The sequence below is a fragment of the Bufo gargarizans genome, chromosome 11 (genome assembly GCF_014858855.1).
Source record: "Bufo gargarizans isolate SCDJY-AF-19 chromosome 11, ASM1485885v1, whole genome shotgun sequence".
Lineage (NCBI taxonomy): Eukaryota > Metazoa > Chordata > Amphibia > Anura > Bufonidae > Bufo > Bufo gargarizans.
Window position 1 is genome coordinate 91,379,620 of NC_058090.1, and position 144,179 is coordinate 91,523,798.

The following is a 144,179-nucleotide window of genomic DNA, read 5'->3' on the forward strand; positions in this document are numbered from 1 at the left end:
TTTACCTCTTTAATTAACCAGTGCACCGCCTGACAGACACCAGAATGCTCTGCTGCTTTGGAAGGATAAAAAAAGAGCAATGGGAGTTTTGGTTGGGTAATATAAGCACAGACCTGCTTGGTGCCCCTTAGCTGAAGCAGACAGTAACAAGGTGTCAGGACCCAGAAAAGCATTGCTGCCCTTGGATGGTTTCATTACTTGATTCACTCCTAAAGGGGAAGGACTGACAACCTGGTTCACAGATGAAATTGCAGAATATCTCAAATATGTTTAAAACCGTTTGCTGAGCTGTGTATCCCATCCTATCTTGTGTGATACAGTCATGCAACACACAGATTAGAGTACTTTCACACTAGTGTTATTCTTTTCCGGCAAAGAGTTCCATTCTAGGGGCTCAATACCGGAAAATAACTGATCAGTTTTATCCCCATGCATTCTGAATGGAGAGTAATCCGTTCAGGATGCATCAGGACGTCTTCAGTTCAGTCTTTTTGACTGATCAGGACAGAGATAATACCGCAGCATGCTACGGTTTTATCTGTGGCCAAAAAAACTGAAGACTTGCCTGAATGCCGGATTCCATAGGAATGTAACGGTGCCGGATCCAGCATTTAAAATAACGGAATGCCGGATCAGCCCTTCCGGTCTGCGCATGCGCAGACTGAAAAAAAAAAAAGGTGAAAAAAATAAATGCCGGATCCGTTTTTCCTGATCAGGCATTACAATCCTTATCAGTCTTACAAATGCCATCAGTCGGCGTACGTATTGCCGGATCCGGCAGGCAGGTCCAGTGACCGAACTGCTTGCCGGATCACTCTGCCGCAAGTGTGAAAGTAGCCTTACAATTATTTTAAAGGGGTTCTGCAGTTTTTTTAAAACTGATGATCTATCCAGAGGATATATCATTAGCATCTGATCGGCGGGGGTCCGACACCCGGGACCCCCACCGATCAGCTGTTTGAGAAGGCAGCGGCGCTTCAGCAGCGCCGCTGCCTTCTCACTGTTTACCGCAGGCCCAGTGATGTCACGACTAGTATCAATGGCCTAGGCGGGGCTAAACTCTGTTCACTTGAATGGAGCTTAGCCCCGCCCAGGCCAGTTGATACTAGTCGTGATGTCACTAGGCCAGCGGTAAACAGTGAGAAGGCCGCTGTGCTGCTGGAGCGCCGATGCTTTCTCAAACAGCTGATCGGCAGGGGTCCCGGATGTCGGACCCCCGCCGATCAGATGCTGATGATCTGATAGATCATCAGTTTAAACAAACTGCAGAACCCATTTAAAGCAAAGTTTGGGATAAACCTCTGTTAATGAGATTTTTCCCTGCATACACATTACACAGTCCCCACTAGAGGACACACCAATTATAAAGTCAGCCCTAGAAGGAGCTCACAATACAGATTATACAGCCACCACTAGAGGGAGCTCACTACATACAGATTATACAGCCACCACTAGAGGGATCTCACTACATACAGATTATACAGCCACCACTAGGGGGAGCACTACATACAGATTATACAGCCACCACTAGAGGGAGCTCACTACATCCAGATTATATAGACACTACTAGTGGGAGCACTAGATACAGATTATACAGCCACAACTAGGGAGGGCTCACTAGATGCAGATTATACAGTCACCACTATAGGGAGCTCACTACATACAGATTATATGACCACCACTAGAGGGAGCTCACTACATACAAATTATACAGTCACCACTAGAGGGAGCTCACTACATACAGACTATACAGTCACCACTAGAGGTAGCTCACTACATACAGATTATACAGCCACCACTAGAGGGAGCTCACTACATACAGATTATACAGCCACCACTAGGGGGAGCTCACTACATACAGATTATACAGCCACCACTAGAGGGAGCTTACTACATACAGATTATACAGCCACCACTAGAGGGAGCTCACTACATACAGATTATACAGCCACCACTAGGGGAAGCTCACTACATACAGATTATACAGCCACCACTAGAGGGAGCTCACTACATACAGATTATACAGCCACCACTAGGGGGAGTTTACTACATACAGATTATACAGCCACCACTAGAGGGAGCTCACTACATACAGATTATACAGCCACTACTAGAGGGAGCTCAATACATACAGGTTATACGGCCATCACGAGAGGAAGCTCACTACATACAGATTATACAGCAACCACTAGAGGGAGCTCACTACATACAGATTATACAGCCACCACTAGAGGGAGCTCACTACATACAGATTATACAGCCACTACTAGAGGGAGCTCAATACATACAGGTTATACGGCCATCACGAGAGGAAGCTCACTACATACAGATTATACAGCCACTACTAGTGGGAGCTCACTACATACAGATTATACAGCCACCACTAGAGGGAGCTCACTACATACAGATTATACAGCCACCACTAGAGGGAGCTCACTACATCCAGATTATATAGTCATCACTAGGGAGAGCTCACTACATACAGATTATACAGCCACCACTAGAGGGAGCTCACTACATACAGATTATACAGCCGCCACTAGAGGGAGCTCACTACATCCAGATTATATAGTCACCACTAGGGAGAGCCCATTTGCTCAAGCGAGAGCATGAAACCTGATTCATAAACCGTTATAAACGCATGATCAATGTTAGTTGCCCACCGGGACCGACGTAGGATTCATAACACAGCATTCACACTGAAGACACATGCCAGTGGTAAAAAGCTTGTTTTATTACAAGATGGAAGAGAGGGCAAAGGGCAAAAAAACTATATACAAAATAAAAATACATACATATTTATACATAAAAAACAAAAAAAACACGAGAGGCGGCCCCGCTGTACAGACGCTTGGGACTTCTCTTGTCATTTGGACATAGTGCATTTTCTACAAGAACAGACTCTCCATAGTGTAGAGTGACAACCACAGGCCAGAGATCTTCCCACGACTGTCCACTAGAGGTCGCCTTCCTGCCAGGTCCATTCCTATGGAGGCGGCATGCGCGTTTCGGAGACAGAGCAAACACTCCCGTATTGTGTTAGAAACCAATCCTGACAGTGTAGGGTTTTGTTTTTTGTCTCTTTCTTTAAATAGGTATATAACTATACATATACATATATATAGATATTTATATTTAATTTATTAAGCTAACATGCTTCGCAGGGTTTTTTTGTCTTCCAAAAATAATTCCAGTTTGTTTTTTTCCCTCCATTTGAGTTCTTGTCTTTTTTTTTTTAATCAGTCCAAGTCTGGCTGTTCAGTAAAAACCTCAACTGTAAAGTGCCTATGTCCTTAGCCGGCAGCCATGTTTGTGTAGCCTTGTGTTGCCGACCCCTTGAAAATGATTCTGGACAGACGAGAGGTTGAACAGTAGTGGTAGAGATCCTAGTGATTTTTTATTTTTGGCGTCTATGCACAAGGTTAAAGGCCCATGGTAAGATTTAAAGCATCGTCATGTGGATCTGTAAGGCCTTAAAAAAAGTAAACAATAAGAATTGGGTTAATACTTAAAACTTAAAAGGGTGCCTCTACCCTTGCTTATGTTATATCCCAAATGTAAGACCTACCTTCAACTGAGAATGCAGCACCTGACACAAAGGTTCATGGTCAAGTTTTTTGAAAATATAACAAGAAAAATTTCAGTGGCTTCCCCCCAAGTTCTTATTCATACATACAAGCCAGTTTTAAGGTATAGCCGATGGATAGCTTTAGAGCGGTTCTCCTACTTGTTAGAAGGCTCTTGTCTTATAGGCCCAGGGAGCGGTGAATATGGTGCTGAGACGCCAGCCTACAGCCTAGTGATTTGCTATAGAAGGTGGAGGTGGACTGTAGAAGCAATGAATCAGAGGTATCTATTGGTCCCTAGTGTAAAATCTGTAACAGGCCCTCTCTATCATGTGTCACTTTTTAATACTGGTGTCTTCCGAGGGGGCTGCACATCTCTGGCCAAAGTTGTCTGGGCAATAAACTCTGCAATCTTCAGAAGAAACATGGATCCTTCTCAGGAGACATGTAGAAGACTCAACTTTAGAACTTTGACTTAGGACACAATATGTGCAAATAAAAATAGTTTATGCTATGTTTTGTAGGTCCTGTTTCTTCTTCATTTCTGTTTAGGTAGGAAAATCCACTCTATGAACTTAGAATTCCCTAATGGGGAGTATGAAAATGGGTTTTCTAAAATGGACATTCCCTTGATATAAACCTGTCGCCATATTTTACCAAATAAGGTGCTACTTACTATCTGGATGGAGGGACACAGAAATGCTGTTTTTCACAAAGAAAAGTGAACTACTATTAACAGTGGACCCGTGGTGTACTTCTGGTTGCATGTCCTCAACCATCGGTGGTTCAAGCTCCCGAGATGCGTCTTCAGTGGATTTATCCTTTAAAGACCTTAAAAGCTCTTGATGTGCCGATTCCACCTCCTGATAAGAAGGGAGAAGAAATATTTTAGATTTAGTATGAATGTGACTTGGATCATTGGGAGGAACAACAGTTAGAAGGAGCTCAGCTGAAACTGATCTCAAATTCTGACTCCACGGACATCAAGGATAATTGAGAATTCATGCAGCATACATTTATTTTGGGTAACTATATTAAACAGCAGGAAGCAAAAAAAATTAAATGTGGCGTATCTAAGAATGCCACATCTCACCAACTCTGGCTTGATGGTAAATTAAAAGGAATCTCCTATATGGATGGGATTCAGTGGTTCACACCTATTTGATTTGTTCATATTACATAAATGATCACATCAACCCAAAAGCTTTACAATCAAGTTGTTTGGAAGGATCTGCTTATGTTTGGCTCAATACACTTCAAGATATAGAAACCTAAATGTGATACATAATCAGATCTTTGGAAATCCAGCAAGCCACAACCAATACCCATAATGGGTAATCATCTTACACTCACAGTTCAGGCGGTCCATTTGTAGTCCATGTCTACTCACCTGTAACATGTGTAATTTGTCCGTTAGCTGTTTAATTGTTCTGAAGATCATATCAACATCTTGAATAACCAAATTAGGTGGCACATCAGAGCCAGATACTCCACTTTCTATACTTTGAGTCGGAAGGTTGTTATCTTCCAAACTATTGGCTGGTTTCTGCTCAGTTTCTTCGGGTTCTCTGTACCAACTCAATTCTGAGGGTGGTTGGGGCTCTTCTTTAGGGGGAGGCAGTGATGGTACAGTCGGCATGACCACATAAAACAAATTTCCTATCACGTAGAGTGAAGAAAAGCAAAAAATTATGGAAGGGTAAATTCGAACATTGTAAAATCTTAAGTTCATGCAATCACCAAGAGTCATCTGCCCGAAAGAGACTCTAATATCTAAGCAAGAGGCTAGTTAATGAGAATTCATCTCCACTCTGGCAAAACCGTTGCAAGTATTCAAACAATGGATTAGCAGATTAGACTGGTCCGAACTATTCAGAGATGTTAATATGGAAGAAACATGGATGGTTAGGAGGTCCAAAGATAAAAGACCTCAAGGGGGATGAGAAGGAAGTTAAAAAATAAAATGAGCTGGCTGGATGAGCAAAAGCTTACGAGGCATCACCCTTAACCACATTGGTGAAGATCAATAAAATTTTGACTCAAATAACAATGTCTGAGGAACATCTCCGAGGAGACCTCATCTATAACATATCACAATATTGAGAAGAACACAATGAAGGTGGAATGACTTATGTTTCTACCAAATGTAGGACAATTCTAAGCATCAAGACTTCATTAAGATGTCACATTGTATGACCAATTTTCCTGTATAGAGAGAGAAGAAGGATGAAGCTTCCCAAGGATATCTTGATCCTTCTAATTTTTTTTATATTTGTTTAATCTTCAACATGACCAAGAGTCTTGGAGTATTTGGGAGGAGACACAGACATTATTCAACTGGAATGGGGACAAAGAGATATCTACAACTGTTATTATCGTGTACACTATGTAATTAACCGTTATCACTCTAGTTCTGTCCTTCACAAAAGAACCTATAGACAATGTACCAATATCTGCTGAGGACAACCATAGACATCGTTTTTCATGACCTGTCAACAAGAGGGAAAATCTAATGAATACATCCTGCTAATCTATCATCACTGTATTTATATGGAGTCCTGTAGTGTAGACAAGTATTACTTTATATCCTAAAATCCTCCCCATTCTCCCGTTGTTTCTGTCATGAATATCCTTCAAGATGCCTCCCTCTCAGTCTCTTGGCACATGTAGCCCTGGGTCTCGAAAGATCATTGCCCATCAAGAATATGGAAAAGGCACCTACAATATGTAGCCCTTCCAGTAATTACTGATTGGAATAAAGCATTTAAGAATCAATTGCATACAAGCCTTGCAACCCAGCACTAAAATTTTTCTAAATAAAAATCCAAAAAGGAGCTCATAAGGGCATAAACATCTACAAATATGTACAAGCTATAGACAACACAATTAGAGCCTAAAAGCGGTTAGGTGCACCAAGTATTGACAAAAAATTTATCAGAAATCAGAAATGTTTTAGACCCTGTGTCAGTTGTAAGTTGCTTTTCATTATAGCCTCGTGAAGGCCTGGAGCATGATTACTCTGGACATTCTTGGTGGTGGTACCAGCAACCAGACCTTCAAAAGTGTGATTCACCATCTGTAACTTCTCAGAAACATCTGATAAGACATATCAATGTAGGTCTGGTTGCTGGGGCCACCACCAACAATTTCCAAACTATTTCCAACTTAATTAGACTCTAGCTCCAGGCCTCCACCATATCAGAAGAGGCTACAACAGATAGACCTCTGTAGGATGGAAGCACACGTCAGTTTTTGATGCAGTTTTTGGGGCCAGAGCCATAAGTGGATCCAGTAGGAAGAAGAAGTATACATCCTCCTTTATATTTCCCATTCCTTTTGAATCCACTCCTGGCTTTGGCTTAAAAATCTGCATGCATGATTCCAGCCTTAAATTGTACCTTCCGATTTTGAAATCTTTTGACAAGCTAAAGTGTCAAAGAGATTTTGTTAGGATTAGGGGGGTGCCGAGACCACACCGATCACTGAAACAAAGAGGCAGTAGCACTCAACCAAAGGGACATAGTACTCAGCTGTTTTAGCTAAGACCTAGAGCCTCATCAAAACTTCTACCCACCTAGGTGCTCAACGATAAAAACATCTAACCGCGCAGATCTTTACGAAAACTTCTAATCACCCGTATTCTCAACAATCTAAACTTCTAACCACTATGACATGTCAGAAGTTTTCTGAAAATAGCAGTAGACTGCAAGGATACAGAGGACCATTTGTCAAAGAAGCCCAAATACCACCTTCAATATGTTTACCATTCTACATTTACTTAATAATTTGTGTAATTTAATTTTTTTTATTTTTTTTAATTTTTTTTAAAGAGAAGGGTGATGCCACTGAGTGCGCACAATGATGGTGATAAGATAGGGAGCATTTCATCATCATCTCGGTGATTAGGGCCGACGTCTCCTGTCAGTTCTTACAACGCATAAAAGATTTACCATCTAAAACCGTTCCGCCGCCAGCTTCCTGCAACACTGTTTCTGATTGGCTGCTGTCTGGCAACGGTATGACATCATTACTGCCCACCACCTCAGCTGTGTAGAAGACACCAGAAAAAAAAAAAAGAGAAAATAATAAAAGAAAAACAAAAATAAAATAAAAAAGGAAATAAAAAGGAAGGGGGAATATGGTGGAAAGACAAAACAAAAATAAAATTTAGAAGGTAAAACAGAAAATCAGCTGAAAGATCGTTAGTGTGCAAATTTGATTGACAATTTTCAGGAGGAATAGTTCATTGAAGACGTTAGTCCCTAGTTTCTCACCCTTCTAAAAAAAAGCAATGTTACAAATGCCACGACTACACACCAAGGACTGACAGACACCCCAAAATATGATCCTTCACATGCGAGTATAGATGTCTCAACTTGTAAAATTTATGGCTGTGAGATTGAGGGATACTAGAGGTCACCAGTGACTTGAATAAATAGATTGTCCAGCCCTGTTCTCCTAATCTTGGAAAATCCTTCAAAAGGAAATTGTTGAATTATTTTTTTTTTAACTAACTTGACCCAAATCGGGAAACATTGAAGCTAAAGCAGGCAATGGACACTGGTGTACAGCAACCAACACACAACTGTCTCAACAGATACAATCTTTACACCAAGGCCAAGACAATCTCTGTTGAGAAGTGGATTCACCATTAGTTAGATGCCATTGAATGTTCTTGGCCTTGAAAGCCCATAGTTTAACTAGGAGGTGACTTTCTAAGAAGAAATTATTCGGGTGAGGCCATAGGTGTCAATTTATCAATTCCAACCCTCAATTTAAAAAAGACAGAGTAGAGAAGTAGAGTAGAGTAGAGTATTTGAGTGTTGTTTCTTAGGTATAACTGTATGGTCCCAAGAAATGTCATCAAGATGACGCACCTAAGTGCGTGCATGCCAAAAGTCCCAATTTTTTGGGACAATCCCACAAATTGAAATGCAAGCTAAAAAGCAATGTAACCTGGCCTAATACAAGTACATGAGCAGACAGTACACACTGTCTCTCAAGATATAAGCACTTTCCACCCCCGAAATACTCTATCCTGCTTAGACGCCTCACTCTTTCCACTTTCTGTGACCTCCGACTTGTTTACATTCCCTTGCACGAAGTGGTAATTGTCCTGTCCACTGTCTGTGTCCTAGCTGTGAATCCTTGAGGCCATTTCCTAATCCAAGTCCTGCCCTCCAACCCCTGTTCCTTACTAGATGTGTACGAAACCCAGTGAATGTCAGGATTTCAATGAGTGGCATAAAACTCGGCACAGTTCTAGATATTGTGACTAAGACACTGTGGAATTATGGGAAAAGGTGACAAAAATATTTTTCTCCTTTCTTGTTAAAACAGTGTGTTTTACATAGGCTTCACAATTAGAAAATGGAACAGTGCTGCCCCCTTGTGAATCCCAATGGCTAATGGCTTTCATCACCAGTTACTAGACAGGACAAGCATCCATAACACTTATCAATTTCTGAAGCTACTGGTTGGAAGGTGCATTTCTTCACAATATACAAAACGCATACGTTCCTGAAGCCAGGGGCGTCGTTAGGTCAAAACATTCGGGGCTTGAGCCCTGAATGTCCAGTGCCCTGAAGGTTATCCTGGTAGCAATTTTTTTATTGGCTATTCCAGGGCCCTTTAATATTGAATGGACCTGGGCAACCCACCACAGATCATCCCCACACCCCCTTGTACTTGTTCCGCTGATCCGCTACTTGCGGGCTGCGCAGGCATGAGTTCAGTCAAATCCCGTCCTGCGGTGCGTGATCCCGTGAGACCTGTGACCTCCCGATAGACCCGCCGCGGGAGGTCACGGGTCTCGCGGGAGGAGTCTCACAGGAGGTCACAGGTCTCGCGGGATCACGCACTGCAGGACGGGATTGCACACCGAAGTGACTGAACTCATGCCCGCGCAGCCCGCAAGTAGCAGATCAGCGGAACAAGTACAAGGGGGTGGGAGGATGATCTGTGGTGGGTTGCCCAGGTCCAATCAATATCAAAGGGCCCTGGAATAGCCAAATAAAAAATAATAATATGCTACCAGCAAGCTCCGAATGTTCTGACCTAACAATGTCCCGGCAGTACAGATGGAATGGAGTCTCTTAAAAAAAATTGATCAATCTATACATCAATGTGAAAGTTTCTTATTAAGTTCCAGTTTGCAGTCCTGCCTCCAAAACCTGCACCAAGAGTGTCACAATGGGTTCCTCAAACGTCACCCCTTCACTTCATGCCTGTCTACCTAGTTACCACAATGTAGTTGCAGGTGAGGATGTCATCTAATCACAAGTGAAGCCTTCAACATTAAGGATTACTACCATGCACAAGGGAAATTGACAACCTAAATAGACCTCTCTGTACCCAGAGGTGACCGGTTTTATATTTAGGAGACACATGGCTTTAGCTCAGATGGCCTGCCCTTACTTAGTCCAAGTCTGGTTAACTTGAAAGGGAGGTCATAAGTTCAGTATTAGACCTGGCTGGTACGATTTCTATGACCTGTCCATGTCATCAAGGACCAAGAACGTGAAATCCATTCTCTTACCTTTTCTTACTACTTTATATGCTTTATTACTATGGTCCTCCGAAGTAGTATCTGATGGATTATTTCTGTTTTCTAGTTCAGAACTCCCTTTGTTGTGGCCCTCGACCACATCCCAAACACTCTCCTCTTCATCTCTAGAACCTTGCCTCCTGTGATGGTGAGTGAGGTCCACCACAGCTCTACTGCCCTCTGCGATACTAGAGCGTTGCGATGTCAGTTTATCCCGGTCATCATTGGCGTTTTCTCCATCTACAGTCTCTAATACACAGTCTGTTGCCATATCCCATGGGTGTGCAGCCCCACCGGAAACTGAAGGCGTGGGTGTGTGGTCATCCTCTAGTTCAGGCGTGGGGGCAGAATCATATTCTGAAGGTCTTGTGGGAAGAAGACTTCGTAGAATAAGCTGTCGAAGATTCTGGACTAAAGGAAGATCAAGTTCAAGCATGAGGAATACCAAGTTCAAGTGGACAACTCTAACGGTCAATGGACCTAAAGCCTACATTAGACTGTTTAGAAGATATTACAAAGCAAAAGTTACAGTAGATCATCTATGACCAAGCATCAAACACAATATATGGGATGCAAACAAATAAACTATCCAACAGCTCACCATCTTCAAGTGCAGATTCTGCCAAACCCTCTCTCACTGATGGCCACTGGTAGGCAAGGTACGTGGGATCAGACTGGTTTTCTGAACCTCCTCCTGCATCCTCCACTTGAGATGGAAATGGCAATTGTGTAGGCGTCTGTGCTTCATCCTCTTCTACACCCTCTGGTTCTTCCAGAAGAACCTCAGTCTTGTGAGAGTGTGCCAGGAACTCAACCTGATTCTCATCTGCAGCAACACATTAGTAGCTTGTTAATAGTGGGCTGTGGTACCTATATATTTATTTTCATGGAGTAGTATATATAAAAATATTTGGCTGTTTTGTATAACAATTCACTATTATAAAATTTCCAAAACTATATATTACCCAAGAAAATACACAACTCACCCGTTGCGATGTCTTCACTGTTGGTTCTCAAATTAGTGTCGGACAATAAATTCGGGATGCCTGCATCCTGTAAAACTGAACTACAAGATTAAGACAGAAGGAGAACATTACATTGAGTGAAAGCCTTTTGAGGTTAAGTAAAATTTAGATATTTCTTCAGGATGATTATCCTACTGTTAAAGAGGACATTAAGTAACAAGTCATCCATAGAGGAAGCCAAGATTGACCTCACCTAGCAGAGGGTGCCCTTGATTGGACCAGGTTCCGAGTGCTTGGTTTTATTGAAATGGGTGGATGTCTTGTGGCACTTTTGGCAGCTTCTTCAAGTAGGTCTTTCCACCTGTTGAACATTAAGACATAAGACAAACACACAAATCATACAAATGATAATGGCAGATGTGTGAAAATAATACCGTACAACATGAAAATCTACACAACAACAAAGCTCATCTGACTTGATAATAAAAGCGAGACTTACGTGTTTTTTTCAGAGGACGTCATTGCCACCAACTCGTAGATCTGGGGTCCAAGTTCAGATGTGCAAATAATGAAGAAGGCTCTTTTATCTGTTAAAGGCAAACAGAAAATAACAGTATAAACTCTTACATCATGCAGTATGATCTAACTGTTCCTATATATCCAATGGCAAAGTATAGACATCATCCCAAGATGTGATTTGGGGGATAATAGCAAGGACCAAGTCAACAAACGGTGTTATAATTTGTAAATCTAAGAGAACAAATCAGTAGGTAGAAAATCCTACACACAGTGTATATACTTCGTTGGAAGACCAAATATGGACAAAACAGAATGGCTTATTGGCACCCAGAACATTCTCCTCCAGCTACCGGGTAGGCAATGGATGTCTAATGCAAAGGGTTTACTAACATGCAAAATAGTTATAAAAAAAAATGTGGAACCTAACATGAAGCAGCCCCAAATAATAATGGCAAGTACCGAATCTCATCCATGACCCTTCTTTCTTCATAGATTATTGAGTCATTACCTGTGGCTACTGACCGGACCAGCACAGAATTCAGCTTGATAACAGGACTGAATGTTTGCTTGGTTTCAGAGGAAACCACTGAGGTCTTGCTTTGACACTTGAGCACTAGCTTCTCATCTTGTTTCTGAAGGAGAACTAGAAGATCATCTAGGAGAAGAACATGCAGATCTGTAGGAAGAGAAACAAGCAAGTGATAAAACAATGGCTGCATATTCTTCTGGATAACCAGTATGAATATGTCAGCTCATTTTATTTCATGTTCTTCATTGCTTACTATCCTACATCTCATTACTCTAGTGCTTTCATGGTAACCTACATACATCAATTATGCCAACACAGATCACTTACCAATGGTCTTGTCTTTTGTTATCCTCCACGTTAGAGATCCTTCATGGATCATACGTCTTGACGTCAGGTCCAAGTTCTGTAAAGCAGAAAACATGATCTTCTAAATTGTACAATTTCTCCAGTCAATCCTGACGCCACAACTACCTCATCATATTCAACCCTATATATGATTGATTAGGTGCTCGTTCTTGTCCACCTTAAATTCTGCAGCCAGTGGGTTATTGCTTCTCTCCAGGGAAGTGGTGTCCAAACGTTTCTGGTATTCCGCCAACCGATATTCGTTCTCTCGCTGCTTCACCGACTCATTCACAAATTTCAAGATGTCTCGACATCTATCCCGACAGCGGCACAACTTCTCATATTCTGGTGTGCCAGCTGAGAAAATACAAGAAGGTATGTATATGCCTGTCTCATATGGGGTCAGAGCTTATGCCCCCTAAAGTTTATTCATTTTATTTCCCCTCCATCTCCATCTCCAAAGGTAAGGGTTAAAAAAGGTTCATACTCACCGTACCAATCTCCCGTTGCTCCTATACCAGTCCTTCCCCTGCCTGTCTCTACTTTCTAGTCCCTTGCAATGCAGAAGACACAAGACAGCTCTCTGACCAATTACTGGCCACAGTGGTGACCCATCTCAGGGAGTGAGTGACAGAAAGAGTCATATCTCCATGCCAGAGAAGACCAGGAAGTAGAAACCAGTGGGGGACCTGGGAAGCAGTGGAAGGGGAACGGTGGGGAACGGTGGGGCACAGCAAGGTGAGTAGAGGACTTACTTTATTAATTGATATTATTCTTTCTTAGCACAATTTAATTGGCCAGACAACCCCTCTAAATACAACAGGTTTGCAGGAACAGGGTGAGGCTTATTCTGCTTGGTCTCTGGTAGGAAGTAGTTAGAGGTCCCCCCTACTGCGATTGAAATAAAGCACCAGTTAACTCCACCCTTTTGGGTGTGCCAACACTTGATCCAAAATATGGTTAAATATGTGAAAAGCCCCTGCTTCTCCATGGATGCTACAGTGATCTAGATCATCATTTATAATAATGACTTATGACATACTTCGCAACGTTTAAGTTGGTAAATTGGCATCTAAACCCCAACCCCTAGGAATGCCCCAACTCCGTCCAGAAACACCCACTTATGGTAATTTTTAGCCCTGCCCATTTTTCTTACAGGACAGCCAAAAATTCCTAGGACAGTCCTGGCAAATTCAGGACAGGTGGCAAGTACGCTATGGCAATCACAAACTTGCCAGAAAAAGTAAGTGTTGTTGTGAGATCATTCACTGCTCCCTCTAGGAACAACCCAGATTCAGATCCCTATTGGGGCAGGAAAGGCACACAAGCCTTTCCCAGGCCCCTCACCTACCCTTTGGGACTGGGCCCTGTAGTGGGCACCAATCCCAGGGTATTTTTAAGATGCCTGAATACAAGGAGAACTGGCCCGATAACAGGTCCCTAGGATATGCAATCAATATCAAAGCAATATCAATACCTAAAGGTTGGCCAAGATTCCAAGAATGTTTTTGCTTTTTGCTTTTGCCTTCATTTTCTCTTACCATCCGTGTGTTTGATAATGTTCTCCAAAAGCAAAGGGTATTTCGTCAGTCTCTGCATTTCAGATACTATAAGATCTTTCAGCTGAAGTCTCCGGCACTGAGGGCTGCTCTCTGCTTCCTAAAATACGGGCAAAAAGACAATCAATGGCACGCAGAAGGCCGATGATGAATGGAGAACCCTACAGCTACAGATCTCTAAGGAAGAAGCGAGAGCATGGATAGACAGTACCTGCATGAAGAGGTTAAACCGAGCTTCTTTACGCTTTTTGATTTTAATAAGGTCAAGGGCGATAGTCTGGCACGAGCAGAACTTGGCAGTTTCTTGGCACACTTCTTCTCCGGCTGCTCCATCAAACTGAAATGAATAGAGAAAAAAATATATAAAATCACATTTTAATGTGCAAATACACAGCGGCATAGAAAATACGCTTTTAAATAGAATGCAGATTTCAAGGGGACTGGCTCATCTCTCACCCCTTGAGGACAGATGTCTGTAGGGTAGGCATGTTTAACTTCAGCATGTCCCATCATTTTGTTCTCATAGAAGATAAGCCACCGCCAGGTGTCTGGCATGAGCTTACTCCCCTCTCTCTATTGAAAAAGCATGGCTAAGCCCATTCTGCATGTGTATGGAGTGGTTGAAAGGAATAGTTGTCAGTTCGTTCAGCCGACTGCTATCTAAGGTGTAGGGCCACCTTAAGAGGACGGTAAACCATCTTCATCCTTGTGGCAGTAGGAGCCAAATGACCCTACAGACATTCTCCACAAGAACATGAAGATATGGTTTCCTCTGGCTTAGAAGACTGTTCCGCCAAAATAGAACCAGAGTACCGATGACTAATACAGGCGAATAGACGCTGCACAGGCATGCGCAAAGTATGGTCAATGTCCAATTTTCTTTCCCCCAGATATCTAAGCCTCCAGGCCCTGGTCTCAACTAGACAGTAATATCATATCCACCAACTTACAAGCATGTTTAGACATGGTTCTGTCTCATATGGTGGTTTTAGGCAACAACACTTACCCGGGACAGCATAAGGTCACCAATCTCTTTGACAACTGGTCCTTCCTCCCTCACCCTCTTCATGAGCTCTACCAAATAGTCTGAAAGTAGGAAAGTGGGAGAGAATGTAAGAAACCATGCATCTTCCTTCATTGGCATCCAACCAAGATCAGTCAATCCTTAGGAGAACATGAATACTTACTGTGGATCTCAATCAGCTCAGGGAGATTAGGAAACACAAGCAGAAGCTCCTCTGTGGACAAAAAGTTCTCCTTGCGCATCCTCTGATAGAAAATGTGATCAAGAACTCGAAGGACTCGAAGATGAGAGGCCTCTGTCATAAATAGCTCTGAGGAGGAGAAAATGGCTACAGTTCAGAACTCAAAGTGACCAACCATGAGGACCAGGGGGAGATTGTATACTGAGAAGATTGACGTATTACTAACACTGACACTCACCGTGTATTACTTCCTGTCGTGCCCTCTCCTTTGCAGTTAGATGTTGAGCCACCTCCCTGCCCACAGTGTGTTGCCAGTTCTGGGCATCGGGTTCGGGGTCTGACATATGCCCTAAATCGTCTTCTTGGAGGTTGGCCAGCAAGGATTCACCAGTAAAGATCATATTTGGAGACTCCATACTCCTGAAATAACAGAGATAGTTAATGATGGTTCCACTGAGGCCTAATCACTCAAAAGATGGACTTCCTATCCACAGTCTGTCAGCGGAGATTCTTTGGTCCCATATACAGTTAGGTCCTAGCAACGAATCTGGACTGCAGATTTATTTTATGTCTTTTTTTATACAGTAATTGGATGTGGCTGCTCTATCAGAAGAAGTAACCCATTATAGGACAGCTTTCTCACCTGCGGATCAGCTTGGGGGTGTAGGGTGGTGTTGGGTTATCCAGGGACCTGTTACATAAAAACAGTTTGTTAAATTTCAACAAAACTTTACCAGCTCAAAAAAGACTTTATAAGGGCATGTCACAAGCACAACTCTGAAATGTATTTACTAGAGAAGCCACAACAGATGGGCCACATACTCATTCCATGGAGCTAATCTAACATCTTTTCTGTTAGGAATTTAAGAGAATAAGTGTCAAGCAAAACACATATTGGTTTCCACCTTGTTTGGCTTCATTAGTGAAGACCTCAATGTCACTACAGCTCTTCATATGTATATTTCCACTAATGACGTCTTATAAGGGTGCTGTTACTTGTAGGATAGTGGGGTGGTAGTATGTCATGTAGCTTGTACAGGTGAAGCACATGGTCCTCCCAATGGCCTTAATATTAGTAACCTACTTTTATGATAGGACATCAAAATTTGACCAGTATGGTTCCAGATCTGGCACCACAACCATCAGAATTCCTAACAATTGGAGTTTGCCTTGTTAGTTGTCATGTGGATGCCTTGGGCACCAATCCAAGTAGGCACAGAAAGCACCTAGGTGTGTGCCCATGGAAGTAATGTATGACCAACATGGAGTAAGGAAGGTAAAAAGGTATGACCAACATGCAGAAAGGTAGAGAAACATGTCTGTATATGTGCATGCACGTTGGGTGACAGAGTGACCAAAGACAATTAGTCACAGCCTCAAATATGGCTGAAGACATCAGCAACATCCCTTTATTCAGGGTAGGAAGACCAGCTCTGGAGCATAACATGCTGCTCTAACATGAGACAAACTGTACAGACTAAGTGGAACCTCCTAGGAGCACTCCAATTGAGCGGAGCCAACACCCATCTAACGCCTGGCCCACCAGAATACTCACCTTGTGGACAGACTAGATGCTGAAGATGATGCGGACTGATGTAGCCTTGTTGCCTCGGCCGCTGCATCCATGTCTACGTCACTGCGAGAGCGAGGCACGTTGTCAGCTTTGCGGGATTTCTTTAGCTCTTCCCGCCCCTTTAAGCTTTCTGAACGGCCAAGTTTTACCTCCGACCGGGCACTAAGACGGTAAGAATATGGCAAATCAATATGAGGTTTTACACCCATTATAAAAGACTGTAGGGGCCCCAATGCAATGATTATAATTGGCCCTCAAAATAGGATGTTGTCACCCTTGACAGAAGGTCTTTGGGGGCTCCCTCTCCGTGCCCTTTGTGTAACCACCCTGAAGTCCTGCTCAGTTTTCATCACCTAGAAGCAAATGATATAGGACTAACCAGGACTTGGCCCCATCTCTTCAAGGGCCCCATAGCAGGCTGCTTGTAGTGCATGTACGGCCTTGGAAGTATGTACTACAATTTTCAAAATAGTGGATCAATCAAATTTGATTTATATTTTTAATTGATTAAAATTTAATAAATTTTTATATTTTTTTATATTTACTTTTTTTGTACTTTTTAACCAATTAAAAGGCCCAAAAGTAATTAAAAAACAATTTTTTTTTTACCATTTCCCAGCACTGACACTTTTGCACACAATTCTCTTCTATATTAACCCCCCGAGTGATTCATCTGTTAATGTCCATGTCATTTATTTTAATTTAATTAATATTTATTATTTTTCATATTTTTTTTAACAACTAAAAAGCACAAAAAGAGAATCCAAACATTTTTTATTTATTTTTTTGGGACGATTTCCCAGTTCCGGCAATCCCGTACATGACTCTCTTTCTACATTAACCCTCACACAATCCGTGAGCGTCCAGGCCATTAATCTTAATCCTCTGTAAACAGGCTAATCTATTAAGTTGCAGAGATCAGACCAACATCCGATCCCTCAAGGGTAAATTATTTACTTTGAGGATATACATGAGCCGAGCAAAACACATCACAAACAGGAAGACGGGTATTAACAAGGGACCCGAGGAAAACGACTGACACCTGCTCGCTGAACTGGAAATCAGCTCTAAGCGGGGGCGGGACTTCCCCCTTTATAGACCTCTATGAGGGGGAGGGAAGTGAAAATCCTCAAAAGAGCCATTTTGTGGTGTCCATCAAGCAAGTGCTGTACCCACACCTGGTAAAGAGCATGCAACATTACAAAGCAATTGCGGGTGGACTTGCCTTTAGGGAGGGGTCTTACCTTTTCCATAACGTCCTCTCCAGCCTCTTTTTATCCATCATTTCAGATAGCCCCCCGAATATTCAGGCACAGACCATCCCCCCTACACACCCCTACATATTAACCCCATGGTTCCAGGCCTGCTTTCTTCATCCCGGGTTCTGCGACATGAGTGCTCAGCCTGCCTGTGCTTCGTGGTGGCTTCCAAGCAAAACCTCTATTGATCCCATCTCCATCCTGATACTAGCAATAAAAATCAATGGTGCAGCAGACAGGACAGAGCGGGCATCCGAGCGCTGGAGGACCGCCCTGTCACACGGACACAGCAGGCGTCCTGACAACTAAAAGACAATGGTAATTACCAGCTGAAAAAAAAAATCTCTTGCTGGTTTGCCGGTTCCCACTGCCGAAGCTAAAAACAGCTACACATAGGACAGAACCCGCCATGTCTCCACCGAGACCTTATAAAAATAGAGTATTGTCTCATGAGCAGAATTAGAGACTCATTGATTTAACCTTTCCGAATAAATGTCACGTAGATCAGGAACAGAGCAACTGTCTCCATCAGCCTCATGAAAGGTACAAACAAGTGGAAGAAACTAGACAACGGCATACATGGCAATTCCATACAATATCCGAGCTTGAAGGGAACACAAAATCCCCACAATGGTCAGGAAACCCTTCTTTAGGCTTCGATTTATATATCTGATAAGACTAGAGATTTGATTGTTAGGGGTCTGATTTGGGAATCAATTAAATGGATCTGGCCTTTGGTCTGATTAATTGTATGGGGCCAATCTGGGATTTGATTAATTGGAGGGACAGGTCTGGGATCGGATGAATTGTAGGGGCTGGTCGGGGGTCCTATTAATTGTAGGGGCTGGTCGGGGGTCCTATTAATTGTAGGGGCTGGTCTGGGGTCCTATTAATTGTAGGGGCTGGTCTGGGGTCCTATTAATTGTAGGGGCTGGTCTGGGGTCCTATTAATTGTAGGGGCTGGTCGGGGGTCCTATTAATTGTAGGGGCTGGTCGGGGGTCCTATTAATTGTAGGGGCTGGTCGGGGGTCCTATTAATTGTAGGGGCTGGTCGGGGGTCCTATTAATTGTAGGGGCTGGTCGGGGGTCCTATTAATTGTAGGGGCTGGTCGGGGGTCCTATTAATTGTAGGGGCTGGTCGGGGGTCCTATTAATTGTAGGGGCTGGTCGGGGGTCCTATTAATTGTAGGGGCTGGTCGGGGGTCCTATTAATTGTAGGGGCTGGTCGGGGGTCCTATTAATTGTAGGGGCTGGTCGGGGGTCCTATTAATTGTAGGGGCTGGTCGGGGGTCCTATTAATTGTAGGGGCTGGTCTGGGGTCCTATTAATTGTAGGGGCTGGTCTGGGGTCCTATTAATTGTAGGGGCTGGTCTGGGTCCTATTAATTGTAGGGGCTGGTCTGGGGTCCTATTAATTGTAGGGGCTGGTCTGGGGTCCTATTAATTGTAGGGGCTGGTCTGGGGTCCTATTAATTGTAGGGGCTGGTCTGGGGTCCTATTAATTGTAGGGGCTGGTCTGGGGTCCGATTAATTGTAGGGGCTTGTCTGGGGTCCGATTAATTGTAGGGGCTGGTCTGGGGTCCGATTAATTGTAGGGGCTGGTCTGGGGTCCGATTAATTGTAGGGGCTGGTCTGGGGTCCGATTAATTGTAGGGGCTGGTCTGGGGTCCGATTAATTGTAGGGGCTGGTCTGGGGTCTGATTAATTGTAGGGGCTGGTCTGGGGTCTGATTAATTGTAGGAGCTGGTCTGGGGTCCTATTAATTGTAGGGGCTGGTCTGGGGTCCTATTAATTGTAGGGGCTGGTCTGGGGTCCTATTAATTGTAGGAGCTGGTCTGGGGTCCTATTAATTGTAGGGGCTGGTCTGGGGTCTGATTAATTGTAGGGGCTGGTCTGGGGTCTGATTAAATGTAGGGGCTGGTCTGGGGTCTGATTAATTGTAGGGGCTGGTCTGGGGTCTGATTTATTGTAGGGGCTGGTCTGGGGTCTGATTAATTGTAGGGGCTTGTCTGGGGTCCTATTAATTGTAGGGGCTGGTCTGGGGTCCGATTAATTGTAGGGGCTTGTCTGGGGTCCGATTAATTGTAGGGGCTGGTCTGGGGTCCGATTAATTGTAGGAGCTGGTCTGGGGTCCTATTAATTGTAGGGGCTGGTCTGGGGTCTGATTAATTGTAGGGGCTGGTCTGGGGTCTGATTAAATGTAGGGGCTGGTCTGGGGTCTGATTAATTGTAGGGGCTGGTCTGGGGTCTGATTTATTGTAGGGGCTGGTCTGGGGTCCGATTAATTGTAGGGGCTTGTCTGGGGTCCTATTAATTGTAGGGGCTGGTCTGGGGTCCGATTAATTGTAGGGGCTTGTCTGGGGTCCGATTAATTGTAGGGGCTGGTCTGGGGTCCGATTAATTGTAGGGGCTGGTCTGGGGTCCGATTAATTGTAGGGGCTGGTCTGGGGTCCGATTAATTGTAGGGGCTGGTCTGGGGTCCGATTAATTGTAGGGGCTGGTCTGGGGTCTGATTAATTGTAGGGGCTGGTCTGGGGTCTGATTAATTGTAGGGGCTGGTCTGGGGTCCTATTAATTGTAGGGGCTGGTCTGGGGTCCTATTAATTGTAGGGGCTGGTCTGGGGTCCGATTAATTGTAGGAGCTGGTCTGGGGTCCTATTAATTGTAGGGGCTGGTCTGGGGTCTGATTAATTGTAGGGGCTGGTCTGGGGTCTGATTAAATGTAGGGGCTGGTCTGGGGTCTGATTAATTGTAGGGGCTGGTCTGGGGTCTGATTTATTGTAGGGGCTGGTCTGGGGTCTGATTAATTGTAGGGGCTGGTCTGGGGTCTGATTTATTGTAGGGGCTGGTCTGGGGTCTGATTAATTGTAAGGGCTGGTCTGGGGTCTGATTAATTGTAAGGGCTGGTCTGGGGTCTGATTAATTGTAAGGGCTGGTCTGGGGTCTGATTAATTGTAAGGGCTGGTCTGGGGTCTGAATATTTGTAAGGGCTGGTCTGGGGTCTGATTAATTTTAGGAGTCTTGTATTGCGTCACAAGGAATGTTAGTGGGTCTGGTATGGGGTGAGAAATAAGCTTAGGTGTCCGATTTAGGCCATGAATGTATTTTAGGGGTTTGGTGTCTGAATGAGTTTGGGAGTTTTAACTTAAAGGGTTTTCCGGGATTGTTACTTACAGGTTTTTAGTGTCTGATCAGTGGGGGTCTTACACCTGGGACCCCCGCTGATCAGCGGTTTGAGAAGGCAATGGCACTCGCGGCCTTTTCTCTGCTTTTCCTAGGTCTTATGACGACACGTTCATGTGTCACGTTGCCTAGGGTCAGCTCAGCCCCACTGAAGTGAATGGGCTGAGCACAATACCAAGCACAGCCACTATACAATGTACGGCACTGTGCTTGGTAAGCACTCACAGAAGTGCTGGTGCCTTCTCAAAAACAGCTGATCGGCGGGGGTCCTCTGTGTCTAACCCCCACCGATCAGATACCGATTACCTATCCAGAAGATAGGTTTTAGAAAACCCTTTTAATTCAGAGGTCCAGTTAGGCTGTCTCACTAACAAATAATCATACATCTTGATGTAAAATATTCTACAATGGTTGTGAAACCCTGCCCTTGAGTACCCTGGCCTAAAGGCAAAAAACAAATAAAAAATTCAAATATTGGACAAATTCAAGGAACCACTTAGGGTTCTAAGTGGGGCATAGAAGAGGTAATGGAAAAGAGTAATGTCCCTTGGAGAAGCCTCCAGTTTTGAACATTGATATTATTACAATTGGCAACCATGTTTGGTTCTGGAAAATTTGACCTCTTTTCCCATCCAGACTCAAACTGTGATGCCAGAGAGTCTTTTAATCCAACATAACCGCATAATAATCTTGAGTTTCACTAAGCTAAAATGCAATTGCACTGACTAAACAGCTTCCTATATCACCCATCAAGAGGCCCTAATGTTACCCATGTGCGCTGCAGCTGATTTTTTTTCTGTGCCTATGGCCTCTCATGTGCTGCTGGCTACAGAGCGAAAGAACCATTTGCCCTTACCCTCAGACATCCAACCAACTCAAAAAGGTCATGTGACCCAACTCCTAAGAAACATGAAAATATCTTTTAAAGATGATCTGGTGGGCTACACTAAAATGTACCATGCTGTGCTCTCTCTTTTTTTTCTTACCTGTTGTTGTCCATCAGGTCATCAGGAAAGCTTCCAGTGGACAACCGTTGCATTCCAAGTTCTAGAAGGTCATATTGTTGGTTATTTTCAAAGTGTTGGATGATATTTCGGACATTCCCCGGTTTTACTGTGAAAAGATAAAAATATGAGATACAAGTCACCATGATTCTAGATGGTGTGGGCCTGACGACGTACCAACTCATTAAGGAAGAGAGATAATATGAGAAAAGAAGAGGGCAGGAGCCACGCAGAGAAGATAGAGCACCCAGAGATTCTACGAGACAAGCAAACAGTGTCCGCAGAGCAATGTTAGTGAAATTAGGTCAAGCGCAGAGGAGACTACAACCCAATTACTGTTTGATCACATAAACAAGAGGTAGCTGACAGCTGGGCTAAGGTCTGTGCCCTCAATGACTTAATCACAGGATCTCCAACTACCAGACACATGTTCTTCCTAGACTTTATTACCGTTGCAAATAAACTTTTGAAGGGTTTCTTCACTTGTATTTATTTTTACAAACAAATTAAGTAAAAATTGGAGAAATGTGCAGAAAAGTATATGAAATTAGTCCAAACCCCATGGACCTTTTGTGCTGCGTCAGTAGACCTGGAAACTCAAGTGGCCCAAAACAGAATGCTTACTAAAGCCAGCCTTAGATGCAACAATCAAAAAGTTTAAGGGGTTGTTAGAAATGAGCAAAAATAAAAAGGTCTGTACTACAGTGTATGTCCAGCCTAACTAATCAACCCCCAAACACCCAATAAAAACTATGATCTATAGTCTGTTTCTAGTTGTCAGAAACCCATCATGTAGCCCTAGCATGATGGCCACAAGAGAGGATTTGCCCCAAAATGACATCAAAACCTACAGTTTATTAGACAGACTACACAAGATGTTGGTTCTTCCTCAGACTCAAGGACTACGTTTCTATACCATAGATCTCTTACTCATGGTCAGTTATGGTTGGATTGCTAATAATTAAAGTTCTGTCTATGGCCACCCCTATCCTGTATCTATTCAGTGGAGATTACGACCCACCAGCCAGGAAAACAGGGTTCTTGTGTTCTCCAGTTTGAAATGAGTGGCGGTCAAACATGTTCACTACCGGTCCATTCATCTCTCCGCAATTGCCAGGACTGCCGAGCACTGTGATCTTGTATCTCTGGATGTCCCATGTGTGATCACCACTCCATTTAAATGGGGAAACGCATGACCCTTGCTCTCGTTAGTGGAAAGACTCCCTTTAAAAGGAAACCTCCTGTCTTTAAATAAGGCTGAAGCATTGAATAATTAAGATCTCCATACTTTCTAATATACTTTGGAGATCAGTTCCCCACCGTATTTAAAGTTTCTGCTGGATGTCAATGAATGGCATCTAGAGTCTTAAAGGGAATCTGTCACCACATAACTGGTGATGAATCCTCATACTAAATGTGCACTGGTTAGAAGATTCTCATGGTTTTTGTTCTCCATTGGTGACCCAATTGAGGAGAAAACAGACTTTTTTATTTTATGCTAAATATCCCTTGAGTGCAAACAAATTAGATTGTAATCTCCTCAACGCAAGCGCCTCACCAGGAGGAAAAAGCTCAGGTAGACAGGAAGGCAGAAGATTTCTAAGAAGCTTCATTTCCACAAACGACCATATTAAGGTTATATATATACACAGGGATTAGTGGGAAATTATTATTACAGCCAAGGTGGCCAGGGATGAAGACATGGATAAAATAAGGGTTTACCTTCACCAGGGGACAGGGGGACATGAAACGCTACAAAAGGAAAAAAATGGCGAATTAAAAAAAAAAAGTTTAAAAAAAATGAGCAGCACAGCGGAGGAAAGCGCTACAAGCTTTAAAAAGACGGGGATTGTCAAAATCATACCCGGTCCTCACAGAGAACCCACCGGGCAACCGTTAGTGGTGAATTATTGCAAATTAATAACCGTCATTATTAGGATAGAATGAAGGAGGATTGGTGAGTAGTGGTCACAGCGGTCAACCAGCCCATGAATTGCAGCATTGATAACATGTTCTAAAAGGACATATGGATTGGCGGAGGTCCTGATGGACGGAACAGACCATTTTCAGTCAAATTTGTACGCTCAAGCTTCTTCTTACTGGCTGTTGAGATTAAAATTTCCCTTATTTTGGGATGAGTGTTTTAAGGTTATATCTTTTAAGAGTCATGGAGAAGCAGAGTCACAACCATCATGGGCAAAGTCAATGTAGTAACCAGCATCTACTACCTGCGTAGGACACCAGAAAAACTGGCCATAAGTTTTGACTACAATAATTGCCAGTTAGGTGGGAGAGATGATACCCTCTTATTTGCATTATACTGTACTTCTATATACTTATGAACCAATCCTTTTAATTCAAGTTTTATAGGGGTTTTAAATAATTTCAAAATAAAATGGCCTATCCTTAGGACAGGCCATCAATATTAGTTTCGACTCTCAGATCAGCTGTTTAAATTGGGCCACGTTGCTCCGCAGAACCTCTCTACGTTGTTTATCAAGGATAGCGCCATCGTTTTAGCCATGGCTGTGCCTTGTATTACAGCTTAGAACCATTCAAGAAGATGAGATGGAGCTGCTCTACCATGAATAGCGGCTACAAAAAGTATGGCTCTCTGCCAGGTCAACAATAAAGAGGTTTAGTACCATGGATAGGCCATCAGGCAAACCCATGTAGGACACCACATATGGGATAATAATTCAATCCTCCAGGAGATGCAATTACTCTTCTATACTCACTGCTCTGAGAGGAACCCTTGGGTTTGCCGATGTATTTGAGAATTGGGTTTCGTTTTTTGTCATCTGCAGATTCTCGATCCTTCTCCTTTTTTGCGTTGCTGTTCTGTAGGGGCAAAAAATCCAAGATGATCTCCAATTAAAAAAAATGTTGCAGAACCAAGAAGACTTTCCTACAGGCTACTGGACTGGAAGGACTACATGAGGTCTAAAAGACCAAGACCTGCTCTCAGGCTGAAACTCACCAATGCTCCAAGTGCAAGGTAAATGGGCCTAGAAGAGGACTTTCTGCCAAAGACATGTGAGGGACAACCCAACAAAATGGTTGGACCTCCTTTTGCACAAAAGTATAGCCTAATTTGAAAAAAGGTTTCTATGTTTTTTCCATCACATTTAATATCTGTACTGGTTTTCTTCCTCTATTCTTTCCCATACCGAACCCAACAAATGCTACAATTTGAGGTACCAAGATATAAAAACCTATACCTTGAAGCATCAGTGGTCCATCAGGACATGTAGCATCTGATATCATACTACTGTTGCATTGGAGTCAAAGGATCCTACAAGTTGTCACCTATACAGTGCAATCACAATCACACCCCATAGATCCCATCAATGTCATTGGATATTTAGAGTCAAGACATTGTGGGCAACTCTACATGATGTTCTTGTGTTAGGTATCACTCATGTTGGGCTTTACATCTTCAAGAGAACATATCCAGCCCACCTATAGCAGTTTGAGTACTGCACCATGTGTTGGGTGTCAAACAAGTAGTCTTCTGACCTTTATAAGGTATCACATAAGGCCACCAACTAGTGGTGTACTAGAGGGTACTACTGGATATGACAGACCCAAAGACTAGTAAAGAAGGAACACCTATCCCCTGTAATATTCTAATGTCTTGCCAATGACCAATTCTGCGACCACTATGTATTCTAATAAATGATTACCCATTAGTAATCATAGAAACAGTACTTTGGATGGACGTCCCCTTTAAATATATTTTACCACCTTGGAGTCCAGAAAATATACTTCTTTTGAGAGTTACAACACTTCCCTTACCTTTTTAGTTTTGGGGAAGAAGGGCAGCCACTTGTCTTTGTCAGGAATAATCTGAGACTTCTCCGAGACGCTGGCAGGACGAAATTCACGGGAACTGATTCCAGCATGATTCATATAGGTGCTTAGTGCAAAGGCCATGGGAGAGCTCCAAAAAGATAAAGAATCACAATTAAAGACGCGTTTCAAACAAAACATGAAGCAACTTTCCAATAGGTTTTCGATAGAAAATTCCCCATTGTTTTGTTTCTACAACTCAGGCCTTCTACAGTCAGACCTTCTGCCATCTTTTCCCGACTTCTTCCTAACCCCCCAAAAGTGTGCTAGCTTAAAACTGGCCAGGGAGAAGAAGACGGCAGGATCAGACTACACAGAGTCTGTTTGTAGTCTGTTACCATGGAGATACATAGGTCTGCGTAAAAGCTGTAGAAACCCTATTGGAAAGTTGTTTGATGTCTCATTTTAGACATATTGCGATAAAAAATGTGTCTGTCAAGGTGGACATAAGTTGTAGAGAACCGCAGATAAATACAGTATGGGGGTGTGACAACCTTCTTGGTGGTCACTATCAGGGCCTTACTCCCCTTAAAGGGGTTGTCTAGCCTTTTTATCCTGGGGATAGGAGATCACTAGCTGATTAGTGACTTACTGTAAATGCCCCCATAGGCCCCACAAGTTACAAGCCTGGTGAGTGAGGTTAGAAACTAATCCGTTCTAATCTAAGTAAAATCCAGGATCCTCACCTTCTCTCCTCTTCATATTTTGACCTGATCAAAAGAGATAACAAGAATACATAAGTTTACAGATGTATTTTATAAGGTACAGATATCCTCTCCCCCCCCCCCCCCGCAGTACCTTACAGCTTAAAAATAGATTCATATAACGCAGTAAGCAATAAAACAGCGCACACTGTGGTGACAAGGGGTACTGCAGGGCTCTTGATTTACAGTGAAAATCATATTAGATAAACTGACAAAATAATTGTCACACACACGTTAGCAACGTTGTAATAGCTCTTCAAACTTACAGGCTGCTGTTGACAGATCTTATTTTACTAATTAGAAAGGGCTGTGGGTCTCACCAACACCCTCTCATTAAGACCCAGGACAACCTGTCCTAACACTCAGAAGCCCAAGTTGTTTCCAGATAGTAAGAGAAGACTTTTTTTTCTGTGCTACATTAGGAAATGCTGTGACATAGGCAAAATCCCTCAACACAGGCAGGAGGGAAAAGGAAAAGCCAGTTCTCTCTGCAGCACAAAGTATTTAAGGAGAGCGGTGAAACAATTCTATGGGAATTAGTGACATGTCTATTCATGTGATTAGTTAGTGAAATGAGGGTAGAATGTGACAGGGGTATGTGAGACTACAGAAAGAGCAGAGTACCAAAGCAGCACAGAGTATTTTAAGAGAAAGCAGACCTGTCAACATACAGTCATGTGAAAAAATTAGGACACCCTTTGAAAGCATGTGGTTTTTTGTAACATTTTTAATAAAAGGTTATTTCATCTCCGTTTCAACAATACAGAGAGATTAAAGTAATCCAACTAAACAAAGAAAACTGAAGAAAAGTCTTTTCAAGATCTTCTGTAAATGTCATTCTACAAAAATGCCTATTCTAACTGAGGAAAAAGATAGGACACCCTTGCCCCTAATAGCGAGTGTTACCTCCTTTGGCTGAAATAACTGCAGTGAGACGGTTCTTGTAGCCATCTACCAGTCTTCGACATCGGTCTGAGGAAATTTTACCCCACTCCTCAATGCAGAACTTTTTCAGCTGTGAGATGTTTGAGGGGTTTCTTGCACGTACAGCCCTTTTCAAGTCACCCCACAGCATCTCAATGGGATTCAAATCTGGACTTTGACTTGGCCATTCCAGGACTCTCCATTTCTTCTTTTTCAGCCAATCTTTGGTTGATTTACTAGTATGTTTTGGGTCATTGTCATGTTGCATGGTCCAGTTCCGCTTCAGCTTTAATTTTCTAACTGATGGTCTCACATGTTCTTCAAGCACCTTCTGATACACAGTAGAATTCATCGTGGATTCTATGATGGTGAGCTGACCAGGTCCTGCTGCAGCAAAGCAGCCCCAAACCATGACACTTCCACCTCCATGCTTCACAGTTGGTATGAGGTTCTTTTCTTGGAATGCTGTGTTTGGTTTACGCCAAACATGTCCTCTGCTGTTGTGTCCAAATAATTCAATTTTGGACTCATCTGTCCAAAGAACATTATTCCAGAAGTCCTGGTCTTTGTCAACTTTATCTCTGGCAAATGTCAGTCTGGCCTCAATGTTTCTCAAGGAAAGCAAAGGTTTCCTCCTTGCACACCTCCCATGCAAGTTAAACTTGTACAGTCTCTTTCTGATTGTAGAGGCATGTACTTCTACATCAACAGTAGCCAGAGCCTGCTGTAGTTCTCGAGATGACACTTTAGGGTTTTTGGAGACCTCTTTTAGCATCTTGCGGTCTGCTCTTGGGGTGAACTTGCTGGGGCGACCAGTCCTGGGCATGTTGGCAGTTGTTTTGAAAGCCCTCCACTTGTAGACTATCTTCCGGACAGTGGAATGGCTGATTTCAAAATCTTTTGAGATCTTTTTAAATCCCTTCCCAGACTCATAGGCTGCTACAATCTTTTTTCTGAAGTCCTCTGACAGCTCTTTTGCTCTCACCATGGTGCTCACTCTCACTTCAACAGTCAGGAGCACACCAAACTAAATGTCTGAGGTTTAAATAGGGCAAGCCTCATTCAACATGCAGAGTAATGATCTACTAATTATGTGCACCTGGTGTGATATACCTGTGTGAGATCTGAGCCAATTTAAGAGGGAATACATGTGAGGGTGTCCTATCTTTTTCCTCAGTTAGAATAGGCATTTTTGTAGAATGACATTTACAGAAGATCTTGAAAAGACTTTTCTTCAGTTTTCTTTGTTTAGTTGGATTACTTTAATCTCTCTGTATTGTTGAAACGGAGATGAAATAACCTTTTATTAAAAATGTTACAAAAAACCACATGCTTTCAAAGGGTGTCCTAATTTTTTCACATGACTGTATATAATGGTAAGGACAAAGTCACATGTGGTGGTGGTGATTGCCTGAAGTGAAACCATAGTAAAACGGCAGAGGAGGCCACTGATCTGAAAGGATGCAACACTTACAGAATTTCCTCCAGCTGTGCGATCTGCTTAGCAGCCACCTGACGCTCTCTTTGAGGGTCAATGTCAAGGTTCAGCAGGTCATTTTCTCCATAAAGACTACCCAGGCCCATAGTTCGCTTTGTCCTGCGAAGAAGATGATGACGATATTACTTATCCTGTACTGATCCTGAGTTACATCCTGTATAATACTCCAGAGCTGCACTCACTATTCTGCTGGTGCAGTCACTGTGTACATACATTACTTATCCTGTACTGATCCTGAGTTACATCCTGTATTATACCCCAGAGCTGCACTCACTATTCTGCTGGTGCAGTCACTGTGTACATACATTACTTATCCTGTACTGATCCGGAGTTACATCCTGTATTATACTCCAGAGCTGCACTCACTATTCTGCTGGTGCAGTCACTGTGTACATACATTACTTATCCTGTACTGATCCTGAGTTACATCCTGTATTATACTCCAGAGCTGCACTCACTATTCTGCTGGTGGAGTCACTGTGTATATACATTACTTATCCTGTACTGATCCTGAGTTACATCCTGTATTATACCCCAGAGCTGCACTCACTATTCTGCTGGTGCAGTCACTGTGTACATACATTACTTATCCTGTACTGATCCTGAGTTACATCCTGTATTATACTCCAGAGCTGCGCTCACTATTCTGCTGGTGCAGTCACTGTTTACATACATTACTTATCCTGCACTGATCCCGAGTTACATCCTGTATTATACTCCAGAGCTGCACTCACTATTCTGCTGGTGCAGTCACTGTGTACATACATTACTTATCCTGTACTGATCCTGAGTTATATCCTGTATTATACTCCAGAGCTGCACTCACTATTCTGCTGGTGCAGTCACTGTGTACATACATTCCTTCACCTGTACTGATCCTCAGTTACATCCTGTATTATACTCCACAGCTGCACTCACTATTCTGCTGGTGGAGTCACTGTGTCCATACATTACTTATCCTGTACTGATCCTGAGTTACATCCTGTATTATACTCCAGAGCTGCACTCACTATTCTGCTGTTGCAGTCACTGTGTACATACATTACTTATCCTGTACTGATCCTGAGTTACCTCCTGTACTATACTCCAGAGCTGCACTCACTATTCTGCTGGTGCAGTCACTGTGTACATACACTACTTATCCTGTACTGATCCTGAGTTACATCCTGTATTATACTCTAGAGCTGCACTCACTATTCTGCTGGTGCAGTCACTGTGCACATACATTACTTATCCTGTACTAATCCTGAGTTACATCCTGTATTATACTCTAGAGCTGCACTCACTATTCTGCTGGTGCAGTCACTGTGCACATACATTACTTATCCTGTACTAATCCTGAGTTACATCCTGTATTATACTCCAGAGCTGCACTCACTATTCTGCTGGTGCAGTCACTGTGTACATACATTACATTACTGATCCTGAGTTACATCCTGTATTATACTTCAGAGCTGCACTCACTATTCTGCTGGTGCAGTCCCTGTGTACATACATTACTTATCCTGTACTGATCCTGAGTTACATCCTGTATTATACTCCAGAGCTGCACTCACTATTCTGCTGGTGCAATCACTGTGTACATACATTACTTATCCTGTACTGATCCTGAGTTACATCCTGTATTATACTCCAGAGCTGCACTCACTATTCTGCTGTTGCAGTCACTGTGTACATACATTACTTATCCTGTACTGATCCTGAGTTACATCCTGTATTATACTCCAGAGCTGCACTCACTATTCTGCTGTTGCAGTCACTGTGTACATACATTATTAACATTATACTACACAGCTGCACTCAGTATTCTGCAAGCTTCAGAGCTGAATTCTAGTATTCCCTAGCTTGTTCTTACGATTTGCATTCTGAGAAGAGCAGTCTTTGCAGCATACAATATATTAACCATTATTATGCTACCTGTAGTCTTGTATCTGCTCCTGTATTTCCGGTAACATGGCGTCCTGTGCTTCACTCAGTGCGTTCCGAACATCCTCAGAGCCACGTAAACAGGAATCTGAGAGGAACAGGGAGGGAAAGTTCAGAGTTCTGGAAGTCATCAGAGTTCTTCCCCTTCACACAGCTGTAGAATTAAATGGCAAACCACCGCTGCCTGCAGTCACCACAAGGGGGAGCTCACTGCACACAGATTTATTTATACAGTCAGTGGGCACAATGGAAATCCATGTGCTGTGAGCTCCTCCTAACGGTCGTGGAAAACTTTCTTTTGTACGATATCGACTATTTCTGGAACCCCTGGATAATATTTCAGAAGTCAGAGTAGATATATCTCACTCACCTATTTCAGCCAGTAGGTTCTCGGGAATTTTCACTCTCAGAGGCTGAAAAAGACAACAGGGCAGATCAGAGAAGGTAGAACGCGACCCCATACATCTTATTGGTCTCATTTTTGAATGGATGGGATACAGTGTCGGATTGGGGTACCTTGGGCTGCCAAAGGAGATGGTAGGGGTTCAGGTTCTCCCCATACATCTCATCAATCTCTCTTTTCTATGGGTGGGATACAATGGTGGACTCAGGTACCACGGGAACCCCAGAAGACATGTAGGGGTACGGATTGTCCTCAAATATCTCATCGATCCCTCTTTTCTATGGGTGGGATACAGTGTTGGACTGGGATATATTGGCCCCCCAAGAGGAGATGGTACGGGTACAGATTGTCCCCATATATCTCATGAGTCTTAACTCTTTTCTACAGGTGGGATACCATGTTGGGCCCCAGTGAAGAGGATTCTGGGGGCCTTTGTTATCACTGACTAACCCTAAACCCTTGTGGCAGTTCTAAACCGGCCTGTCTTCTGATTGACCTTGGAGGCCCTGCTGTATCAGTGCCTGGGTCCTTGTGCTCTGGTGGATTGAGCAGTTCCTCATGGGCGGAGCCTCCAACACAGGAAGACCTATCACATATCATGTAACACAATGATAATTCGTCTGCTGTCACTTACTGCACTTTTATCTAAGAAGATGTTCCACACCTCCTTCCCCAAAGAGCAGGCGTCCCGAGCGCTGAGCTGCTGGCAAACTTCAGCACACAGATAGAAGAGCTGAAAGATGACAAGCAGGTAAGTTTACTGAAGGCCATGAAAAGAGAGGACATCAGCATCAGGACAAGAACAGGATATTACAGATGTATGCATCAGATGAAGAAAACCTCTACAAGTATCTAATAGGTGTATTCATTTTGCTTGGTTTTCAAGATCTCTGCTAGCAGGCAGTGAATGGTTTATTAAACAGCTTGTACCATAATAAGTCATGCTCCTGTGTGAGCATGTCAAAACCTGCATGAGATCCCCAGTAGGGATGAGCAAAATTGTACAAAATTTTAAAATTTGTACAAAATTAAGCAAGAGCTCCTCACCTGCGAGGGACTGCCCCCGCAGATAAAGACGCAAGATGTATGGCCCTTTTAATCAAGCAGCAAGAGGATGCGTATTCATCTGCAGGTTAAGAACCGGCATCGGAAACAGAGCCTCTGTGCTTGTGCGGCTACTCAGAGCAGCATTTCCAGGGCCAGGTGTGATGTTTGGCCCCGTCAATCAAGCGTCAGAGGGGGAACTTCTTCATCTGTGGGGGACAGCTCCTCTCAGGTGAAGAACTCTTGTTGATGAGACTAATCAATTCGCTCTTCTCTAATCCATAGTGATCAGTGGAGGAAGTGTTTAATTATCCTGCAGCGCCCCCAGAGGGAAATTTAAGTATTACACAGTCCTCCCGAGAGACAGGATCCGGCACAACATTTCAATGTGTATTAGAAACCGGTATCACCGAGACTCACCAGAGGATTGGGATCCGCTTGAGAAAAGATGTATCTCAAGAACACTCCCATGTGGGCCGGCCGAACCTTCAGCTTGTCCAAGTCTTGGAATAAACCATCACACTGCAGACAAAAGACATGAATAATCAGAAGTAACCTAATATTTTCCCATCCACACACCCTAATGACAATGGTAAAACCCATTTGCAAATGTATTCATGGACTTCCAGGAGAAATAACAGAGGAACACCACAAAATTCTAAGAAAAGGTGAGATAGAATTTGAGGGGTTTGTAGGCTAGTGGTGTGTGGGGAAAGCTGGGCAAAACACGTTTATATCAGTGCCAGGGCTGAGGGGTGGAGATGGAACAAGGACTCTATTGATAACCTCTGAGCTGTATATGTAGACCCCCACCTTCTCTAAACCCCTCTGTAATACACTAGGGTCCTGTTCCATGCTATATACAGGATCACATGGGTGTCTGCGTGTTACCTCAGAGATGTCATAGCCATGGTCGTAATCCTCTTCAGGGCATATGATGATGGGTCGGGTATTGTCCACCTGCAAAATCCACATGGTGTCACATATCTAGGATCCAGGTGCACATAATGTAATGACTACATGAAGGGTAGAGAAGATCGCCATACCTGGTCTTGAATCAGTGCTGTGTCGGAACCCTGCCGCCGATGCTGGAAGATTTTAGTAGAGATGACTGGAGAGGTATGAGAGCTGTCTAACCCGAAATCAGACAAGATGGAGTTCCTGTTAATGGAATACTGGAAAATGGAAAGACGTTATTGAGCAGGAGACCTGGAGAATGGGGTTAGGGCTGACACAAAGGTTTTCACAGCCTTGGGTAGATGGGTTCCATATATACCTCATTGGAAGGTAATAAGAACCCTCTCCTACTAAACCATAGGTTCCATTATATACGTCAGCGGAAGCTAATGAGAACCCTCCACTACTGACCCATAGGTTCCATAATTACCTAGGTGGAAGGTAACCCTCCAGTACTGACCCATAGGTTCCATAAATACCTAGGTGGAAGGTCTTCAGAAACCTCCCCTACTGACCCATAGGTTCCATATATACTTAGGTGGAAGGCAGGGGCGTAGCTAGAAATGACTGGGCCCCATAGCAACATTTCCCACCCCGACATGCCTCTCAGACCCCCATCCCTTCCAGAGCTCCCACCCAAACACCCTTCCAGGACCTCCCACCCCAACATCCCCACACCCCTCCTAGACCTCCCACCCCCACCCTAAATCTCCCATCGCCAGTCCCCAGATATAATGGTCCAGACATCAAGTGTCCTGCTCCCCCCTCCTGCCTATATAATGGTCCAGACCTCCAGGTTCATGCTTCCCCCTACTCCCCATATATTATGGTCCAGATCTCCAGGATCCTGCTTCCCCCTAATCCCAATATGTAATGGTCCAGACCTCCAGTGTCCTGTTTCCCCCTATATAATGGTCCAGACCTCCAGGATCCTGCTCCCCCTTCTCCTTAAATATAATGGTCCAGACCTCCAGGGTCCTGCTCCCCCCTTCTTAAATATAATGGTCCAGACCTCCAGGGTCCTGATGCCCCCTTCTCCTTAAATATAATGGTCCAGACCTCCAGGGTCCTGCTCCCCCTCCTCCCCAGATATAATGGCACAGACATCGGGGATCCCACTCCCCCCTCCTCCCCAGATATAATGGTCCAGACCTCCAGGGTCTTGCTCCCCACTTCTCCTTAAATGTACTGGTCCAGACCTCCAGGGTCCTGCTCCCCACTTCTCCTTAAAATGTACTAGTCCAGACCTCCAGGGTCCTGCTCCCCACTTCTCCTTAAATGTACTGGTCCAGACCTCCAGGGTCCTGCTCCCCCTCCTCCCCAGATATAATGGTACAGACCTCGGGGATCCCACTCCCCCCTCCTCTCTAGATATAATGGTCCAGACCTCCAGGGTCCCGCTCCCCCCTTCTCCTTAAATGTACTGGTCCAGACCTCCAGGGTCCTGCTCCCCCCTTCTCCTTAAATGTACTAGTCCAGACCTCCAGGGTCCTGCTCCCCCCTTCTCCTTAAATGTACTGGTCCAGACCTCCAGGGTCCTGCTCCCCCCCTTCTCCTTAAATGTACTGGTCCAGACCTCCAGGGTCCTGCTTCCCACTTCTCCTTAAATGTACTGGTCCAGACCTCCAGGGTCCTGCTCCCCACTTCTCCTTAAATGTACTGGTCCAGACCTCCAGGGTGCTGCTCCCCCCTCCTCCCCAGATATAATGGTCCAGGACTCTTTTTCCAGTCCCAGAGTCAGCCAGCCCTCACCTCACAGCCACTTCAATGTCTGCACGCCCACACTCCAGCAGCTCTGCCAGGCCCAGCAGCACGCAGCTTCGCTGTACGCTCCGCATCCTCCACTTCCGGCCAGTTTGACTGCCGCCCAGACTGGGAGCGGGACCACTCCATCTCCTCGTTGCAGGTATGCCCCTCTGCCTCAGGCCGCGCCCTATCGCACCGCCCACAGCCTGCAGGCCCTGCAGATAGCGCTTTCTCTGTCTGCCCTGGTGGGGCCTGCGACCCCTGTAGCTACGCCACATGAATTAAAAAATATATATAATCCTCAGCCGGCAGCCCGGGCCCCCAGTGGCTTAGGGCCCCATAGCGATTGCTATGGCTGCTATGGTGATCCCTACGCCCATGGTGGAAGGTCATCAGAAACCTCCCCTACTGACCCATAGGTCCCATATATACCTAGGTGGAAGGTCATCAGAAACATCCCCTACTGACCCATAGGTTCCATAAATACCTAGGTGGAAGGTCATCAGAAACCTCCCCTACTGACCCATAGGTCCCATATATACCTTGGCTGAAAGTAAATGAGAGCCCTCTCCTACTAACCCATAGGTCCCATATATACCTAGGTGGAACCTCCAACTAGACCATTGACAACAGTTGTGGTCAGAAGATTGGTAATTTAGGACCCTTAAAGGGTTTGTGCTCAGTTTAATCCTGTAGACAGGGGATAAGAGTCTAATCGGTGGGAGTCCAAACAGTTGGGACCGCTACCAATCACCAGAATGGATCAGCAGTTGAGCAGGCTGATCCATGCTCAACTGCTGATCAAGAGTGACAAAGAGTGTCTTTCACTCTTAAGGACTTGTCCTGTATTACACTGAAAACTCATTGATAAGAATGGACAATGTGTAATACTTCATTTCCCCTGTGGTGGTGCTGCAGGGAAACTGACCCGCCTTTAAGCAGCAGTTGTAGGGTTTTCTGTTAGTCCCGCTAAACCGCGGCCTCGCTTACCTCGCTAATTGACGAGATCCTATCAGTGCCAGAATCTAGGCCGCTGTCGCCATCTTGTGAATCTACCGACATCCGACCTATAAAGCAGATAGGTCCAGATTATCAGAGTTTATGGATGAGCGGAACTTCACTCTACACAGTTTAAAAGCTGTAGAAATTTCTGTTGCCTGCAGTACAATTTTTCACCATCAACAGCAACAAATGCTTTCCATAAGACCCAATGCAATAGCGCCCCCCTCCAAAGCATTTCTTTTCAGTTTCGGGTGGGTGAGACAAAAAAATTTAAGCTATGATTTCAATGTAGCAGATTTTAAAAAAATTCACCTATCAAAGCTTACCATCTACTACTTTACAGCCTACAGAGCTGCAGTCACTGTATGAACGCAAAATATCCTGGAAAAAATAAATAAATGAAAGTTAGCTTAAATTGCCGTTTCATAATATAAAAGTACTTACAGGAGGATAGCACATGCTGCTGAAGTCACCACTAAGGGGAGCTTTCTGCATACTGATTTATTACCGAGTATGATAAGAATTCAATAAATCTGAATGAAGTGAGCTCCCCCTAGTGGTGGCTGTAGGTAGTCAGATTTTTTTAATTTCAGGAAATTTGGAGCTCGGTATTACTACGCCTTAGTGGATAACCTCTTAAAGGTTATTCATCACCTCCTTAAAGTATTGTGAGGCATCAGTATTTTTTTGTATGCATGATGGGGGTTGTACTTACTCCAGGGCCAGCTGTTTCCTGACGTATCTTTAGTTGCAGTTGATGGACTCTCCTTCTGGCTCCCTCTATCTGCTCCTGCAGACTGTGGTTCGGGGTTCGGTTATAAACTTCACAAAGAGCCTGTAGATAATAGAACATACATCTTCAAAGCTGAACGAATACTCAGCGGTGGTGCCTGAAGATGTGTCCTGCGAGTAGACCAGTCTGTTCCAGTGGAGGATGAAGGACCTGCCTTTATGATCGGGTGGGATCTGATGTCTGGATATTTCCCTGCACAATGGTGACCTCACCTCCTTCAGGACAGATCTATTCAGATAAGTAAGACCAGCTGTGGTCCACAGACAGGCAGTCGGGGTGCTGCCGTGGACGGAAAGCAGCCAAAAGGTGCTGCAGAGCTGAATCACTTCTCGATTCTCAGGATTGCTGAGGATCCCAGAGGTTGGACCCCCACCAATCATGAAGTGATGATATGTCCATACCATTTTAAGTTTTATAAGAGTTAATTCCATGGACTAACTTAAATGGCCCACCACTAGAAGATACATTGGAAGACCATGGTGACCATGGATGTCCACCTTATATATCCATACCATTTTAAGTTTTATAAGAGTTAATTCCATGGTCTAACTCAAATGGCCCACCACTAGAAGATACATTGGAAGACCATGGTGATCATGGATGTCCACCTTATATATCCATACCATTTTAAGTTTTATAAGAGTTAATTCCATGGTCTAACTCAAATGGCCCACCACTAGAAGATACATTGTAAGACCATGGTGACCATGGATGTCCACCTTATACATCGATGTCTCAAGTCTGCCAAAGTAGGGATGTAATAGAGCACATGGGCTGAGGTTGTCTTTAGGAGACACCTCCTTTAGGTTTAACAAATATGTTTCATGATGAGACCAGAGAAAAGTGGACCTCCCCTTTAAATATCTGCCCTACCTGGAGTTCCGTCTCTTCCTGCTTCAGCATATTTCGGAGGATCTGGGTTGCGTGCTTCTGAACCTCAGGATCCTAAATCATAGGAATAAAATATAGGTAAAACATGGGCCGACTGACACCACATATTGCAGTAATAACCAAGAAAACGCTACCGTCATTTAAAAATTTTTGGACTATTTTTGATTCTTGAAAAGTAGACATTACATGGAACCACCAAGCCTTACCCTAGATCTCCCAGCCATTACCTGTAGTGGTTTAGGTCCTGTGATGCGCTGGGGAGGTGGCAAAGGGGGAGGTGGTGGCACTGGAGAAGACAAATTCCTGGGAGAGGCTGAAGGACCATGATCATGTCCAGACATTGTTGAGGAAGGTGGAGGAGAACCAAGCAGGGTGAGCGCCACATAGGTTCCAGCTGGTACAAAGCAAACAGAAACTAATATTATATAGATGTCCTAATATAACGGGGTCCCTCCGATGACAAGTCCCATTGAAAGGGGTAGAAGGAGATGAGATTCAGCAAATTCCTAGGCCAAAGGGGTTACCCACCTCAACCAGTAATTGGCTGAGCGGTTACTTCCAGGGGGCAGAGACTGGAGGGGACCCCAGGAAGCATCAGAAGGGGAGAAGAGACTGATCGGTAGCCCGAGAAACAGAAGACCACAAATAATACTCACACTTGATGAGCTTCACCACCTCGATGTGAGAACTGTTGGCAACCAACGTGCCATTAACCTGCAGAAAGAAGACGGTCAACTAAAATGTAAAGCAATGCGGTTCTCTGAGACTGTATCACACATCATAGGCTTAGATAACCAGCTCAACAGAAAGTATCACACATGATTAGCTTAGATACAGCAGCTCAGAAGATAATAAGCTTAGATACTGTGGCTCAGGAGAGAGTATCATACATTATAACCAGCTCAACAGAAAGCATCACAGAATGATTGGCTTGGATACCAAGGCTCAGTAAACGACAGGCTTAGATACTCTGGCTCAGCAGACAGTATCACACATTATAGGCTGAGATACACAGGTCAGACAGTCCGTATCACTCATATACATCAGATCAGCAAAATGTTATGCCTAACAAACCTAATTACATTGGCTGAGAAGACAGTATCACACATGACAAGCTTAGATACCTTGACTCAGCAAAATGTATCACACATGATAAGCAGATACAATGCCTCAGCAGAGGAAGGGCTTAGATACACTGGCTCAGCGGACTATATGGCACATGCTACAATATGACTCAATACTCCAGCAGACTGTACCACACACAATGAAGACTGAGCAGACAGTATCACACAGGATAAGATTAGATACACAGCTCAGCAGTCAGTATCACACATGATAGGATCAGATACACAGCTCAGCAGACAGTATCACACAGGATAGGATTAGATACAGCAGCTCAGCAGACAGTATCACACAGGATAGGATTAGATACACAGCTCAGCAGACAGTATCACACAGGATAAGATTAGATACACAGCTCAGCAGTCAGTATCACACATGATAGGATCAGATACACAGCTCAGCAGACAGTATCACACAGGATAGGATTAGATACAGCAGCTCAGCAGACAGTATCACACAGGATAGGATTAGATACACAGCTCAGCAGACAGTATCACACAGGATAGGATTAGATACACAGCTCAGCAGACAGTATCACACAGGATAGGATTAGATACACAGCTCAGCAGACAGTATCACACAGGATAGGATTAGATACACAGCTCAGCAGACAGTATCACACAGGATAGGATTAGATACATAGCTCAGCAGACAGTATCACACAGGAGAGGATTAGATACACAGCTCAGCAGACAGTACCACACAGGACAGGATTAGATACACGGCTCAGCAGACAGTATCACACAGGATAGGATTAGATACACAGCTCAGCAGACAGTATCACACATGATATGCTTAGATACACAGCTCAGCAGCACACTTTAAATGGAGGTTACATGCTAAGAGTAGTAGTTCTGTGAACAATGACACCCATATACATTCTGGACTGACCTTCACAATACGATCGCCCTCCTGCACACCTGCCCGCATGGCCGCACCACCTCAAATGTAAAAGGAAAATAAATTTGAATTTAAAAAACTTTATTTTTGTGTGTACAAAGCAACAAAGCCCCAAACTAGGATACGTCTGCTTTAAAAGGGGCGGTGTCTGGTATTACTACTCTATCCAAGCTAATATTATGGAGCTGCAGTACCCGACACGGCCTATGGACAAGGGAGGCGCTGCTGAAACGGTTTTCATATGATCCCTTTAAATAAAGCTACTGCAGGATTTAGTCAGGTCAGGTAATCATGTGTATTTTGTGTCACGGTCACCATTATCTAAGAGAGAGTCACGTGATCCATTATACAATAAGCAGCTCAATGACGCGCTCGTCTCCGCTCCAGCCATCACAATGTCACCGACCGAGCAGAAAACATGACCTCCTTCAGGAGATGTAAAAGAGCAGTATAATCCTACCTAACAAACCATTAACAATACATCTGCCATATAAAAGTAATACAAAGATAACATACAACAGATAAATATTCATAAAGATTATAAAAAAAACATAATGAACTGGATTACCTGGCCGCACTGACTGGACAAGGACAATTCTGTCCCCGCTGACCGTGAAACCAAATCCATTCTGATCTCTCTGGACAACCACACAGCGCTGGACCAAACCTAGAAAATAGTTTTGGATAGAGGTTGCATTTATTTTGTAAAATAAAAAACCCTAAACTGTTAAAAAATGTATAATAAAAAACACATACGGTATATGTACAAGACTACAAAAAAAATACACCAAAACAATATAATGTGCTAAAATACAGCAACCGTGATGCAAAAGCAACATCTAATAAAACATTAAAATACACAAACTTAAATATAGGAAGGTATAGCATAATTTTTTTTTTAAATATAACATTCAAATTGAATATAAAATATATTATATAAAACTACAGATATTTTAAAAAAGCACAATGCTACAAAATAAAATAATCTAAAAGATAAAATATACCATTTAAATATAATAAAATACATAATAAGCAGTAATAAAAACTACTGATCACATAAAAAAAAAAAAAAAATACTAATGCTACAAACTTAAATATAGGAAGGTATAGCATAAAAAATATTAAAATATAACATTCAAATAGAATATAAAATATATTATATAAAACTATAGATATTTTAAAAAAGCACAATGCTACAAAATAAAATAATCTAAAAGATAAAATATACCATTTAAATATAATAAAATACATAATAAGCAGTAATAAAAACTACTGATCACATTAAAAAAAAAAAAAAAAAATACAATACTACAAACCTAAATATAGGAAGGTATAGCATAAAAAATTAATATAACATTCAAATAGAATATAAAACTAATGATATTTTTTTTTAAAAGCATAATACTACAAAATAAAATAATCTAAAAGATAAAATATACCATTAAAATATAATAAAATACATAATAAGCAGTAATAAAAACTACTGATCATATTAAAAAAAATACTACAAAGAAAAAAAATCTAAAAGATCATATAAAATAATAAAATATGGTAAAATATATGCTATTTAAACAAAATAAAACATCTATTAAAATAATAAAATACTACAAAATAAAACACTGCATACACAGATACAGTAAGAAACAATAGCCTATACTAAAATTCAAAAAATAAATTAAAATATTATAAATATGCAGTAATATCTAACATAATAAAATCCTAATAAAACTATAAAAAAATTGATTTAAAAAAAATATAAACTTAATACACAATATTAAATATACCATGAAATAAAAGCATAACTAAACGTAGTAAAAATTAAATATATATAAAATAGACTAAACTATTTTGTCATGTAATAAACACAAATCTGAAACATAAAAAATATCCTAATAAATATACAGTTCCAAATAATATAACCTGCTACCATGTAGTATAATCATGAAATACACTCATTTAGATTACTGTAAAATATAATATAAAATAGACAAAACCATCTTGTAAAGCAATAAACTGAATTCTGAAGTATAGTTGCTCTCTTTCCATGTCGGTAACTGGCCACACGGGGGCGCAGCAGACCGCTCTCCGTACAGGATCTTCTGTGGTCACACAGCCTTCTTGCTGCCAAGGTTGCTGAAAATCGTTGGCAGGGGCCGCAGCTTAGATAATGGCAGGAGCGGCGATAACAGGTTAAACAACCGGCAGATTAACCGTACAGGAGCCGAGGAAGGAGTATGACGACAACCTCGGCTCTGCTACACCGCTCCATGTGTTCCAGGGAGTGACAGCGCTTACTTGTTACTCACCGTACAGCACACATATACTTTATACTTTTTTGCTCAGTCTTCCTATACTGCCGAATTCTCCCAGAGTGATTTATTATTCAGGACTCTGGGAAAGCTGGGTGACTAAGTCCGAGGGACAATCTCGCTTTGTCCCAAAATCCCACTGGAATGACAATTCCGGGAACTATTTTCTGCACTGTGCCAGTCCTCTATTATTCCTCCTAGAATTTTATGACTACATTGAAAACTGTGGGTTACCCTTGCCAAAGGGGTGTCTCTCTCTCTCTACAGTCTGGCACAGTCCGCACCGATTGTGTAGGGACACGCCGCCAACTGTCAATTCATTCAGGCATTTCTAAGGCCTCGTTCACACTTCAGTGTTTGGTCAGTGATTTCCATCAGTGATTTGTGAGCCAAAACCAGGTGCAACGCTAAACACAGAACAGGAGCAGATCTTTCCCTTCTACCTCATGTCTGTGGAGGCTCCACTTCTGGTTTTGGCTCACAAATCACTGATGGAAATCACTGACCAAACACTGAAGTGTGAACGATGCCTAAGAGGAATAACAGAGGAACGGCACAATGTAGATTTCTAAGAGAAGATGCTCCACTACTGGACCGTGGCAGATTGTGTAGGGGCAAATCCCCAACTAGTAAAACCCAACTGTCATCTTTCTAGGAGGAATAACAGAGTAACACCTACGGCCTCGCACACAAGACTGTTTAGGTCAACGTCTAATCTGCACATGGACCTATTCACTTCGATGGGCCTACTGAGCACACGTCATATGTGTGCCGTCTGCATCCGCGTGGCCGTTCCCAAAAATTTTTGAGCATGCCCACGGAACGGCACCAGGTACAGTTGTAAGAGAAGATGCTCCAGAAATCGGACAGCGTCAGGTTGTGTAGGGAGCACACTCCAGACTGCTGGACATTTCTAGGAGGTATAACAGAGGAAAGCACAAAAGATCATCTAGAATTAGGATTACATTACTAAAACGGACATGTCAGAACTGATGCCCTCCATTATGCTTAATGTAGGGGGTGGAGCATGACCAAGTGATTCTCTTTCATCTTCTTTGAATCCCTGTGTCATGCCCCGCCCCCCTGGCACTGCACTAGACATCACATTGCCAAAACTGTCCCTTTAAATGTAATTTCTAGAGTTAGCTCACTGTAACTCCTGTCTATAAATCCCAATAAATAATGGCAATAAATCCCGACTCTTATCAAGGACTTTAATTATTCCTGCTGGAAGGTTCCTGGTTACCTGTGGACTCGCCGTAGTCCGTGGCTTGGCGCTGGTGCCCGGGAGACCTTCGTTCTGATGCCCCGTCACTGACAGATGACAGGCTGCTCAACCTGCAAGAAGAGGAGGAAGCGGTGAGTAACATGGCCTGAAGCATAAAACAAGACGATCGGCACTCGTGTGAGCAGCCTTTACTGAACGTAGGATGAATGATCGTTTCTAGTAGTTACGATCATTCCTTCCCCCTACATTTAACATTATATTGGTAGCACATCCCTATTGTAGACAAGGGCGTGTGCTGCCGACCAGGCCTAAATGATCCAAGTAGCTGACAAACCAGCAAACGAATAGTCGAAATCTTATGGGCTGAATGAACGCCCCTACGAACGTTTGTTCCCAATCATCGGCCCATGCGAAAGGCTCTTAAAGGGGTCCCACATGGAAGAGAAGCTCTGCCCTTTACGTAGCCTGATGCAGTACCGTAATAAGCATTACATCGCCAGATTGCAGATGAATATAGGATGAATGATCGTTCCTACGATCATTCATCCCCCATACACTTTGCATTATCTGGGGGTTGCTTAGACAAGTCAATAGGCTGAATGAACACCCCTACAAATGTTGGTTCCCAGTCTCATCAGTTCACGGGAAGGCCTCTTAAAGGGGTTCCAGAAGGAAGAAAAGCTTTAACATTGTCAGTACCATAATCAGCCTTTACATGGGCTGAAAGTAGGACGAATGATCTGTACGATCATTCCTCCACTCATACAGTTTACATTAGGTGGGATTTTTGGATAAGTCGATGAGCTGAATGACCACTACCTGCAAACACTTGCCCACGTGAAAGGCTCTTGAAGGAGTCCCAGATGGAACATGGTTCTCCATATTGATGCTTAACATTTCGGACATTCTGCTCCAAACCATAATGGGCACTTTGAGACAGGAATATGAAGACAAGACCTGATCTACATGAACATCATGGCTTTGCGCAATCTACGTGCTCAATGGTGGAACATAGGCCACCACATCCAATTTGAGTTGAGATGGTTTTGTCCTCCCACCATCTGAAGGTGCGTTGACTCCATATTTTTGGTCCATGTTTGGCCACACAATGTTTTCTAATGGGATCCTTTTCCATTTTTGACATTAAACAACCAGAAAAGTCTAGAACTTAAGTTGTGGGCAAATCAAGTCTCCAAGAACGAAAAATAAAAGCAAAGTTCAGTGATGGAGAATGATTCACTTCTCTGTAGTCTAAACCTAAAAGCTTCGAACATCAGACAACTCATAAATATAACATCAAAGAGGAGGGAAATCAGGAGGAAAACTACCTCATTAATTATCCACCAGAGCTCCAAAATCATGGCAGCATGTCACCCCAGTAACTACAGAAACCCAACTCTACAGAAGGTTTGAGGAGAAATTCATGTAGACATTATAAATGTACATCGCCTGCTCACGCTAAAACACACTTGGGGGTCTTAGAAGCACCTAAAAGCTCCCTCGAAATGACTGTCCCAGGGAGCTAGGAAGTAAAAAGCAATAAACATAGTCAAGGAACAGGTCAAGAGATGTGTCCTGGGAGAAGGAAGCCTATAACGCTTGGCAGGTTGCCTCCATAAACCTCAATATTTTTTAGGCCCAGCATGGACTGTGGGGAGGCTGTAGCTCAGCAGAAGGTGCAATAAAGAAATATCAAAGTAAAGAGCAGTGGGGGTTAAGGAGGCTGTGGGAAATCTAAGACGGACTTGGGTAATGCCCAAATTTAAAATGACCCTTGACACCACCCTGTTGACCTCCTGGGAACTGGTGGGATGTCCAAAATATGGTACCAGTTATGTGCGTGAGTGCAGAAGCAATGCCGACTGTAATATGACCCCAGTGAAGTACATGTAATTATATGAACCTATAAACATGTAGATATACGGGAGGGTTTAGAGTTGTAAGCGTCTGACGTAACTACAGCAACAGCACATGTGCGCTCTACTAAGTGTTCATGAAAGAGTGTGTATAAAATACATGAGCCAACCCCCCCCCCCCCCTACGTACAAGAATATAATTACTATAATACCGCCTCCTATGTACAAGAATATAACTACTATAATACTGCCTCCTATGTACAAGAATATAACTACTATAATACTGCCTCCTATGTACAAGAATATAACTACTATAATACTGCTCCTATGTACAAGAACATAACTACTATAATACTGCCTCCTATGTACAAGAATATAACTACTATAATACTGCCTCCTATGTACAAGAATATAACTACTATAATACTGCTCCTATGTACAAGAATATAACTACTATAATACTGCTCCTATGTACAAGAATATAACTACTATAATACTGCTCCTATGTACAAGAACATAACTACTATAGGGGGCGGAGCCTAGCCACGCTGCTGAATGGCCGCACGAGCTTGAGCTCCTCCAGCATTCCGGCTCCTTTGCCCTAAATTAAGCTATAATTTGCACTAATATGGGGAAGACTGGCAAGGACAAGTCCAGAGGCAGTTCAGAGACGACCCCACTACGCTCCAAGCAGCCAGAAATGGAAAAGTTCCTCAGGAAAACTCAGAGGCTTGCTGTGCAGAGAGGCCCTAACATGGCGGCATCCATTACTCACGACTCCGATGCAGGAGACCTCTCGGACGCGGGAAGTGGCTCTGATATTTCAGATAGACGCCCACGCGACCCACCGCTTTCTGAACGGACCCTTAAGAGAGTCCTTGATTCAGCTCTCTCACCTCTCAAGCAAGGCTTATCTGACATTAAAGATGACCTGAAGCATCTAGGCCAGAGAGTCGTCTCCCTGGAGTCTGCTCAAGAAGACATCATGATGTACGAAAGTAAAGCCGCAGACGTATTGGCGGCCCACAAGGCCTTATTGAATGATGCATTCCTGAAACTAGAAGACCAGGAAAACCGCAGTCGCAGGCGGAATATCCGCATACGGGGCCTACCTGAATCGCATGCGGTAGAGGCCTTGCCGTCAGTGGCGCGCGAAATATTCTCAAACCTACTGGGCGCAGAGAGGGCGGCCGGAATAGTGATCGAGCGTATACACAGGGCATTGCGCCCTAGACCAAAGCCGCAGGAACCACCGCGGGATGTGATCTGCGGCTTATTGAGCTTTGTCGACACTGCGGCCCTCCTACAGAAACAGCGGGAATCGGAAGCCCTGGAGTACGACAACGTACCGATTCAGATGTTTCAAGACCTGGCTCCGTCCACTTTGGCCAAACGGCGCCTGCTGCGGCCTCTTCTGGATGTCTTGAAGAAATCATCGATTCCATTCAGATGGCTGTACCCTTTCGGGTTGGCGATTTCCAGAAATGGTAAATTACTCACCGTTCGTTCTCCTCAGGATCTGGCCCCGGTTTGGGAAGCGCTTGGGGTGCCCCCGGTTGACATCCCTTCCTGGCTCCCGGCCGACCAAGATGGGCCCCTACCAGCTCCACCTCGTGCTGCTAACTGGCAGAAGGTTTCGGCTGGGAAATCTGATCGTCTGGGAAGGGGCAGGATGGAAAGGAGCCCCACCTGATCGCCATTTTCTAACGTATGACGACCCATGTGGTTCCTGCTAGCTCTCTCCAGGCCTGGAGGTGACTGTTTTTCATTCTCATGTTTCTCAGTTTTATATGTAGGAGTTCTCCTCTCCTGCTGTTCTCTGTTTACTGCTCTGTTCACCATGACAGGACGATTAGGAGACTTTCCTTTATTTTTCCTGGACATTTTTCCTGCTGTTGCAGGTATCGCTACCCCTATGCAGGGCAAGGACCGGCGAGTTCCCGGTGCTGGACATATTTTTGTTGGTCCATTGTTAGAGACCGCAAGGTGCTTTACTTGCCCCCTCGCCAGCTCAACCCTGTCTGGGCTGACGATAAGTGAAGCATTTACTTCTCTTTAGATCTCATGTTTTCTGTGCTGGTTGATTACCGGTTTGTTTTCTTACTGTTTCATTATTTTGTCGTGTTTTGTCTATCCCCTTTTTCTACCTTCCCTTTCCCTGCTCTGAACTACTGGGTGCTACTAAGCTTTTCCATGGTCACTCTGTGTAGGCATTTGTGTGATTTACTAATGCAATGGCGTCTATTGTAGTTGCTTCTTTAAATGTACATGGTTTGAACGAGCCATGCAAAAGGTCCCAGACTCTCTCCCTCCTTTTGAGGGACAAAGTTTCAGTGGCTTTCTTACAGGAGACTCACTTTAAAATCGGGTAAGGTTCCTAACCTTCCCCCTAGGAAGTTTGCCCAATGGTTCCACAGTACCTATAGCACTGCCAGCAGGGGGGTTAGTGTGGCTGTGCACAAAAACCTTCCCTTCAAACACTCTGCTACTGCTGTGGACCCAGAGGGCAGATATATCTTCGTGAAAGGTGTTTTGGGTGAGTCTCCTGTGACTTTTGCCAATCTTTATGCCCCTAATAGAGGCCAAGTCCCATGGCTCGTTCAAACCTTAAGCCTTCTCTCCTCGTTCACAGAGGGATTGCTCATTTTAGGGGGCGATTTCAACGTTGCCTTAGACCCTGCCATTGATACCTCCACAGGCAGACCTTCTGTTTCTTATAGGCTCCTGAGACGGTTGAAAATCTCTCTGAAGAAACTGAAGGTCTTAGATGTATGGCGCTCACTAAACCCCAACGGTCGGGATTTTTCCTATTATTCCCATGCCAAAGCCTCCTTTCACAGGTTAGGTTACTTATTCCTCTCTGAGTCACATCTGCGTAATGTCTCCAGGGCTTGTATAGGCCCCATTACACTTTCTGACCACGCTCCTGTTATCATCCACTTTTCCCTGTCTGGCCCACAGAAAAAAGAACGTCTATGGCGTCTGAATGACACTTTAATTCTAGACCCCGCTCATGCTTGTAAGATTAAAGCCTCCATCTCTGAGTTTTTCGCGCTAAATGATACCCCCGACTCCCCTCCCTCCCCTTCCATATTATGGGAATCTCATAAAGTAGTGTTAAGGGGGGAACTCATTGCCTTAGGGGCTTATGTGAAGAAACGGAGGACGCAGGCTCTAGAGGCCCTATTGACGAAAATTGCCCGCCTTGAATCCTCGCACAAGGAATCACAGGCCCTTCATACCCTAGCGGAACTCACGGAAGCTAGGACACATCTAAAAAATATGCTGAATATCACTTCGGCAAAGCTGGTACTGCGTTCTAGGTTTAAGGCCTACGCCCATGGAAATAGAGGAAACAGATTGATGTCGGCCATAGTTAAGAAGCAATTCTCTGACTCCTTTGTTTCCTCTATTAAGGATCCAAAAGGGAAGGTGCATAAATCCACCCCTGATATTGCTAAGGCTTTCTGCGCCTTTTATGAGGCTCTGTATAATCTACCTCCCCCTAACGGGGCCACCCCTGGTGACCTCTCAGACGCCACGGACAAATTTTTACAGTCTCTAGACCTTCCTTCCATATCCCAAACAAAAGCGGCCCACTTAACTAGACCGGTTACTGACTCTGAAATCCATAAGGTGCTCATGTCCATCCCCTCGGGTAAAAGCCCGGGCCCGGATGGGTTTTCCATCATTTACTACAAATCCTTCCAGGATCTCTTAATCCCCCGTTTTCAGAATTTGTGCAATTACCTCCTCTCGGGAGGTTCCCTTGCCCCTCACTCCTTGATGGCGCACATTACAGTCCTGCATAAGGAGAATAAGGACCCGACTTGCTGCAGTAACTATAGGCCGATCTCCTTGCTCAATACTGATGTGAAGTGGTGGGCGAAAATCTTAGCTACCAGACTTCAGGATGTACTTCCCGACATTGTCCATGGAGAGCAAGAGGGCTTTGTCCACGGCAGACAGGGGTCGGAGAACACGATACGGCTTCTTCACCTTATACACAAGGCCAAGAAATCTGCGAAACCTTTAGTGTTGGTGAGCACTGATGCGGAGAAGGCCTTCGACAGGGTCAGCTGGCAGTTTATGTCTCGGGCCCTGTCGAGGTTTGGTCTTTCTGATCAGTTTATTGCTGCCATCTACACTTTATACTCGGCCCCCTCTGCCGTGGTCAAGGTTAATGGTACATTATCCCCTCCATTTCACATCACTAATGGGACAAGGCAGGGGTGCCCCCTGTCTCCGGCTCTATTCGTATTGGTGATGGAGACTCTTCTGTGTAAGATTAGGGCGGACCCAGATATAAAAGGCCTCCAAGTGGGCGCCGGCACCCATGTTACTGCAGCATTTGCGGACGACCTTTTGGTTATAACATCTAACCCCAGAGAAGCTCTACCTAAGTTATTAAATTTATTTCAGGACTTTGGGTTCATATCTAATTTTAAAATTAATTATGAGAAGTCTATGGCACTAAATATTTCATGCTCCCAAGCTGTGATTAATACGCTTAAACGCGATACTCCATTTGTGTGGGCTACCAGGGACATTACGTTCCTGGGGACTCGCATATCGGCCAATATTCAGGAGTTGGCCTCACTCAATTATACGCCGCTGCTTCAATCAGTCCGTACCCACCTCCAGACTCTGAAACTACCTTTCGTATCTTGGGTTGGTAGGAAAAATTACCTTAAAACCTTTATCCTCCCCAAATTCCTATATCTGCTACAGACCCTCCCTATTTGGTTACCAAACTCATATTTCGCAGAAGTCCGCCGGGTGTTCACACGCTTCCTCTGGAATGGCAAATCTCCTCGTATTGCCTATTCAGTCCTCACTAGGGATAAGAAGCTCGGAGGCTTCGGGATGCCAGATATTAAGGTATATTACACTGCTGTACAACTCTGTAGATGCGTAGCCGCTATGTCTTGTCAATCTAGCTCCCTTTGCTCTCGCCTGGAGTCTGCGCTGCTCACTAATCAGGATCAGCTCACCTTGTGGGGTGTCCGAGCCTTTTCGGCTAACCATTACGCATCCTCCCTGGTCTGGAAGGGTATGCTGGTAGAGTGGTCTAAAATGGTTCAATCTCAAACATTCAACTTCCCTAACCCAGGTATGCCACTTCAACTACTACAAAATTACTTCCATCCATCCATCTTAGGCCCCTCCGGTATTTGGTCTAGGCTCGCTGGCAAGTTTCTGTGGGATGTCCTCTTACCGGATGGCAGCTTGAATTTGGATCTGTTGTTGGACCTCCCCGAGGTCAAGACTGCGCCATTTTTCCATCTGGCTGACTTTAAGAGAGATATTACAGGGGCTGTTAGGTCCCTTCCTGTTAACAACTCTTTATCTTGGCTTGAGAAGAAGGTCATGGCCACTAAACCTGCCACTAGACCGCTATCTCAGATGTATAGAGAAATACTCTCCTCACTCCCCCCGGAGCTCCGTTTCCTAACCTCCTGGGAGAGGGAGCTCTCTTTGTGCCTTACGGAGCCGGAAAGAGCCTTTATTTTGGCACATTCACACGGCTTTAACCGCTGTGTGAGGATTCAGGAGAATTCTTTCAAACTACTCAGTAGATGGTATAAGACACCTGAATTCTTACACAAGTTGAACCCGGAAGTTCCAGAAGCTTGTTGGAGGTGCGGCTTGGAAATTGGTTCCCTGTCGCATATTTGGTGGTTCTGTCGGAAAATTCAGACATTTTGGAGATCAATTGAGCCATTGATCAACCAAATCTGCAACTCTAGGATAGTTCTGGATGCTAAACTTATTTTGTTATGGTGCCCCAATACGACCCTCACCCCTGCCAAGGATAACCTCCCGACCATGTTGCTCACAGCAGCTAAGCTGCTTATTCCTTTTCTATGGAAAAATGATTCTCCCCCGACTACCCTAATGTGGACGGACAAGGTAGACCAGATCTACCGTTTTGAGGAGCTGGCACACTGGGAAACTAACTCGCGTTCCCGCTTCCTAAAACTGTGGTCTCCATGGAAAACATACAGAAGCTTTGCTTAACAGAGCAGTTTCTCCCACTTCCCTGTTCCCCCGTTCCTTCCCCTCTTATGTGTTCCCCACCTATGTCTCCCACCCCTTGACTGAATTTTATTTTATGTTTGATAATTGTGATGGTATATGATGTCTATGCATGATGTAAATGTGGGACTCATATTGTGATTCATTGTCAATGTGATGCAGTCATGTATGGGCGTTTAGCCGCTGCTTTTTCTTTCAATAAAAAGAAATATGGTTAAGAACATAACTACTATAATACTGCCTCCTATGTACAAGAATATAACTACTATAATACTGCCTCCTATGTACAAGAATATAACTACTATAATACTGCTCCTATGTACAAGAATATAACTACTATAATACTGCTCCTATGTACAAGAATATAACTACTATAATACTGCTCCTATGTACAAGAATATAACTACTATAATACTGCTCCTATGTACAAGAATATAACTACTATAATACTGCTCCTATGTACAAGAATATAACTACTATAATACTGCTCCTATGTACAAGAATATAACTACTATAATACTGCTCCTATGTACAAGAATATAACTACTATAATACTGCTCCTATGTACAAGAATATAACTACTATAATACTGCTCCTATGTACAAGAATATAACTACTATAATACTGCTCCTATGTACAAGAATATAACTACTATAATACTGCCTCCTATGTACAAGAATATAACTACTATAATACTGCCTCCTATGTACAAGAATATAACTACTATAATACTGCTCCTATGTACAAGAATATAACTACTATAATACTGCTCCTATGTACAAGAATATAACTACTATAATACTGCTCCTATGTACAAGAATATAACTACTATAATACTGCTCCTATGTACAAGAATATAACTATACTATAATACTGCTCCTATGTACAAGAATATAACTACTATAATACTGCTCCTATGTACAAGAATATAACTACTATAATACTGCTCCTATGTACAAGAATATAACTACTATAATACTGCTCCTATGTACAAGAATATAACTACTATAATACTGCCTCCTATGTACAAGAATATAACTACTATAATACTGCTCCTATGTACAAGAATATAACTACAATAATACTGCTCCTATGTACAAGAATATAACTACTATAATACTGCTCCTATGTAAAAGAATATAACTACTATAATACTGCTCCTATGTACAAGAATATAACTACTATAATACTGCTCCTATGTACAAGAATAGAACTACTATAATACTGCTCCTATGTACAGGAATATAACTACTATAATACTGCTCCTATGTACAAGAATATAACTACTATAATACTGCTCCCATGTACAAGAATATAACTACTATAATACTGACCCCTATGTACAAGAATATAACTACTATAATACTGCCTCCTATGTACAAGAATATAACTACTATAATACTGCCTCCTATGTACAAGAATATAACTACTATAATACTGCCTCCTATGTACAAGAATATAACTACTATAATACTGCCCCTTGTACAATAATATAACTACTATAATACTGCCTCCTATGTACAAGAATATAACTACTATAATACTGCTCCTATGTACATGAATATAACTACTATAATACTGCTCCTATGTACAAGAATATAACTACTATAATACTACTCCTATGTACAAGAATATAACTACTATAATACTGCCTCCTATGTACAAGAATATAACTACTATAATACTGCCTCCTATGTACAGGAATATAACTACTATAATACTGCTCCTATGTACAAGGATATAACTACTATAATACTGCTCCTATGTACAAGGATATAACTACTATAATACTGCTCCAATGTACAAGAATATAACTACTATAATACTGCTCCTATGTACAAGGATATAACTACTATAATACTGCTCCAATGTACAAGGATATAACTACTATAATACTGCTCCTATGTACAAGAATATAACTACTATAATACTGCTCCTATGTACAAGAATATAACTACTATAATACTGCTCCTATGTACAAGAATATAACTACTATAATACTGCTCCTATGTACAAGAATATAACTACTATAATACTGCTCCTATGTACAAGAATATAACTACTATAATACTGCTCCTATGTACAAGGATATAACTACTATAATACTGCTCCTATGTACAAGAATATAACTACTATAATACTACTCCTATGTACAGGAATATAACTACTATAATACTGCCCCCTATGTACAAGAATATAACTACTATAATACTGCTCCTATGTACAAGAATATAACTACTATAATACTACTCCTATGTACAGGAATATAACTACTATAATACTGCCTCCTATGTACATGAATACTCCACCATCTTTGTCCTTGGCCTCCGTACTTTCACACATGGTCTAGTTATTACCCCAATCGTGAGATTAGGCCAAAAAGACTTTAAAACAAACAAAAATATATCAGCTCACCGCCTTTAGGCAGCACTGAAGAAGATGTAATACCAGTCACAGCCATTAGATTAGTGTAGCACTTTTTTTTTTCAAAAAGTAGCCATTTTTCTTTTTTAAAACAATCTGCTGAGCTGCAATACCAGACACAGCCATGATACTAGTTTGGCGCTATTCCTTTTAGGAAAGCAGCCATTATTTTAAAAATATTTTGAGTTGCAATACCAGACACAGCCACTAGACTAGGGTGGCGCTGTCCCTTTGAGAAGTCATTTGTTTCCGCAATAGCTGGAAAGCCACAGGATGAAAAGAAACCTCTATGAAGGTAATGGGTATTCACCAGTCTACACAAAATTTTACAGCTACATTCCCGAATTTGTCCGTGTATACACAATATACGATCCATACGCCCCGCTCTGGGTCAGTATATACGGTATTATACACCCTACATTGGGGAACCGCGTCTGTTTACCCAGAGCCGGCACAGAAGGAAGGGCAATAATCCGTAACACAAGCACTCAGCGCTCACTATCCTTCATTTCTAGACATTTATTACAGCCGCCATCCGTCTGTATATATAGTACCGCACTATGCCGCCTTGTATGGGTAATGACGGGAGCCTATCATATAAACCAGGCCTCACTTTTAGAATATGTGTATGTTATCCGGATTCACACAGTCAGTAAGTTTCTCTCCCCGGGGCTAATCTGCCTTGTGCAAGCACGTGCGAAGGTGCTAAAAAGGTGTGTGTTGCCCTTTAAGACCGATTCACCTTGACCTGTCTAGGAGAAATAATAGATGGCAGAAAGGGGGTCGATAGCGGACTATCATTTACAATATAATTCCGCCATCCCACAGGCTCATAGGAAGCCATGTTTTTAGGGTCAGCATTAAAGCAAACTCTATAAACATGGGAAGACCACCCTGTAGATGCTGCAAAACAGAGGCGGAAATATGATTGGGGGGGCGGGGGTGAAGTGGTTAAATTCGCCCCCTGATGTCATAGAGTGCACAATAGTCACAGAAGAAGACACCTGTATTACGGTTACTGGGGTCCCTCCATTATAATTTATACTTCGACTCTACTTTTTCTGATTGGCTGCTGGATGTAAGCACAAGCCCACCGCCATCTAACCGGGAAGGGTTGATAGCGGACTATCATTTATGATATAATTCCGCCATCCCACACGCTAGTGGGGCTCCTAGTTTAAAGTAAACCAATGTAAAACTTGTGGAGACCGCCATGTAGATGTCACAGGCGGCACTACAGGAGGGGGTGAAGAGGCTAAAGTCGTACTCTGGTGCCTTGGGATGTTCAACAGCCACATAATGGCCATTAAGGCCCAGGAGCTTCAAGTTGGGTCTTTGCCGCTTTGGCCGGATTCGGACCCCGGTGAGTCAGGACCCCCACGTCTATCGTTACGGCACAAATGAACCCAACAAACACGTAAAATGATCTAAACAAGAAAGCAACAGGAAGGAGGGCTGAAGGAGAAACAAAATAACTAACTTAAGTGGAAATTCTGCCCCTGCATTCTTCACATTCTTCTCAGGCCTATGCAGAAATTCTGTAAGTTACACAGGACGAAGAGCAATAACCTTCAAGGCATGTCCGCCATTCTTAACCCTTCCATCACCACGACCGAAAGAAGCCGAGACAGAAAGTACATCACCAAAGACGGCCCTCTCCAACAGATGGCACCAACCAGAGGTCTCCTTATGGAAAGCAAGTATCTCACCTAAGATGGCCCTCAAAGAGAACCAGAAGGCTTTGGGCTCACCACAATCCATGCCAAAAGGATGAAAGGGCTTACCGTAAGTAGATGTGGCTGCTAAGCGGCAGGTGGAAAGAGATAGACCACTTCAAGGTGGCCCGATACTATTTCCACAGCAGCCGTCTAAAGCTGAGGGAACATTTTTACATGAAATATAGAGGAGGCTGTGAAGGCCACCCTTGCTAGGCCTCCTTGACTCTTCACTTTCCCCAGTTTAGGTTCAATCTGAAGATAGGAATAATCTGGTTCAAGTGAACTGCTGCCTGACATCACTGAAAATAAAACATTGGTTGTCAGGCATTGTTGGCCATAGCAACCAGACAATCTCAAGTTACTCAGGTGGGCTGGCACCGTTTTCACTTGAGTCTGTCAGGTCCCAGACTGAAGGACTTTTCAGCAGGCCCAAGCTGAACTGAGGAAGTCCAGTGTTGACATCATATTATGGGACCTTTTGGCCAATATGTCCAACACATTATCAGGCCATTGACTACTGAGAAGTCACAGTGCCCTTCATTTTGAGACCATGGCATACTTTCATCAATGTACATGGAGGAAAAGCCCATTACTAAACATGGTGGCAGGAGGGGTGAAACAATCACAAACCGTGGGATGAGGGGAGTGGAGAACATGAACTCGTTAAGGTCACATGCAATACACATTGACAGTCACATCTTACCAGGCTGCAATGGGGCTGATATAGAAGGATGAGACAGCGGCAACGGTGAAATGGACAAGAGAAGACAGACAAGTTAGTAAAGGACAAATGAGCGACCACCTCAACACGTGCACAAAAACAGTTGCAGTAAAGATGGCGCCATATGGACTAGGTCCCCAAAGTAACCGACCAGGGTTTAACTCTAAACTATGGGCAACGAGGCCACATTGGATTTGGATGTGAGGAGCACGTTCCCCTTCTTAAAGCGTAATTCCATATATAAAAATATGTATATTTTTTAATCCACATAAAGGGTTAAGTAACTTTTCAAATACTTCGCTGTACCGGTTTTGTAATGGTTTTTACTTATTCCTTGTTTGTTTCCTCCATTCACACACAGCTGCTTTTAAAATCATGCTGGTTGCCCTTGGGAACAGACAACGGTTTAGCTCCACCCTGTTGTCGGACATGTGACCTACCAGACTAGCACTAGCTGTAAAACTTACCTCCCACAATGCACTGCTCTATGGTAAGAAGAAAATAGTGGAAATCTGAAGAACAGCACCACATGGAACCCAAAACTGCCACAAACCCTGCAGCCACCAATCCCACACTGCTCCTCCTACAGGTCCAATCAGGGGAGGTCCTAGGAAAACTAAGCCAGCGTCCCTGGACTGGACCTTCAGGAGCATGTGCAGCCCTGACCCTTCATTACTTAGCCCATGTATGGCAGTAATACCTGGAAAACAGAATGGCAGGTTTATTTGACTAATGAATGGCAGTGTTATGTGAGTAATACAGGTCAGTATTATGTGGGCACCATGTGGTAGTATTATTTGGCTACTCTATGAAGATAATATTTAGGCACTGTATGGCAGTATATTATAGTTGGTGTGCTGATATTATTTGAATACTCTACTGAGATATTAAGGCATTGCATGGCGCTATTTTGTGGGTAATAAAAGGCAGACACTATGGGGTAGTATTTTTTGGATACTTCACAGAGATAACATTCAGGCACTGTATGGCAGTATTATGTGGATTATATAGGTGGGCAACCTAATTTGGCTACTCCATGGAGATAATATTTAGGCATTGTATGGCGCTATTTTGTGGGTCATAGAGGTGGGCGCTATGTGGTACTATTACCTGGATACTCTATGGAGATAATATTTAGGCATTTTATGACGGTATTACTTGGGCAGTATTGTGGGGGCACTGAAAGCAAATATTGCATAGTAGTTTGTGGTATTGTATGGACGAATTCAAGTATTAACTCCAAAAATGGCGGGATGGATGAAGGGGGCAGCAAGGGCTGGATTGCGATGCTCCACCGGCCAATTGCTGCCCGACGACCACCCCCTCACCTCGCCTGGTACGTAACTCACCTCAAGCTCCCCCTATTAAACCTTCCGACCCCATTCACTAAAGCCCGCTACTTGCTCCAATTTAATCGCATCCACCCCCTTCAGGCCTATCCTGGCCTTGGCATCCCTCCCCTCACCGGTTGGGCCTGGACTTAATGCCTGTGAACTTCCACCACCTTAAGGGATTGTCCACAATTACAAGACCACGGCTGCTTTCTTCCAAAAAGCTGGTCTTTACTGGAGTGAATGGGGCTGAGCTGCAATACCAGACACAACCTGTGGACAGGAGTGGCGCCGTTTGCAGAAGAATGAAGCCATGTTTTTTCTAATCCTAAAAGAGACCCTTGCCTAACGCTCAAACCATATCAAAAATTTCCCACCAGTTTTTCAGGTCTACAGCATGCTGCAACGTGTGGTTCCACAACACCAGGGCAATACGGTCACACACAGACAGACACAGACACGTTCCTACATACCTTGGCAAATGAGAGTGTCGTTTAGAAGGCGCCCTGCGACACAAAAAAGTGGACGGCAGAGAGATGACGTAGACATACGGCAGATCCCGTGAAGGCACAGAAGAGAGAAAGAAACAGGTATGACAAGAGACAGTGTGAGAGAGACAGACGTGACTGCAGGCTTCACTACTGGACAGGTAACAGTTACTACAAGCATAAAAGTAAATAAAATAAAAATATATCAGTCTGAGGTACAATATTAAATGGCGACCTTGAGCGAGAGAGTACAGAGTGTGTGAGAGAGCGCGAGAGAGTGCACCGGGTATGTTCAGTGTATATAGATGAAGACAGGAAATCCAGAACAAAAAAGTTACACAGTGACAAACACTTAAAGGGAAAGCAACGTATGCAAATAAAAAGAAGAAGAAAAGAAAAAAGCGCCTAGGGAACAAGGAGAACAGTTAAAAAATATTTGAGTATTTTAGAAAAAATTTGCATTAGCACTAAGCAGTGGCGTACATAGAGAAGTAAGGGCCCCATAGCAAGGATCAAACCGGGCCCCCCACACAGGACAGAAGGGTTTCTGCCTAAACCCTTTTCAGTGACCCTCGGGCCATTTTTCCACTGCCTGATCAAGTTTTCACCTCCAGTAGAAGAGGAGATAACCCCAACTAAGACTGGACCCCCTCTTGGCCTGGGCCCCATAGCAGTTGCATGGTCTGCTGCTATGGTAGTTACGCCCCAGGTACTAAGCTAATCCCACATGGTGGGTGACCACCATTTCAGAACATGAAGCTACATCTAGGCAAGTGGATACAGGAGGTTCTGTATCAACAATAGATGGTGGCAACAGAATATGTAGGCTTCTCCCTTTCAGTAGATGGTACTTTTTTAGATCAGTTTATAGCTACGTGCTGCATAGATTATACCAATCCCTACAGTGGCTGAAGGAGAGGGTCCCGATTGTACCATGAGGCACATGAAGAGGGTTGTTGGATGCCTGTACAGATTCTAGTGTCCATTTTTCACCATACTTTTATCCTCTGTAGGTTGTACATGTGGCAGTCTCGTCAGGTTGTACCCATCGTGTGACTCTGTACAAACCTATGGGACCCAATGATGTATGGCCAAACCAGTCTTTCCCCCAAAAACTAAAAAATCTACCTCAACCTCCATGTTTTTTGTAGTTGCTATTCCCTCAATATGAAGATCTCAGTTTGTTGATTTCCCAAAAATCTCAAAACCGTTCTCAAAACCAGACCGACATGTTGTAGGATACCAGGAACTATTTTATCTGTTTTAGAAATCTTTTTGGTCAACATTTCCAGGTCAAGGAGTAATACGCTGAAATGTTCGCACCGAGGGTCGGTCTCTTTCTCAGGACTAGCTTGTTTGGATGAGAAGTTCCTGGGCCAAAAACAATTGTTCTACCTAAAAATAAAATTAGGGTCAGACGGGAATTATTTTTGTTTCAGTCACGAAGCAGAAACCTCCTCTTACGAAGAGTCAATACACTGCTGAGATGTTCCTCAAGGTCAAGGAGCAAGATCTAAAGAGGATCATGGGGAACAAGATAGATGCTAAATTTATACCATGACTGTAGAGAAAGACCAGGCAGCTTCTGTGGGGCCTCTTGGAAAATGGAGGCCCAACCCTGGTTGATTTCATCCTCTATTCTAATCTTTGCAGGAACCCCTTTACGCCACCTTCCTCCAGGAGGATTACTTTGCCTCAAGGGTCATGGAAAGGAGCAAACCAACACCAGGCTTGGACACCAAAACCCAACATACTAATGAGGAGCCTCACATCAAGATGTGGTTCTATTCTCTTATGATATTATGACTCTGCTTTTCTCTGGTGGGGCCTGATTAGTCAGGGCAGGAGGAGAGGGCGCATTGACCTAGTAGGCAGACCATCATTCTCCAATGGAAATTCAGGAGGCACATCATAAAAGCTCAAGGTAGGGGCATCACTGAGGCATTAAAAGGTGTTTAAGAGGGCTACAAAAACATGGCGGCTTTCTTCTAGAAACAGAGCCACACCTGTCCATGAATTGTGTCTAGCATTGCAACTAAGCTTCACCAAACTGAATGGGGAGGAGTTGCAGTACTACACACAACCTGTGGACAGTGTGGCACTGTTTTTGGGAAAAAAAGAAGCCATGTTTGTCTTGAATGCAGGTCATGACATAACATCCAGCATATCAATCATTTAAAGTGGTTTATGAGATGTTTTTGCAACAAACAGCGCCACTCTTGCCTACAGGCTGTGTGTGGTATTGCAGCTCATCTTGTACATTGATATATGGCTGAATGGTTTTACGCATGCAGCTCAGCTACACCAGTCCATACTAGAAATAGCTTTGTTGTGAAACGGTCTTCTCCTCTACCCCTAGCTGAAAGCTAGGTACTATAGGTTCAGGAACCGAGGGTCAGCTACACGGACACATTACACACACGCATTCACTGCACAGGGCGGCCATCTTGGCTATGAAGCCATCAGTCGTTCTGAAAGCTACAGGCGATGAAGAAGCGAAGATTTAATCCGAGGACACAGTCAGATCATTAGCGAGTCACTTGGGAAAATGGTTCTCACGTCGCCAGGGAAACACGAGTCTTACAAGACAGACGGAAGATGCTCTTCAAACAAAGTCAGTCCTCGGAGTCGGAGCAGGGCTGTCTGGAGGGATTTTACTGCAAAAATTATAGTGGAATATGAGAATTTTTTGTAATTTTTTTAGGCATCAAAAAAAGGTTCTTCTAAGACATAGATTCTGAGAATGGCATTAGTCCTGTGCCCCCAGCAGAGGCATGCCCACAAGTGATCGGGCAGTCCTCACTACAGCCACCCCTGTCCATGAGGCCACCCTGAGAAATTACTTTCTCGGTGCCTCTAGTGATCGGAAAAGGTCAGTCAGACCCCTGACTAGAAGACAATTCCTTAAGTTAGCACAAATTTATTTTTCTCCCCAATGCGTCAACTTTTTAAATAAACTACATCGAAAAAATTCTCTCACCATTTTGCAGATCTATGCGTCTCCATGGTTACAGACTACAAACAAGCCTGTGTAGTCAGATCCTGCAGTAATAATATCTTCTGCTAAGGCACAGAGCACGACTGCAGAATCAGACTACATGGTTTGGTCTGAAGATACATAGGAGCCGACACTTTTATACTGTATACCGGTATTTTATGACAATACTTCTGCTTGCTGTCAGTGACTGAAAACCATATACAGACCTAATATTGGTCACAGCTGAGGGTTTGTTACAACTCTATCCAGTCTTGATAATCCTCTGTCATCTAAGCGACTGAAGCGCAAATCCGCCCCCTGCCCCCCCCCCCCTATAGTTTGTTACAATGTATCAGTGCATGTAGTCTGGAATCTAGAAATGTACAGATCTAGGAATGGATACAACTGTAGCAAACTCTCAGCTGTAACACGATTGTATCCTTTTCACAGGGCCTGAATACAAACTTAAATGGTGCCCTTCACTGACAGCAAGCAGAGATCTTGAAAACAGAAGGGAACTGAAACAGAGTCTTACTTAAAAAAAAATGGAAAAGCCCTTTAAGTTCCCATTTAAAGAGACGGTGTTCAATATAGAACTGTAAATAAATGCCTGGCACAAAAGTCTAATAGGAGGTAGACGGCAGCAGCAAAACAAGGGGAATTTTCTAATAATTCACTGAAAGTATTTTCCAATGGCGTCTGCGATGTGTAGAGGCAGCGGAGGGGGGGGACAAGTCATTAGTTCAGGCTGCTTTTCTGCAAGGCCCAGCAGACAGCCGGTGTGGGTAGCAGGCGAAAAATACACAAACACCCAGAAGGAGGACTGAGTACACACAGCAGTGCCAGCATTATTAACTCTGTGGGCGCATACCTACTACCACTAGGAGCACCTCAAATCAGACCCAGAGGTGACCAGAGGAAAACCCCAAGTCAGGTGAGGCTCCAGCTAGCACATCCCTCAGTAAACTGGGTGCAGGGTGAAAGCTTATGGAACAGTTTTAGGCTTAGCACTTCATTTTGTAACACAAAATGCTATTTTTTGGATAGTAGTGGCCCATTCATGGGACTGCTCCATGGCCAACATCTGGTCCTCGGCTGCACCACAGCCATCAGCAAGTAATTTCATGGGGCTGCCACCACAGCCAGCAGTAGTAGCCTTTCATGGGGCTCCACCACGGCCAGCAGTGTGTCTTTTCATGGGGCGCCACCACGGCCAGCAGTGTGTCTTTTCATGGGGCGCCACCGCGGCCAGCAGTGTGTCTTTTCATGGGGCGCCACCGCGGCCAGCAGTGTGTCTTTTCATGGGGCGCCACCGCGGCCAGCAGTGTGTCTTTTCATGGGGCTCCACCGCGGCCAGCAGTGTGTCTTTTCATGGGGCGTCACCGCGGACACCAGTGCGTCTTTTCATGGGGCGCCACCGCGGACACCAGTGAGTCTTTTCATGGGGCGCCACCACCGACAGCAGTGTGTCTTTTCATGGGGCTGCATCAGAGCCAGTAGTGGGTCTTTTCATGGGGCTGCACTACAGATTTTTAGTGGGACAACACCATGGCCAGCAGCAGACCCTTAGATAGGGCTGCACCATGGCCCTTTTGAGAGACCACACAATGGCAAGCAGCATACGCTTTCATAGGACCACACCATGGTCGGCAATGGGCCCTTTCATGAGGCCATACCATAGCAAGCAGTGAGATCTTTCTTGGGCCCGCAGAAGACTTTTTCTTGGGGTGGCACCATAGCCAGCAGTGAGTCCTTTTGTGGGGGGTGGGGGAGCAATGTTACTTTGGTAACAATTTTCCAAAAAGTTCAATAACTGCTAGCTACATAGAAAGAGCAATGAAGATCATCTGAAAGAATACTATTAAAGTAGACTTCAGACATCAAGACTGTCCCAGAAGAGACACCTGTTTGTCCCCTGTATCAGAATGCAGCTTTAATTTAGTCGTCAAAAGCACATGACAGCCACACATACCGTGCTGCTTAATCACACACTCCTCATCCCGGAAGCTTTCGATGCCAGCCTAGCAATATTCTGGATTGAGATTTTTTTCTCTTGTAGTAAATTATTCAAGGAACATTATTATGATGACCGGGGACAGACATAAGACACGATGCAGAGTTCATACCTCCAAGAACAAGTTACGCAGAACTTGTCTCATAACCTGCAGGGAAAGTGTTTATCTTGGCTCGTGAGCCATTATGTTAGGAAACCATAATGAAACGTAGTAATGAATATAATCGCGCACTTCCTCCTCCAGTCACCTGCAAGTCATCTTTTCTTAGTTAGAACTCTTCCGGGAAAGGAAAGTCTTCTTAGGTTCGGCACTTTAGAGAACGTTTCTGTAGGTCCTCTCAAGCTCTGTCAAGTTGGATGGAGAGCTTTGATGGACATCTATCTTCAGGTCTCTCCCAAGAGGTTTGATTGGGTTCAAGTCCAGGCTCTAGTTGTCCTTCTGAAAAGTCCTCCTATACCCAGAGCAGAGCTCCAACTATTTCTGACCATCATCAGGATTTTGGCTTACATGATTATTCGGGCTGGCCATAGTGCTCAACACTAGGAAGACTCTGCCTCTTGTATTAAGAATGATGGAGGTCACAAAGTTCTTCAGGACTTTCCATGCTGCAGCAAATATTGTACCCTTCTCAAGGATCGGAGCCAGAAAATAATCTGGTCTAGAGAGAAAATGTTAGAATATTCGTAAACAGGGCTAAAACTTAACAAAATGTGGGAAAATTTTAGGGGGCCGTATACTTTCGAATGCACTTTGTGTCATAACACATCTCAACGTTTATCTGACTCAAAAGTCACACAACTTGAGTGGTAGCGTGGCCCTGAGGACTTTGGGCAAACATGCATACAACTAACCCGGCTGAGTCAACAATGCTCTGCTGGGACACCAGGGGTTAACCTCATGTATGTTTGCACAGGCATGCTAAGCAGGGTCTCAGGGTCTCACGGGACAATGTCACAAAGCCAGACCTTTATATCAGCCATGGTACCTAGGTAACAGGCTTACACCCTCCACCCCTTTTAATTTGTGACTCAGAAGTCCAAGAATGAGGCCCGAATTCCCATCTCATCATTTTACCATTGCAGACACAGGGAATGGTGAGGAGAGGGTCATCCATCCACCAGATCAAAAGCATGGCTGATTTATGGGGCTAATTAAACATATTTCCATGCCAAGAGCCTTTCATTTCCATGCTATGGTATAAAGATTCATTGCTGTAAATCAGGAGAGGTCAACCACAATGCCCATCATTCTATATACAGCGTCACAGGGGCATATAAAAGCCCAGTATGGTACTACTATGGCATTTTCACACCATAGCCCTATGTAGCAATCACTGAATTACTGTAGGTGGCATCCAACCAACACATAATCAATGAAAGAACAGTCAAGAACCAGCGAAAACTTTTTCACGGCACAACATTTTTAGGCTGTGTTCATGATTGCTTCTTGAACATTATGGAAGAAAGATGGTCTAGGTTCAGGTACATCTAATAGTGTACTAAAAGGTGACATCTGACTAAAATTAGGGGCCTAAGAGACAAGTAAATGGCTTCTGACTTTTTGCTTACTCTATGTTCCCCGCTGAAGGCCAGGAGCAATCTTTTCGCCATGTTATTAAATGTTATTGAGCTGTTATTAGCCCCACCCCAAATGACATCATGTTCACCCCCAAAACATCATCTATTATACTAACCAAAGTCAATCGGTCCCCGTAATAAGGATTTAAATACATTTAACGGGATCCCACCCCCTCAAACATCAAAATGAGGTCTTTCCTAGGTCTTAATCCACCCCAAGATCCTAGGACAAGATGGCCTTACCCTTAATTGAACTCTTTTTTTTCCTATCCCTTTAGGACAATGGGTCAGCATGACCTCTAAGGCCAAAATCTGGCATCACCCACTAGGCCAGAGATTCCATGGTCCTCAAATTGATCACAGACACAAGTTAGCTGTTGGACACAAACTCAAGGGTTGCACGGTATCACAAAACATGGCTGCTTTCTTCTGAACACTGCAACATACCTGTCTATAGATTGTGTCTAGTATTGCAGCTCAGTTCCATTAAAAGTGAATGTAGGCGATTTGCAATTCCAAACTATAGACAGGCGTGGCGCTGTTTCTGAAAGAAAGCAATTCTGGACAATCCCTTTAACTCGGCAGAAAACAGAGTACTTTCTGTAGCACATGCTCTTCAAACAGATCACAGATTTAAGTCGGGAAATCATTTACCACTCGGCATGCTTCCACCAAGTAAGCTGATCTATTCTGAAAACCAGGCAAAATTCCTTAGTAATCCTGTACTATCCCCACTCAAAAAGCAGAACTGATTTGTGCTGACAACTCTTCTAGTTCCTATAACTGGCCTCTGTGCTTTTTTCCCAACGTCAGTCAGTCATTCTCCTGACCACTCTATCCATTATAGTTACAGGACACGTTTTTAGTAGCTATGGAGCCTTCAGAGTCACCCAGGCTTCATGGACCTACACAGTCCCTACTCTTTCCTCCCTTTCCTTTTTGGGGCTCCTCCTGTTAGATTTGACACCAACTTCATAATATAATCTCAAACACTTACGACCAATCAACATAAGGTCTTATTGAGACTACGGCTTTAAAATTTTTGCTTTTTGTACAATTTATAGGTGACCTAATATAAGTGGAAAGTGGAAACCCAAGGGAAAAAAAAACAACATTTTCTTACTTTCCACAACCGCAGGATTACAAGACCATAATTACAGAGGGGAATGGATGTGTAGGCAAGATACTGTTCCGTCATTTCAGCAATATATGGTTCATCCCCCTAAGAAACTGATCAGTGGCCAAGAATATCAAATCTGAGGGACTTGTTAAGGAGAAGAGCATTGCTGACTTTATGAAATCTTTGAGGATGGTGAACTGCACTTCCCAGTCCATTATTTCCTTCCCCCAAGGCAAGCATAGCCTATACCAGACAATGCAGTCATTTTAGGTAGGATTCATCCAACAAGACACTACCTTCCCAATATCAAAAACTGAAATCCACTCTTGTAGCAAGTATTCAAAGGGGTATTACAACAACAATTTACATTAGAGCCTCACTTGGTCTCAGCCATCAAGCCTTAGGAAACAAAGGTGAATTTTGTGACCAGGTCTTATGCCTCTTGGACCTTTTGATCTTTTTCCTTCTTCATTCAGGTTACCCCTCAATGCTGGGTCTCAAAGCAGCTGCTATGTCTGCTACCCTGGTAGGCACAACTTCTACCTTCAGAGTAGTCAGCTTCCCATGCACTTTTATGTTAGGGACGTGCTACATTAAAGCTCCTCAAGATGGGGTCCATATTGGAATTGCTATGAATCAACATGCTGAGATTTGGAGAGATGTTTGGTGGGGTCCACATACTTTACAGCTGTTTAACAGCCACTAGTTAGCATCTTTACAAAGACTAGGTTCTTGGGTCAAGAGCTAAGAAAATCACCAACAACTACGGTATTCCCATCAAGTCACAGGGACAACTATAGCAGTAGGACGTCCTCAACAAAAAACACTACAAATCTCAGCTTCGAAGAGTGCTGTATCACATAAAAGAGTTGGTGGATTGGTGTCAATTGCAATCACATGAAAATTATTTAGGTTTTAGTGGAGATAAGTTTTATATAAAGAGAAGCAGATAAATTTCATTCCTAAAGAATAGATCATGTCTGACCGGGAACACCATCTACACCCAGGCTAGACTTTCTGGTGCTGAACTCAGCCTAGATTTCCAATAATATCAAGCACGCCAAACCAAAACAGGCAGCTTCCGTCAGGGTTAATCGGGAATAAGGATTAAGGTCAAGGGTTAAGCAATGACGGGAACAGTAGGTAAAGCAGAGGTCAGCCTAGGTCAGGTGAGCTCCTTCCATCAGTCATATATATGTAAGGGTTTTGTGACATCATAGACAGTTTTTCTCCCCAGATGTTAAGGGAGGCTAAAAATAGGTCTCATTGTAGAACACAAACTAGATCCAGATGTGAAGTAACATACATACTGTGTGGAAAGGCAGTACTTCCGCGAGAACACACCAAGTACCAATGAGTTCCTTGAGAAAGCTCAGAACCATCAATGCTTCAAGAGACTGTCCACAACAGACAACCCATTTGGGGTCTCTCCTCTATTGACCTAAGTGGATATCCACTGCGAAATGATCTGTAGGACCTAAACGGGAACTCTGTCAGTGGTTCTCCTGACAAGAACCCCCACAACCAGTTTACTTCCATGCAGAAGAAAGGTTGTTAGCTGAGTGTATATTCAGAAAGGTGACCAAACTGGACTTCCTTGGATGTGTACTACACAGGTACCTGCCTACTGGCCCATGGGATCCAGTCAGAGCTAGATCAACATTGGTACAGTTAGAGCACTTGCTCCAGGCCCTGCTATGCACCTTTACTAGGGGGCCCCTCGTCACTGGGTCAATTTATCCAGTTTATGGGGTCCCTGCACTAAATTGTGTCTGTGTCCCCATGATACAGATAAAATTGAGCACCTGGCATCGGTGGAGGGACGAGGAAATCATTAAAGGGACTCTGTCACCACTTTCTAACCCCCACTTTTTTAACTATCGTTTTATTCATGGTGCCCTTCTGATTACAGTTGTCATCTTATATGTTAGATCTGCGGTGCCGTTTAGGTAAAAAATCGATTTATATCACCTGTCAATCAGCTAGATAAGGTGCCCAGGGCGTTCCTCTCCTCTTGAATCTGCCGCCTGCCGCCGCCGCCGTTGGTGCCCAGCTCCTCCCCGGTCTCGTCAGCGCTGCTTCAAACAACACAGATCCGCCTCCGGCTCTCCCTCAATGCCCCCTCCTTTTTTTCGGAAATCTCGCGTGTGCGCACAGGCCTGCGCCCGTGCGTACGCATCCTTTTCTCGCGCATGCGCATAACGCGAACTTAGAGCGATGATGCCGAAAGGATGCGTACGCACGGGCGAGATTTCCGAAAAAAAGGAGGGGGCATTGAGGGAGAGCCGGAGGCGGATCTGTGTTGTTTGAAGCAGCGCTGACGAGACCGGGGGAGGAGCTGGGCACCAACGGCGGCGGCGGCAGGCGGCAGATTCAAGAGGAGAGGAACGCCCTGGGCACCTTATCTAGCTGATTGACAGGTGATATAAATCGATTTTTTACCTAAACGGCACCGCAGATCTAACATATAAGATGACAACTGTAATCAGAAGGGCACCATGAATAAAACGATAGTTAAAAAAGTGGGGGTTAGAAAGTGGTGACAGAGTCCCTTTAATTCCCTGCACCACCATTTTGGCTTTTTTCTGTTATAGGCCGCACAATATATATATATATATATATATATATATATATATATATATATATATCTATATATATATATTTATACACACATACACAGTACAGACCAAAAGTTTGGACACACCTTCTCATTCAAAGAGTTTTCTTTATTTTCATGACTATGAAAATTGTAGATTCACACTGAAGGCATCAAAACTATGAATTAACACATGTGGAATTATATACATAACAAAAAAGTGTGAAACAAATGAAAATATGTCATATTCTAGGTTCTTCAAAGTAGCCACCTTTTGCTTTGATTACTGCTTTGCACACTCTTGGCATTCTCTTGATGAGCTTCAAGAGGTAGTCATCTGAAATGGTCTTCACTTCACAGGTGTGCCCTGTCAGGTTTAATAAGTGGGATTTCTTGCCTTATAAATGGGGTTGGGACCATCAGTTGCGTTGTGGAGAAGTCAGGTGGATACACAGCTGATAGTCCTACTGAATAGACTGTTAGAATTTGTATTATGGCAAGAAAAAAGCAGCTAAGTAAAGAAAAACGAGTGGCCATCATTACTTTAAGAAATGAAGGTCAGTCAGTCCGAAAAATTGGGAAAACTTTGAAAGTGTCCCCAAGTGCAGTCACAAAAACCATCAAGCGCTACAAAGAAACTGGCTCACATGCGGACCGCCCCAGGAAAGGCAAGGAAGACCAAGGAAGGAAGACCAAGAGCCACATATACCTGTAAGTTTCACAGAGAGTGTGGCACTACCTATAGGGGACACCAAGTATGTGGCACTATATACAGAGGGCACAGTGTGTGGTACTATCATTAGGGGCATTGTGTGTATGACACTTTTCAGGGGGAATAGTTTGTGACATTCAGGGATACAGTGTATATTGCTATTATATTCAAGGCACAGCATGTGGCAGTAAGAGGAGTTTGTACTAGTACACAGGTGCCGATGTGCTGGTAAAGCAGGAAGCTGAAGAGATCTGGGCAGCACAATCTGCAGAGACGTGACAGGGAGAAGTCATCATGGTGGTCTGAACCTGTAAATCACAATGTTGCTGACTACGTCTGATCAGCGTTGTAGTCATCTGTACGATCTAGAGCTGATGATGGGTGGCAGCATACCCTTTTGGGAAACCACAACTCCCAGCATACCTGTAAAACTGTTCAGGCCATACTGAGAGCTTCCATGGTGTTTCTGTCCGTGCCTTTGCAGCGCAAAAATATAGAACATGTTCTATTTTTTTTACTGTGTGGACGGATTATGAACCTATTCAAGTTGAATGGGTCTCGATCCGTCCCGGCCGCCGCAAGGATGTTGCCCGTGCATTGGGGACGGCAAATTGTCGCCCCCAATGCACGGTATGGCCGCCCAACGGCTGTGTGCATGAGGCCTTATGGTATGAGATTCTGGTGCTTCGTTTGACTTCTGGTTCTGGTGCTTTATTTATGCAGTGATCTTGGTTCTGGTGCAGTATTTGTGTTATGAACTTGGTTCTGGTGCAGTATTTGTGTTATGAACTTGGTTCTGGTGCAGTATTTGTGTTATGAACTTGGTTCTGGTGCAGTGTTTGTGTTATGAACTTGGTTCTGGTGCAGTGTTTGTGTTATGAACTTGGTTCTGGTGCAGCATTTGTGTTATGAACTTGGTTCTGGTGCTGTGTTTATGTACTATGCTTTGTTTCATTGTAGTATTTATGTTGTGTTCTTGGTTCTGGCACGGCACCTGCGCGTTAAACTTGAGTCTGATACTATCTAGTCACTTCTGCGTTGGAAGCTTCGTTCAGGGCCTCGATCACGAAACAGGACAATCGGTTGCACCAACGTTCTGGTGAACCCAACCGAACAGTGAAACCTATATTTAGGGCGTGTAAAAAATTATGCAAACATCGCTGTGTGCTCTACATCTTCTTCCCTTCTCTCAGTTCACAGTGACTATGCAATCCATGCATATGACCACAAATAGGTCCATAATTAAATTATACGCGTAAGGAGTGTTTGTGAGTAGGTATGTATGTATGTAGATCTTTTTTGTCTATAGTACGAGTTTTCCAACTCTGATGGAACATCCGGGAGGCTCCCTGAAAAAGAGGAGACCTCCCGAACTCCCAAAGGAGTTGGTAAATCCCACACACAGGGCATGGAGGACATGTCATGAAAGGAGAGCGGACTTACACGAAAGGTGGTGGAGTCTCAGAAAAAGGGACTTGTCCACACCTAAAAAACACTTCACACGCTGCACTCTTCTGCTTCCCGCAGACCAACTTGTTCATGTTGGCAAATATGCTACAGTATGTGGTGCACAATGCACCGAAACGTCCTCCTGGTTTACTCCAAAAGCAGTGTACGAGTCTTACTAAATGTCCTCCAGGAGGTGGTGGAGGGCTTCACAATAGTTTGGAGCCCCCAATGAATGGACTTCTACGTACCCCTTAATTTGACCCTTGATTCAGCAGCCACATACAGTCAAAGCTATACTAAACTACATTGTCGACGTGACCCAACGTTTACACCCCTCACCTTACGCCCTTATATCAAAAATTTTGCCCTGTGTGGATGAAAACTCAGATTTCCACGGAGGATCAATTAAACGCTTACAGAAGTCAATAACAATTTGTGTCAGAAGAAAGCCGGCCGCATCCAGAAGCTAATGGATCATGGTGCATAACACAGACCATTAGGCAACAGAAAAGCATCATTAGATATGTGCAAACACATAAACTTTCTCTATTTAGTGCTCAAGCGACGGGGGAGTCCCAAGTGCGATTTCATTAAGATTCAGTACTGAAAACAGTTTGCTAACAGGAGGTTTCGTAAAAGAGTTTACAAAAATGATGTAATCGATGCTAGAATTTATTTATTTTTATCCTGTGCGGCGCGGGGCAGCAACCCTGTGCGGCGCGGGGCAGCAACCCTGTGCGGCGCGGGGCAGCAACCCTGTGCGGCGCGGGGCAGCAACCCTGCAAACTCATGGAAATACACGATCAGAAGATCACCGTATTGATGGTATCATTACGACCAGTATTGAAGGGATGGCGTCACCAGGAAGTTTACTGATCAACCAAACAGTGTCTCGTAGGCCTAGATCAACAGGGACCTTATGAAAATGAGCAGTTAAGTATACCTCCTGCTTCCACTGCCAGCTCCTTCTTCTCCTTTTCGATTGAGTTAGTTGAGATTACTATGCAGGAACCTGGCCCTGCAAATCAAGGAGAGGGAGGGCATGGCAGAGGAAGCAGGAGGAGCAAGGGTACACAGAGAGGCTTGGGCCCACCCTCGGTGCACTTAACTTTTCATTTGCATGTGGAATAAAAAATCCTTTTTTCGCTAAGTGAAAGCTATCATTACATACATCTCGGCTAGCCCTACAAGGCAGTGTGCCCGATCACAGACCCCCTTTAAGAACTACACATTGCCCTGAATGCAGAGTAATGAACAGGAGCAGTGGTGTTGAACAATCCATTTTGGCCAACTGTACAAGTTTCCAAACAACTTCAAGGGCACAGTGCAATATTTGTATTATGCCATCTACAGAACTGCTGTCCTCTTATGTGGAAATGGCCCCCTGGACCCCCCCAGGCAGCGCAGCCCAAGTGTGACTGCACCCCCTATAGCTACATCTCTGCTAGCAATAGAAAGTCAGGATGGAGTGAACAATATGAATCGCTGACCTTGGAACAATGCACAGACATTTGGATCCTTTGATCACATGAATAGAGCTGTCTTGAAAAAAACTGGCGCCAACAGCTGAATATTATGCAGGCTCCACTTGGTAGATGTTCAAGGGAAGTCAGTCTCCACTGCATGGACCTGGTTCCATTAAACCACCTCTGGTGCCCATATGAACCCAAACCAATCTGTGCATCCACTGAAAGCCCTCTGATATACTGAGTGACAATGAAATGATCACTAGAAGAACTTCTTGTCTCTAATAAGACTGAGGGGTGGAGATGTGGTGGCACGTGACCACTCTCCACTTCAGCCTCCTAAAATTGTATGTATTATTTAACTTTACTAGAGTAAATGAAGATCTCCCTTTTAAATAATGACCCGTCTACTCTAAACCATCATTTCATCCCTTCATTCTTCACCTTCATCAAGTAGAGTGGAGAACGGCTGCAAAATGCATCTCTCTGGAGGACCCAACACCATTGATTTTCTTGGGTAACTTGTAATGCTTAATTTCTCCTGTGGAGGCACTGTGGGTGAATTTAGTGCTTCTTGTCTGTTGTGCTTCTTGTCTGACTGTTGGGGGTTCTAACTGAAGGACAACGTGTGACTAATGGATCCGATTGGCTGATATGTGGTTAGTTGGGCATTCAAAGTATATTCCACAATCCCGTTATGCTAAACAGAACCTGATAAGGAATAGATTATCGAATATTCTGGATCATAAGATGCAATCAACCTTCCAAGAGGCCCGGAACGCCTGCACACAAAGCACACCTGCTCAGGTGATTTGAACAGACAGGTCGGTGACTACCAGAGGGCAGGAACAGATCCCGCACAGAGTTGGAGACTCTGTGACGTGTGAATAATGCATTTTGGAAGTTGTTGCCAGTCCCTCAGGGCTTTTGAGGAAACTGTAAGTGCAGTTCCCCAGAAGGGTGTATGTAATGTCCTATTGAGTTGAATGTTGTGATTTGTTGTATTTGTGTACCTAATTGCAGTGTATGGCCAATTAATGGTTAACACCTTGGCTCACTGTGTTAGGTTGTTGGAAGATAGATGTGGGTCCGCCCCCTGGTTAGAGTCAGAGCAGTTGAGTTCTTGCTGTGCTATAGTGAAGGCCTACAAGAGCTTCGCCCTATTATCTCCATCTCTGAGACTTCTACAGTCAAGGAAGCTACTTTACCTTGAGCATGCTCCAGAAAGAAAAAAATTAGAAGGTCTAGGACCCTTAAGGCCATGCATCAGAGTCAGACAGGAAGGTATTGTGTATGTTTATGACCGAGATATTTCACTGCTGTGAGAGGAACATTGCTAACACACCTTTCCACAGTTCGAGACTGCTTGGCCAACTGTATCCTATATCTGCACCCCCCAGCCCTGGAATTGCAGAAATATTTAACAAGAACCACTTCAGCCTCCATTATTGTTGCTATTAATATGCTGCCATTTGGAAAGGATTTCGTTTTGTTATATGCTTTTTGAACTGTGCCTGTTATGTCGGATGTACTACTACCTTCATTCTGCACTTTAGTAACGAGACTAAACTTATTTATTGATGTCAGTTGGCCTGGTTACTGACTCCATCAGTCACCGACCATTGCACCTACACCTTCTGCCTAGCCCCCGGACAAATACCTAAGATCAAGGGCACCCCAACTACCACCAGACAGGAGCCTCAACTCCCTGAGTTAGGAAGGGGTGCGCCCTGTTGTCGCTGCTCGGCCCCAGGGAGAGCCAGAAGAGGAGATCTCTACTGAGACCTGCGAGTACCGGAACCACCCTCCGGCCCACAACTACCATTTAGACAGACAGTCTGCTCCTCCAATACCAAAATTGTCTCCAAAAAGTCAAATTGTGGCCTGTTTTAGGATTCCTAAGTATGCCAGCTGAGGCAAGATTTGTCTCTGCGAAGAACAAGACTCTTCAGCGTCATGAGGTCAGGAGGATATAAACAAAAAACTTTCTAGGGATAGTATCAAAAATACTCATAATAAAGAAGGAAAGATGGACGAACATAGACACCTCTTGACTTCATTGCTAATGACTAATGCCTACGGTTGACAACATCTTCAGAGCACACACTGTATCCATGCAGCCTGCAAATGGTACACACAACTAACAGGCACACCACGATGCACATTTGGGACCCAGCTCTGGTTATTCGTTCCCCCTAGGGAGGACCCACCTCTCCAAAGGGACTGCACCATTAGCAAACAAGGCATGGGGAATTGACCCATGTCATAGAAAGGATGAGGAGGGGAACAAAACGTGTCCTGTCCTCCTGGCAAAACTTAGAACCAACTTTGATCTTTGCCCTGTTATCTGTCTATACCACTATAGATTAGCAGCAGACATGAGATGGGTCATTCCGAAATTTTGCACAATGGACTTTGGAACTTATTGATCCTGGTCTTAACCGACAGCAAATTACCTACAAAAGGCTTCAAGCAACCAATTTTCTAACCATCTGCTATTTGGGCATCTAACCATCACCTTGAAGTTCTCCTGGACCTATACTAACCAACAGCCATTAACACAGATGGACAAATTTAGGTCAGGGCTATGGGGAGATGCCAAATCATATAGAGTGTCAAGATGGTCACTCCTGAAAGTATTGGGACAAATGTGAACATTTTGATTGTGTAAACCAGTGATCAAGTTAAAACGTAAAAGAAGTTGTAGGCCTTCTTGTGGACCCCATACAATTGTGTAGAGATGGTAGAACCCCAAAACTTGAACATGAATTCTTGACAGTGGCAATGATATTGTGAAAGTGAAGGTTCATAAGCCAAACCAATAAAGAGCACATTATTGGTTAAAAGTTGGTTCACTGAGGCAATCGCACAGTCCCCCTATAGATTGCACCTTTCGATGTTCAGTCCTACGTCTTCTTCAGGTTTAAAATGTAAACATCTTCTGACATGCCATGATAAGATGTTAGAAGAGGTTGCTGCTGGAGGTCCATGAGCCAAGACCTCAACAATAAGAAACCACATGTCTTATTGATGTTCTACATCTCCCGGTTACATTAAGGAGTTTGTGAGTAAAACTATTTGGACCATTTTGAATAAAACTATTCTGTGCATGGTTCAAACTCCACGCTAGATTAAATGAAGCAGGAGATGAATGAAAGGGTTTTATTTTTTACTGACTGACTCAAAGATAGATTGGTGAAGAACCCCACTTGAGCCAACACGGCTGATAATGGTTGGGGGCCATCCATTCCTCTGAAATATAGACAGGTGAGTTTGAAGAGGAAGGCTACAGTCTCTTCTTCAGCGTTGTTAATCCTTTCTTGTCTGGAGGCACGCTTGACCCAAACAGGGTTATTCTTACGTTAGATGAACCTTCTTTAAACAGAGAAGAAGCTATGCAGAATATTAACCTGAGGTTGATTCAGGATAAAGGAATTTTCAGCCCGTTCACCTGTCAGTCTTCTAGAGGTTCCAGCTATTGTAGCCAGACATTCCGCAGAACAAAGGAAAAGCGATGTTCCTCCGTCAGAGGAGGCTTTTTTTTTTCCTGTTTGTGTTGTCTGCGGTTTTCAGATTTCATTATAGTCTTGGACACTGAAGATGAAATTCCTCTTAATTACCGCATTTGTCTGAAATCAGAGATGTCAAATTTACACAGGCTTTCAAGCTGAGATATGGTGCTTAACTCCTCCAGTAACAGTCCCGCTGCAGGTCACATGGGCCTGTCCGCAACGAGTAAACCATGGATCCACATCCTTCAAGCAGATTATCTGGCCAGGCACTGGGTTAAAGGAGATGGCTTCTATCTTAGAAAAATAGCGCCACCCTTGTCCATATTCGATGCTTGGTATGCAATTCAAGATAAAATGCAATGTCAGAATTGCCCATAGGCGCGATTTTTGGAAGAGGCAACCATGTTTAATGTCAAAACAAGCCCTTCAAGAATTTTTCACTATATAACGGTTAAGCGTTATTGACATGAGGCTAAGCTGCAATACCAAACATGACCTATAGACAAGAGTGGCGCTGTGTAAAATAACACAACCCCTTTAAGATCAGGCATGCTACTGCAGAAGCAAAAAAATAAGGTCGACCAGCGGCCACAGACTCGACGGAGACCAATCTGCCCGGGGAATATGAAATTACATGTCTACCTGTCTCTGGAATTAACCCATCAGCCGGCGGTAACCGGATTATATGGAGGCCGCACAGGAAGCCTGCAGGAGGCCCTAATGACCGCTAACGCTGATAATCTGCTGATCTCAGAATCAATCAGATACGTCGTCACAGTTGTAACTCTGCTGACCATCCGCTCCTCTTCATTCTGGGAAAGCTGAGTGACCACATTACAGCTACCACAGGAGACGGTCCCAGCTTTTCCAGAGTCCTGAATTTTTTTATTATTATTTTTTTACATCTTATTTTGTTTTACTACTCCTTCTTTCAGTAAGGGGTGCAAGCGCTTCGCCCCTAACCCCCTCCGGCAAGAGAAAAAAAGTTCAAAAGAGAAAGTGCTTTGAATTCACCACTGTTTCCCATAATCCCCTGCGGTAAAAGCAGACAACCAGCGTTCCCAGTACATACAAGCAAACCATTGAGGTTTTCCAGTGAAATGACTGCCCCGCACTAGAATAGGGGGCATTGTATGGGACGAGTCAGATACCAGGAAGACTTTGGGATGTGGGACTGAGGGGGACGCGGGTTGGCCTCCATGGAGGATGCAGTCTCCCTACAAAGTGCAGGAAGAGATAAGAGATGAAACGACTGGGGAGGGGGCTCCTTTCATTACTTCTCTCCTTTCAGGATCTTTCAAGAGACTAGGCCTCATGTGCCCATGGCAACCAATCACAGCTCAGCTTTCATTTCTTGAACTGCTCTGGAGAAGTGAAAGCTGAGCTCTGATTGGTCGCTATGGGCAACAACAGTCTTACTATTAGAGTTTGGATAAATGGGGCCCTACGACTTTCCCTAATAGTAAGACTGTGGTGGTTGCCCACGGCAACCAGAGCGCTGCTTTCATTTTTCCGGGGCAATTTAAGAAATGAAAGCAGAGCTGTGATTGGTTGCTATGGGCAACAATAACCATCCACCATAATGGCTCCAGAGCCGTTTCTTAAATATGTGAGATTGCGAGACACCCAAAATAGGCCGACTTATCCTTACGGCTGGGCAGCCACATGCTGTCAAGGCATGATGGGAGTTGTAGTTTTGCCACGGGTTGGGGGAACATTGCCTTAGGGACTGTCCTGGCGTTATTCACCCAGCTTTCCCAGAATCTGACAAACCAAGGAAACCTGGAGACATGGTGGAGATTCCCTTCAGGTCCAAAGTGTCGGTCTCTGGGTGTTACAATACTACAACTCCCAGCATGCAATGACACATGACAACTGTCAGACTACGCTGGGAGTTGTAGATCTGCCATAGCCGTTGAGCAATGAGTTGCTACATAAGAGCCTCCAGCTGTTACAGTATTACAACTCCCAACATGCCCTACCAAGCGACATGGAAAGAGGCTTTCCGAAGAAGACGCCACACTTTCTTCACAGAGGGCTGTCACCCAGCTTTCCTGGGATCCTAAACGGAAAACGGAAGAGGATGTATACCAAGCTGAGTGACAACCATTGTGACAGCGGAGCTGGTTGTCACCCAGCGTTCCCAGCAACGTGGGGGATGGGGGGGTTGCGGACAGGAAGATGGTTTGAGAGACGTCCCAGACACACGGGTCACTGTTCACCAGCACGCAGACCTTTCCTCAATATAACCAGGGACTTTCCAGTAACGCACAGCTTCGGTCCGGAGGGGCCATCATTCTTCATCAGGATATGACTCATCCTCCACCTCGACAGAGTGCAAGCTCCGCGCCAACAAACCCACCTGCAGCGTCTACATAACCCAGCACAACATACCTGGGCTTCCTGCTGTTCTGCCTGCGCAACAGTGTCAGTGCATACCGTCTCTCTGGCATTATATTCATGAAAAAGGAAGCCCAGGATGAGGGGAATCTTACAGGACCCGTGTATTAGAGGATGCAGAAATGTACAGGCAGGACAGCTCGGCTCCAGCAGGCAATTCTACCATCTGTCAGACAATGTGGAACGCATGTCTGACCATGCAGAAAAACGGCCAGGCTGGGGCCAGCGGCGCTCATACCGGGGGAACTGGCAGCAGAATTAAGTTAGAGAAAGAATACACAGAGCTTCAATCCAAAAAAAGGAAATGGATGGAACTGAAGCGGTACTGCACCACTGATTTATCAGTATGCAGGTACCTGCACAGGACTGGAGCTGCACTACTGCACCACCGAGTTATTCCTATGCATGTACCTGCACAGGACTGGAGCTGCACTACTGCACCACCGAGTTATTCCTATGCAGGTACCTGCACAGGACTGGAGCTGCACTACTACATGACTGATTTATTAGTATGCAGGGACCTGCACAGGACTGGAGCTGCACTACTACATGACTGATTTATTAGTATGCAGGTACCTGCACAGGACTGGAGCAGCACTACTACATGACTGATTTATTAGTATGCAGGTACCTGCACAGGACTGGAGCTGCACTACTGCACCACCGAGTTATTCCTATGCAGGTACCTGCACAGGACTGGAGCAGCACTACTACATGACTGATTTATTAGTATGCAGGGACCTGCACAGGACTGGAGCTGCACTACTGCACCACCGAGTTATTCCTATGCAGGTATCTGCACAGGACTGGAGCTGCACTACTGCACTACCGCGTTATTCCTATGCATGTACCTGCACAGGACTGGAGCTGCACTACTGCACCACCGAGTTATTCCTATGCAGGTACTTGCACAGGACTGGAGCAGCACTACTACATGACTGATTTATTAGTATGCAGGGACCTGCACAGGACTGAAGCTGCACTACTGCACCACTTATTTATTCCTATGCAGGTACCTGCACAGAATTGGAGCTGCACTACTGCACTACCGCGTTATTCCTATGCAGGTACCTGCACAGGACTGGAGCAGCACTACTACATGACTGATTTATTAGTATGCAGGGACCTGCACAGGACTGGAGCTGCACTACTGCACTACCGCGTTATTCCTATGCATGTACCTGCACAGGACTGGAGCTGCACTACTGCACCACCGAGTTATTCCTATGCAGGTACTTGCACAGGACTGGAGCAGCACTACTACATGACTGATTTATTAGTATGCAGGGACCTGCACAGGACTGAAGCTGCACTACTGCACCACTTATTTATTCCTATGCAGGTACCTGCACAGAATTGGAGCTGCACTACTGCACCACCCATTTATTACTATGCTGATACCTGCTTAGGGCTAGAGCACCACTACACCACTGATTTATTACTATGCAGGTACTTGCACAGGACTAGAGCTGCACTACTACACCACCGATTTATTACTATGCAAGTACCTGCACATGACGGGAGCTGCATTACTGCACCACTGATTTATTACTATGCAGGTACCTGTGCAGAATAAGTGCTACACTACTGCACCACCGATTTATTACTATGCAGGTACCTGCAGAGAACAGGAGCTGCATTACTGCACCACCGATTTATTACTATGCAGGTACCTGCAGAGAACAGGAGCTGCATTACTGCACCACTGATTTATTACTATGCAGGTACCTGTGCAGAATAAGTGCTACACTACTGCACCACCGATTTATTACTATGCAGGTACCTGCAGAGAACAGGAGCTGCATTACTGCACCACCGATTTATTACTATGCAGGTACCTGCAGAGAACAGGAGCTGCATTACTGCACCACCGATTTATTACTATGCAGGTACCTGCAGAGAACAGGAGCTGCATTACTGCACCACTGATTTATTACTATGCAGGTACCTGCAAAGAACAGCAGCTGCACTACTGCATCATCACCATTTCCAAGATACATTTCTGCTTTCTCCCATTGAATGCAAAAGGCTGTAAGCTCCTCTTGCTCTTCGCTCTTACAGCTGCAGTTTGTTACAATGTATTAGTGCAGGTTGATATTTCTTCCCTTCATTGAAACCCTGTAAGAAACCGCAGCAGTATGAGCAGCATTAGGCTTTTTTTTTTTTCGTTTAAGCCACAAAATACATAGAAGAGCATTCTCTTCCAAGTCGACGAGGATATGTGGAGAATCGATCAGAGAGTGCGACAGGAAGAAAGCCTCATTGTGCTGGGGTTTACCCGCTGAGAGTTATTTTTAAGACCACCCCTCTGTTTTCTTTGAAATCCAGTTCTATCTCCTTCTCGGGAAGCTCCGAAATAAACAGGAAAGAGAAGGCTCAAAATGGAAACATCTTTAATGGGACTGCGGGAAAAATCAGCGGCGCTCCGAACCCACCCTCCCACTAATTATCCACCTTTACAGTGTCATACGCCTGGGCAACAATCACTCCTTTTCTTGATTACCGTCCTCCCCAACAACATTTTCCTGCAAGTGTTTCCGAATTTTCTTAACACAGTGCATTCCGAGATGTTAACATGGCCGACGACCGCTTCCTGTCACGGTTAGGATGCAGGGAGCGTCTTCCTGTTATTGGTACACAAATGCGACAATCTTTTGGTATTATAAAAAGAGTTTAAAGGGGTTGTCCAGAATTGGAAAAAGATGGCCGCTTTATTCCAGAAACAACGCCACACCTGTCCACGAGTCGAGACTGGTTGTCCAACTCACCTCAACTGAAGTGAATTGGGTTGAGCTGCAATACCACACACAAACCGTGGACAGCAGTGGCGCTGTTTCTACAAGAAAGCAGCCCTCTTGAACTCAGAGGTTGTACCAGTGAGGTCTTCAAACTTCAGGAAACTGAATGAACTACCAGACAAAAATAAATAAATATTGAAATCTGACTCAAAGTGTAGGCCCAGATCTGGCTTTTTAGAAAGCTCCTTACAGACCAATGATATCCCTCTACATCAATGGATGGTTGTGGTCAGGTCATGGTAAAATTCTAGGCTGTTCGATAAGGACCATTGTGGTGGTCCATGGAGAGGCTTCTTTTAGGGGGCGGCCAGTAGTTAGAATATATGGTGGAGCCGAAAATCTGAACTGGTGGTGGTCTCCTCAAAGATATGGTCTTTTGGAGAGGTCTCTCTTATGTGTATGTAGACACTGAAGAATAATGTATGCATCTTCCAGATTCTTAGCCCTGTCAACCTCTCAACAATACCCTACAGCCAGCCCATAATATACAGTATGTTCTATCTGAAGACTATGGTCTTAACCAGCTAACTCAGAAAATCTGAAAGGGGTCCTCCAGCATTTGTATTGAAAACCAAACCGGAAGCTGAGGTGCAAACCAGACACAGCCCACAGATCAGTGTAGAGTTGTTTCTGGAAGTATGCAGCCATGTTCTTCTAATCCTAGACAACTCCTTTAAAAGGGAGTCTTTCACCTAATCTGAGCGTTTTAGACCGCTCAGATCAGGTTATAGACTCTTTAACCCTCATTACGATCATACCTGTCTCTTATCTGTCCCTCGCCCAGATAATGAAAATAACACTTTTTAAACGTATGCAAATTACCTTCTGAAGGTGCCCAGGGGCGGCGTTACTGGGCGATGTGCCCAGAAAAACACACCTCCAGCCGGCGGACGTCACGAGCGTCACCAGAGGACGGCGGTCTGGGAACTGGCCCGCACCTGCGCACTGCTCTGCCCATTATGGGCAGATGAACAGCTTTTCATATTGCGCATGCGCCGGCCAACTAAAGACAGCCGGCCGGCGCATGCGCAATATGAAAAGCTGTTCATCTGCCCATAATGGGCAGAGCAGTGCGCAGGTGCGGGCCAGTTCCCAGCCCGCCGTCCTCTGGTGCCGCTCGTGACGTCCGCCGGCTGGAGGTGTGTTTTTCTGGGCACATCGCCCAGTAACGCCGCCCCTGGGCACCTTCAGAAGGTAATTTGCATACATTTAAAAAGTGTTATTTTCATTATCTGGGCGAGGGACAGATAAGAGACAGGTATGATCGTAATGAGGGTTAAAGAGTCTATAACCTGATCTGAGCGGTCTAAAACGCTCAGATTAGGTGAAAGACTCCCTTTAATGCCTTGTTGACACGTCAGTTATTTGATCAGTTATTTCCATCAGTTATTGTGAGCCAAAACCAGGTGCAGGTCCAATACACAGAACAGGAGCAGATCTTTCCATTATACCTTATGTCTGTGTCGTCTCAACTCCTGGTTTTGGCTCACAAAAACTGATGGAAATAACTGATGTGTGAACTAGGCCTTAGGCAACATTTTTCAAATACTCTGAGGCTGGAACCCATGTTCCTGAACAGCCTGGCCAACCATTAGGCCAAGCATGACCAACTACTGGGTCAAACACTGGACAACTCATGGAACATTTTCAAAATATATCTTTTTTATGGTAAAAAAAAATATGGACATCTCCTGAGAGAACTTCTTCTAGTACATTTCAAGGCCACAGAGATGGCCTATTCAGGGCACCCCTCAAGCATGAAGTTTTGGAGAACCACCAATGAAATCGATCTACAATGAAACCTCTGAGATGGCCACCCAAAAATTGCATTGGAAAGTGGACTTTTAGGGGGCGGGCCAGTATGTACAATATATGGTGTAGCTGAAAATCTGAACTGGTGGTCTCCTTAAAGATGTGGTCTTTTGGAGAGGTTTCACTACCTATAGACCTCCAATAGGTCCATGAATGCAGTCATCTTGGTTTCAAAAATTTTATTGAGAAGAATGGTGATGGGACGGACACAACGAGGGTCAGATACGAATTCTGCACACTTGAATTTGATAAGGATGATATGGTTAACCACAAATTGTGGTTCACTGCCCTGTAGCCAAACCTTCCACATAAGCTCCCTATTATTTGGTTCCATAAAATATTCATAGTCCTATAAAAAACATGACAATGCAGGTGGGAGTCAGGCTACACTGAGCCAGATAACTACACCATGATGGGTCTATATTGACAAGACACACTGGCCCGGGGCCATTTGTGAATCTACCAGGTTATTGTTTGGGGTAAGCCCTGAGACCCACTCCTAGGTGCTTCTCCAACGGTGACTGCCTGGGCTGCTGTCTGCTTTACAAAGCAGAACAAAGGAGCCAATTGTAAGAAGCTCCACAATACAGGAGATGGGAGGGGAAAGGGATATCAAATATTAATACCCTCACCTTCTGTGTTAATGTACTACATCAGCGCCAGGGTAAAATCAGCAAAATATAAAATGTTTTCCTTAAAGAAAACCTGTCATGCTGAACTGAAGGGCACCATTTAACCCACAAAAAGAACCCCCTTCCCCAAACTGCACACTGGTGGCAGGACCTGCCAATAAATGTCTATGGAGGCCTCCCAACTTTCCAACTTTCCTCCAATGGTAGATGTTAAGGAAAAGAAAAACAGGCACACTCAAGCTAACATGTTTGTGGGAGAATTGGGAAAAATACTGTTAGTTCATGTGTATGACCAACTGTAGGTTGGTTGGCGCCCAATGTAGTACCTTCTATTGACACCTCTCCCTATGGAGTACCATATAGTACCCAGAAAAAGTTTCCACAAAGTGCACATATAAAGCTGTTATTGTTTTGCCATAGCTAATTTCACCTTTACGGCAGGGTTAGGGTCTTGAAAAAGGTATGTTTTTTTCCCCCTTGAAACAGCGCTAATCAGAGGTCATGTTTGGTACTGCAGCTCAACCTCATTCACTTAAACGGGGATATGCTTTCATACCTGACATAGTGCAATGACAAGAGTGGCCCCTTTGCTGGAAAACAAAAAGCAGACCCCCTACTTCTAACCCTGGACAACCCCTCTAAAGGAATTTTAATGGTTGTTATAAAACAAATAGAGAAGGATTATCTTAAGTCAAGTGCAAAGTACAAAAACACGCTCAAATAAGGAAACCAATAAGGGTTCATTCACTGGTTGGCGAGGACAGACCAGCACAGAAGACCTCTCTTAGACCAATCTAACCGGCTCCTGAATTTGTTAGTATGTAGTCCTTCCCTGGTTTCACGCCTCAATTACCATTATAGTAAAAGGAAGGCCAGCTTCAGACAGACTGAAGGTGACCATAAAACATAGCTAGCGGATGGTCGAATGCTCCTTCAGCTGGACAGCTATTCCTCCCGATCCCCCATAGACAGGGGCGGACTGGGGACTAAAAGTGGCCCCATGTTGTAGGCGAATCCAAGTTGACATAAGGCAAGGCAAAACAATAAGGCAAGGATAACACAAGTAGGCGGGGCCAGCAATACACAAAAAAACCGCCCCCGCAGAACCAAATACCACAGTGTAGCACACAATACTGCAACCCTCCGGCCATGAGAGGGGCTCAGGTGGCCCCCTAGGGAATTAGCCCACCGGGAAATTTCCCTGTATGGTCTATGGCCAGACCTCCCCTGTCCTCAGACATGTATTCTCTTCACCTCTACCTGATGATCCTAAGGGGGAGAGGGGAATAAGCATTTACCAGAAAACTTTGACAGCGCCTTATCTCCCATGAAAATAAAGCATTGGCCTTGTTAAAATCCATCATTCTCCAAATATCTGCCATCAGGGGAGAGTAGGGACATCACCATACAGATTAGATGACCAAGAACAAGAAGCACTTTTTGTAAGCTTTTTTTTGCTTTGGCGAATGAATGTAGACCCTGAAGTAGGGATCTACCCTCTATTATCTAAAAAAAGAGAGACCTAATTAGACCACACTTAAATTTAAAGGTTTGGTTCACATTTGGTGGCTTCTGCTCCACCAGTCACTTACCACATGGTTGGAAGCAGGCAAATGGCAAGGAGAATTTCAGCTATTTGCAAGGCCTAGTTTTGACAGGTCTACAGCAAGACTCAAGGTTAGACCAAAAGTAATAACACACTATGTCCCAAGGTAGAAGCCATATGACATAGCTGAAAACAGCTGAGCAAAGCATTCTCAAAGCAAACACAAGGCCCGATCTCCTACAACGAGGTGAAGGTAAGGCCACTGCTTCTGTGCTGAGTGAGGTCTGGCCTCCAGCACATTAGTAACCAACATACGTGGTACACTAGGAAAGACGGCATTCTGAGCAGGTAGACAAGTCCTAGCAGGCCTTACAATTCAAGATGGACATCTAGCCAATTGATCTAGACAACCCTCCCCACCCACCACTACCATTGACAGATATTGTTTTGGAAAAATGGAGGTCAACCTCAGTTTAAGTGAACCAGCGCCCAGTCATTCAAAAACAGCAATGTAAATCTATACATACAGACCTCACAAACAAGATTATGTCAGCGGCAGTCTACTCGCAGATCTCCCTCTAAACGCATTATCTGCCTGGATAACACAAGACGGCACGGCATAGAAATATCAAATTCTGAGATTTTTCCATCAGGAGCACAGAAGGAACGTGAAGGATCGTATCAACAGATGGGCCACAGACATGAAGCTAATTCGGCGGCAGCTAAATCGGCACGACGTGGATGGTTTTGGCCAATGGAAGTCCAAACGATTGGCTCGAAATTTTTTGGTCAACTAAATTTTTGGTCCCCGATTAAAAATAAAATGATAAAAACATAAAATAACACAATGATCTAAAAAAGGACTTAAAAAGAGGCTGACTATTTAGATGACCTAAACATGGTAAGGGATGTTACCTAAAAATACAATAAAAACATTCATTTATAAAACATTTGGTCACCCTCCCAGGTATCCAAGTAAACTTTGCTTGCATAATCATGTCAGAGTCAGAATGCCTCAGGAAATGGATTTCAAAAAGGGCAAGGTAAGCGAGACAGGACCTTTCCATCTGTCATTCTAAAGGCGCAAAACACAACAAAAATCGTATAAAAAGGTCCAAAAAAATCTATACTATTTTTTTACAATTATTTTTATTTTTTTATTTAATTTGAGCACCAGTTAAAATACACCTGCATATATTACAGCTGGAAGACGAATCCAGCAGAAAGTACCGTAGATTTATTTAAAGGGGAATGTAGCAATGTTTTTAAAAAAATAATTTAAAAAAAATTATAAAAAAATATAATAGCAAAAGCAGTTTTCCATTTGAATGAACCCTCCTACACAACCAGAGCAGTATTGTACTATCACTAGCAAGTGGGAGGATTGGGGAGGGATTAACCTGTCATATATAATAAAGGTGGGACGTCAAAATGCTGAATCGCACATTCACGTATAGATAACAATGCGCCACCCAACTATCTACGTGAAAATTTTTGTAGAAATTCATTGTACATGTATAATGCTTAAAAAAAAATTTTTTTTAAATGCATTCATTATAAAATATATAAACACGGACCAAAATAATAAAACAATGATAAAAAAATAATAAAAATACAAAAAATAAAGCTACATAAAATAAAGAAAAATAAAATGTTCTCACCTGTCAATTGATGTCGGAGGTGAACTGATGCTCATTTTGGCTGTAGACGGATCCCAAACTCCAGTGTCTTGTCTCCAGATCAGAATAAAATTTCATAAAACGTAATACAAAAAGGTATTTTTTTTTATATATTTTTTTTTGCCTATTTTACTGAACTGTTAAAGGGATAAACCAACCCATCTTGCCCCTTCTCCTCCTTCCTGTTCCAAGCTTTTCAGGTAGATGCAAAAAAAATAAAAAATTAAATTAAATTAAAAACAATTACAGCCCCTGCCAAATCATTATGGCAAAGGACAAAAAAAATTTTTTACAAAAAATGTTGTTTTAACAGCTGTTGTGATGTTGACAAGGCAAACTTTTAACCCCCCCCCAGCGTTCAGAATGATAGGTTGCAGTGGTTTTTTTTTCATCCTCTGCCTCCGTAAGATATTATATTCCTGGGCAAATATCAAATAAATTAAAAAAACAAAAACAACAACAATAATAATACTAAAAATGTAAAAAAAAAAAAAAAAAAAGCAAAATCAGCAGCAAAAAAATTAAATAAAAAAAAAATCCACAAAAATGTGCACAATTTTTTTTTGCAATGCACCAATCTGATCCTTCCGGGCAAGAGGGTGAAAAATAGGAATTATGTCCTTCTTCTCCTCCTTTTTGAAAGCAGATCCAGTTTGGGTAAATCCAGGAGGCCTGCTAGATCCTCAGGCTTTCCAGGAGACCCTGCCCAGCATGCACCATCCTTCCCATAGTCTGTGCACTCCTCTTCTCCTTTCCTCATCAAGCAGGAAGGGACACCCAAAAAATATTAAGGTCTAGGGTTGTATTGCAAAAATGGCAAGGCCCAGATTTCCCAGCTGGGAGCAGGGTGTAGGTGCCTGAGACAGATAGAAGAAAATCAGTTATTTTCTGCTTCACTATCCCCTCCCTCCTTCCTTTCTTTCCTCTATTTTTTTCTTTCTTTCTTTGCCCTCCCCCCTTCTGCATAAATCCAGGCAGGAGCTGCAATAAACACAGACTGGGCTGCGCTGCTCCCCTCCCCCCCTGACTGCTAAGGGCTGGGCCGGGCAATGGAGCCTTCCCTCCCCTTCCTCCTCTCGGTGACTACATACAGTCTATCACATTTGTATCTGTCATGGAATTCGGGATCATCGACCCCCCCCCAACAAGGGATCTACGTAGACATTGAAGGTCCGCCAGCTGGGCGCGGATACGTAGAATTTTTGTAGCCCGAGTCGGATAATCGCTGCATCTCGGGTGATAAAATCCTCATTTTGTCTCGTGCACACGAACGTATGGCTTTTTCAGTGTTTTGCGGCCCGTTTTTAACAGATCCGTTTTTCCGTATGGCGTATACAGTGAATACATAGAAAAAAATCGGTCTGGGCATAACATTTCCAATAGATGGTTCCGCAAAAACGGAACAGATACGGAAGACATAAGGCCTATTAGACACGACCGTATGGCTTTTTCAATGTTTTGCGGTCTGTTTTTCACAGATCCGTTGTTCCGTTTTTTGTTTCCGTTCCTTTTTTCCGTATGGCATATACAGTATACAGTAATTAGGGTCCATTCACACGTCCGTAAGTGTTTAACGGATCCGTTTTTTTGTTCCATTCTGTTTTTCCGTATGGCGTATACAGTAAAATACCTAGAAAAAATTGGGCTGGGCATAACATTTCCAATAGATGGTTCCGCAAAAACGGAACAGATACAGAAGACATAAGGCCTATTAGACACGACCGTATGGCTTTTTCAATGTTTTGCGGTCCGTTTTTCACAGATCCGTTGTTCAGTTTTTTGTTTCCATTGTGTTTTCGTTTCTGTTCCTTTTTTCCGTATGGCATATACAGTATACAGTAATTAGGGTCCATTCACACGTCCGTAAGTGTTTGGCCTAGTTCACACGAACGTTTTTTTTGCGGGTGTACGGGACGTTTTTTTGTGTTCCGTATACGGTCTGTTTCCGTATTTTCCTTTCCCTTGAAAGATAGAGCTTGTCCTATATTCGGCCGTAAATCACGGGTCGTGCCTCCATTTCAAGTCAATGGGTCCGCAAAAAAAATGGAACACATACGCAAATGCATCCGTATGTCTTCCGCTTCCATTCCGTTTTTTCTGAACCATCTATTGAAAATGTTATGCCCCGCCCAATTTTTTCTATGTAATTACTGTATACTGTATATGCCATACGGAAAAACGGAAAGGAAACGGAAACACAACGGAACTTAAAAATGGAACAACGGATCCGTGAAAAACGGACCGCAAAAAACAATAAAAGCCATACGGTCGTGTGAACTAGGCCTTTTGCGGATCCGCAAAACACGGACACCTGCAATGTGCAATCCGCAATTTGCGGACTGCACATCACAGACACTATAATAGAGAATAGGACATGTTCTATTTTTTTCAGGAACGAAATTGCGGATCCCGAAAAAGCGGATGCGGATCCTGAAAATGCGGATGCGGATCCAGGAAATGTGGATTTGTATATCCGTTCCAGCCCCATTGAAAGTGAATGGGTCCGCAAATTGCAAAACGAATGCGGACCCAAATTACGGACGTGTGAATGGACCCTTACATAGATAAAATTGGGCTGGGCATAACATTTTCAATAGATGGTTCAGCAAAAAACGAAACGGACACGGAAGACATACGGATGCATTTCCGTATGTGTTCAGTTTTTTTTTTTTTGCAGACCCATTGACTTGAATGGAGCCACGGAACGTGATTTGCGGGCAATAATAGGAGATGTTCTATCTTTAAACGGAACGGAAGGCATAAGGAGTACATTCCGTTTTTTTTGCGGAACCATTGAAATGAATGGTTCCATATATGGAACGCATAAAACGGCCAGTAAACAGGGAAAAAAAACGGTTGTGTGCAGGAGGCCTAAGGAATACATTCCGTTTTTTGTTTTGTTTTTTGCAGACCCATTGACTTGAATGGAGCCACGGAACGTGATTTGCGGGCAATAATAGGACATGTTCTATCTTTGAACGGAAATACGGAAACGGAATGCTTACAGAGACACCAGTTGTTTTTTTTGCGGAACCATTGAAATGAATGGTTCAGTATAACTAACGCATACTGAACGCAAAAAAAATTTGTGTGCATGAGCCCTTAGACCGTTTACAGGCCGTTTTTTGTTTTAATTTCAATGGTTCCGCAAAAAAAAACGGAATGTACTCCTTATGGATTCCGTTTTCCTATTTCCGTTTTTCCGTTCCATTGAAAGATAGAACATGTCCTATTATTGCCCGCAAATCACGTTCCGTGGCTCCAGTCAAGTCAATGTGTCAGCAAAAAAAAAAAAAACGGAACACATACGTAAATGCATCTGTATGTCTTCCGTATCCGTTCCGTTTTTGCGGAACCATCTATTTAAATTTTTTATGCCCAGCCCAATTTTTTTTAACGTAATTACTGTATACTGTATATGCCATACGAAAAACGGAACGGAAACACAACGGAAACAAAAAACTGAACAACGGATCTGTTTAAGGCCTTTTTCCCACGGGCGTGTGCGCCCTGTTGCCGTATTGCGGACCACATTTGCGGATCCGCAATATAAGGGCGACACTCCATGGGCATTCCGCATCACGGATGCGGACCCATTTACTTCAATGGGTTCGCAAATCTGGAGATGCGGAATGGTGCGGAACGGAAGCACGGAACGGAAGCACTACGGAGTGCTTCCGTGGGGTTTCGTCCCGTACTTCCGTTCCGCAAAAAGATAGAACATGTCCTATCTTTTTGCGGAACGGCCGGATCGCGGACCCATTCAAGTGAATGGATCCGCTGCGGCTGCCCCGCGGACTGTGCTTGTGCATTGCGGCCCACATTTTGCGGGCCGCAGCACGACTACGGGGCGCACACGCCCCGTGGGAAAGAGGCCTAAAACGGACTGGAAAACGCTGAAAAAGCCATACGGCCGTGTGAACGAGGCCTTAGGGCTCGCTCACACGAAGTTTTTTTGCGTTCGTTATACAGTCCGTATACGGAACCATGCATTTCAATGGTTCCGCCAAAAAAATGAATGTACCGTAAGCATTCCGTTTCCGTTTTTCTGTTCCGTTCAAAAATAGAACATGTCCTATTATTGCCCGCAAATCACATTCCGTGGCTCCATTCAAGTCAATGGGTCTGCAAAAAAAACGGAACACATACGGATTGTACTCCGTATGTCTTCCGTATCCATTCCGTTTTTGCTGACCCATCTATTGGAAATGCTATGCCCAGCCCAATTTTTTCTATGTAATTACTGTATACTGTATATGCCATACGGAAAAACGGAATGGAACCGGAAACACTACTTAAACAAAAAAACGGAAAAACGGATTTGTTAAAAACAGCCTGCAAAACGCTGAAAAAGCCATACGGTCTTGTGAATAAGCCCTTAAAGGGGTATTCCTAAAAAAATAATAATAATTAACGGGGAGCAGACACCAGCAAGGTGAGAACTAGGACCTGATCTCCTTGGTCCTGAGAAGAAAAGCGGACATAGGCGTGAATAGAAGCGTATGGTTGTTGCAATATTTTGATGAAAATTAAAAAATTTTGGAAATAAATATTACCACGTATCCAGCGCCACTCCTGCCCACAGGCTCTGTCTGGTATTGCCTCTCTGACCATTTTCTTCTTCAAAGCTGTAATACCAGACATCACCAATGGACTAGGGTGGCGCTGTTTCGAGGAAGAAAAAAAAACAGACCTAATCTTTTACAGCCCCTTCCCCCTACTATCCAGGCCAGTATGGCACCTAGTCACACACCACTGACTGCGACGCATATGGTGCTGTATCACGTGGTCAGTGCGTTTGCAGCTGAATAGATTGTAAGCTTCTATGGGCAGGGTCACCTGCTTTGTTATGTAAGTAGTGGTGGTTTATGTGCTCTGCTGGGTGCATGATATACAATGGTTCTGGGAACAGAGAAGATCCGATCCTGAGATGGTGGAGACCAAGTCTACAATAAAGGCTTCTATGCAGATTTTTGGGGGTGGGATGACAATGGGGCCAATGCAGTCAAAGAGCTGAAACCTTGTTTTATATCCATATGGCCAATTGATTATATTGTGTTCTAACCATTAAAGGGATTTCCCACCGCTGTCCCCTGGCACTGGCTACTCAACCACATGGTAGACCTACAGACATAGAAGCCTTGGAAGAGTCTATGAACGACCATAGGCCCATAGGCAGCATAGTTACATTAGGCCCCCTACCCACACCACAATATATCTTATGGACTCTGTGGTCACATATAATGGGGTCACGTTCGGAGTTTGAAAAATCTATATATTTTTATTTAGTAACCAGATGGGCCCTTCTAAGTCCATTGGGCCCCATCTCCGGGCCTGATTTGGTGATGACTGCTGGATGTGATATGACTTTGCACAGCCATGAGCTCATGGTTACGATGTTTTACATATGTGATGTCACATCCAGCAGTCAAGTGGTGTTAGGAATACCAAGGTTAAAGGAACCCCAACCATAATGTAACCCTTTGATCTAGAAGGTCCGACAAATGTCAAGGACAAGTGGGCCACCTCTCACTGAAGCTTAGGGCAACCCATTGTACCCTTGGTGTCTGTTTAGGCTGGCCCCCAATTATCTTTTAGGGTTCAAAGTCGACTTCAGAGGTAACAGAGGGGCTGAGAAACCTGCAGGTCACATAGACTATAAGGAGGGATCATTCCCCCAACCATTCCGTAAACCTCTGATCTAGAAGGTCCAGTAAAGGTCAAAGACAAGTGTCCTTCACTCGCTGATGCTTAGGGCATCCCATTATATGTCTTGTGTATGTTCAGGCTGGCACCCAAGCATCTCATAGGGTTCAAAGACTAGGTAACCAGTGTTGGACTGAAGTCCCTTGGGCCCAGTAGAGTAAATTATTCTTATGGTCCACCCTCTATATATATATAAGACCCTAATGGCCCTATTTTATTAGAGGTCCATTATTGACAGAGCTTGGGTCTATTGTGGGCCAGTCCAACCCTGGAGGTAACACTTGGTTGAGGAATCTGCGGGCCACACGTGACCCACCATCTGGACCACTGTGACACCATAAGGACACGACCTTCTCTGAAGTCTTCATGAGGAGCATATGTGTAAAGTGAATACAGAGCAGTGGTAGTGGTAGTAGTTGACATACCATAGAGACAGCCCAAGAGATGACATGTGGGCATGTCATGACAGGTGTAACACCTCAGGTTGACTATCTACAGTCACCACCAATCAAACATGAAAAGCGTCTTATTGCTTGTCAGTAATAACTAAAGAATATAGAGTGGACATCAGGTTGGTGAAGTATGTACAGTGAACAGTATGACACATATTTCAGCCAGAGAGGGCCCATGTGGTGGCAATTCCCGCCAATTAGAGTAAATAAGTCTATATTGTGTATAGTATTTTTACTGGTACATACAGTCCTTGGAAGAGTGTTGGGTGGCATTGCCCAGCCCAATCCTGAAACCAATATGATCATGGATGGTTCCTTTTGAGTCAACTGCTGTGCATCTGTAGCTCCTTGACTCATGGTGGGAGACCAACGGTCAAGCCATGTCTCCTCCCTGCTTACCGCCAAGTAAATGCCTATTATACCATAAGGCCACTAGATCTCATTTGACATCACCTTGCTGCTTGAAGCACCACACATCCACCTTACACTTGAAAATCATTGGGATTAGGAGCCCACTAGTAAGTAGGTATTTTGTCTACACTGACAAAACTAGATGGTAACACAAAAATATGCGCAAATATATTGTTTATAGGGATCGGTTGCCATTATGGGACCATCTCAGAGGATTAAAGGGGGTCATTAGGTTCCTTATCCATTAAACACCATATCCTTTCCTTCTATAAGGCTATTTTTCTCTATCTGGAGAATGCTTTGGATAGATCAAATCTATGAGTCAAAGTGCAAAGATACTAGGAGGTGTCCCTGTTCTATGTAAACTCACCCCTACACTGAGGTCCATGTACCCATTCTCCTTGGTTGTAGATGACAATGTGGAGAGCGATCTAGAGCACTTGCTAGAGGACAGAGAATCCAGCAGCAATTTACCCACGGTCTGTAATTGATCACTATTGATCATCTGTCATGTTTTTGTTGAGCAATGGCATGGGTGCCATAAAGTTAGACATCCCTAGTGCCATACATCCTCAGAAGATGACGGTATGCTAACAAAATTCTTCCCCCCCAAAGGCTGCATCCTTGAACAAAAGCTTCAAAGAGATTTTAGTTATGAACTACACACCTTTATTACTATATCACTAGGTCTGCGTTAACGTGGAACTGATCTTCGCAATGGGTGGGTTGAGGTGGTGGTGGTGGCCAAAGAAGTGTATGGAGTTGGTGACAATGTTAGTGCTGGAGGTATGTAGGGAACTGGAGGAGACAGGGTGTGGGATTGAAGATCACAAGCTCCCACCAAAAGGCATTTTTGTGCCCATTTCAACCCAACTCAAAAAGGTGTCCAATTCCATCCCCAGTAACAACTACGGTTTCCTACTCAATGCAGCAGAACCGACTTCAGTCAGTGTTACCATTGACTCCATGCTGCAGGAATAACTCATCATTTCCTTGGCGCGGTCATCTATGGCAGAACACTCTTTACCCGCAGAAAGTGAGATTTACTTGGGCAGCATGCAGTAGCTGCTAATGAAGTAATGACTTGTGTGTAGCGGATGTGGGGCCGTCTTGCTTTCTCTCAGCTGGACAATTTTTGCTGCAGACTAGAATTAACCCCCTTCAGCCCGACATCTGCTCTATAATTACGCTCCCTCTCCTCGTCACAGGGGATTCTGGGATTTTAAGCATATTGGCAGTCGCCCATATCCACAAGAGACAGAGGAACACACAACCACAAGAGCATTTTACTTGGCTCTCCTCGCCTGCCACTGTTCTGTTTATTTCAGGGAAGAACGGAAGTCGAATGGTTGAGAGAACTCACAAAGGACACAAGCAAGGCCAGATTATAGGGGTGCAGAAAGGACAATGCCCCCCAGGGCCTACACCATATCAGTAATTACCCATACAAGCGGCTTTAGCATTCTCAATCATATCCGCATCTTATGGTGCCAACTGCGTGTTATGTGGCGAGCCATGGTGACATCCTACTTTCCTCCGATATTGTAAGTTGGTTCCAGCTAAAGCCCTGAGTCTGAAGGTGACCATACACCTCAAAAAACTGTTGGCTGATCAAGCTCATTCAGGTAGTAAACCACTAGTTTTCCTTAAAATCCCTGATTCTTCTTTCCCCCAACATTCGTCCTCGGTGGAGTCTGAATGTCCCACTGATTTAGAAGAATCTCTTGGGCCCCAATGCACAATCTATAACAGGGGCTCCTACCTACTGTGTGCCATATATACTTATGGTGTCCTCTTGGACACCAGCAATCTGGTTTCCGTTGTTCTGCTCCATCACAGGAGTAGAACAACAAAAGTTATGGCAGAAACTAATGGCGGCCAACGGACCCCATTGACTATACTGGTGTTGTTTGGGTCTCTGTTGGGGAGTCTAGCATTTTAACTGACAATAAAGCCAAGCTATTTTGTCCAGTTTGTTTCAAGGAATCTGGGACCAAGGTCCCTAAGAGGTATCCTACGGCTCAGATGTGGACTAAACCTTAGGTGGCACAGGAATCTTTGGACTCTTTCAGGCACCAGGGTCCAGAGGGGAACTGCTACTCCCTATAGCTACAACTCCTGGTTCCTCACTCAAGAAGGGCGTACTGTATACTGGTTTCATTAGGCACCTTCTTATACCCATACTTGCCAACTCTCCCGAATGTCAGGGAGGCTCTAGCAAAAAGAGAAGGCCTCTCGGACTCCCGGTTGAGCTTGCAAATCTTTCATGGCAAAGCCCTTCATGAACGTTAACTGTCTGTGGTGCCTGAATACTATAGCCCCAGTGCCAAAAACGTGCTCTTTGAGGGTTGTACATGGCATAGAAAGGGGTGTGGGCCCATCTAGAAAGAGGTGGGGTATTGAAAATGAGACGTGTCCATGGCCTGAAAAATTCATGAGTGAGCCATGAATACCTGACTTTCACAAGACTCGGTTCTGTGTCACCAAGTGATTTTGGAACACGGAGAGCCATTCCGTGCCAAACATTTTGCGGATCGCTCTTTTTGTGACACAGAATTTCATTTTGTGATTTCTACTCTTGTGTCCTTCACGTCATTTGAGTTTACAGAATTCATTTTGTACTACAAAAACCGATCCATCTACCAAAGTGACCGTCTAAAAGAGGAACCGTCTATGTTGCCCATAGCAACCAATCACAGCGCAGCTTTCATTTTTCAAGAGCCGAATCTGTCAAGAAAGCTGCTCTGTAATTGGTTGCTATGAGCAACAGAGAGTTTTTTTTTTTTCTTTTACCCAACTTTATAAATCTCAGTGTAGACAAACAGAAGCTAATTGTGTGCTCTAGGGGTAGCAATCAGAAACCAGCCCCAACATCTTGGGGGCCCATGGTCCCCAAGCCACATAATAAAGCAGACTTATAGATGATGGTGCAGTACCCTGCTAGATGGCGCCATCTTGTTATCAAAAGTGTGGTGTAGACATTCCTCGACAGGACCCCTGTGTGGTCAGAAGTGGACGCTAGCCTACTGCGTCCTCATGTGATCTCCCATTCAGTCAAGGTAGAACAGCCTCAATTATATATGATTTTTGCAAAGCTGGGTGACAGCTAATATGGCCGCCTTTACAGGTGTCACTAGGCAATATGATATGTAGTGTAAACTCGGGAGCCCAGAGAAGCCATGTGGCGGTCATATTGGTTGTCACCCATCTTGTCCAGTAATATAGAGAAAATATTAAAGGGGCTGTCCAGGATTAGAAAAAAAACCATGGCTGCTTCCATCCAAAAACAGCTCCATGTTTTCCATCTCGTATTGCAGCTCCATTGAAGTGAACGCAACCAAGTCGCAATACCACACGCAACCTGTGGTCAAGGGTGGTGCTGTTTGAAGCAAGCAGCCATGTTTTGCGGACCCTTTAATAGAATGGGGATGGGGTCTTGCTTGCTTATGAGAACACGTCCCTATTTTTCGTCTCGGTCTTGTCACTTTATATAGACCACAGCCTCAAGCTTCCGAAATCTTTGATCCCATTGTGTCCTGATACTTCCCCAGAAACAGCAGGAAGGCGCTGGGAATTCATATGGTAAGGAAAGTATGGGATTAACCCTTACAAGTGCATAACCGCTGGAAGCAAAGGGTTAACCCCCACAGCTCTAGGCATCCCCTATCTTGCCCTATTCACATCATGATGTCGCCTCTGTCACCTGTACAACCTGCTGATATTAGGAAAAATGTGGATCTAGCGCCCCCACCCCGACCTCAGGGGACAGCCATGCAGCGGTTTATTCATTCAGAGTCCCGTCCATTATGGAGGATAGTATTTGCAGGGATCAGAGGGTTTTATCTTGGTGATTATACATGAGGGATGCTGCTTCCGGTCTCATGAGCCAATGTCAAGGACAAGTTAGGACACTTTCACTGGGATGTCCTTTTAGTGGTCAGAGAATGGTCAGGGAATGAGTGAACTGGGCTGCCATCTAGTGGAGTCCTGTGTAATTACAATAAATTGACAAAGTGAATTTTTGAATTGAATTATTTTTGAGTAAATGAGTTGGATTTTATTGTAAATGTATACATAGCAGAACGCAAAACGCCCCATCCAGCAAGAGCCTAGGGGTGGTGTCATCTCCTCAAAAGCCTGATCCTGGTGAGAGACCTAGGCCTGTATGGATACCTCACTATCCAGTATCTAACGGGTAACAGTTCCTCTCTTGTTAGTTTTTGCAAACTTTTTGGGGAACTGGATGATGTCATCAGGCAGTACTTGTGTGATGATGTCATCAGTCCCAGCCAGAAGACACATCACTTGGGTCGATAGCATTTTTTTTGAGGCACCACTGAAGTTGGTACTGAGAAGGAAAGGGGTGACTAAAAGGAACCTGTATGGGGATGGTCATGTTTCCCCCTTTACGTAAAACGTGTGTTTCACCTGTTAGTGTTTATGGGTAGGGGGAGACCTGTCGGTGACACAGGAGGAGGTGCAGGGCATCAGCGTGGAGAACCTGACAGGAACACGGTGGTAAAAGATGTATGAAAAAGGCATAGTCCCGAAAATTCCTAGGATTGTCCTGAATTTTCTATGAGAAAATGTCAGCTAAATCAGCTTGTCCCAGCTAAAAAAATAAAAATAAAAACAGGTGACGTTATGTAAATCATGCCCAGAAGAGGGTGTTACAAAGTCGGTTTGAGTTGGGCTTAACTGCCCAAAATTTACCAACAAAATGGATAGTTGGGCAATTCATTAAAGGTAACGGTGCAGAGGCCATGATTAGGCATGGGAAGGGCAAAACTATACAAAGTGGCTAGTTCAACCACATGGTAAACATCTAGGCACCCACATTGGATCTGGCAAAAAGCTGACTTTGGGCACAACCCAAATCTAGTGGACCTTTTGCACCATCTCATAGTCCCCATCCTGGATCTGCTGAGCAATCTGTTATGCAAGTTTTGAAGCCCCGCTAAAGGCCTGCATCACCCTATAGATGGTGCCCCCTTTACAAACCTGGTGCCAGCCTTGACCCCATCCATGAGTAAGGAGGATGTGAGAAATGTGGTGGGACCTCTCTCACAATGCACATCGACCTGAGGTACCTTTCATACACATGACCAGCAGTGATGGCCAGTTCGCATTGTTCGCCCTTACCTGTGCCAGTGCCGCGAGCCGGTCTGAAAACAAATGCAGTCACCAGGAGCAGGCAGTTCCGAGAACAGCCCGATGAAAGACCCGGTGGCTGTTCTCGGAACTGCCTACTCCCGCTGACCGCACTTGTTTTTAGACCGGCTCGCGCACAGGTAAGGGCTTACCCTGTGCCTCGCCAGACTTGTGAAAAAAGATGGCGGGCGAACAATGTGAACTGGCCATCACTGATGACCAGTAATGAGTTACTGCATCTCCTGTAGATAGGGTTAAATGACTCGTGTCTTTGACCATGTGGTGTCTGGACTTATCTAGATCAGGGATTTCCAACTTGCAAAACTACAACTCCCAGCATGCCCGGGCAGCCAACTGTTATCAGCCTACAGCAGGCCAGGGTGGGAGTTGTAGTGCCACATATTGAGCATTCCTGATCTAGATCATGTTTGACCATTTGTGTGGATACAACCATTTCCATTCATTTGGGGTAGGTTCACTTTTTATATCATAGATGGCTTCTTCTCTCCTAAAAGGTTCTTGATTCTCTTGTCTGACTAGATGGAGAGTTCTGGAATTTCACTTACATCTTGAAAGTCATGGTCCAGAAAAGACTTCTCCCTTCCCCACCTGGTTATACTCATGGTATTGATCTGTAGTGTCTTTGCTCATCATATAGCATGTTCTACACTCAGCAAGGACAATGTCACTTACACCTCACCAAGGGACACCTCCTTAAGGTCAGCAGATGGTCATAAAGGACTGCTATAAAAGTCAGATCTGATGTGAATATTTCATTTCCATCTACGCTATCTGTGAAATGCTCTATACAATTTTCCAGATGGGTATATTGTGGGTTTCTATTTTATATTCAGAACAAATATATCTACCATCATTCATCTAACTACCTACCCATCCATCTACTCGTCTAACAAGCACCCACCTACCCACCCATGCATCCATCTACTCATCAACCTGTCCATCTACCCATCATCTCACTATCTCATAATCCACCTACGTGTATCTAGCAAACATCTGGTAACCATCTAGTACCTGATATCTATCTAGTAACCATCTAGCATCTAGCAACCTTCAGCACTCCAGCTGCTGTGAAACTACAACTCCCAGCATGCAAACATGCTCAGGTGTTCTGATAACTCCCACAGAAGTGAATGAAGCATTCAGGGAGTTGTAGTTTCTGAACATCAGAGGGCCGGAGGTTGCTGATCTAGTAGACATCTAGTGTCCATCCATCCCATATAACATCTGTCATCTATCTAATGTATTTCAAATATCTCTCCATCCATCCCTGTCTCAGGTCTGTCTCGTATCCATCTATCTTCAGCTCTCTGAATAAAATGTTCTATAGAATTTTCCAGCCGGTTACACACTTTGGTCTCCAGGTTTGAGGGAGTTACTTCTTGTATTGTCTTCTTCTGCAGATGCCCACCCTCCTCAGATTAATGTGATGTTAGAATCTCCTAATTAGGTGAATTCTCTTAGTCACCAGAATCTTCCGCTCCTGGGTCAGTGATCCGTGCTGCAGCCATCTTCTCAGCCTGGCTTTGATGTGGATAACCCTGTCTCTGATAATTAGCTTCATGTGGCCAAATGTCAGGCAGTGAGGCCTTCAAGGCGAAAATATCCAATAGAGCGGCGGCTCCTGCTGATCTCTATTCTCCGTCCACTTGTTCCAACTGGGAATAATACCCTGTATTGTGAATGTATGCTGGCAGGGGTGATCAGCACTAGGGATACACCTGGGCCCTGGTGCCTTCGGGGACCCTTGGTGACTGAAGAACAGCAGAAATATTAAAGGGCGGTTTACCAAGCCATATACAGAACACCGCATCTCTATAGTATACATATCCTGTGCAGTGTGAGGTCATCAAATGCATGACATCACTAAAGCAAACATCACCTAAATGGTTAGTACAAGATTTTTAAATGTGACGCCATCCACAGGTTGTGCCTGGTATTACAGCTCAGCTATAGAGATGAGCAAATCGAATCCCATGAAGTGGAATTCAATCCGAATTTCAGGATAAATTCGATTTGCCTCTAAGCCAAATTTCCTCGTGCTTCGTGTCAGCGAATCAATTTAACCTGAAATAGTGTACAAAAAATTAATAAAAAATCAAACTTACTCCTCCATTTGCTCACGACAGGCCGCCAGCCTCCATCTTGATTTAAGAACTCGGCCGAAATCCCGTGCGTGGTGATGTAATCTTGCGCTGTGCAATATTTTGTTTCAGATCTTCAATCAAGATGGCAACGGCCGGCCCGTCACGAGCAAATGGAGGCGGCAAGTTGGATTTAATATTTTTTTATTGTTAATTTTACACTGACGGGGGCTGCGCTATAGCATTGCATCCGCTACTTACTAAAAAATGCGCTTTGTGACGTTACATCCTGTATTATACTCCAGAGCTGCACTCACTGTGTACATACATTACTTATCTTGTACGGATCCTGAGTTACATCCTGTATTATACTCCAGAGCTGCACTCACTATTCTGCTGGTGCAGTCACTGTGTGCATACATTACTTATCCTGTACTGATCCTGAGTTACATCCTGTATTATACTCCAGAGCTGCACTCACTATTCTGCTGGTGCAGTCACTGTGTACATACATTACTTATCCTGTACTGATCCTGAGTTACATCCTGTATTATACTCCAGAGCTGCACTCACTATTCTGCTGGTGCAGTCACTGTGTACATACATTACTTATCCTGTACTGATCCTGAGTTACATCCTGTATTATACCCCAGAGCTGCACTCACTATTCTGCTGGTGCAATCACTGTGTACATACATTACTTATCCTGTACTGATCCTGAGTTACATCCTGTATTATACTCCAGAGCTGCACTCACTATTCTGCTGGTGCAGTCACTGTGTACATACATTACTTATCCTGTACTGATCCTGAGTTACATCCTGTATTATACTCCAGAGCTGCACTCACTATTCTGCTGGTGGAGTCACTGTGTACATACATTACTTATCCTGTACTGATCCTGAGTTACATCCTGTATTATACTCCAGAGCTGCACTCACTATTCTGCTGGTGCAGTCACTGTGTACATACATTACTTATCCTGTACTGATCCTGAGTTACATCCTGTATTATACTCCAGAGCTGCACTCACTATTCTGCTGGTGCAGTCACTGTGTACATACATTACATTACTTATCCTGTACTGATCCTGAGTTACATCCTGTATTATACTCCAGAGCTGCGCTCACTATTCTGCTGGTGCAGTCACTGTGTACATACATTACTTATCCTGTACTGATCCTGAGTTACATCCTGTATTATACTCCAGAGCTGCACTCACTATTCTGCTGGTGCAGTCACTGTGTACATACATTACTTATCCTGTACTGATCCTGAGTTACATCCTGTATTATACTCCAGAGCTGCACTCACTATTCTGCTGGTGCAGTCACTGTGTACATACATTACTTATCCTGTACTGATTCTAAGTTACATCCTGTATTATACTCCAGAGCTGCACTCACTATTCTGCTGGTGCAGTCACTGTGTACTTACATTACTTATCCTGTACTGATCCTGAGTTACGTCCTGTATTATACTCCAGAGCTGCACTCACTATTCTGCTGGTGCAGTCACTGTGTACATACATTACATTACTTATCCTGTACTGATCCTGATCCTGAGTTACATCCTGTATTATACTCCAGAGCTGCACTCACTATTCTGCTGGTGCAGTCACTGTGTACATACATTACTTATCCTGTACTGATCCTGAGTTACATCCTGTATTATACTCCAGAGCTGCACTCACTATTCTGCTGGTGCAGTCACTGTGTACATACATTACTTATCCTGTACTGATCCTGAGTTACGTCCTGTATTATACTCCAGAGCTGCACTCACTATTCTGCTGGTGCAGTCACTGTGTACATACATTACTTATCCTGTACTGATCCTGAGTTACGTCCTGTATTATACTCCAGAGCTGCACTCACTATTCTGCTGGTGGAGTCACTGTGTACATACATTACATTATTTATCCTGTACTGATCCTGAGTTACATCCTGTATTATACTACAGAGCTGCACTCACTATTCTGCTGGTGCAGTCACTGTGTACATACATTACTTATCCTGTACTGATCCTCAGTTACATCCTGTATTATACTCCAGAGCTGCACTCACTATTCTGCTGGGGCAGTCACTGTGTACATACATTACTTATCCTGTACTGACCCTGAGTTACATCCTGTATTATACTCCAGAGCTGCACTCACTATTCTGCTGGTGCAGTCACTGTGTACATACATTACTTATCCTGTACTGATCCTGAGTTACATCCTGTATTATACTCCAGAGCTGCACTCACTATTCTGCTGGGGCAGTCACTGTGTACATACATTACTTATCCTGTACTGATCCTGAGTTACATCCTGTATTATACTCCAGAGCTGCACTCACTATTCTGCTGGGGCAGTCACTGTGTACATACATTACTTATCCTGTACTGACCCTGAGTTACATCCTGTATTGTACTCCAGAGCTGCACTCACTATTCTGCTCGTGCAGTCACTGTGTACATACATTACTTATCCTGTACTGATCCTGAGTTACATCCTGTATTATACTCCAGAGCTGCACTCACTGTTCTGCTGGTGCAGTCACTGTATACATACATTACTTATCCTGTACTGATCCTCAGTTACATCCTGTATTATACTCCAGAGCTGCACTCACTATTCTGCTGGTGGAGTCACTGTGTATATACATTACTTATCCTGTACCGATCCTGAGTTACGTCCTGTATTATACTCCAGAGCTGCACTCACTATTCTGCTGGTGGAGTCACTGTGTACATACATTACTTATCCTGTACTGATCCTGAGTTACATCCTGTATTATACTCCAGAGCTGCACTCACTATTCTGCTGGTGCAGTCACTGTGTACATACATTACTTATCCTGTACTGATCCTGAGTTACATCCTGTATTATACTCCAGAGCTGCACTCACTATTCTGCTGGTGCAGTCACTGTGTACATACATTACTTATCCTGTACTGATCCTGAGTTACGTCCTGTATTATACTCCAGAGTTGCACACACTATTTTGCAGTCTTCAGAGCTGAAATCCTCCAGTTTTACCTACCTGTGTATTGTACACTGATGTATGAAACCCTACAGCTAGTCGTAGCCAGAACACGTTGAATTCTTCTTAACTCTCCTCCTGAGCTGTGTTCCCTGGAAGACCCTGCATATTTTCAGATGACACAGACAACCCATTGGTTTCAATAGGCACTGTGTAATGCTTCATTTTCCCTGTGGGGGCGCTGTAGAGGAATTTAACACTTGCTGAACAGATTACAGCTGAACACTGGAGGTCGGAGCAGTAGGACACCATAAGATGAACTTATCGTAAGGGAACCCTTCTACCAAGAACAGATTGTCTAAAGTGGAGAACCCCTTTAAGTAAATCAGTTCAACTCTTGCATTTTACAGACACGGGGCGGGCAGTTTCTCTACCTTCTCAGCTTTCCACTCCGTTCCTTGGGCCATGTCTCAGACATGACTAACATGAGAACTATCGTCCTGTGGTTTTCTGCAGGAATCTGCTGCAGATTCTTTCGGGGAATATAACAAACGGATTAGGCTGTGTGGTGGTTACAACAGCCACCAGTAATAATAAGGCCAGATGGTTAAAAGGGGTTCTCTAACAAGGATCCCCCAACAACAGGCGGATCACAAGATGTCCCACTACTGGAGCCATCAGTGGTAATCTCTGGGAGAAATCGGCTTCAAGTGTTCAGTTTGCCAACAGCGCCACCACAGGAGAAACCAAGTATTACATGGTGTCCACTGAAATCAATGCTCTGTCTCTAACACATGGACCTGCTGGGTCCTCCAAAGCAAGAGATGCTCTTTGTAGCCACTCTCAGCTCTGGACCTTCTGTATGCTCCTCTACCTGGAGGCAGAAATGCCATTCAGGAGCCTGGAAAATTTGGGTGACACTCCCTGCGGAAGCCATGTAAGTTATTCCTCACGGATCAGATCAGCTCCCCAGATGTTTCTCCAGACATTTTACTATCTGTCAAGTAAATGCAGTGCAGTTTATTAAGGGTTAATGTGGTAAATATATTTATGTACAATCTATATACAGGCAGTGGATAAGTGCATACATTAGTCTGAAGTGTCCCTTTAAGAAATTTCTACTTCTGCAATACCTCATTAGACCACCAGATAGCGGAGGATTTAGGCCGGTTTCAGCAGCCAGGTCTTGCTGTTGAGGTTCATGTGCTCAATGTCAGGAGGAGGATAAAGCTTAGCGCTTACGTCATGGCCCAGACATATCTTTGGAGGCTCGGCGAGCTCTTGGAACGTGTTCTTGTCCCCTGACGCTCTAAACTGGCTCTCTGGGTCTGGTTTCATGGTGGTAGGAGATGTCAACGCATGGAGGTGGTCTACAGAGGACATGGTCCTATGCCCCAGATAGGGGTTGAGAAGGTGTCCTCCCGTCGCTCTGCTGTGCGCTCCTCTGTGGCTCTGGATTATTTCTTCTAGAGACATAAGCGCTTGGCTTTGGTGGATCAGGCGGCTGGCACACAGCTGCCACTCGGTTGTGCCAGGCAGAACTTGAGTAGGCGAGCAGAGGGATCGGCTGGGGTGGAGGGGTAACTCCGTACTAGGCTGGGAGGACGAGCCTGGCAGGTACAGGTGACCACTACTTCTGAAATTGCAGCAGGCCCCAGGAAAGCATGACGTAGGCATGATACTATGCCCTGGGTGGAAGAGAAAACACATTGGTTGACTCCCTTAAAGGGGACCCATCACCTCTCCTGATATGTCCTTTTTAGTAGATACTTGTATTCCCTATGAAAAACCTATTCAGGAGCATCTACTCATAGGACTCTATATTGTGCTGTTCCTCTGTTATTCCTAAAGAAAATTTAACAATCAATTGACATCTGGGTGTTCTAGTACCCTCGTCCAGGCGGTGTGTCCACGGATTGGGCGATGGCAGGTGTGTAGGGAAACACCCTCAACTGTTTACACTTAGGTGTCGATTTAGTCATACATTTCAAGTAGGAATAACAGAGGAACAACAGTCCATGGAAAGATGCCCCAGAATTGAGGTCTTATGAGGAATACCATTATTTAATACAACGGACATGTTAGGAGAGACGACAGGTCCTCTTCAAAGAAATATCCAGCAGAAGACCTCCTGGCGCTTCCCCCACCCTAGTGAACTCTGCAGGTAGTTGTAGATCTGGTTACCTAGCAACTATATCACTTCCTGTCTGGGTGACTACCATCCCTGAACATGTAGCAAACAAGCAGTTCTATCTGCTGTATAGCAGACTGCCTACAGAAACTAAACACTAAAAATACAAATAAAACATGTCACCCCCTTTAAATTCCAGTATAACCCGGTAAACACTGCAGCCAATCAATAGCCTCATTGGTTTAGTGCTGTACTGGCGCTGAATCAGTGGGGCTTTAAAGGAGTACGTTTTTGTTTAGTTATTTTTTTTTACAATTTGAAGGGGCTCTGTCAGCAGGATCAACCCTATTAAACCTGGTAGGGCTCATCATGCTGAACAAAACGATACCTTTCTTTTTTCTGTATGCAAAACAGCTGCAGAGATATCTGCGTTTTTCATACACAAATGAGAAGTTGGAGCACCAGGAGGCGGGGCTGAATCCTTTGAGCACTGCTTTGTACCGCCCCCTGTGCTCTGCACCCTCCTCCCTCCCCTTGATTGACAGGGCTAGAAATCAGCATGCTGAGGGCAGAGCTGTGTCCTAACATCTACATATCATGTACACTATGTACTATAGCTTCACCACACTGAGATCTGCTCAGAAAACTCAGATTACTGCTTTAGGGCTCATTAAGACGGCCGTATGCTGTCCGCAAAAATGCGGATCCGTTTTTCTGCGGATTAGATGCTGTCCCATTCACTTCTATGGGGCCCTTTTCTTCCATTGCACGGCTCAGCAAAAAAATTTAACATGTCCTATACTTATCAGTGAAAATCAGGACATGGCCCTATTGAAGTCTATGGATTAACAAAAAAACTTAATGCAGTTTTTTTGCAGACATGCTGAACTGTCCGCAAAAAAACGGATCTGCGTTTTTGCGGACAGCATACGGCCGTCTGAATGAGCCCTCATTCACAAGCACAATATATGATTATAAAGACACCAGTAATATGGGATGGCTTCTAAGCATAGAAAAAACAGACATCTCTATGGGGAAAGGCTATAGCTTGGTGGTAAGTGCTCGGTTTTGCATGTAGAGATCCCAGGTTTGAATCCTGAGAGACACTTACATAAACTTTTTTTCCCTCATTTAACCCATGATAAAAAGGCTATACTATAATAAATAATATATAATCATATAATAACAATAAAAAGCCTTATTATATTGAGAATAGTGGTTTTTATTTGCTTAGAAACCTAAAAACTATGACTGGTTTATTCACAGGCACAATATAGGTTTATAAAGAAACCAGCAATATTTATTAGCTTTTTAAGCCTAAAAACATTATTTCAACATTATAGCCTAAAAACATCTCGATATGATTAGGAAATGATTAGAAACAAAATCTGGAAGTCTATCCCATGAATCAAACCTAGGATCTCTACATGCAAAATCATATACTTACCACCAAGCCATAGAGATGTATGTATTTTCTATGCTTAGAAGCTAACACATATCACTGATGTCTTTATAATCATACGTTACAGTGGCGTATATAGAGAAGTAAGGGCCCTATAGCAAGGATAAAACCAGGCCCAGAAGGGTTTCCGTCTAAACCCCTTTTAGTGACCCTCGGGCCATTTTTTTCACTGCCTTATTTGCTAAAAGTTGTTTCTTTAGAGGGTAGAGTCCTGACCAAGTTTTCACGACCAGTAGAAAAGGAGATGATCACAACTGGGCCCCTTCTTGCCCTGGGACCCATAGCAGTCGCATGGTCTGCCGCTATGGTACTTAAGCCCCTGATTTGTTGTGCCTGTGGGTATAGCAGTAATATGTAGATTAGCTTTCTGAGCAGATCTCAGTGTGGTGAAGCTATAGTACATAGTGTATGTGATATGTATATACTAGGACACAGCTTTGCCCTCAGCATGTCTAGCCTATGCAGAGCACAGTGGGTGTCACAAAGCAGTGCTCAAAGGATCCAGCCCTGCCCCTGTTGCTCAAACTTCTCATTTGCATATGAATACAAACACTGATCTCTCTGCAGCTGTTTAGAAAGGTATTGTGTTAATCAGCACGATGAGCATGTCTGGTTTAATAGGGTTGATCCTGGTGACAGAGTCACTTTAAAACATTCCCTACTTTTTCATGTCCTGAATACCCCCTTTAAAGGCTATGAACGCTTTTGTGGGCATTTTTTATGATTGCATTTTGGGTTAAAAAAAAACATTTGTTTCCACTGGCCTTTATTAATAATATTGAGTTGTTTCTGAGGTATATGGGTTAAAAATCAGTCTGTCACAGTCTGTTTTCTTTGAAACCCCTCATCTGACAGCTCATGTGTAGCTGTTATCTTCTGACCTCAAACATTTTAGCCATATTCTTATCAGTCTGATAAGAATTGCACTATAATGAGTGTGTACTCATTATAAAATGATCAGAGATGAGACCTACATGAGCTGTTAAATGACGGGATTTAAAGCCGGCAAACAGACTGATTTTTAACCCTGTGTCTCAGAAACGGCCGAATTTTTTTTTTTTTTACTAAAGACCAATTAATAAAATGATTTTAGCCCAACAAGAGTAAAATGCAATAAAAAAGAATTGCTCCGAAGGGGTCACAGAATAGAAGGGTGCTATTTAAAAGGCTGTCTACTGCTCTTTCAACCACTAGGTGGCGCTGGTTCAATTAAGCTGCAGACCCTTATCTCTTTAATTTGCACTCCCCCACTGTCTATGGACTTCTAGATTAGATACATGCCAGGGCCTGTTCAGACTTACTTCCCACTCCCAACGCCTTCTTGTTTGTGCTGCTGTCGTCGTCTATTGGACTCTGGAGTAGCCTGCGGCAGGCGAGTTGTTCGGCCAGGAGCTTGTGCGCAAGGATGGTATTATGTAAAACCTGAAGAGAACGAAAAATCCTGAAAATCTTGCAAAAATATCACTTATATGATCACTGTCCCTTTAAATACTCCTATAATATTGAACAGATTGTACATATAAAGTAGTCATAGTAAAAAAGGTGCATTACCTCCTTATGAACACCAGGTGGCAGTGCAGCCGTACGGCACACACCGTTTCCCATCACCGCGGGCGGAGGATATCTCATGTCCCACATCGGGTAGTTAACAAAAATCAGTTTACTGAAGTTAAACCTGTAGGTAAATCTCTTCCCCTTCGTCTTGTGCAGAATTCTTTTGTTGTAGTAATATCTAAAAATCCAAAACGTACAGATTAGTAAATCTCATCTACATTACATGTTCTGGCCAAAAATATCTTGATTTGGGGCCAAATCAGCCACAAAAGTGGAAACCGGTAGGAATTTGAGACATATCCACAGTGCATCCTATGTGAAAGGAGGAGAGACAAAAACCGTCGCTGTCATCCAAGTTCTCATGTCCATTCAAGACAGTGACAAGACTACAACCACTTGTGATCTACCCTAGGCATTCAATACATAGTTTTTTTTTTATTACGGTGCTGGCCCCTTAAGATTTAAAGGGCCAGCAGTGCAAAAAAAAAAAAAAAAAGTGCAATATTCCGGTGACTGTTAGCTGACACTTCTGACAACCGAGCATGTTCTTGACTACATCTTCTACCTGAACCCCTCTCTCTATATTGCTTGTGAACCAATCTAATTGACCGCCATATGCCTTGACCTCCATCTGATGGCTACTGATGTACAGTGCCTTGCAAAAGTACTCACCCCCTTGACTTTTTTCGTATTTTGTTACATTACAGCCTTAAGTTCAATGTTTTGGTAATCTGAATTTTATGTGATGGATCAGAACACAATAGTCTAAGTTGGTGAAGTGAAATGGGAAAAATATATAAATAAAACTATTGTTTAGAAATAGAAAACAGAAAATTGGCATGTGCGTATGTATTCACCCCCTTTGTTAGGAAGCCCATAAAAAGCTCTGGTGCAACCAATTACCTTCAGAAGTCACATGTTTAGTGAAATGATGTCCACCAGTGTCACATGATCTGTCATTACACATACACATCTTTTTCGAAAGGTCCCAGAGGCTACAACACCTAAGCAAGAGGTATCACTAACCAAACACTGCCATGAAGACCAAGGAACTCTCCAAACAAGTAAGGGACAATGTTGTTGAGAAGCACAAGTCAGGGTTAGGTTATAAAAAAAATATCCAAATCTTTGATGACCCCCAGGAGCACCATCAAATCTATCATAACCAGATGGAAAGAACATGGCACAACAGCAAACCTGCCAAGAGACGGCCACCCACCAAAACTCACGGACCGGGCAAGGAGGGCATTAATCAGAGAGGCAGAGCAGAGACCTAAGGTAACCCTGGAGGAGCTGCAGAGTTCCACAGCAGAGACTGGAGGATCTGTACAGAGGACGACAATAAGCCGTACGCTCCATAGAGTTGGGCTTTATGGCAGAGTGGCCAGAAGAAGCCATTACTTTCAGCTACAAACCAAAAAGGTGCGTTGTGAGTTTGCGGAAAGGCCTGTGGGAGACTCCCAAAATGTATGGAGGAAGGTGCTCTGGTCTGATGAGACTAACATTGAACTTTTCGGCCATCAAAGAAAACGCTAGGTCTGGTGCAAACCCAACACATTATATCACCCAAAGAACACCATCCCCACAGTGAGACCTGGTGGTGGCAGCATCATGCTGGGGGGATGGGACTGGGAAACTGGTCAGAGTCGAGGGAAAGATGGATGGTGCTAAATACAGGGATATTCTTGACCAAAACCTGCCCCACTGTGAGTGATCTGAGGCTAGGATGGAGGTTCACCTTCCAGCAGGACAATGACCCCAAACACACGGCTAAAGCAACACTGGAGTGGTTTAAGGGGAAACATGTAAATGTGTTGGAACGGCCGAGTCACAGCCCAGATCTCAATACCATAGAAGATCTGTGGTCAGACGTAAAGATTGCTGTTCACAAGCGCAAACATCCAACCTGAAGGAGCTGGAGAAGTTCTGCAAGGAGGAATGGGCAAAAATCCCAGTGGTAAGAAGTGGCGACTGCTCATAGAGACTTATCCAAAGCGACTTGGAGCTGTGATTGCCGCAAAAGGTGGCTCCACAAAGTATTGACTTTAGGGGGGTGAATAGTTCTGCACATTGACTTTTTGTGTTATTTGTCCTATTTGTTGTTTGCTTCACAATAAAAAATGTAAAAAAAATAAAATCTTCAAAGTTGTGGGCATGTTCTGTAAATTAAATTATGCAAATCCTCAAACAATCCATGTTAATTCCAGGTTGTGAGACACCAAAATACAAAAAAAGTCAAGGGGGTGAATACTTTTGCAAGGCACTTTAATGCCGGAAACCTGACTAATAAAACTGAGGAGCTGGAATTAGTGATGTGTGAGGAGGACTATGACAGTGGGAATAACTGAGACACGGCTGGATGATAGCTATGACTGGGCAGTTAATGTACAGGGTTACAGTCTGTTTAGAAAGGATTGCCAAAACCGGAGGGGGGGGGGGGGGGGTTGCCTTTATGTGAAGTCCTGTCTAAAGCCCACAGTCTGAGAAGATATAAGTGAGGGACATGAACATGTGGAGTCACTGTGGGTAGAGATACATGGAGGCAAAAACAATACAATTACTAATAGGAGTTTATTATAAACCACCTAATATACCAGAGTCCACAGAAAATCTACTACTACACTACGTGCAGAATTATTAGGCAAATGAGTATTTTGACCACATCATCCTCTTTATGCATGTTGTCTTACTCCAAGCTGTATAGGCTCGAAAGCCTACTACCAATTAAGCATATTAGGTGATGTGCATCTCTGTAATGAGAAGGGGTGTGGTCTAATGACATCAACACCCTATATCAGGTGTGCATAATTATTAGGCAACTTCCTTTCCTTTGGCAAAATGGGTCAAAAGAAGGACTTGACAGGCTCAGAAAAGTCAAAAATAGTGAGATATCTTGCAGAGGGATGCAGCACTCTTAAAATTGCAAAGCTTCTGAAGCGTGATCATCGAACAATCAAGCATTTCATTCAAAATAGTCAACAGGGTCGCAAGAAGCGTGTGGAAAAACCAAGGCGCAAAATAACTGCCCATGAACTGGGAAAAGTCAAGCGTGCAGCTGCCAAGATGCCACTTGCCACCAGTTTGGCCATATTTCAGAGCTGCAACATCACTGGAGTGCCCAAAAGCACAAGGTGTGCAATACTCAGAGACATGGCCAAGGTAAGAAAGGCTGAAAGACGACCACCACTGAACAAGACACACAAGCTGAAACGTCAAGACTGGGCCAAGAAATGTCTCAAGACTGATTTTTCTAAGGTTTTATGGACTGATGAAATGAGAGTGAGTCTTGATGGGCCCGTGGCTGGATTGGTAAAGGGCAGAGAGCTCCAGTCCGACTCAGACGCCAGCAAGGTGGAGGTGGAGTACTGGTTTGGGCTGGTATCATCAAAGATGAGCTTGTGGGGCCTTTTTGGGTTGAGGATGGAGTCAAGCTCAACTCCCAGTCCTACTGCCAGTTTCTGGAAGACACCTTCTTCAAGCAGTGGTACAGGAAGAAGTCTGCAAGGTAAGAAAAACATGATTTTCATGCAGGACAATGCTCCATCACACGCGTCCAAGTACTCCACAACGTGGCTGGCAAGAAAGGGTATAAAAGAAGAAAATCTAATGACATGGCCTCCTTGTTCACCTGATCTGAACCCCATTGAGAACCTGTGGTCCATCATCAAATGTGAGATTTACAAGGAGGGAAAACAGTCCACCTCTCTGAACAGTGTCTGGGAGGCTGTGGTTGCTGCTGCACGCAATGTTGATGGTGAACAGATCAAAACACTGACAGAATCCATGGATGGCAGGCTTTTGAGTGTCCTTGCAAAGAAAGGTGGCTATATTGGTCACTGATTTGTTTTTGTTTTGTTTTTGAATGTCAGAAATGTATATTTGTGAATGTTGAGATGTTATATTGGTTTCACTGGTAAAAATAAATAATTGAAATGGGTATATATTTGTTTTTTGTTAAGTTGCCTAATAATTATGTACAGTAATAGTCACCTGCACACACAGATATCCCCCTAAAATAGCTAAAACTAAAAACAAACTAAAAACTACTTCCAAAAATATTCAGCTTTGATATTAATGAGTTTTTTGGGTTCATTGAGAACATGGTTGTTGTTCAATAATAAAATTAATCCTCAAAAATACAACTTGCCTAATAATTCTGCACTCCCTGTAAACGAGATAGACGAGGCGGTAAATCATAATGAGGTGGTTATTATGGGGGACTTCAACTACCCAGATATAGACTGGGAAACTAAAACTTGTACATCTCATAAAGGAAACAGGTTCTTGGCAATAACCAAAGACAATTACCTCTCCCAACTGGTTCAGGACCCGACTAGAGGGACGGCCATACTGGACTAAGTATTAACCAATAGACCTGACAGAACAACAGATCTGCAGGTTGGGGGACACCTTGGAAATAGTGACCATAAAGTAATAATCTTCCAATTATCATTCAAAAGAGCGTTTTTTCAGGGAGGAACAAAAATACCAAACTTCAAAAAAGCTAAATTTAGCCAACTAAGAGAGGCCATAGGCCTAACTAACTGGGACAAAGTCCTCAAAAATAAAAATACAGCCACAAAATGGGATATTTTTAAAAAGCATCCTAAAATCTCATTGTGAGAGGTACATACCGTATGGGAATAAAAGGTTAAAGTACAAGAAGAAACCAATGTGGATAAACAGAACTGTAAAGAAAGCAATAAATGACAAAAATAAATAATTTCAATCACTAAAACAGGAGGGGGCGAGGAAGCACTGAAAAACTATAAGGAAAAAATTGAATATGTAAAAAAACAAATAAAAGCGGACAAACTAGAGACCGAAAGATTAATTGCCAAAGAGAGCAAAACTAACCCTAAAATGTTCTTCAATTATATAAATGGTAAAAAGTACAAATCTAAAGGCGTCGGACCTTTACAGAGTGATGAGGGGGGAGTTGCAGAGAGCAATGAGGAGTAAGCAAAGCTATTAAATATTTTTCTCCACTGTATTTACTGAAGAAAAAAAACTCTCAGATGAAATGCAGAATGTAAAAGTTAATTCCCCATTAAAAGTGCCATGTCTGACCCAGGAAGAAGTACAGCAGCGTCCTAAAAAGATTAAAATAGACAAATCGCCAGGACCAGATGGCATACACCCCTGTATCCTAAGAGAATTAAGTAATGTCATAGCCAGACCCTTATTTCTGATATTTAATGACTATACTGACAGGGAGTGTTCCACAGGATTGGTACATAGCGAATGTGGTGCCAATATTCAAAAAGGGTCCAAAAACAGAGCCTAGAAACTATAGGCCGGTAAGTTTAACATCCGTCGTGGGTAAACTGTTTGAAGGTTTTCTAAGAGATGCTATCTTGAAGTACCTCAATGAAAATAAGCAAATAACGCCATATCAGCATGGCTTCATGAGGGATCGGTCATGTCAGACTAATTTAATCAGTTTCTATGAGGAGATAAGTTCTAGACTTGACAGCGGCGAATCAATGGATGTCGTATATCTGGACTTCTCCAAAGCATCTGACTCTGTACCACATAAAAGGTTAGTATATAAAATGAGAATGCTCGGACTGGGAGAAAACGTCTGTATGTGGGTAAGTAACTGGCTGAGGGATAGGAGAGGGTGGTTATTAACGGTACACACTTAGATTGGGTCACTGTCGCTAGTGGAGTACCTCAGGGGTCAGTACTGGAGGGGTCACTGTCGCTAGTGGGGTACCTCAGGGGTCAGTACTGGAGGGGTCACTGTCACTAGTGGGGTACCTCAGGGGTCAGTATTGGGCCCTATTCTCTTCAATATATGTATTAATAATCTTGTAGAAGGCTTGCACAGTAAAATATCTATTTTTGCAGATGACACTAAACTGTGTAAAGTAATTTACACTGAAGAGGACACTATACTGTATATATACACTACAGAGGACAGTATACTGTATATATACTATAGAGGACAGTATACTGTATATACCCTACAGAGGACAGTATACTGTATATATACTATAGAGGACAGTATACTGTATATACCCTACAGAGGACAGTATACTGTATATATACTACAGAGGACAGTATACTATATATATACTACAGAGGGCAGTATACTGTATATATACTACAGAGGACAGTATACTGCTACAGAGGGATCTGGATAGATTGGACACTTGGGCAGAGAAGTGGCAGATAAGGTTTAACACTGACAAATGTAAGGTTTTGCACATGGGAAGGAATAATGCAAGTCACCTGTACATACTAAATGGTAAAACACTCGGTAACACTGACATGGAAAAGGATCTAGGAATTTTAGTGAACAGCAAACTAAGCTGTAAAAAACAGTGTCAGGCGGCTGCTGCCAAGGCCAATAAGATAATGGGTTGCATAGAAGGGGCATAGATGCCCGTGATGAGAACATAGTCCTACCACTTTACACATCACTAGTCAGACCACACATGGAGTACTGTGTACAGTTCTGGGCTCCTGTGAACAAGGCAGACATAGCAGAGCTGGAGAGGGTCCAGAGGAGGGCAACTAAAGTAATAACTGGAATGGGGCAACTACAGTACCCTGAGAGATTATCAAAATTAGGGTTATTCACTTTAGAAAAAAGACGACTGAGAGGAGATCTAATTACTATATATAACTATATCAGGGGTCAGTACAGAGATCTCTCCCATCATCTATTTATCCCCAGTACTGTGACGAGGGGACATCCTCTGCGTCTGGAGGAAAGAAGGTTTGTACACAAACATAGCAGAGGATTCTTTACGGTAAGAGCAGTGAGACTATGGAGCTCTCTGCCCGAGGAGGTGGTGATGGTGAGTACAATAAAGGAATTCAAGAGGGGCCTGGATGTATTTCTGGAGTGTAATAATATTACAGGCTATAGCTACTAGAGAGGGGTCGGGGATCCAGGGAGTTATTCTGATTGCCTGATTGGAGTCGGGAAGGAATTTTTTCCCCCTTAAGTGGGGAAAATTGGCTTCTACCTCACAGGTTTTTTTTTTTACTTCCTCTGGATCAACTTGCAGGATAACAGGCGCACTGATTGGACCAGGCATGCTCAACCTGTGGCCCTCCAGCTGTTGCAAAACTACAACACCCATCATTCCCTGACAGCCTACAGCTATCATCCTACAGAAGGGCATCGTGGGAGTTGTAGTTTTACAACAGCTGGAGGGCCGCAGGTTGAGCATCCCTGCTGTAAGCTGTTCGGGCATGCTGGGAGTTGTAGTTTTGCAATAGCTGGAGGGCCGCAGGTTGAGCATGCCTGGGATGGCCAAATGTCTTTTTTCGGCCTTATATACTATGTTACCATCTACAGCCACCACCAGTCGGACTCATTACGTGCAGATTTATACAGCTCCCCATTCACTTCAATTCTCGTTGTATAAATCCATATGCAGTTAGCTCCCCCTAGTGGTGGCTGCAAGCTACCTCATTAACAGTTTATCAGATAGATTAGGAAATTTATCAGAATGTGGGGGGCATTAACTTTGATTCAGGTGTAGTATATTCAGCAGAGCCCTCAATGGGGGTCATTAGATTTCTGTGTTCCCCCACTTGTGTGTATTAGGGGAGAAGGATGGATATGCCCTTACCGGAGCGCCCGGCTCAGCTTGTCATAGTTCATCTGGGGCTTGGATTTCCTCCGGCCCCACAACCTGGCCACCTCGTCTGGATCCTTGATGACGAACTCCCCGTATTCCCCCTGTTGCCAGGCGATGACGTGATGGTACTCCTCCTTCTGCAGCAGCTCCAGGATGAAGTGCCATAGCTGGATCTGCCGGGAGCCGGGGCTAGACTCTGCCTTGTAGGCCCAGTCCGGGAATGCCAAACCTGTTAGAGAGGGGTCAAGAATGACCACATTGATGACAGTCCTTACATATTAAAGAAGGGTCCCCAACCTGTAGCTTGAGACCCCCAACAATCGTATACTTATCACCTATCACATAAATAGGTAAGAAACACTTTTTGTGGAACGCGCCCATTAAGGGGTCCCTAAACATCAAGTACAATTCTGGTTGCTTGTGTCCATCTCAAATTGTCTCCTCCACTATTGAAGAGACAATAGTGGAGGAAGATTTATTCTTCAGGCAAATGAGCTCATACTAACCAAACCTGACAAAACCATTTTTAGTCAGCACTGTTTCAGGGTTTTTGTCCCTCATCAGGGCAGGGTACTAGTTGCCAATGCTGTTTCTTATTTAAGAGACACTGGTGTATGGAGACTTATTTTTCAGGCAATGCTCCACAGGACAGTCAATTCACTGTTTCAGGATTTTTCTCCATCATCAGCAAAGGTTACTAGTTGGCTAGATACCTCAGCCCCAGTGTATGGAGATTAATTTTTCAGGCAATGCTTCATAGGAAAAAGTCTGCAAATAAGCTAATATCAGCCAAACCAGAAACCATCAGTAGACAGAAGTGTTTCGGGGTTCTTGATGCTCATCAGACTTGGGTACTACCTGGATAGATGAGATACCTTAGATGAAGCTCGGGGGACTACTGTTTTTATTGAAGAGACCCAGGGGCGTAGCTAAAAGCTCATGGGCCCTGGTGCAAGAGTTCAGCTTGGGCCTCCGTCCCTCAGTGCTTGTTGGCAAGGGGCAGGGGAGCACGTAGCCTTCCTGCTGCCTGAGGCAAACATTGAAAGGGCACCCCTCATGCCAAATTCTTAACCTAACCCCTTCCCTCCAGCCAGAGGTGTAAATTGACCAGTATGCACTTTCTATAATGCCAGTGTCTTATGTGGCACAAGGGTCTTTGGGCCCCCTTAGGCTCCTGGGCCCGGTAGCGACTGCTACCTCTGCACCCCCTATAGCTACGCCCCTGAAGAGACCCCCAATGTACGGAGACTTATTTTTCAGGCAATGCTCCATAGGAGAAAGTATCTAAATAATCTAAATAAGCTCTTATCAGCAATACCAGACAGCACTATTTCAGGGTTCTTGCCCTTCATCAGTAAAGAACTAGTTATTGGGTTGGCTACATGAGATAGGAAAAACCCAAGCTTGAGAGGAAGAGCCACTGGAAGCAGAAGGAGGCACTTACGTGTGGATTGCAGCTCCATACCTGGAATCCAGTAGGAATTTGAGACACATCCACAGTGCATCCTATCCATCTGCAAAAGGAGGAGACACAAAAATCATTGCTGTCATCCAAGTTCTCATGTCCATTCTATAAGAGTCCCTCAAGACAGTGACAAGACTATAACCACTTGTGATCTTCTGGAAAATGTTTGAGGTTGCTCAGAGCACTGTATAGGAAGGGATACAACCACCACTGATTGCCAAGAAGAAGGGGTTAAATATTTTCATGTCCGACATTCCCATAATGTAGTATCTTCTACACAGTGGTCCTCTGGGTCCTTTTGGATATGTGACAGGAATAGATTTATTTCAGTTTGTTTTTCTGAAGGGGTTGTCCAGAATTACAATTCTCCAGAAATAGAGCCAAATTGGTCCATGGGTTGAAGCTGCAATAACAGACACAACCTGTGGACAGCTGTGACCTTGTTTCTTGAAGAAAGCAGCCACGTTATTTATTTTTTTAGATCCCGTAAAACCCCTATAAATTCAAATTCAAAACCATTTTTATAGAAGATTTGATGGAATTTCTAGTTTATCTAATTGTAACTATAAACCATTAGAACAATGAAGAATTTAGACACCTAAATCACAACAAACATTAATACACTTGAAGCTTTGGTTTGATACATTAAAAGTAATTTATAGGCCAAAAATTTTTGGTAGGGTAAAAATTCCTGTAAAAAAGTAATAAAAATGTAATAGAAAGTACAGTTAAAATTCAAGGACATAACTAGATGGAGTTGTTGAGATTTCATACTGATAAATTTCACTTTAGGATTGATACAGGGGATCAAAATTGGTGAAAAAAAAAAAAATTCCAACTTTTTTCTTTTTGTAATGGGACCATAATGATACAGGGGATCAAAATTGGAGAAAAAAAAAACATTTTTCCAACTTTTTTCTTTTTGTAATGGGACCATGAAAAATGAAAAAAGGAATAGCATAAAACATAAGCATCAACAAAAACTTAAAACCCTATTTCATCTTCAAAAATAATTTAAAAAAAATTTGCAAAATCAGTAAAATAACAATAAAAAAATTAAACAAAATGTAAAAAATAAAGAAAAATTAGGATTAATAAACCAAAAAAATTTAGACCCATGAAGTCCTGTTTCTACTTACTTAGAGCCACAATCGTTGACTAGGATTCCTTTCACATGAATATTCACTTCCATAAAATCTGTCGGCTATATAAGATGACCGGGGTTGGAGGAGGGAGGCTTCCACGCTTATCTTCTTATCTGACCCAAAATAAGACGTAAGTTACACCAGGCTTAAAGGTAGACTTATCCTGCTATAGTTGGCTTTAGAGGGATTTTGGATTCGACAGTTTTTTTTTCTTTTCGCCGTCCAAAGAAAATATATCATTAGTTTAATCTGATTTGCTTAAGGGATGTTTACCTGTGTCAGTCCAAGTGAAAAAGGAAGAGTACGTCACATTCACCCAGTCACGATGGAACCCAATGGGTGCTGGATTATCAAACATTCAGAATTCATTTTATTTTCTCCAAGATCAAGTTCAGCAATTTGTTAATTGGGTTGTCCAATTCATAAAAGCCATATTTAAATACAGTATTTGGGAATTCGGAGTTAAGGGAGGGGAAAGGGTGATGTGTAGGATAGTCATCCATTAGCAGAGCAGACACTGGCTAAAAAGAGTATCTGGAGGACCTAGTAGAATGACAGCCCTTTGATTTCATTGAACAAGGTGTAATACCTCATTCACCGTGTGGTGGCACTGCAGGGAAACGGAATACTTGTAGGATTCACCACAGTCGATCACTGGGATCAGCCCATCAGAAGTGGATGCTTCTAATAAAAAGTGATTGTCTAAAGCGGACAGCCCATTTAATTACCAATATTCCAATAATTATGGATATTTTACCCACAGAGGGTCTACAGGTCCTTCTAAAAAAATTAGCATATTGTGATAAAGTTCATTATTTTCTGTAATGTACTGATAAACATTAGACTTTCATATATTTTAGATTCATTACACACCAACTGAAGTAGTTCAAGCCTTTTATTGTTTTAATATTGATGATTTTGGCATACAGCTCATGAAAACCCAAAATTCCTATCTCAAAAAATTAGCATATCATGAAAAGGTTCTCTAAACGAGCTATTAACCTAATCATCTGAATCAACTAATTAACTCTAAACACCTGCAAAAGATTCCTGAGGCTTTTAAAAACTCCCAGCCTGGTTCATTACTCAAAACCGCAATCATGGGTAAGACTGCCGACCTGACTGATGTCCAGAAGGCCATCATTGACACCCTCAAGCAAGAGGGTAAGACACAGAAAGAAATTTCTGAACGAATAGGCTGTTCCCAGAGTGCTGTATCAAGGCACCTCAGTGGGAAGTCTGTGGGAAGGAAAAAGTGTGGCAGAAAACGCTGCACAACGAGAAGAGGTGACCGGACCCTGAGGAAGATTGTGGAGAAGGACCGATTCCAGACCTTGGGGGACCTGCGGAAGCAGTGGACTGAGTCTGGAGTAGAAACATCCAGAGCCACCGTGTACAGGCGTGTGCAGGAAATGGGCTACAGGTGCCGCATTCCCCAGGTCAAGCCACTTTTGTACCAGAAACAGCGGCAGAAGCGCCTGACCTGGGCTACAGAGAAGCAGCACTGGACTGTTGCATGTCATTCGGAAATCAAGGTGCCAGAGTCTGGAGGAAGACTGGGGAGAGGGAAATACCAAAATGCCTGAAGTCCATTGTCAAGTACCCACAGTCAGTGATGGTCTGGGGTGCCATGTCAGCTGCTGGTGTTGGTCCACTGTGTTTTATCAAGGGCAGGGTCAATGCAGCCGCTATCAGGAGATTTTGGAGCACTTCATGCTTCCATCTGCTGAAAAGCTTTATGGAGATGAAGATGTCATTTTTCAGCACGACCTGGCACCTGCTCACAGTGCCAAAACCACAGGTAAATGGTTTACTGACCATGGTATTACTGTGCTCAATTGGCCTGCCAACTCTCCTGACCTGAACCCCATAGAGAATCTGTGGGATATTGGGAAGAGAAAGTTGAGAGACGCAAGACCCAACACTCTGGATGAGCTTAAGGCCGCTATCGAAGCATCCTGGGCCTCCATAACACCTCAGCAGTGCCACAGGCTGATTGCCTCCATGCCACGCCGCATTGAAGCATCCTGGGCCTCCATAACACCTCAGCAGTGCCACAGGCTGATTGCCTCCATGCCACGCCGCATTGAAGCATCCTGGGCCTCCATAACGCCTCAGCAGTGCCACAGGCTGATTGCCCCCATGCCACGCCGCACTGAAGCATCCTGGGCCTCCATAACGCCTCAGCAGGGCCACAGGCTGATTGCCTCCATGCCACGCCGCATTGAAGCAGTCATTTCTGCAAAAGGATTCCCGACCAAGTATTGAGTGCAGAACTGAACATAATTATTTGAAGGCTGACTTTTTTTGTATTAAAAACACTTTTCTTTTATTGGTCGGATGAAATATGCTAATTTTTTTAGATAGGAATTTGGGGTTTTCATGAGCTGTATGCCAAAATCATCAATATTAAAACAATAAAAGGCTTAAACTACTTCAGTTGTGTGTAATGAATCTAAAATATATGAAAGTCTAATGTTTATCAGTACATTACAGAAAATAATGAACTTTATCACAATATGCTAATTTTTTTAGAAGGACCTGTACACCTTAGGTTCTAGGTGGTGTACAGGGTACATTAACCAGATTTATATTAGGGCAATGTTCCAGGTTTGGATTTTCTGTCTTGGTCTCATGACTTTAATCCCAGCTGTGATTTTCTCAATGAGCTATTACACTAAGCAAACTGAAAAGATGATTATTAGGCGGACGGCAGAATTAGCGGCTGGGAAGGAAAAAGGTCTCACGCCGGACACTGCCGAGCAAACAGACAGGGCACTGTCAGAGATAATTCCCTGCTCCTATTCCACCTCATCCCAGTAAATCCCATGTCAAGCTCATTAACTCCCTCATGGGGGATGCCCGGGATCATCACAGGTGATTGGCCCTTCCCCGACTAATATAACTCAAGGCTGAGGTCAATACTCTTGTTTGCTTAAAGCCGTTTAATGCTATTAGGCCAAGAGGATTATGGGACAACAGGAGACCTAACAGACTGGTCAGAGAGGATTCTGCGATGGTCATTTGCAATTGTACACACAGGATTAACAGTTTTGGCAGTAAAAACCTGTACAGATTTGTAGGCAAGACTAAAGAGGATGGATGGGAAGAGAGAGACACAGGGAGTGCATATGCCACAGAAACAAAGAGTATGAGCTGCCATAAGGAGCGAAGAAGAGAAGCAGCAACTGCAATGAGAACATAAATTAAGTAGGACATTTTACTACACAAGGAATATAATACTGCCCCCTATGTACAAGAACATAACTAGTATAATACTACCTCCTATATACAGGAATATAACTACTACAATACTGCCCCCTATGTACAAAAATATAACTACTATAATACTGCTCCTATGTACAAGAATATAACTACTATAATACTGCCTCCTATGTACAAGAATATAACTACTATAATACTGCTCCTATGTACAAGAATATAACTACTATAATACTGCCTCCTATGTACAAGAATATAACTACTATAATACTGCCTCCTATGTACAAGAATATAACTACTATAATACTGCTCCTATGTACAAGAATATAACTACTACAATACTGCCCCCTATGTACAAAAATATAACTACTATAATACTGCTCCTATGTACAAGAATATAACTACTATAATACTGCTCCTATGTACAGGAATATAACTACTATAATACTGCCCCCTATGTACAAGAATATAACTACTATAATACTGCCTCCTATGTACAAGAATATAACTACTATAATACTGCTCCTATGTACAAGAATATAACTACTATAATACTGCTCCTATGTACAAGAATATAACTACTATAATACTGCTCCTATGTACAGGAATATAACTACTATAATACTGCCCCCTATGTACAAGAATATAACTACTATAATACTGCTCCTATGTACAAGAATATAACTACTATAAGGGGTCGCTAGGTCCCAAGATGGGGTGTTGTCAGCATTGATGCAGGCAACGGAGCTGGTCGATCCTTGGCGACAGATGCATCCTGATGAGCGGTGCTACTCCTTCTATTCCCACGCGAGAGAGTCGTGGTCTCGCTTAGATTATATCTTAGTGCACCATTCTCTGAGAGGGAGGGTGGAGATGGCGACTGTGGGGGACCTTGTAATTGCGGATCATGCCCCGGTAGAGTTGGTTCTTAGTGCAGAGTTCCCCAGAGGCCCGGACTATCTCTGGAGATTTCCTTCCCAGTTGTTATCCCGAGAGGATTTTCATAATAAGCTAGTGGGGTGCTGGGAAGAATATCAGGATGCGAACCAGTAGCATATGGAGGACCCCAGTTTGTTCTGGTATACATCTAAGGTGGTGATGAGAGGGGAGGATAATGAACTATGTGTTTGGGATGAAAAAAAAAGGTGCTGGTACAACAGGAAGAAGCTAGTGCTAGAGTTCGGACTTCTTATACTGCTTTCTTAGGAAACCCAACTGAAGCGAATAGAAGGAGATGGGTGGAGGCGCATCAGGATTTTGACGAGCTCACTAAAGATAGGGAATCCCTGCGGTTCACTGCGTTTGAAGCTACCCTGCATAGATTTGGTAATAAGGCGGGCCATCTGTTGGCGAACCTAGCGAAGAGACGAAGGCGCCCACAATTTATATCTGCCCTTAGGGGCCCTGCTAACTAGGTGGTTACTGATCCAGCCAGTCTCAACAGAATAGTGGGGGAATATTATAAATCCCTGTATGAAGATCCTGTCACTGCAGGCCTTACAGATACTCTTTTAAGTCGGGTACAATTGCCGTCACTCACGCAGGACCAGGTTGCGCAGCTAAATGCAGATGTTTCCATGGGGGAGCTCCAGACGGTCATACGTCACCTGGGTAACTCCAAGGCCCCAGGACCTGATGGCTATTCGGGGGAGTATTATAAGACCTTGCTTACCCAGGTGTCTCCAGTCTTGCTGCAGCTGTATACCGAGGTGCTGAGGGGAAAGGCGCCCCTAGACAGGGAGAACATGTCCTACGTTAAATTGCTACCCAAATCGGGGAAAGACTTGCTGGACCCTCGGTCGTATAGGCCCATTTCCCTCATAAATGTTGATACGAAAATACTCTCCAAAATAATGGCTGAACGCTTGGCGACTATGTTGCCTACTCTGATTGCCCCCGAGCAAGGAGGTCGGCGGTTATTAATATAAGGAATGTGCTAACGGTTCTGGACAGGGTTAGTTATCATCCCGAGAAGGGGGAGACTCCAGCCATGCTCACTCTGGACGCCGAAAAGGCATTTAATCATGTCCGGGGGGCATGGCTGGAGGTGGTATTGGACAAGATGGGGTTTGTGGGACCTTTTCGGACTTTCCTGTCTCAGCTTTATAAAAACCACAAGGCGAGAGTTTATACACAGGGTTTCCTTTCTAGCCCTTTCCCTCTACAGAAAGACACACGACAGGGGTGTCCCCTATCGCCCCTTCTTTTCAACCTAGCTCTAGAACCTCTGGCCAGAAGCCTGAACCAGTCTGACCTCTTTGAGGGGATAAGGATAGGTAACAGGCGATTGAAAACGGCCTTGTTCACTGACGACATCATCCTCTTTCTAGCTCAACCCCAAGATCATATAGGAAGAATCTTCGAGGAGCTGAGGGTCTTTGGCTCCTACTCGGGTTACAGTGTTAATATGGCCAAATGCGAGTTGCTAACGTTGTCTTCGGATAGTGGGGGATCCCAGCGTGGGTTGACAAGTTTACCTTTTACTAGAGCCAAGGCCCACATTACCTATTTGGGCATTAGGGTGGGGAAAGACCCTCACTCACTGTACCAATTAAATTTCCCACCGCTGATCTCTAGAATACTGACAGACCTGGACAGATGGATGAACCTCCCAATTTCTCTGATGGGGCAATGTCATTTAAAAATGATGGGGGTATCTAGAATGTTATATCCCTTACAGACCATCCCACTTTTGCTCAGACATGCGGATATTCAGAAATTAGAACGGGTTTCTTGAGATTTTTGTGGAAGGGAAAGAGGCCACGTATTTCCCTAGACAAGTTGAGATGGGAACACGGGGGAATCAATTTCCCAGACTTAAGAGGGTACAATTTGACGTGCCTGAGCCGTCACTTATTGGATTGGGCTAATAAAACGTCCTATTATTCCAATTTGAGAGTGGAAACAGAACTGGAGGAACCTTAGGACCTTATGGCCTTGCTGCATACTAGCATACCCAAGCTCCCAATATTTGCCACGAGGTCGCTTATATTGAGGGACACTGTCCTGACGTGGAAGATCTTGAGGAAACAATTTAATTTGTCTTACCAATTCTCTAAGCATCTTCCGTTATTTTGTAACCCCGGCTTCCAATTGGGAGGGACTAACAAGCTCTTTGGTGACTGGGCCCAGAAAGGGATTACTACAATGGGTGACCTGTTCAAGGAGGGGGAAGACAGATGGGCCACAATGCAAGAGATGGAGGAGAGATGGGGGATACGGGGATCAAACTTTTTGCCATATCTGCAGGTTAGAAGTTATGGTAGAAGCCTCGTTAGAGACCTGTCTCGGGAGTGGACTAGGAATGATTTTGACCTGTTTCTCAAGACTACGACTAGACCCATGATAACCTACTTGTACCAGTCCTTACGAGACAAATGGAGATCTAGGGATAGGGGAAAAAAAAAATTGACAAATGGAAGGGGCTATTGGGAGTGGAGGATTTGTACTCGCATATCTGTTCAGGTCTGTCTGGTCTATATAGAGCGGTTACAAATGAGCTATGGCGAGAAACCCATCTTAAAATATTACATCGTGCCATTTATGGCTTTAACATGCCATGTAAGGAGGGTGATACCAGCAGATTGAAGGGGTGCCCCAAATATATGTTGGAAGGGTCGGACCTTTTCCATGGCTTGTGGCTGTGTCCAAAGCTGGCCGATTTCTGGTCACAGGTGGGTCAGATCTTGCGTGATATCAGCAGTTTTAAGGGAGATATTCCCCCAGTATTGGTGATCACGCACTCGATCATTCAGCCCTCTTTGTCTTCAGGGAAGGAAGGAAGGAGATGGCGGAGCCCTGCATTTTGCACCATTGGGTCATAAACTTTTGATGGGGGCCAAATGTTGTATTTTGCAGTTATGGCTGCAGCCTGCAGCTCCGTCTCGAGACATAGTTCTCGTCCAATTGCGACATGTGTTTCACTTAGAATGGCTTGAGACCATGAATAATAAGAAGCTTTTGGGGGAAAAACTCTATCAAGTATGGAAACTGTTCCTGATCAGATACACTCCCGCTTCGGAATATCCGCGAATCCTGTCTCCATTTAAGTTAACGTCCTGGTATTTGACGGAAGACCTAAAAGAGAGCTTGGGGGTGTTGAAAGTACCTTAGACCGGGTGATTCTGACTTCTGGTAGTTACAGGGCACTTTACTAGGCATTTGGGGGGAGGGGGGCAACAGACCGAGGAGACAGAAGGGGGGAGGTGAGGGGTATGTTATTTGCTGTTTTATTCAAAGACTATTGACAATTGCTGTACGGCTTGCAATTTAATGTATGTGATACTGTATTTCTTTTACTTAATGCCTTGTTTACATGACATGTTTCTCTTGGATATGTCTCTGATGTCACATGTATGTAACAAAAATTAATAAAGAAATGTGCAAAAAAAAAGAAGAAGAATATAACTACTATAATACTGCTCCTATGTACAAGAATATAACTACTATAATACTGCCTCCTATGTACAAGAATATAACTACTATAATACTGCTCCTATGTACAAGAATATAACTACTATAATACTGCTATGTACAAGAATATAACTACTATAATACTGCCTCCTATGTACAAGAATATAACTACTATAATACTGCCCCTGTGTACAAGAATATAACTACTATAATACTGCTCCTATGTACAAGAATATAACTACTATAATACTGCTTCTATGTACAAGAATATAACTACTATAATACTGCTCCTATGTACAAGAATATAACTACTATAATACTGCCTCCTATGTACAAGAATATAACTACTATAATACTGCTCCTATGTACAAGAATATAAACTACTATAATACTGCTCCTATGTACAAGAATATAACTACTATAATACTGCTCCTATGTACAAGAATATAACTACTATAATACTGCTCCTATGTACAAGGATATAACTACTATAATACTGCCTCCTATGTACAAGAATATAACTACTATAATACTGCCCCCTATGTACAAGAATATAACTACTATAATACTGCTATGTACAAGAATATAACTACTATAATACTGCCTCCTATGTACAAGAATATAACTACTATAATACTGCCCCTGTGTACAAGAATATAACTACTATAATACTGCTCCTATGTACAAGAATATAACTACTATAATACTGCCTCCTATGTACAAGAATATAACTACTATAATACTGCCTCCTATGTACAAGAATATAACTACTATAATACTGCCTCCTATGTACAAGAACATAACTACTATAATACTGCTCCTATATACAAGAATATAACTACTATAATACTGCTCCTATGTACAAGAATATAACTACTATAATACTGCCCCCTATGTACAAGAATATAACTACTATAATACTGCTCCTATGTACAAGAATATAACTACTATAATACTGCTCCTATATACAAGAATATAACTACTATAATACTGCCTCCTATGTACAAGAATATAACTACTATAATACTGCCTCCTATGTACAAGAACATAACTACTATAATACTGCTCCTATGTACAAGAATATTACTACTATAATACTGCTCCTATGTACAAGAATATAACTCCTATAATACTGCTCCTATGTACAAGAATATAACTACTATAATACTGCCTCCTATGTACAAGGATATAACTACTATAATACTGCTCCTATGTACAAGAATATAACTACTATAATACTGCTCCTATGTACAAGAATATAACTACTATAATACTGCTCCTATGTACAAGAATATAACTACTATAATACTGCTCCTATGTACAAGAATATAACTACTATAATACTGCCTCCTATGTACAAGGATATAACTACTATAATACTGCCCCCTATGTACAAGAATATAACTACTATAATACTGCTCCTATGCAGCAGAATGTATTTGATTTTGCTCTTGGTTATTTTTAGGTTGTATGTTTTTGTATTTTGTGGCTTCAGGAAATCTTTAGTGACCTGATATCAGAGATGTCATCCTGAGACACAAATAACGTTGGATTTCTATTTTTGCAGGTTGACGTCAGTGTATTAACGCCGTCCTGTAGATAAATAACTGCATGTCTCAGCCAGGGCTTCACTTCCACACCTACTGTATGTTTTGCAGGGAATTACCAAGGCATCCATTCCTGTGTGATCTTGGCATCTCTCCCGTTGCTGAATGCCAGCACTTGATACATAGCTCCTGACTGCAGTCTGTGTGCAGCAGGCCTGTGCTCCCCTCCACTGACTCGCCTTCATTTCCTCGCTTTGTGTCTCTGGGGGAAATAGGATTTAATAAAGCTTTTGTACTCCGGTCTGACAATCCTAAATGAGGTAAGAAAACATCAGAAAGGTCGTCCGAAGGAGGCAAAGACAGGGCAACGAGTGATGGGATTAACCGTGGATGAATAACGTTCTCCTGGGGTGGGGAGACATTCTGACGGACCGAAGAAATGAGGCCTCCATCTACAGAGCTTACTTGCTTCCAGTAACAGATCTAAAAGGATAAAATTCTGTCTGGCTGTGTAACCACTAGAGGGAGACATAGCTGTAGATTGCTACAGCTTCTACATAGTTTTTTGGGGCTCATATAAACGTTACTAGAGAGTCCACTAAAGGACAAGGCATGGCTTCAAAAGTGGTCCACAGAATTGATTTTCTAATGTCAGAGCCATACATGTAGAGAAAATTTAAAGGACTTCCACAGGATAAGGAAAAGGAATGTTTTATAGAAGAAGGTTCCACCTCTTAGACCCTTATCTAAGTCAATAAAAGGTTTTCCCCAACCATCGGTGGCTGAGACAGAGTCAAGGACTCATGTTCTCACCATAGGTTGGCCATACACAAGATAATTGTTGACCCATTTGGGCACGCTCAGCCAAAGTCATGGCTTATCTCCCTGAGAAGAAAAGGATCGAGCATGTTTAAATCCAACTGCTCAATCCATCTTTCCCCAATATCTTCTGTTGAGGAAGCGTTAAGTGGCCCACATACACATTGGATGGTTTCACTCGCAACCAACAATTGTGGGTTTGGCCAATATTCATCTAATATGCATGAAGCTGGAGCTAGGACCCACCACATCTATCCGCCATTTGACATTTCATATCTTTCCATCTATATCATCAAGACATGTCTATATCCTGTAGTACTGGGCAGATTCTTCTTAGATTCTCCTCCTGAAGGCCACACTATATCCTGTAGTATTGGGCAGATTCTTCTTAGTGTTCAATTAGAGGGCATCATTTGATCCTCCTGAAGGCCACATATATGAATGGAAAATCATTTGTCCCCATAGGTTGGCTCGAGAACATTCACCTACATTCTAACATTTGAATTCCAAAACCTAGGACATTCTTAAGTCCCGCCCCACTTAGCTGGGTATGGCTTCCAAACTGGACATATGTTCATTACTTAAAGGGATTCTCCGGGAATTAAGAAAATGAAAATACTTAATTACTTTTGTATAAATATATTCCCAAATACATTTCATTAGCTATAATGGTTCATTTTGTCCAGGGAGCAATCATTAGGAGAAATAAAATGGCCGCCGTCCTATCAGTACACACAAAACCCTGTCCTAATCACAAAGGAGGACAAGTTACTTCACAGCACTGAGGTAAAGAGCTGCCTCATCCTCCTCTCTGCTCTGCTTGTCAGGAATCATGATCCTGAATACAGGTGATAAGATCTTCAGCTGAATCGTTGTAGGAATGGAGTTCATGAGGAGACATGAAGGACATAGAGGACAGACTGTGGTAATGGAGACTGCATACAAGTGTTGCTGCTCATTATCTACACCTCACTATCCTCTCCACTATGTCATGTCTCCTAATGAACTCCATTCCTACAGATATTCATCTGAAGATCATATTAAACTGTATTCAGGACCATAATCCCTGAAAATCCCTGAAAATCCCTGAAAAGAGAGGAAGATGGTGCAGCTCTTTAACTTGTCCTCCTGTGTAATAAGGACAGGTTTTATGTGTACTAGTAGGATGGTGGCCATTTTATTTCTCCTGATGATTGCTCCCAGGACAAAACAAGCCATTATAACTAATGAAAGGTATTTGGGAATATATTTATAATGAATTAATATTTAAGTATTTTCATTTTTCTTAGTTCCCGGAGAACCCCTTGAAGCAAAATTTGCATACACTCCAGCCTCCGAAGTCCAGAATTGTTAAGTCTGCATACAGAATCTTGCTTGTAAGAAGTAGGGCTGGGCTCACTTATTCTGGAACCCACCATGTAATTGGCTCTGTAAGCTACAGTACTGCACGGGAACCCAGATAATTTATTTTGGAAATTTCTATTTTTATTTTTTTTAAATGAATCATAAATGACATAAAAGTCTGCCAGAAGCCCCGGGGGTGAAGAACCCCTTTAAAAAATTTTTATAAAATCATGTTTGTTTTAGGGATTACTATTATTTTTTTTTACTACTATTATATAGTTTTAGGATTTTATTAATATTATTAATTTAGATTTTTTAGGACTTTTTATTTTTCCATTGACATCATTAGATTGCCTCAATTATCTTATGCCAACTAAAGTTTGGAAATCTGAGATGACATGATACAATAGTACATGGTCAATATTACAAATCTGCACACATAAATGAGTCTAATATTCACTACACTCATCTAAAACAAACAAAAAAAAAACTGTTCTAATACAGAAAGTAAAATCAGATGTCCAATTTAGATTTTCACAAGAATACATTATAGTTTTAGATTTTATAATCAGTTTAAAATGTTACTGCTTGAGCATCAGTTTGATAAAAAAAAGTTTAAAAAAAAAGTTAAAAAATAAATAAAAAATTATTTTGTATTCTTAATTTTTTTTGGTTTTTCAATTTTAAAAGGCATTTTATTATTTACATTACATTAATCAAGAAACGGCATGCTTAATTTTTTTAAAACATTAGAAAAAAAGGATAAAAAGTTTTTTTTTTTAAATAACAGAATATGGCTGCCTTTAGGGTTTTTTTTTTATATATACAAAGACATTGTTTTCATTTTGAAAAGGTTAAGAATATGAAGAAAAAAATATAGGAATTAGGGAATAGCAATTCCAGTTCTGGTTAAAAAAAGTACAACAAAAATTACAATGAGTAAATACAGGTACAATATGTGCATACGGTTTGAGCAGTATATTGCCAAGTACATTGTCAGTATATTGTCTATAATCCTAAGCTTGCACATAAATGTAATAACCAATCATCTAAGCCAGTCGGGTTTGTTGAAAAGATAAAACAAAACAATTGAAAAAAAATATTAAAAAATTATACATATATAAAAATACTAAATAAATAAAATCTTTTAAAATAGAAAAAATAAAAATCAATGAAACCGAAATTCGAGTAAGAGAATAGAAAATTGAAAAAAAAAAAAATATATAAAATATAAATCATTGTAATGGAAAAGAAGAAAAAAAACTATAGAAAAACAGTAACAAAAATAATATAAAATGAAGACACTGCAAATGAAAATAACATCTAAATGGCAATGGAACTTTATGTTGCTATGAAAACTCCCCGTTCCCTTCCGTTCTTGTCTGGACTCCAGTGCAGAGTCTTACCTTCGGAGGTGAGCGCTCCAGTCTCTCGCCTGTTCTGCGGAGATCTGTCTGTCACCAGCGAGTGGCACCTTCCATCACACGCTGCATTAGAGTTACTTAAAATGATAACCCAGTGTGCAGTCCCAGGAGACCAGAGGGGGGTTCTGAGGCAGATACTTTAACCCTTGAAGTAAGGCGGCTTGATACTAAGTTAATAAAGGATAAAGCTCTTGCATTATCAGGCGACCCTTTGCCCTGAATCAGTATTGATCGGAGGCCCGATCATATTCTGCGGCTCTAATTCTCATTTATTTCGTCGTCAGACTCCCTTTCTCTCTGGGGGCTACGGTCTCATTTTAATTCCTATTGACACCAAGTGCATCGAACTAAACCTGCGTCACCCTGAGGCTTAGAAATTGTTTTGGAGTGAAATTAATTGGATGTCACCTGAATACCATGTGGGTGCAACACCAATGCGTTCTGACCATTTATGAAGTCAGAGGGGCTGGAAATGAGACAACGTGGACCCACATTTGTCTGGGGACACATGGGTAAAGGAGCAGCAGGTAGCCTACTTAGCTAAACTATGAAACAGCTTTCAGGTGTGCCTTAGTTCTCCTTTAGGTTTTGTTCACATCTGTTTTCTGCCTTTTGTTTAAAACGGGAGACGAAAGGGCAGTGCCATATCAATCATATGATGGTTCCTACATTGTGGTCCATAACATGGTTGAGGACATCGACAACGTTGAATGAAGCAGTTTTCTTGTCACCAGTTGTGCCGGAATAAGCAAACATTACTCCCTGAATGAAGATTTGGTAGAAAATGGTAGAAAATAGGCAACTACTTTAGCCATTAGCATCGTAAGTAGATTAATGTAAAAAATGGATATACACAAAATCAGGACAGACTCGTTTTTACAGTAGAACCCTCCAAAAAGCAACTCAAGGGGTCAAAAGAACAGAGTCTTCGACACAGAAGGAGGAAGTCGATGGGCTACTCACTCCCTAGAAGAATGTCATGGGCACAAGATGATGGAAGTTAAAAATGTAATCAAAGGGCGTTAGGCATCTGACAATATTGCCTCTGAAGGTCGAGAAGAGCTCCATATTACAAGGTCTACAAGGAGATGTCAAAACCTCTCACCACTGAATTAAACTTACTGGATCAAATTCCATCTTTTTAAAGTTATACATTGACCAGTTTTATCTGTGAGGGAGATACTAACGACAATATGTCCAATATCAGACGTAGACCACTATTGTGCCTCAAACACAAAGGAGGCTCTAAGTAAAGGGCAACTGTCTCACCAGCTGTAAGGTTCACAGAGATTACTATCACAAATGATGACAAACGCTACCAATATATTCAGTGGCTACCATTTTCTATTTATAGGAGGAACCTGGACTGAAAACAGATCCACACAAACAGGATTTAGGATTATGGCCTTGGAACCTGGAGGCCATGAAATGAAGGCTCTCAGTGGCATCATCAAAATGTAGTTTATACAATATATACATTTGGACTATTGTGCCAAGGTTGGATACGGAGACAAAGTGGAACGGAAGGACAAATCTTAAAAATTATGGGCCATGTGATAACTGGCATCATACCACTGTCTTCTTGCAAAAGTCTCATTTTAGGTCCATGTTGCCTCCTAAAAATAGCAATTAATGCTATAGGTAAGGTTTTCTATCCCTTTGCAAATTATATATATTGAAGAAACTTGGACTGTCAAGGAGTCCATCAAATAAGAGGAGGGATTAAAAGCTTCTAGTCTGGAAGCCATGGGTTCAATACCTAAAGGGGAACCAAAGTGATGTTCTGTTGAGTTATCATACCAAGGGTGAAATGTATACAAGTATATTTGATTAGGACTATAGATACTGAAGATAAATGTCCACCTAAAATCCCTAAGTGGTGACTGGGTCAAAAAAGTCTTGCATTCTGAAGACCAGTGTGCCAAGTATCTCAAGAGTTAGACCTTAGACAGACAAATCTTATCTCTTTTCTATTCCACGTTCGGCAGGTAGATGCTTGTTGAGCCATTATGTGTTATAATTGCTATTAAGGAATAACAGCGGCCAAGAGCAGCATCCAAAAACTACAAGCCCAGCATAAAAACGCAGTCGAGGCGAGGGATTATACTGCAGGAGAATGAGACGGCCGCTCTGGTTACTGAAGGCTTTTTCATATCCCATTAGCACCAATGAAATGTGACAGCCTAGGATCAATAACAATCCAAGCAAACAGACTGAGTAATGAACTCATTCCAGGCAGATTTAGGTGTTGGCTCCATGACTGCACCCCCGCACCCAAACCTTCCTGTGTATATGAAGACCAGGCAGAGTTACCTAAGACTTGGAAAACTTTTACACACTATAGAACATATTGTGAAGGCATATTTACTGCTCCCCACCCAAAGTTAAAAAAAAAACAAAAAAAAAAACAACAATATGCCCATCGGCTGTCCTGTCAATTTGTGGAGGATGACAACCTATAGGGCGGCCATTAATGAGCAGAACTGGAGATTAAATAAAAAGGATAAGTCTCATAGTAGAATCTCTATACTTTGTTGTGAAAGAATTGCGTAGAGAAACTCTTGGTCCAGATGAAGTAGAGAGCTACATCCATGCTGAAGTCTAAAGGTGGACACACATTACAGAGAAGATGTTGGTTGATGGTTGAGCAATTATCTAGTGAACAAAACTCATTTTGGTCCATATTTTCTGTCACATTTGTTTAAACTGGCCATACATGTTTAGTGAAACGGGAGCATGGATGAAAACATTAAACACAGCTGACTTGAATTCCAACGATAATGGTCCTTCATCGGTCGGCTAAAACAATCGTTCGTTCTTACATTTCAGCCGTCTAATATCCATTTTGGTTGAAATTGTCCATTTTGATCAACTTTAGAAAAAGGTGTATGGCCACCTCAAGCTGCACAGGCAGTACGTTGGGGGGGTGGAAGATCACTTCTCTTCATACTTCTGCATCACCATAGAGCTTGAAGGCATAAAAAGGAAGAACAGAGACAGCTCATATGGAGACCTCCTTATCTCCATGGTTACAGATTACAAACGTATGTAGTCTGATCCTGCAGACATGTCCAACAACAATCCTCTGCCCACTTTCCTTGTGAAATGACACACGGGGGCCGGGGACGACAAATTTATCAGTCGCCCATAGCAACCAACCAGATTTCTCCTTTTAATTTTCACAGGTCCTTTGAAAAATGAAACCTGAAATCTGGTTGCTTGGGACAACTAAATCAGTTTGTTCTTTATACCAGTTTTGATAAATCTCCCCCACAATGGTGGTAATCCTTAACCACAGAGACACATATGGGGTCATTTATCAAACTGGTGTAAAGTGGCTTAGTTGCCCATAGCAACCAGACTCCACTTTTCATTTTTGACAGCTCCTTTGGAAAATGAAAGGTGGAATCGGATTGGTTCCTATGGGCAACTAAGCCAGTTCTACTTTACACCAGTTTAAAAAATGACCCCATATAGTTCTTCATAAGGGACATAAAACATTTTTTAGAAGTTTTTAAGGCCTTGGTCATATCTGTTTTTCACAGAAATATGTTATCTGCCTTTTCCACAGACAGCACACTTACTCATTGATTTTATTGTGTTTGTTCACACATCATTAGTCCATTAGGCCTATATTGCATGAGACTTGAAAAACCTATTTTTCCAAGAAAAATCCCCTACTCTTGACCATGGCCATCTGCAATACTAGAATCCGCCAGTAGACAAAACTGGTGCTGTTTCTGGGGATGGAGGACCTTATCATAGTAATACAAATGGTGGGATTGAACAAATGATGCAAGTTCTTCTACTTCAGTCTACTGCTGTGTAAGGATGATGCAAAGGAAGACAAAACTCTGACGACGTAAAGGCTCCTTCTCCTCATCTTAAAAAGAAAAGCTCCTTCAGGACAAATCCCTGGACCAATGATTTAAAAGATGACATATTACACTCACGAGGCACATCCAGGCCCCATTAAAATACTTTTAGCGACCACATGGTGACAACTTACCTTGGTCAGAGTTCCATAATCTCTTACAGTAAGAATCAGATGATGTAGAAACCTCTCTTACCCACTGGATGACTCCTTATATAAATCACAGTCCGGTTATAAAAAAGATCATACGAATCAAAATAGGAGACTATGATGGTTAATAAACAGTTATTAAGGCTTCCGTTTTAACCTCGTACAAGAGGTCTTCATTCCTCCTTAACATGGTTCCATTACACCGAAGGCCAGTATTAGTCACTCGTACAGAATGCCCGTAACAATAGCACAAGATCATAGAATAAATATTATCATGCAATTGGGGCGGGAAAGTAAAATCTTTATACACATATCGTAAGACCAGGGATGCCAACCTCATAGTATCTGCTAAAATTATAAAAGGTCTCTCAAAAGGTCAGTGACTCATAGGAGGATTCCAAGAGGATTTGAGGAATAAACCAATTTCTTAGTGAATCAGCCACTCAAACAACAAACTGTTCTAGATCCGTTCCACCTCCTGGATAGAATCTTTCATCATCTCCATTGCATAGTAATGGAATGACTCAATACTTGGCTGATGTTCTAGGACCAAGTACAAAAATAGCTGCAACATCGTCATGGTTAGAGGTTATATGTTCCATGGTTGTAGATCTTGAGAAGGATGAGCCAAGGGGAAGGAAGACAACTAAGAAGGACTTTTTCAATAATCGTCTGAGAGGCTTCCATTTTGGATTCCAATTTTGAGCAAAAACCACCAGCCTAAGCTTCAAAAATATTGCCCCTGCCAATTAGTTAGGAATTAATTCTAAATTAGCAGGATTAGAACTGGAGTCACGTGTCTTCTCTAATATCCCATAAGGTTATCTTCAAGAAGTGAAAATAATCGTAGACCTGAATGTTTACTTCTAGGTCAACGTACATGGTGAAGTTGGTCAGGTCATATCCTATGGCAATGTATAGTCTGCAATGTAAGGATTAATGCCACCAAATGAGACCCTCTAGAAATTGAGCCTGAACTATAAAGCTCATGGTCTAATTTAAGAACATTCTAGATTTTGCACAACCCATGAAAGGTAAAAAATAAGTAAATTAGGAGTCTAGAAGTTATACAACATATCAGACCTCAGAGTGGCTGACCCACACTGGAGATCATACTTACCCATTGATGTGTTGGGTCTCTAGCGTTCCACATCCAGCTCCTTATCTCCCTGGTGAGCTGATATCAACATCCTTTTGACATGGCACTTACCTGCTCCTCTTGTGTTATGAAAAATGGTCATGTAATGCAAGGGGAGCAGTTTTAGAGCTGTGGCCAGCGATTAGGAAAGGTTCCTAACATTTTTCAATTGCTCAACACTACATGCTAGCTGTCTGTAGATGGGATCACGTCACATCCAGTGGTCAAGAGTTCTAATTTCGGTTGATTGCCATTACCTACACAGATGGACTTCGATCTACAAATGTAAACCACAGTTACAGTTCACTGACTACAAGCCAACATGTTGGCAAGGAGTTCACCATTAGTCTGGTGTGGAAAATGAAGTATTCTGTTACGGGTCTTTAGGTTTTTTACGGCATTGATGGGACCTATAGATGATAACTGCCTTTATAGCTACATACAATATACGGGAAGCAACAAAAAACAGGGCAGCAGTTAAAAAAAAAAGCCAATTCCTTTAAAACAGCAAAACCTTCAACTTTGTAATTAATACATCTGAAGCATACCAGGCAAGCCGCCAGGATCTTCCCTCCCCCACTCACATTACTGAATTGGTCACGATGCTGGAGCAGCGAAAGTAACAAAGAAAGTGAAAAGCAATAGGGAAGGAACGCAACGGCTAAATGAGATTTGAGATCAAGCAATTACATGATCAATACAGCTGAAATAGAGTAATCCCGCTGATCAATAGCCAGGCACGTGCAGAGCTTCTGATGGGGTCCCTGACCAAACTGAAGATGGGCGCTCTCAGAAGCTATTACCAGGGCGGGGATCACGGGCAGAAGAAAAAAGTGAATCATTATGCACTTTTTTAAACATTCACCCTTTTTTAAATTAAAAAATCCCTAAAACTTCCCCACTTGTGAGATGTTACTGTAGGTGACGAGACTCTGGACAAGGAAGAGAATCTTTGTAGTAAACCACGCATTTCAAACGCCGCATAGGAGATAGGAACTTGCGTAGGACTAGCACTCTCCAAACAATGGAGGGAAAACGGCTAGGCTGTCTCTGAAGGGAGGAGAGGAGGCCCATAAAGACGTTTTAGGAGTAGAGTTGTAAAGATACCAAAATTTTGAAGTGATTTCGATTACCATTAAAAAAGTATTGCGATACTCGATTGCCACACGAAAAAAACCCCCCGAATGCTTTCCACATTTATTCTGACCGTCAGCCCATAATCGAACATTCCTATCCTATTTTTCTGTTACGGCGTTCACCACATAGATCATGTTTAATATTTTATTCGTTTCGACCTTTAAATATGTTTATTTTTTATTGTGTATATGTAAAATTGGGAAGGGTAGGTTACATAAACTTAATATTTTGGGTGTTTTTAATTTTTTTTTTTTATTTAACCAGCTCAGCTCACCCCCCATTACGGGTTTCTATTACCTCGTTTTGACCCCAATTAGCTATCAGACACTAGCGATCCGCTAGTGTCTGCTCTACCAAACAATGCTATTATAATACCTTTGTGTGCAGCCGTTTGCCTAAAAACGAACTTATTGGTATGCTAATGAGCCTTTAGGTGCTATGGGGCGTCTTTTCAGCACCTAGAGGCTCGGTCTACTCGCACAAATGCCCGCCCAGCGCGTCCCTCCAGCCACGCCCATCTCCTCTGGAATGCGATCCTCCCTCTGAGCCAGCGGACGAACTCTCGCGCCTGCGCGGTGGCGTCTGTATGACAACTTTGTATATTTTTTTTATACAAAGTTGTCATTTTACAGAGATATTTCTCTCACCCAGCATGGGTATATGTAAAAATACACCCCAAAACACATTGCCCTACTTCTCCTGAGTACGGCGATACCACATGTGACACTTTTTTGCAGCCAAGATGCGCCAAGGTGCCCAAATCCCAATGAGTATCTTTTAGGAGGGCATTTTAGGCATTTGGAATTCCAGACTCTCTCTCTCACGCTTTCGGGCCCCTAAAATGCCAGGGCAGTATAAATATCCCCATGTGACCCCATTTTGGAAACGAAGACACCCCAAGGTTATCCGTGAGGGGCATGGAGGTTCATAGAAGTTTTTTTTTTTTTTTTTTGGCACAAGTTAGCGAAATTATTATTATTATTTTTTCTCCCCAAAGTCTCCCTTTCCGCTAACTTGTACCAAAGTTCTATCTTTCATGGACTCACTAGCATCTTCAGCAAATACCTTGGGGTGTCTTCTCTTTCCAAAATGGGGGTCATTTGTGGGGGTGGTTTACTGTTCTGGCATTTTGGGCAGGGCTAAATTGTGAGCAACCCTGTAAAGCTAAAGCTACTCATGGAATTTCGGCCCCTTTACGCACTAGGCTGCAAAAAAAGTTGTCACACATGTGGTATCACCGTACTCAGAAGAAGTAGGGCAATGTGGTTTGGGGTGTATTTTACATATACCCATGCTGGGTGAAAGAAATCTGTAAATTTACACGTTTGTATAAAAAATTTTTTTTAAAAGTTGTCATTTACAGAGATATTTCTCTCACCCAGCATGGGTATATGTAAAAAAATTCCAATGATAACTTTTTTAGGAGGGCATTTGGATTCCAGAACTCTACGCTTTAGGGCCCCTAAAATGCCAGGGCAGTATAAATACCCCACAAGTGACCTATTTTTGGAAAAAAGACACCCCAAGGTATTCCGTGAGGGGCATGGCGAGTTCCGAGAATATATTTTTTTGGGCACAAGTTAGCGGAAAATGATTTTGTAACTCTGTGCCAAAAAAAAAAAAATATATATATATTTTAGGAACTCGCCATGCCCCTCATGGAATACCTTGGTCGGTGTCATCTTTTCCAAAATGGGGTCACTTTGGGGGTATTATACTGCCCTGGCATTTTTAGGGGCCCTAAAGCGTGAAGTCTGGAATCCAAATGCCTAAAAATGCCCTCCTAAAAGTTATCATTGGAATTTTGGGCCTCTTTGCACACCTAGGCTGCAAAACAGTGTCACTTCTTCTACGCATTCTGGATTCCGTGAGGGGTTATGGCGAGTAGTTCATGTGAGATTTTTATTTTTGTCACAAGTTAGTGGAATATGAGACTTTGTAAGATAAGGAAAATAATAATTTCCGCAAACTTGTGCCCCAAAAAAAAAAAAATAAAAAAAAAATCTTCTATGAACTCGCCATGCCCCTCAAAAGTGATCCTTTTATAGCGCCGCAGCAATTTTACGGGTTTTTTGCAGTGATCAGAAAAAATAATATTTCTCGTCACTGCGGTGGGGCGGACTAATTCGCAAGTGTGCGCACAAGATCAGGCCTGATCGGGCGAACACTGCGTTTTTTTTAGAGCCTATAGAACATGTCCTATTCTTGTCCACAATTGCGGACAAGAAAAGGCATTTTCTACATAGTTCTGGCAATGTGCGGATCCGCAAAATGCGGAAAGCACATTGCCGGTGTCCGTGTTTTGCAGATCCGCGGTGTCAGTGTTATGCGGAACCAGAAAACACACATGGACGTCTGAATGGAGCCTTACAGGGGAGTGATCAAGGGTTAATAAGTGACGGGACGGGGGGGGGGGGGGGTGTAGTGTGGTGCCTTTTTATTACTGAGCTACCTGTGTCCTCTGGTGGTCGATCCAAGCAAAAGGGACCACCAGAGGACCAGGTAGCAGGTATATCAGGCGCTGTTAACAAAATAGCGTCTGATATACCTTTCAAGGGTTTAAAAAAAAAAAAAAAAAAAAAAAAAAAATTGCATCTACAGCCTGCCAGCGAATGATCGCCGCTGGCAGGCTGTAGATCAACTAGTTTACCTTCCGCTTCTGTGAGTGCGCGTTCACAGGATCGCGCGATCTCACCGCGCGTCAACAAGGAATAACCCGGCCGCCCGCAGGACGCAACCCTGCGTTAAGCAGTCGGGTAGTGGTTAACTGCCTCCAGACCGCCTAACGCAGGATCGCGGTCCGGAGGCGGCTGTCCCAGGCAGAGTCACGCGTCTACGCGTGACTTCCTGTGAACGTGCGCGCGCACACAGGAGCGGCCGGTAAGAGATAGGATCTACAGCCTGCCAGCGGCGATCGCTCGCTGGCAGGCTGGAGATGTGATTTTTTTTAACCCCTAACAGGTATATTAGACGCTGTTTTGATAACAGCATCTAATATACCTGCTACCTGGTCCTCTGGTGGTCCCTTTTGCTTGGATCGACCACCAGAGGACACAGGCAGCTCTGTAAGTAGCACCAACCACCACTACACTACACCCCCCCCCCCCTGTCACTTATTAACCCCTTATAAACCCCTGATCACCCCCCTGTCATTGATCACCCCCCTGCAAGGCTCCATTCAGATGTCCGTATGTGTTTTACGGATCCACGCATCCATGGATCGGATCCGCAAAACATACGGACGTCTGAATGGAGCCTTACAATGTGTGCCCCTTTGCCCAACTAGGCTGCAAAAAAGTGTCACACATCTGGTATCGCCGTACTCAGGAGAAGTTGGGCAATGTGTTTTGGGGTGTCATTTTACATATACCCATGCTGGATGAGAGAAATATCTTGGCAAAAGACAACTTTTCCCTTTTTTTTTTTATACAAAGTTGTCTTTTGCCGAGATATTTCTCTCACCCAGCATGGGTATATGTAAGAATGAACCACAAAATAACTATTCCCCAACTTCTCTGAGTACGGCGATACCAGATGTGTCACCACTTTTTGCCGCCATGATGGGCAAAGGGGCAACATTCCAAAGAGCACCTTTCGGATTTCTACAGGTCATTTTTTTACTAGATTTTGATTTCAAACTATTTCGCACCACATTAGGGCCCCTAAACTGCCAGGGCAGTATAACTACCCCACAAGTGACCCATTTTGGAAAGAAACACCCCCCAAGGTATTTCGATGATGGGCATAGTGAGTTCATGGAAGTTTCTATTTTTGAGAGGGGTTCAACATTTTAATAACACCAATATTAAAAAAATGATTGTAGTTCAAAATGAGTACAATGCAATTATAAAGAAGAATGTCCCCAAAAGTTGTAATATCCCTTAATACTCAATTCCTCACAATTTCAGCTTTTGAAAAAAAACAAAACAAAACACACGCTTGAGGCAAAAGCAATGGAATCAGATGAGTAGCTGAAACCCAAGGTCCAATTTAAATCAATTTAAGATGTTATTGCGAGAAATGTCCCAAAGGAGTTAATGCAAATTATATTTGTGAAACTGATTGACCAATTGACACAGCCAAGCAGTGTCCATTCTAAGTTCATCAAAATGGAGGATTTCCAACCAAAATGATCATTCATATGTGAAATGTGACCAATGATCCTTTTAGCTGACCAATATAGACTAAGAAGGTGTATGTCCGTGTCTACGAAGGGTTCGCTCACCAGATGATTGTTCAACCAACCTCTGGCCACTGTTGAAAGGGAAGCCGAGTGATATGAAGCAGCAACCGGTTCTTGCGACTCATCATCTAAGGCGGTGTCCCTCAACTCCGGTCCTCAGGGGCCCACCAGCAGGTCACATTTTCAGGATTTCCTTAGTATTGAGAAGATGATATACTTGGTATCCATGCATCAGAGCTTACCACAGGTATTAATTCTGTGGGATATTTTCAAATCATGACCAGCAGGTGGTCCCTGAGAACTTAAAGGGGTATTCCCATCATAGACAATGGGGGCATATCGCTAGCATATGCCCCCATTGCCTGATAGGTGCGGGTACCGCACCTATATCTAGAACGGAGCGGGGAGCTGTGGCTGGAGGACCCCAGATTTCCCAAGGTCCGTCCACCACCAAGCGCTAATCCCCGCCTCTCCTATAGAAGTGAATGGGACCGTACCGCGCATGCACGGCCTATGCTCCCATTCATTTCTATGAGGCCGACGGAAATTTTCGGCAGCCTCATAGAAATGAATGAGGCAGTGTGCTCTCCTTCACTTTTGGGGCTCCGTTCTCGATATAGGTGTGGGACCTATCAGACAATGGGGGCATATCCTAGCGATATGCCCCCATTGTCTGAGATGGGAAAAGCCCTTTAAGTTAAGGAACACTGATCTAACCAGCCCCAAAAGAAATTCTCTTTACGAGGCTCCATGTCCCAATCATCAAGTCAATCAGTCTAGAAAAGAGAAACAAAACCCAAAAACACACAAGCAGATTCAACATTTAATGAAAAGGGAAATTTTTATTAACTTTTCCAAAATCTTAAAATTTGAGGTAAAATACTTTTACTTTCAATTCATTTTATACAAAATACAGAGCTATCACATACCCCTGGGGAAAAAAATATGTATATTATACATATATTTCTATATAACATATCATATATATAATATATATGCCAAAAAGTTGTGTTTTGAAGACTTTATAGAAATCGGAACGTCTAAAGGCACTGCACAGATTAGCTAGTATACATTTATGTACAGAAACTCCCCCACTTCAGCTGACGGGGGCAAATACATTAATAGCCACCTCAGCATCAACGCTAAATATCTAGAATAGGAGCATTATTAAAAAAAATACTCTATAAAATGTCTAAAAGAAAAAAAATCCAACACTTTAAATCAAACGCAATGCTGGAATTTAAAATCCGGACAATCAACCAAGGGTTAGGAAACCACGTCAAAAAGAGCTCGTGTAGTTAGGAGTGGTTCCTCAAGATGGCGCCATAACTAAACGAGACTGTCCGTTTTGCTGTACCATGCAAAAAGTCAGCCATTTTGTTTTAAAGGCGAATCATCACTCGAAACTTGCTCTCTCGGACAACACAAGGCATCGGTTTCTTCCTACAAATATAGCGCCATATGTTACATCTGTACAAAGGGCACCCTCCATGGACCCAAAGGGATGATAAAATGTACCCATTTCACATGCCCTATTAGATATATAGATATGACATGCCGTCATAACCTCTGTACAGCTCCCGATATTAACCCCCCACCCCGTAAAACTAAAACAACCCACATATTACAAGTAAAAGAGACCGCAGTACATAAATTGAGAACTTAACGGGAAAGTCTACCCTTCGAACATGACAAACGACCACACCGAGTCATAGGGCTTGGGTCTAAAAACCAAAAAAGTCAGTGAAACCCCTCGTAAGATGCCCAAAGGAGTGTCAAAGGCATCTGGTGTTTTACTGACCGCCACAGACCTTGTAACTGGTTTTGTTTTACTGAAAACCAGTGGTGGCCCAAGTCTATGACTTCCATGGATGTGGTGGTCTTCTGAAAAGTATCTAGGACAAACATTGGTTAATGCTTGGTACACCCCCCCCCCCCACTTGGTTGATTGTCCTTTTAGTGTTCAGACACAACACACCGATGTGCATTTCATCACTCCCTTGCTTAAATATTTGGCACTTAACTTGGAAATAAAAAATATAATTGAACTCCTGACTGTTAGTAAGGGGTTTAGAGGACACCGTCTACTTTCGTTTCTGGCGACTTTTTAACACTAGAAGCGGCTCTTTGTTCACTACAACATTGGTTTGGAGCTCAGAGCCTTTGCTTGCATGCATTTCAAAGAAAAAAAAATGCAACCTGGACGCTAATGGCTGGGTCCAGTGTCGGAGGCCCTGAGAAATCCCTGAAACAAGAGAGAACTCCATGGTATGATGTGCAAATCCCACCGTGGTAAAGGCTACTCTTCTGAAGCCTCACCTGCTTTTAAACGAAGTAAAAAGATAAAACTAGGTTCATT

General features: G+C 43.2%; 2 protein-coding genes across 4 annotated transcripts; both read right to left on the minus strand.

Annotated features, from left to right (window-relative positions):
- Positions 1 to 2,714: 2,714 nt before the first annotated feature.
- Positions 2,715 to 87,357, minus strand: ARHGEF11 (Rho guanine nucleotide exchange factor 11). Of its 3 annotated transcripts, XM_044271596.1 has the most exons (41): positions 86,403 to 87,357; positions 43,571 to 43,662; positions 40,584 to 40,682; positions 40,007 to 40,056; positions 38,650 to 38,707; positions 38,221 to 38,387; positions 37,976 to 38,047; positions 37,025 to 37,144; positions 36,636 to 36,690; positions 36,298 to 36,374; positions 33,651 to 33,779; positions 33,496 to 33,564; positions 33,025 to 33,126; positions 32,195 to 32,293; positions 31,528 to 31,570; positions 31,149 to 31,245; positions 29,208 to 29,330; positions 26,792 to 26,815; positions 26,052 to 26,196; positions 24,992 to 25,094; positions 23,976 to 24,005; positions 22,236 to 22,362; positions 16,791 to 16,970; positions 15,879 to 15,926; positions 15,474 to 15,655; positions 15,218 to 15,364; positions 15,037 to 15,116; positions 14,242 to 14,367; positions 14,013 to 14,130; positions 12,650 to 12,828; positions 12,454 to 12,529; positions 12,106 to 12,273; positions 11,578 to 11,665; positions 11,332 to 11,439; positions 11,100 to 11,179; positions 10,715 to 10,939; positions 10,105 to 10,524; positions 7,517 to 7,612; positions 4,957 to 5,225; positions 4,243 to 4,429; positions 2,715 to 3,472 (listed from the first exon to the last, which is right to left on the minus strand). In XM_044271596.1, the coding sequence occupies exons 1-41, from the start codon at positions 86,435 to 86,437 to the stop codon at positions 3,423 to 3,425; spliced, it is 4,743 nt and encodes a 1,580-aa protein (XP_044127531.1). In that variant the 5' UTR covers positions 86,438 to 87,357; the 3' UTR covers positions 2,715 to 3,422. The 3 variants fall into 3 exon arrangements, with proteins under 3 accessions (XP_044127531.1, XP_044127532.1, XP_044127533.1); XM_044271597.1 differs by lacking the exon at positions 23,976 to 24,005; XM_044271598.1 differs by lacking the exon at positions 7,517 to 7,612.
- Positions 87,358 to 104,254: 16,897 nt separating this feature from the next.
- Positions 104,255 to 117,464, minus strand: LOC122922251 (ETS translocation variant 3-like protein). Its single transcript, XM_044272825.1, has 5 exons — positions 117,425 to 117,464; positions 115,951 to 116,188; positions 108,356 to 108,536; positions 108,106 to 108,226; positions 104,255 to 104,899 (listed from the first exon to the last, which is right to left on the minus strand). The coding sequence occupies exons 1-5, from the start codon at positions 117,462 to 117,464 to the stop codon at positions 104,373 to 104,375; spliced, it is 1,107 nt and encodes a 368-aa protein (XP_044128760.1). The 3' UTR covers positions 104,255 to 104,372.
- Between the last annotated feature and the right edge of the window lie 26,715 nt (positions 117,465 to 144,179).

Bases quoted from the DNA above. Each gene is read 5' to 3' on its own strand.
- ARHGEF11 (XM_044271596.1), bottom strand. From the start codon at position 86,437: ATGAGCATCAGTTCACCTCCGACATCAATTGACAG. The intron at 40,057-40,583 runs GTAATCCAGTTC...TTTACATTTGAG, and splicing joins TGTCCAGTCAGTGCGGCCAG to GTGGTGCGGCCATGCGGGCA. The intron at 38,048-38,220 runs GTAATGGCTGGG...CCTATGATTTAG, and splicing joins CAGGACCTAAACCACTACAG to GATCCTGAGGTTCAGAAGCA.
- LOC122922251 (XM_044272825.1), bottom strand. From the start codon at position 117,464: ATGCACTGTGGATGTGTCTCAAATTCCTACTGGATTCCAG. The intron at 116,189-117,424 runs GTATGGAGCTGC...CCTCTCTAACAG, and splicing joins AAATTCCTACTGGATTCCAG to GTTTGGCATTCCCGGACTGG. The intron at 104,900-108,105 runs GTAAGTCTGAAC...TCTTCCACCCAG, and splicing joins GAAGGCGTTGGGAGTGGGAA to GGCATAGTATCATGCCTACG.